Here is a 142899-nt window from a genome sequence, read left to right as displayed (position 1 = left end):
CTCTCCTTAATTATTGGGAAACACAGGTAGCATAAAAAATACAGGGAGGCTGAAATGTTTCATAGTTGAAAATGGAAGTACATATTTAAAAGCAGGAGGAACAGTGTGGTAGATAACTTTAGTTATAGTTTCATAATGGAATTGCAATTTGGTTGGCGTTTCTACAATTACGTGATAATGGCCTTCTGATGCATAAGAGAGCTCTTGACAGCTAGCAGTGAACCGTCATGTACACACAAAATTCAGAACAAGCTCATTCAAATATGCCCACTTCGCTGTATGAAGAAAATATTTAAAAGGAGTGCAACCTCAAGCATTCATTCATATGTGCTTAGTTGGGGGTTCGATAAGTCAAGATTCAATAGGATGCCAACTCACTTGAGTGTTGCTAAATTGCTTTTATATGAGAGTAAGTTTATTTTGTCTCCAAGGCAATTTTAAGCTGAAACCTCTTAAAATGAATTTGGTAGGCAAAAGTAAACATGGCTTTGAGCAATGGAATATATGTTAAGCCTGCTGCAGAATAAGCAGGTCATTATCAAGAAAGTGAAGGGATTCAAAAAATTAAAATCTCTCATTACAATCATAGATCAGAAAAAAATAAATTGTAGAACAAAATTAAAATGAGTTGAAGTTACTTATTTATTGTCTGATTTGACACCACCCACCTCCAAACAACTCAAATACAGATCTTTAAAAATTACAGTAAAGGCACAAGTTCTGCACCAACCAGAGAGATGAATGCTCAGTACCAAAGGCAACAAGCGCCTGGACTTAAAATCTGCATCTAACTATGAACAAACGTGTGCGTTAAGGAGGGATCTACTGAATGCAACAAGGTCACTGAGCTCTGTAGTCCCCTCAACTGAAATGCTCATTTTCCTGGGACTGAGCAGAACAAAATGCCCCATGTATTGAAGTTTTGCTCTGAGATTGAAACAAAATGCCTCACCTTTTGGAGTTTCATCCTGAGACCCAGACAAAAACACAGGTAGTCCTCACCAACTGGAACTGGGAACTCCATCCCTAAGCGACACAGTTGTAAGGTGCAATGTCACATAACTCTGTTTGCCTACAACTGCAGTTCTGGCAGTCCTGGTTGCCATTGTTAGGTGAATCCCGCATGGTGTCAGCATCCCACAGTCACATGATCACCATTTGCAACCTCCTGGCAGCTTCCCTGTTGACTTTGCTTGTCCAGAGCTGGCAACGAAGGTCGCAAATGGCGATCGCATGGCCACAGGACGCTGCAATCATTGTAACTGTGAGCCAGTTGCCAAGTGCCCAAATCACAATCACGTGACATGCTGTGATGGCTGCAACTACGAGGGCCTGTCGTAAGTCCCCCTCATTCAGCACTGTTGTAACTTCAAATGGTCACTGAACGAGTGGACGTTAAACAAGGACTACCTGTAGGGCATTTAATACCATATTGCTTACTGCTGTCCAACAACTGACTTGTTTTAAAATTCCTCCACCCTACTGTGTAGACTTGGATAGTACATTTGCTATTAATAGAGAAGATACAAGACCTCTACTGAGGATGAGGATGAGTTGAAGAAAGGAGAGAGGAAGTTAATAAAACCCATGTTCAAAGCTTGAAATTAATTTTGGACAGAAGAAAAAGATTTATCTTTCTAGTAGGTGAGTTCTTCCCCATAAGGAAGTTACAGGCTGTAATATAATGTTACATGACTGTATTCAGTATGTTGTGCTTTCTTTTTCAGGTCAATTGCCAAATACAAATGTGCCTATGCCTCATCAGTTCCTGTTGCTATGTTGTTGAGCTTTTGTATTGCCAAATGCAAAAGCTGTTGCGTTTGCACTGGTCAAGAATAACACTAATAAGGAACGTTAAGCCAGTAGCCAGAAAATTGTATTTGTGCTAATGCTATTTGTTTGTCAATTGTGTTGAATCCATTGTTTATTGCATTTTTAGGACTTTGTGTCTATTTATGAGGACCTGGACTGCAAAAAGTTTACTGAACTATTGCTATAGGGAAATTACAAACAAAAGTCCCTTGGCTAATATTTTTGGATAGCATTTAGGATTCATCTGTTTTGGTGTCTCTGGGATAAAAAACATGGGAGTAAACAGCTTATTTTGAGTTATCATTGTTCTTGATGGCAGAATATATGAAATGTTTTTAGATTGGTTCTGGCAGAACACGGAGCATTGAAACATTGAGAGTTGATTTGGAGTTTAGAAGACAGCCTTTTTTCTGTTTCACACCCTTCCCCGTCTCCAGTAAGAAGCTGCCTTGAGAATATGGAATCAGACCATAAGACAATTTAGCTCAGCACTGCCTTCTACACTGATGGTGGTGGATTTCCAGGATATCAAATGTACCCAACCCTACTTTGCCAGTAATTGAAATTTAAACCTCCTACATATGAAGCATGTACTACTGAGCTAAAGTAATAGGGGAAGCTACAAATGGTTGCTATCTGGTGTTTTAGCAATTTGACTAATAAGGAATTGACTAGTTTGGGGAAGCTGATAAAAGGAAGAGGCAGTAGTGATGCCCATGGAAAGTTTTTAGCTAGTAAGATGCTCAGGGTGGCATCATGGGATTCAAGGAAGAGTGCACTTTGTTAAGTCGTGAAGTACGTATCCTGCCATTGGTACTGTTTCACATCAAAGTTCACCCATGTACATGATCATTGGGAACTTTGCTCCTGTTCTTCAAGTCAGCCCTTCCCACAGCATTGGTTCTAGAGGCTCTACTATTTTTAGTTGTCTTAAAGAAACCAGCAAGTGCTAGCAAGTCAAAGAAATTATATTGTTTAACTGAATTCGAGAGTTCATTAAAAATTGATTTGAGTTTAAAGGTTTGGGGTAGCGTATTTAAAAAATAAAACAAAATGGATATACGTGCGATAGTTCCTTTAGCCCATCTTTGGGAAGGAGAAAACAGCACACCCATAAAATAAGAATACAGATGGCCTTCAGGGGTCAGGAGCAAAAGACTAGGAGTGAGCCTTCCTTCACATTCTGCGACATCACATCTGTTCAGACTTGCCGCCACCTGAATCGTGTGTTCCTCTCAGTAAGGGGGCCTTAGCAGGTGGCAGGACCTTTAGCCGCCCTTGGTTGATCTAAGAAGTTATGCTGCATCAACCCTGGTTAGTACTTGGATGAGGGATCGGCTGGGAATTCTGGGGCTCTAGGTGTGTCTGGAAGAACGTTGTCAAAGACCGTAGAAAGCAGCAGTGGCAAATCACTTCTGTAATGCTGCCAAGAGAACTGCCTGCATGGAATCTCCATACTGTATGTCAAGCTCAACTTCAGGGCACCTTAAAATAGCAAGAGATTAAAATACTTAGAGCTATGGATTTAGTTACTAGCAGTGAGTTTAATCCTTTCTCCTGCTCTTTCTCATCAGAATATATCCACCATTTTTTTTTCTAGGAAGAACTTAGACTTAGAAGAACTTTAGACTTCTCTTTCTATGCTTTTTGTTTTTTTATTATGCCTTTGAGTCAGTCTTGACTCCTGGCAACTGCCTGGACTAGTCCCTGCAGTTGTCTTGGCAAGGTTTTTCAGAAGTGGCTTGCCACTGCCTCCTTCCCAGGGCTGAGGGAGAGGGGCTGGCCCAAGGTCACCCAGCTGGCTGTGTGCCCAAGGTGGGACTAGAACTTACAGTCTTCCGGTTGCTAGCCCAGTGCCTTAAGCACTACACCATGCTGGCTCTCCCTTCTATGCTTACTTAGCTAGAATACATACACACATACCACCATACAAACAATTTAAAGGCTGCCTGACTCCACATGATTCTGGGCAGCTTTCGCTTTTAAAAGCAAGAAACAGTAAAATAACACAGAACATATGCATCCAGGGGGCAACCACACATAACAGACAAGAAAATCCCACGGCCTGGGAGAATAGCCAAGTTTTCAATGAGTTCTGAACATCATCGGCGGGAGCCATATGGCTCTCTGGGGAATATTCCAGAGGGCAGGTGCTGCACCAGATGTTTCTCAGCAAAGCTGTTACTGTGAACTTGGCCTGCTTCACTCGTGAAGTTTTACAGGGGATCCAGATGATGATGTTTCCCATTTACAGTACTCCCTTGTTTTCCCACTACTGCCATTGATGAGGGCAAGAGAGAATGCTGCATTTGTCTCCTAGCTCGCTAGTTAACGGCGAGACACCAACATCTCTAAATTATGCTGTTTTTCTCATACAGCTCTCTTGTGTTCATTAATCTCAGCATTATCAAAAGTGAACATACTCTTTTTTCCTTCCTTGTATTTGAGAGCTCTTCCTGAGCTGTTCCAAAATGTTTATGACCCAAAGAAGGATTTCCTTCCATGGAGGAGCATTTCCATTTTGTTTTAGGCACCATCTTCTATCAGAGATGCCTTTTTTTCAGTGACAGAAGAAATCATTTGTATCTTTCAGTAAGGCTGGGAGATAGTTGGGTTTGTGGATGATTCTAATTTATTTTAGCTTCCCCTTACATTTTATAGTAAAAGCTGAAGTTTGAAAAAATAGCTTTCCATATCTAGACTAAACCATATCAGACCCTGGCTGTTTTGAAAATATGCCGTCAAATTATGAATGGACATTTCTAGACTTACCCAGGTGTTTTGTTCTGAACCTGTCCTGCTGGAAGCCGGGGGACACAACTTGATATGCTGGACTTATCCACAGTCCTAGGAGCCCTTCCCCACCAAAGGGTGATTTTTATCATGACCGAAGGCCATGACTGCATACAAAGTGGAGAACAATCATTATAACCTGTATCTAATTCAAATACTGTTGGAGTATCAGTTAATATTAGGACAACTTTCTGGAGTCTGCCCTAGCACAAGTGCAGCCTATAGCCCAGAAAAAAGCTGTGTGCCTTTCTGGAAGCCATCAAATTCTTCCTCCAGCGTGGGCTCCTTGTCTGCATGCAATCTTCCCAACCATCAATATTCAAGAGGAAATGGATTCATCTCCTGTCATTGACTCGTTAGGTTACAAACATGTCTTTAAGGCAGTATTTGAGGAGAGAGAAGGCGACAAGTGTTTTGTCTAGGTTGGAACCTGGAAATGAGAAAGCCACGTCATGACTAGCAAGCCTCCTTATCCCCTAGTTCCTGCGCTTTCAGGAGTTAAAGGGCAAAGCTTCACCTAGTGTAATTGTCCTTCCCCAAACAGCGTAAAAAGGATTTTCAGAATTTGGACAGGAGTTTTAGATGTGAAATGATGCAGATTTTTGTTATTTGTTAATGATGCAGATATTCGTTAGTTCCATGAAATGGAAACACCATGCTCTGGAAAACATCAAGCTGAGCCAAATACTAGCTTTCTTGCTTTTTCATGACTATATTGTTTTTGGGAATCAAACAAGTGCCAGCATTTTGATACAATGAATTTTCATTTAAATTGAAGGGGGAAAATACTGCATTGATTCTAAATAGCAATTTGAAGAGAATCTCCTTTTTGCTTGTAATTTAATACTAATGGTAGCTTCACAGTCCTATCATAATGTTACCTTCTGAGCTTTGAGAAAGGGATGAACGCTGCTTGTAATTTTAGAATCTAAAGTTGAAATGCTCCAAGTCTAACCACAATTAGAGAAGAGCCCAACTTGGCCTCCAACAGATCTTTCCTCACTTGTTAATTGTGGCCTGATTGTATTTTTAGAGTTGCATTCCTGTGGCATAACTTTCTTTTTTATTCATCATAATCACAAAACATAACACAATTATGCTTGACTTTGAGGAAGGGATGCCTGCTGTATTTAGTAAGGTATCTAAATATTTTGTCTGGTTTTTCATATTTTCAAACTACAGAATGTGCATCTATATGTAAGGTATGGGGTTCTTGAACCACCAAGCCCAACAAATACTGTGTTGGGTCACTTCTTTGATTGTCTTTTTTAGCTTGTGCTTTTCCTTCACCACCAGTTCTGGGCTTTGATACAGAATTCTAGAGGCCATGATCCACATTTTTTAGAACAATACTGTCTATTGTGTTGTAGCAGTAAATAACCTAAGCCATATTTCAAAAACTTAAGCCAGTTCATGGTCCCATATTAAACAATAATCTCCTAAATATGATGTCAATCATTACATTCAATTGTTTATTAAGGTGACAGACTGAACTCCATTTATTTCTTTTTTTTAAAGCTTTTAACATAATTTTTATGTATCTGTTTAACCTTTTGGCATGGCAGTGTTAATCATACTGCAAGTAATATGTAAAAACTTCATTTCCACAAGGCACAATTGAAAGAGCAGTATGACCTAAGCATGAATCCAACTTTTAAGTACAGTGATTTAATGCCCTAAACTTTCATCCTGTCATCTACAGTTTTTGAATTGTTTAACAACAATATACAATCTTCTTCCAACCCGTATCCAACATTCACACCAGAGATTCACTATATACAAACTTGTTTCTTTGAAGACAACTATACAGCTATTTACATATTATACTACATGGTGCAATTCAGTCTTAAAGAAACCCTGTAATACCTTGGTTAGAAGAACCCTTAATGGTCAAAGCTAATAATGTACTTGACAGTCTTCTACATTGGAATAAAACTTTGGGTACTGTTTGTTAATTTTCCATCTTTTTTTTTAAACCATGCCTTTTCAGTTTTCTTACAGGGAGCAGCAATGTTCCTAAAACACCAAGTATGTAACTTTGATTCATCAAAGCCCTCCTCAGCCATTAAATTCTATGGATGGACATGTGCTCCGCTCCCAACTTCACAACTTGGGGGAGAAGGTGTGCAACTAAACTTTAACTAAGTTGAGTTGAATGCTGTTCTAATTTTGCTGTAGCCTTTCCCTGTCAGCATGAGATTGTCCAGGGTATCATCATGGATCATGTCACCTTCTATGAGTGGCCTTATTTTACCACCGGACAAAAACTCAAACTGCTCTAATTGTACATATATGGTGTCTATTATTAAACATGTATGATTGGATATTTTCAGGCAAACATTTACACCTGGAATTAGAACTCACAAAAATCACTCTAGTGCTCTAGCTTTTGGGGCCAAAAGTCTATTTGAAATCCTGGGAAAATGTTAGGTATTCTTCAAAAATGTCTGCCACATAAGGAGGCTCATGTGGTCACCAACTTGTTATGCTTTTATGGGGCCCATCACCAAACACCCAACAGACAGAAAGCAAATTTGTGAGGCTGCTCCAGCCCCAGCTTCAGGGTAGATGGTAGATGCGAATACATCGGCAGACAGCCATTTCCTTTGTGCAGGCTTCCATTAAAACTATGTACTTAAAACCAGGTGGGGTGGGGACACTGGCAAGCACTGTGTGGGTTGTCTGAAAATACACTGGTGCGGTTGGATGGTGAGGGACCCTTGATGCACAGCAGCCTAGCAGGGCCCTAAGGAAAAATGTTTCTGCCATTCACATGGGAGGCTAAAAGGAGACTTTCAAGTACTTAGCAAGACACCTAATAGAGCCATTGCCCCTACCGGCCATTTCATAACTTGGACACATCTGATCTAATTCAAGTAGGTGCTGCAAGATGAGCAATTTTATGCTTGAATGGGTGGTATTTTCCCTGCCTCCTTTTGTGTAATACACAGCGGATTGGGAAAAGAAGTGTGATAAGTGAGATGAAGATGCTAAGAATTTTCTCCAAACCCTTTTTATTATATATAAAACAGCCAGATTTAACTTGCTGGCAACACTCAAAAAAACTATTCTTTGTCCACGTGGCTGGGTGGCCCCAAGACGCTGCTGAGGAACAAAAGTGGTTATTGTCCAGTAATGATGTGGATCTTTGCAGACAGTTGAGGGTGGGTCAACTGCTCTAGTTTGAGGGTCCCATGTGCCCACACAAGTCATTCCATTTGGAATTCCAGATTTCTCAAATGTCTGAATTTTGGTTGACGCACCAAACAACTAGTGGGTAGAACAAATCAATTTTGTTATTTTAAATCAATATTATTCCAGTCATAACTTTGGCTATGAGAGTGGATTCTGATTTTCTTTAAGCATGAATTTATACTACTCAAGAATTGTTAAGCTGAAGTCTTTCCCACCTAAGAAAGGACAGTGAATCTGAAGTACATGTTCTAAGAAAGCATCTTTGCTATACATTCCCATTAGTAGGAAATAAATCTGAATAATGGAGTAAGAGTTGATTAAAGCGTCTCTAATCAAGAAAACTGCAGGGACTTGTCCAGGCAGTCTCTGAGAATTGGACAAGATTGAACGAACCCCCAAAAAACAATCCAGTCATGGCAAAAAGTAATCAATCGAGTTTAGGGCACTTTTAATGCAGAACTGCCTAATGCAATTCTATGTGATGTAAATATTTAGTGCTATCAAGTTTTAGAACAACTGTCAAGGTGAACAAAGCTCTCCTATTCAAAACTGATTCTTAGTGAAGAAAATCAGAAAGCATAAAGATGAAATTCTCCCAGTTATTTAATTAGTGACACTGCTCTACATAATCTTTCTTGAAAAGTCAACCTATTGAATACAGAATAAAAATTCAGAAAACACAGAGGTGATGGGTCCAACACAGTCCTGTTTTTAAACTGAATGGGACAGTCTCTCAAACATGCCAGGGCCAGGCAGCCAGGTCTTGCATCATAAGAACTGAACTCAAATGTCACCTCTACATGTCTTCAGTGCAGTATGGCCTAGAATGGTTCTCCGTTCAATACTAAACATTCAGGCCCTGTGCCTTCTACATCTTTTTCTGTTGTGCGCTGGTGAGTAGGCACCACAATGTCAGAACTACGGGCTGGAAGAAGCCAAAAAAATTATTTCTCTGCCTTCAAGGCAGGATCTTCTACTTAACCCTCATAATCCAGGCATACTTTGTTAAACAGAGAAGTGAAAACAGCACCACATGAAATAAGGAAGGCATATATGCTATGTAACCAGTGAAAAGTAGCACTAGATTAAGATTTCCTCCTTCAGGTATGACACAAGGTGGCTGAAGGCAAGTTGCTAGAGTTCAACGAAGCTGACGGTTGCTGCAATTTAATCCAAGTTGGGATCTTCCCAGGAGCAAAAGAAGAGAGATGGATCCTGCAAGCACTTAAGGTCACTAACCCTGCCTATGGAAAGCTCCTTCAGAGCCAGCCACTTCCCGGAGAGATCTAGGGCCATTTCTAGCTCAGAAAGCAGCACCTGGGCTCCAATTACATTAGTCTTTTAAGATTTCAGTTCCATAACCCAAGTAATCCTCAAAAACCCTGTAACTGTTTTATCAGTAATTGTTTGGGTTGTATTAAAGACCTGTAAATCATTCAATGAAATAAGAGCCATAAAGAGACTTAGGCAATCTTAAAGGAAAAAAACAAAAAGGTTGCCTAAGCTGCTATGGCTTAGAGTCCGGTTCATCATGTAAGTGAAAAGGGATACTCAGTTGCAAGCATATAGTCCACCCAAGCTTAAACTGCATCTGTGGGAGACCATCTGAAGCATCTGATGAAGTGGACTCAAGGTTGCAAAGACCTTTGCCGTAATATCCTCAGTGGTCTTTAAAGTGCCACACAACTGAGAAAATGCAGGGCTCCTTTCTGGGCAGTTGCTTCAATGGGAGAGTTACTGCTTGCAGTTGGAGAAGCCAGTTGGACTAGTTCATGTATTACTTACAGAACTGACCAGTGGTAGAACCTTTAACAAAGACCATCAATATTCTGTCCCAGCAGGAGGAACAGGGCAAAGTATTGCTAACTCCAGTCCAGGCCCCAATATCTGTGGCCAGGTTTCTGCAGCCCCCTGGTCTAACCTCCATTCAGGCTCCTCCTGCTTTAGGAATGCACTGAATCTTTGACCTCAGTGCCATAACCATCTGCTCCAGGAACCGGATGTGACCTTTTCAAGTGGCACACTTGCTTCTAGTTAACCATGGCCAGAGTGCACGTGAGGTCTTCCTGGAAAAGAAAAGCTAGATTCTTCATTCTGGCAGCCTCCAGCCACAGTATCCCAACAGCAAAGGAGACCTTGTACTGGTGAGGCTTCCCCTAGACTGCAGGAGGAGTCCTAGCAAGGTCATAGATACCCTTCTCTCCTCAGCGCACAAGGCAAGTGCCCTGGCCACAGAGACCTTGGGCTGCAGGCCATGCTGACTTACTGGACAAAAACTCTTGGAAAACAGCAGAGATCCTTGGAAGGAAGGCTCAGGTGAAAACTTTAAAGTGCAGGGTGATTATTAATAATCGATAAAGTAATTAAAAAAAAGCAAGGCTACTTCACCAAAGAAATATTGGCAACTTTAGAAAGAGAATCAGGGATGTTTGCAATATTTTCCTCAAGAATTGGGAATGTGAATCAGCCAACGTCAAGCATTTCTAGCAACATATGTATGTCTACTCAGAAGTAAGCCCCTCCGAAGTCAATTAGACTTAATTCTGTGGTCAGCTTGCATAAAACCACAGCCTCAATGAACAGGGAGTGAAACTTGTGACCAGTTAAGTCAAACCATGGGCATGCAGGTATAAACCATCCTTAGAAATAATAGCCTATTTAAAAAAGAGGAAAAACTTGCTATCTGCTTTCCAAAGCTATGCAATGTACTCCATGTATATTTAAAGTGCTAACATTTGGAAACGGAAGAGGGACTTTTCTCCCAGCTGTTGATCATTGCTGTGGCTAATACTGTTTCACATTAGGAAGAGATGGCAACTTCAGAAAGGTTACAAACTGCTTAAGGATATGATGACCACCCTCTGAAAAGTGAGATCAGAATGAGCTCTGCCTGCAGATGTTTCAGTCTTCAGGCATGAACTGTGGTCCTGCTTTCTAAGGGAAGGGTGGGGAAGGGTTAGGAAACTGCTCTCCCTGTCCCTGCCTGACAGCCAAACATTAACACTGAGCAGCAAAGAACTTTGTACCAATCGGTGGCAGATAGGAAGTGAAAATGTCTCCCATCTTCAGGCTGCACTGCTGCCACTTTACATGCAACCAATTCCCCCTGCATTCAGCAGAGAAGCAAGCAAGCTGCTTATCTCCTGCCAGATGCTGCTTGCATCCCTCTCTGTCAAGCGTGAATAAGCTTTCATTCATAAAATTTTACACTGCATTTACTGGTGACTGGAAACCTCTTGTAGACTTTTTGCATAAAAATGAAAAAAAAAAAAACTTGTGATTTATGGCTTTGATGATTAGACAGGATAGATTATAAAAAGAGTATTTTGATGTAACTTTAGAGAGAGAAGTTAAAATATAATTGTACTTATAACTGCTGTGAAGAATATCAGAAGCCACTTCCTTGTATCTTTTATCTTTCTTTTCTATTTTCTATTTTTCTTAAAACTTTTTTTCTTTTCATGCACTTTTTGCTTTCTCTTTGCTTTTTTCCTTTTTCTTTGTTCTTCCTTACTCTATATGAGTTGGGATTAGTTTTTAACTTTTTTTAAAAGTTTCAATAAAAAATCATTTTAAAAAAATATTTTACACTGCATATATTGCTGTGTCTACTGCAAAGAAAGCAGGACTGCATTCAAACACTTGCTAAGTTAAGAACATGCAATAGTAATGGCCAGACTGTGGCCATTAGAGCTACACATATTTCCCTTTGCAAAGAGAACAACAAGGGCTGTGAGCAAGGCATGGGCAGGGTCTGTACGTGATGGGGCTTGGAGTCAGCACCACCCAGGAATCTTAGGTTGCCCTTCCTATTATCATTTGGAAATCAACACAGGAGAGACACTCACCTCCATGTCTTAGGTGACTGTCTGGCATTTGACCTGGCAGAGATCTGGACAAAAAAGGATGAAGGTAGATTGAATGCCAGCCAAAACTAAAATCTGAACCTGGACTCTGCTGAGTCTTGATGTCACAACTGAACATTTTAAACTGATTCCATTTGTTTTTTCAATCTGAATCTGTAGCTTCAGTAAAAAATAAGACCACATTACTAGAACATTGTGGATGAACAATGACTGACTGCAGGATCATTTCTCAAAGTAACTAGCAGATGCCTACCAAGAGTCAGACTAAGTATTATGTGAAGTGGAATCCTATCTTCTCTCAGTTGGGGTTAAGTTCCATGAAGGCTACAGGATTTACTTCTGAATAAACATGTACATACCTGCACTGTTGCTTGCTTGCACAAAAGGATAGTTGCCAAAAAGGAACTCGGGAATTGCTTAAACTTTAGGTTTCTTGTTATTAGTAATCTGCTCATCCTGAGCTGCTTTTCTCACAGTGGACAAAAAGGGTGAAAAAGAGCTGGAGTTTAATTTTGAGTAAAACAGGTTGAAGAGAAAGGATTAAGTACCTCATCCTCCCCACTGCTGTCCTTTCACTCTCCCCTGCAGCCTCCAAGGGTTTTTTCCATTATCAAAAAGCAAAACTCAAGCTCTGTCTGGGGACGGATTTTACCCAATTCCCGTCCTACATAGTTTGATGCTAAGCACACCTTACACAAGGGCAGAGCAGCCTTCTACCAACCCTGCAGTCTCAGCGCTTGGCCAAAGGCAAGATCTTCTGGCTCACCGGTGCATTACCCCTTCCCCTCCCCTTTCTTAGACCGGAGGCAATCCCAGGAGTCCCACAACGAGCAGAGCTGCAGGAAGGTTCCAGTTGGGCCCAGGGATGAATGGTGCTTGCCTGCCCCCCACCTGACCAGCTTTTTCACACGTGGGACAGGGGGACCTGTTTGTGGTAGGAAGCCGAACTGGGAAGCCCAGTCCTTGCTGTCAGTGCTATGTTGGCTTCGCTGTACATGGTGGCGCTGACAGGCTTCCCTCCCCTGCAACATCTACCTGTGAACTGCTTCCAAGACTCCAGAGTCTTGCCTGACCAAATCCAAACCCCGGAGGTGATGCCCACCACCAGGCACATGAAGTACTTGAGCATGAAGATGGCGTAGTCAGGCTTCAGTCTGTACGTGTCTCCGGGGCAAGAGCAGTTCTGAGCCATCTCCCACTTCTCCCTGTAGTGCTGCTCATAGATGTAGCAGGCCACCACAATGGTAGCCGGGACAGTGTAAAGGACGGTGAAGATCCCAATGCGAATCATCAGCTTCTCCAGCTTGTCAGTCTTTGTGCCCCCTTGCTTAATCACATTCCGAATTCGGAAGAGGGACACAAAACCAGCCAGCAGAAACATGGTCCCGGTGAAAAGGTACACCACCAGTGGAGCTAGGACAAAGCCCCGCAGCTTGTCCACATTCTGATTGCCCACATAACAGATGCCAGCTACTGGGTCCCCGTCGACCGAGCTCAGGGCCAAGACAGTAATGGACTTCACACTTGGAATCAGCCAGGCTGCCATGTGGAAATACTGGGAGTAGCTAGCAATGGCTTCATTCCCCCACTTCATCCCAGCTGCCAGAAACCAGGTAAAAGACAAGATGACCCACCAGATGGAGCTTGCCATGCCAAAGAAATAGATCAGGAGGAAGACCACGGTGCAGAGCGCAGGCCCCGTGGTTTCGTAGTGTATGTGGTTGTAATCTTTGTTGCAGGCCACGCTAGCATGGCCCACAATCAGCCGGATGATGTAACCAATGGATACAAAGAGATAGCAGGCTGATAAAAAGATGATGGGGCGCTCAGGGTACCTGAACCTTTCCATGTCAATCAGAAAGGTGGCCACTGTGGTGAAGGTGGAGATGAAGCAAAGGACAGACCACAAGCCAATCCAGAAGGTGGCAAAAGTCTTCTCATCTTGGGTGAAATAGGGCTGGAAGCAAGGAATGGCACAATTGCGCACGTGGCCAGTCTCAATCTTGTTGTAGAGCGGGTGGGTTTCTTGGGAGATGAGGACTAAGGGCTCTTTGCAGGCACACACTCTCTTGCAGTCCCCACGGGTTAGGGGGGTGAGGTTTTTGTGGATCCCTTTGGAGGAGCGGGTGGGCTTGGTAAACAGTGGGGGCAAGGTTGTGGCCTCCGTCTGGTTGTGATCCATGCACAGCATCTCCGTGTCTCCCGGAACCGGCAGCTTGTCACAATTCATCCTTTCGGGCCAGGCAAAGCCGTACTGCCTCATCAGAGGAGAGCACCCAGCTTTGGCCCTCTCACACACCGACCGGCAGGGAGGCAGGGGCTTGGCATAGTCCAGCAAGCAGATGGGAGTGTACATGCTGCACAGGAAAAACTTCAGATCCAGAGAGCACTGAATCTCCACCAGGGGCCAGAACTGGTGCACTTCCAGGCCAGCTTCATCCTGGGTGTCATGGTTGAACTGGTTTGGCATGTAGGTCAGATTGTAGCCAATGCCCTTGCACATGGGCACGGTGATCTCCTGGCAGACGATGGCTTTGGACGCAGCGGGAGCAGGAACGGGAGCCTTCAGCAGGAACAGCAGAAGGCTCAGCAAGGCGTCTCTCAGGCCAGGGCAAAACCCGGCCATGGCAAGGCCACGGGCCACGCGGAGCAGAGGGCGCGGATCAGGCCAACCTCGCTCTCCTCCCGAGCGGTTCCTGCCTTCGCTTCAACCCCTCCGGCTACTTCCAAGGCAGGAGGAGCGGGGCTCACAGGTGGCGCGGTCCTGGAGAACGTCCGAGGCCCCCCCAACCAGCTTTCCTTCCCCGCCCCAGGACCCCGAGTCTTTCCATGTCGAGAGCGGTGGCTGCCAACTCCGCGGAGGATTCGCTGCTCCAGCAAGGCAGGTGCATGCGGGGGATAAAACCCGACAAAACAAAAAAAAGGCAGGCGAACTCCATAACAAGCCAGCGTGGAGGCCCCTCGCTCCTTCGCTCTCCGCTTGGAAGTTCAGCGCAGAGAGAGGGCTGGATCACCCACCGCACTGGGAAAAGTTTCGGCTTAACTTCGCCCTCGGCAGGGTCCAAAAGTCCTTTCGGAGAGATCCCGCGCGGAGAGCAGGCTTGGATCGGGTCCGGGGGACGGCTGGAAGGGCAGCTGGCGCGCGTCCTCCTGTTCCCGCTCCGTTCCTATCCCCAAGGGGAAAGTTGGTCAGCGGGGCCCTGCGCCGGTTGGCGCGCCCTGGAGCCGGCCGGCCGGCCACGCCGCAGGAGCGGCCGCGCGGAGACGGAGCGGACTCCCCATGCTTCAATCGCCCCCTGAGTTTACCACCCGACGGGCTCCTGCCGCCTCCCGGGCCCGGGAACGTGCTCCCTGATAGCGCAAACCCCCAAGATTTGCCGCCGGGGCGCCCCACTGGCGGGGAAGGCAGCACCCCACGCTGCGGTCCGCGTCTCCCGTCCGCCTCGATGCGCGGAGCCCGCCAAGCACCACCGCAGGCGACTGGAGTTCCCAGCCGGAGCCACCTGCGCTCTAATGCCTGGCCTGCGAGACCGCCTCCCGGATCCGCCCACCCGGGCTAGAGATCAGCCCGGGGGCCGCCCCCTCGCCTCCCCCGAGGGAGGAAGTTGCAGCCAGGCAGTCCCGGGGAGACGGTGCAGCCGAAGGCTTCCTCGGCCAGCGGGGCAGGACGAACCTTTGGAATTCGTAGCCCCCAGAGGTCTGAGAGGCTCTAGCTGCGATTAAACAGGTTTATGGTAGGCAGGTCCGCTCAGGCTACTGATCGCCATAATGAAGCCTCTCCGTGCAGAGACAGTCTATCAGCGGTGGGAGGGTCGGACGAGGCTTTCCATCCACGACCGGATGCCGGATCGCATCTCCTTCTGTTACGTTTTCCAAATGCTGGTTTGCCAGTTAGGCTAATGGAGCAAAAGTGTGATTGCAATATTATAGTTTATTCTGATCTTTCAAGAGTCACGGGCGAATTCAGAGGCCCTGATAAAGACCCAGTTGAACCATAGGATAGGTCCTGCTAGCCCAGCAACCTGTTCCTCCAAATGGCCAGCCAGCCCGATGTTCCCAAGTAGCCTACACACAGCTCACGTGGGCAGTGGCTCCTCTTCCTTCCTGAAAGTGGTCCTGGGCAGCCTGCGTGCCTCTTCCCTCTCTGTGAGCCTGGAGGTTCCCCAGCCTGCCTAGAGGGCCTGTCCTGTCCCATGCAGCTTTGCCTTATCCCCCTTGTAGAGTGACTGAAACCTGTTTACAATCTCAGGTGCCCCCAGTTATGATGTGAAGTATGAACAAGTCCTTTCCACATCTGCCCTGAATCTACTGGTCATCTCTCTCACGGAAGTAAGAGGAACTGAAGAAGCATCCATATTTTCTATCTCTTCTTTTTTTAAAAGAAGTTTGCCTGTAATTTCAGAAGATCTGCTAAATATGTGCAACTTTTATAGGCCCTGGTTGATTTAAAGGGTTATGTTTATACATCTCCTTCCCAGTCCACAACTGGCTTTGTCCATACTCTAGAACAGCCTTTCTCAACCTGGAAGAACCCCTGAAACATTTTTCAGGCCTCGGGGAAGCCCTGCACATTCAGGCTCAAATAGAGGCCGGAAGTTACAAAATTACTATATTTGTTTCATGCGTAGGCCTGTATATATGCATTAACAGTGTTCTTAAACTAAAAATAAACTTGCCTCTTTGATGTGAAGTTGCCCGAATTTGAAATAATTTTCTAAATGAATCGTGATCCCCCAGGGAACCCCTAGCGACCTCTAGCAGAACCCTGGTTGAGAAACCCTGCCCTAGAGACAGCGGAATAAATCCGATGGATTAATTGAAGGAGTGTTCAAAATGTGAAAGTCCAGACAGCAAACCAGAGAGCTGGCGGTGGTGCTAATGTAGGGATTATTTCCTCACTTCATGGCAAGGTCATTCCCATTTGGTGTCTTATCCATGAGTTGACCTCCAGTGAGACATCCAGGGAGAATTGTAGGTCCGGTTGGGAGGGCCTGCCAGGACAATGGGAAGGGGTATATATCTCCGTAGTGCCAGTCTTGCTCCTAATCCTCTTCATCTTGCAGCATTAGCATCCCTTGGGTAAGTGCTAGGTGCCTTCATTAAAATGACATGTGGAAAGGGGAGTGTTGGCAATCTTTCAGAAGCAGTCTGGGGAAATTCTAGTTCATCTCGTCATTCTCTCTGGAAATAGGTGGGTTTGCTATTGAAATTACATCAAAACCAGAAGATAAATTGCCTTTTTAAAAAGATTTTTTATCCCCCTTTTGTTATTTTTATAATTAACTCAAGGCAGGGAACATCCCTAATGCTCCTTCCTCCTCCTGTTTTCCCCACAACAACAACCCTGTGAGGTGAGTTGGGCTGAGAGAGAGGGACTGGCCCAAGGTCTCCCAGCCGGCTTTCATGCCTAAAGCGGGACTAGAACTCTCAGGCACCTGGTTTCTAGCCTGTTGCCTTAACCACTAGACCAGACTGGCTCTTTTGTTGGTTCCTTTCTTCTGTTGTTGCCAAGACAGATACATCTGATATGTACAAACATATTCATAGCATTTTACTTTTTTGTGTGTGCCTTTGAGTCAGTATTGGCTGCTGGCAACTGCCTGGATTTGTGTCTAAGGCGGGACAAGAATTCACAGTCTCCCGGTTTCTAGCCTGATGCCTCAACCACCAGACCAAACTGGCTCTCTTATCGTTTTACTACTTTTCTCTATTTCTTACGTCATAAATGCCATAAAAGTGGGCAGATGGTCAATTGGGATCTCCTAGTAAACAGCCAGCTTTTCAGTTGTTTGAAAATAGCAGTGATAAAATGGTCATCTTGCCCATCCCCAATTAGGCTGCTGAATTAAAGAGAACTAGGAGTGGATGTCTATGCAAAACATCCGAGCTCATTATCAAGGCTGAGCTGGAATCCTGCTCTGTCAGTCCAATTTTCCCAATTGCTCAGGGGAACACATACCCACTTCTCGAAGATTGACCCAAAATAGGAATTTAGTTGTTCTGCCTTTTCCTTGTTATGTTATCCTTTTGTCATCTTCACTGAGCTGCTCCTGCACAAATCCTTATATTTTATTTTGCATGCATCTGAAGTTCTTTCTATGGTTCTTTGCACCCTTTGCTAATCTCAACTCATTCTAAGCTTCTTGTTTCCTGAATCCATCTCTGCAAATCTAGTTTATCATTATGTGTGCTTGTCCCTTGATTCACCCCTGGACCCAAAGATGCCAGAACTTCCAGGTTCTTTCATTTTCAGTTTTTTCATTAAACTTCTTCTGCAGCCCACTGGCTTTATTCTAGCACTTCTCCTGAGCAACCAGAGATTCACAAAGATAAGGGAAATAGTCATAGGCCCACAAGGGGGGGAAAAGGCACAATCCACTCTGGGATGTCTCCTTTATTAGGATGAGCTGAAAGTGTGCAAGCTTTTGAGGCAAGATGGTACACAAGTTACAGGCAGAATGTTCTAACAGCCTTGACTATCTTAAGGCCTAATTACCAGAATACAGAGTTTCCGGTACAGATTGTGCAATCTTACATTGTATACACATTGTTGATGACTTACTGAGATTCTGATTCTTCCCACCTTCCATATAAAGTTATTTATTGACCCAGGCTTAAAAGTCCTTTGCCCTACAGCAGTGAACATTAGCTTTTTTAAACAGCATAATACACATCTCATGTAATTGTTTATAATCAATTTTCCAATTCTAAAAATGGCTCCCAAAGTTAAATAGCAAGCACCCTTCCCTCACCTGATGCCTTCTATTACTCACATAACTCATAGTCAGGAGAACCAAATGTGGAACGTGGTCACGGTAATACCGGAAACTCTGTATTCTGGTAATTATGCCTTAAGGAAAGCTAGTCAGGGCTGTTAGAACACAGTACTTAAGGGACTGCTTAAAGTTTTACTTGCTATAAAAATTGACCATGCTCTGATGTAACCTCCCCCATCCCTGTTATTATGACAACACTTAGCCCAGATTAGCTTGCTTGCTTGCTTGCTTCCTTCACCAGCAATAGTGAAATTTTAGTGTAAGTACTTCACCTGTTGGATTAAATCTGTAAAATGTGTTAGTCTTAAGGCAGACTTCTCCAAGCTGGTACCTTCCAGGTATGTTGCACTACAGTGGTCACCATGCATACTGGCTAGGGATGTTGGGAATTATAGTCCAATATATCCTATAGTCCAATATATCCTAAGTATCAGCTTAGAGGCCAGTTCGAGATTTTGCAAGAAGTTTCTCCTCTCGTTGTCACTTACACAAGATCCAAGTCCAAATGTAGGCATATGAGCTAACCAAGGTTAAGTGTTGTGCTTCTCCCCCTGCAAGAGCTTCTTGTTTATTCATGAAGACCCCAGATCAGGAGCTTGCCTTATCAGATGATTCCCTTACAGTAAAGGGAGGGGACGTTCCCTTGGCTCCCTTCTCAGCCTGGACTGACACGGGATCCCTTTTAATGACAGGCTTGTTGACATTACAATGGACTCTTCCATCCAGCCCCCAGGCTCGCCCGTCTTCTCTTCAGCCGGGCTGGGCAACAGTCCTCACTGCTGCACTGCGTCCTCTATCAGGAGGGGGACAAGAGCAGCACTGGCTGGTGACCTATTTTTCCCCTTTGCAATGATGGGGATGGGGGAGGGTTTTTTAAAGCCCAGCACCCAGAGAAACTGTAGGATGGAGGGATGGCCTGTCCTCGCTGCGTTCAACGGAGTGAGACAAGTTCCGGCTGCAGGTCTCCCATTAAGGTGAACAAGAAGAGGACGCCCCACAGTAAGGCGGAGGGACTCAGTTACAGGGGGGATGGCAGCACTGTTGGAAGGCCTGAAGGACAGATCATCAAGGAGAAAACTTACCTATGTGGTTGCTAAGAGTCGACAACAACGACCTGATGGCACATAATCAAAAAACCAATGTAGACTTTTCCAAGTCTACTCCTCCCATTCATCGCTCATTCTGATCTCCCAATGGCTACATTTTGCAATGTACTTTTACAGGTGATAATGGAATCGTCTTATTTTCTCACCCCGAAAGAAACTCCACCACACAACATACCCAGTTGCAAAAAGGAACATGACAAAGACTGGCCAGCTCTGGGCTCTGTACCAAACCCTATGACTCCAGAAGAGGAGGACATGCCTATCCTAGTTTGCTCCTGGTTGGTAAACAACAGGAGAAACATAATGCTACATTAGTTTGCTTTTCATAGTCATCCTTGGAAGCTGGTCTAAAGGGGGGACGCACCAAGTCAGTGAAACGGGAAGGTTAAGAGACTGTATCACTTTTAAATGTGGGCATTTGTCCTTCGTGGCCTGTAGTAAGAATGGGAACTCTTCCCTGCAAAAGCTGAGCTAGCATGGCCATAGATACAGTAAAGGGATCCCTGTTGGCCTGCTTTTGCATACGGGGCTCTTTTGAGCCTGCTTCGGTAAGAACCCTGATTCGCGCTATGTTTTATGTTTAATAGCTTGAGACAGGTAACATTTTCGTTCCCGCTGGTTCACTGTACAGAAAGCAGTTCATCAATGGGCTACTTCCACTTCCCTGATTGCCCCCCCACGCCAGGCTCAAGCCAGCCTTCAGTGCTCTGGGCAGCTGACATGAGAAAAAAGCCAGCATTTGTGAGGAAGGGGCCACCACCTTGCTTTCTGTTTATCACATGGCAGCCCAGAAATCTGGCAGGAGACGGATGCAGGCATCCCACTTTTACCAATGGAAGTGAGCTAGGAAAAGTCCACGGCTGCCCTGGCCTCAGACTCCCAGGATCCGAGGACCCAGGGATTAAAAAAAAAAAAAAGTATTACACTGAGGAGCCCAGCTCAATGTGACATTTGCAAACCAGGTGATTCTCAAAAGCAAGCAGGTTCATGCGATTCCAAGTTAAGTGATTCATATGACTGAGAGTTAATATAATTATGTTCCAGGTTGTTGTTGTTTATTCGTTCAGTCGCTTCCGACTCTTCGTGACTTCATGGACCAGCCCACGCCAGAGCTTCCTGTCGGTCATCAGCACCCCCAGCTCCCCCAGGGACAAATCCATCACCTCTAGAATATCATCCATCCATCTTGCCCTTGGTCGGCCCCTCTTCCTTTTGCCTTCCACTCTCCCTAGCATCAGCATCTTCTCCAGGGTGTCCTGTCTTCTCATTATGTGGCCAAAGTACTTCAGTTTTGCCTTTAATATCATTCTCTAATCTTTTTCCTTTTCACTGCAATAAAAAGCTTGATGGCAAATTCTGTAGGGGCTGCACCCAATATTTTCAAGGAACGTTAGGTTTGTTCCCCCCCCCACACACACACACTCCCGAAAGATAAAGTGGCCAGAGACAGAAGAGGGAACATCAGCATTTTCGTATATCCCATAAACTCTTTTCTGTGTGGTCCTTAAAGACAAAGGACTCCTTTTTAAGTGCCTATATTCTTATGAAAAGTCAAAGCAAGGATCAGCTGCTTGTTGGTTTTCCTGTTGCTTGTTACGTGCATCATCCCAAACACTGAGCTTGGTCTTTTTCATACGAAACTTAGTAAAATATATATATATATTAGTCCCTGGGGGGTGGGGCAGGGGCAGTGACCCCATTGTGGCCACTGCCTTTATTGTATTTTACCATACCTAAGCTATTGAACAGGATTTGTTCCTACGTTCCTATTAAGGCAATATCTTTATTAGGTGAATTTAAAGTCACAAAACAATGTGCAAGCTTTTGGTTATTCAGAACCTCTTCATCAGGCAGGATGCTAAAAAACTTTTAATGTTGGTGGGGAAGATTTACAGCTTGTCTGCATTTTAAAAGTTGTTTTACATAGCAATGTGAGGGGATGAACCCTCAGGTGGCAAGAAACCCTGTTCTTCCAGTGTAAGTTCAGGAATTTTTAAGTTTCAGATACTTCAAAAGCTCCCTTGGCCATAAGGAAAAAAAAAAGGAAAACCTGTATCAAAGGAATATTAATTAAGCCCGTGTATCACAACAGATTATTTTTAGCATTTTGCTATTCATTTAAATTAAAAACAAACAAACCATTGTGCAGGCTTTTGTGTTTCTTTAAGCAACATGACAAAGTAAACAGAGATGGGGATGGGGACTCTTAATGCAGATGTGGCTGGAACTTCACTTTTTTTCCTATTTGGCCACCTTGCTTTGTTTGCAGACATGCCTTAAGAACTCAACAGTTTGCACATTACCTTGGGACTGTGAATGCACAAACCACTAACTACTAAAGTACAAAGTACTGCCTTTTGGGTGACAAAGTGAATACAAGAGAAAAATTGCAAAGCATTCTCTAGTCTTCGTAATGTACTAATAAGCACCGATACAAATAAATATATTAAGGATGGTCCCCCTGGGTGTCGGGTATGAGAGTCTGTGTAATGGTTTCCAGAACACACTGGGGTGTAATTGGAAATAATTTACTCATATTGCAATCTTATACCCACCGTATTCAGAAATAATAGGCCTGTTTGAGAAGCATGTATCTACACAGCACACGACAAGTAAATGTGGCATGAAAGGAAAAAGGACAGTTCAGGGAGAGACAGCCAGGGAATGTTAAGGTTTAAAATATTTCTGTCAGGGTAAAAGAAATATATGGCAAGAGCTGAGTTTCTCTAGGTAGGGAGCTTAAGTCCTTCACTTCTTGCAATTTTTTTTTTAATCATATGCCATAGCAGTTGGGTGTTCAAGCTGCTTTTTCTTGCTGGGAAATCCTTGTGAGGTCCAGCAGCCAGATTCTTGAAATTTTATGGACTTAAAAGGCTTTCAGATACCCTCCCATATGGGCTAGAAACTTGTGGCTTAGAACCAAAAGGGATTCTGAAGCAGCTTTGGGCAACAAAGCAGCCAAATGCTATGCTGTTTATGAATTAACTACGTATTTATTTATAGTTCCACCAGTGGAAAATGCTGCTCTTGGACTCGCCCTCAAGTTTATTTTATTGTAATTAAGTTGAGCAATAGGAATTAATATTCAAAAGCCTCTTCTCCCTGGTCCAAACTGCACAATAGTTGCTGCGTGGTGCACACTGCACACAGTATTGGGCACCAAACTGCACAATAGGGGTGCAACACAGTTTGATTTGCACACCCCAACTTGAGTGCCTTTGCAACAAGATTCCTCCAGAAGTCTTGTGGAGAAGACATTATCAAGACTGTAGCAGACCAGTTACTTGACTGCATTTTATTTAGTGGCCACCTTTCACATTTATTTCCTCATTGACTCCCAACATCTCCTACTTTTAATTCACTAATTATAAAAAAGTAAAGAACCCCCTCCAGTTGAACTCAACTTCTGGCGATTTCATCAACATAATTACATTACATGGTCGCAATCTGGAAGTAGTATGCCATTGCTTTCTTCCAAGATTTTTTTTCCAATTTCCCAGTCTACCTAGGCTTTCCTGGTGGCCTCCAATCCCAGCACTAACCATGTCTGTCCCCATTTAGCTTTCAGGATGAGCCAAGGTTGGCTAGCTGTTGCTGTCCGCTGTATACTTCTAAACAAAATGTCTCTTTCTTTACAAGACAGTTCTGTATACAGCATGGAGAATGAGAGTGTGACCCGCTTCAGGCCACTGAGTTCAAAGGAAAGGTAACATTTCTATTAGGACCATTTGGAACTTGGCCTTTCAGTCGCACTAAGGGCTAAACTGTCCCTCCAAAACAAAACTGATGACATCACTACATGCATGTCACCATTTTAGCAGCTTCATTGTTTACTACAGACATCGTTGGTGAAGGCTTTTTTATCTGAAAACTTTAAACCTGAAATGTAGCTTTAAGTTTTGAAAAAAGCAATAGGAAACTATATCATTTTCAAGAAAGCTGCATAAGTCTGGTTTGATTCCAGAAAGTCTTTTGTCTTTTTTTTTTTTAATATTCGGAATTAGACTCTTCTTGATGCAGTGAAACATGTAATAAAAGAGTCACTGGTTATTCAGATTCTTTTTTTAATATTGACCTATAGTTATTAATTTATCCTCAGATTAAAACAGTGCTTTATGGAACATGGAAAGCCTTTATTATATTTTTTAGACAAACCTGTGCATCAAGATGGTATTATTGCGATCCCACCCACCTACCCCAGTCTTGAACTTTTCTTCTGCACTTTTGGATTATCAGATTTCAATTATTTTAAAATGTTGACGGTATGTGTACATGCATGTATGTTTGATTAAGCGCAGTTTCTCTAACAATGTAAACTGACATCTCATTTGAGAAACGGCAATGATAAATTATGCCGGGTCAAGGGAAGCCACCCGGTATTGTTGAGTAAAAATCTCTCAATTGTAAACTCTGAATCTGTGAATTACAGAAGGACACGTGAAGTAACTTTTTCCGTTCCCCACCACATTTATTCAACAGAACTTAAATGGGTCCTTCAAACCAATTAGGGCCCATTGTGTTGGAAGCTGTTGTGTATTTTAGAACATTTTTTAATGCAACAAGCTTTATTTGCTTTAAACAAGATGATATTCATTCAAGAGGTTCTCTGTAGTAGGGTTGGGCAGACTTTGAAAACACTTCGGAAAAAGTGCTTTGGGCTTCACACAAGCACAGCCTCTTTGCTATTCATTAAAGCAGCCTGGTTTTTTTCAGGCTTTGGCAGAAGCCAAGAACAAAATTGAGATGTGGCTGCTTTAAGAAGTAAGGTAATGCAACTCTTACAGCAGCCACACACACGCCCCCCCCCCCACCAACACACACAATGTTTGCTGTTGGGCAGGAATAGATGTGGCCTGAAAAAGCCATGTCAGTACTCATCTACTTACATAATCATATATTACTAATATTACAAAACTCTCCAAAACCCTTTCTTCATGGCTACTCCAGAATTACTTACCACTCAGAGGAGAAACAGTGCACAGTAAGACAGGATTTAGGACCGGGATCCCTATGTGGCAATTGGAGGGGCCAATGTATCCACAGACTCCTCCCTCCTTTGGTGCCCACCAGGCTCCCTACCCCACATGTTGCATTTTAAAAAACCATTCTAGTTAAATGAGAAGCCAGCATTTGACAAGAAAAGCATTAACCTCCAGCATCATTTTTTATTATCAAGAATGCCTGTGAAGCCTAATGGGCCCATTAAGTTTCCTTAAGAAATAAAAATGACAGGCAAATGTTGCCTGGTGGTGGTTGGTTGGTTTTGAAAATGCGCTCACTTGTTCAGGAAATGGTCAACGATTAGCACCAGAGGAAGTGGCAGAGAGCAGTGAGATGACATTGTGTTAGGGCGTTCATTACATGGGGCCACCCTTGAAAAGTATCCGGAAGCTGCAATTAGTGCAGAATGCGGGGTGCAGGCAGTTACGGGCGCCTCTAGGGCTGCGCATGTAACACCTCTGCTGCACGAGCTGCATTGGGAGCTGGGGTGTTTCCAGGTCCAATGCAAGGTGTTGGCTATGACCTTTAAAGCCCTTCATGGCATGGACCGTCTTGTCCCCATTACATCAACCTGTCCCACCCAGTCTGGCAGGAGAGGCACGTTATGAAGAATTCTGGCTGGTGGGATCCAGGAGAAGAGCCTTTGCTGTTGTTGCCCCTGCCCTGTGGAACATCTTGCCCCCTGAGGTCAGGTTGGCCCCCACTCCTTAAGCCTTCTGGAAGAGCATTAAGAGCTGACTCTGCCACCTAACATAGGGATCCGATAGGTGCATGCAGCCCTGGGGGTGGTTGGTGGGTTGAATATGCTTTCTCCGTCTGTTTTAATTTTGTATATTTTTGTATATTTTTTATTCTCTTTTTACCTGTAAGCAGCCTAGAGTCACTTATACAGTGAGATGGGCAGCGTATAAATTAAATAACTAGCTAACTAACTGTATGATCCTTATGACAATCTTTTTGGGAATGAGCAAGGCCCCCAGAGTGGTTAAGATGCTGGGCTAGAAACCAGGAGCCTGAGAGTTCTAGTCCTGCCTTAGGCCTGAAAGCTGGCTGGGTGACCTCGGGCCAGTCCCTCTCTCTCAGCCCAACTCACCTCACAGGGTTGTTCTTGCGGAAAATAGGAGGAGGAAGGAGTATTTGGTATGTTCGCCGCCTTGAGTTATTTATAAAGATAATAAAGGCAGGATAGAAAATAAAATAATATATATATATATATATATATTTTCTGAGTGTCTGTAAAATGTCCTCAACATTCTCAAAGTGTCCTACCACTGAAAAGGTCAAGGGCTCTTGATTTAGGCTTTCTCTAGACTGTTTTTATTTTCATTACATTTGGTGTCTTCTTTACATTATTAACCATTTCTGGCTTGTCTTGTAACGTATTTAGGTATTAGGTGTACTTTTTAAATTGGTCTTAGGCTGTAAACGACTAAACTGAACAGAACAAGCGACTGTATGAACATATCCACAGTTTTCTTAGTGGTAGGATAAAAGTAATTGGCCACTGCCTTCTTCAGGATATTTTTTTCAATTACCCCGTATAGTCTACAAGAGTCCCAATGAATTCAGTGGGGAGAGAAAGCAGTTGTGCTTTCACTCCGAAATCAACGGGGTTTAATGACCGTTGGTAGCCTTGTCTGAAAAGTAGATACTTTAGTAATCAAACTAACCCCACCTTTCCTCAGTCTACACACCGCGGTTGCAAAACGAATACAGTGGCATTGCCTCAAGATTCCCAAAACAAGGAAAGCGTCGACTTGCAAAAAAACTGAGGCCTGAATCACAATCTGTCTGAAAACTCTACTAGTGCAACTGACCACACATTTCGAGAGAAAACATTCCCATGTACCTTTATGTGTGCTCGTGTTTAAAAGAGGGTAACTAGCCCGGCGCGCCGCGGGACGGAGAACAGGGAGCGTCGCCCCCCGCCCGCCTTTTCTATCCGCAGAGGGAGGGAGGAAAAGTTGGAACAAGCTGCTAAAGAGGCACAATGTCCTTTGCACAGTTAGCCCACTAATTACTATTAAGCTCTAGTTCCCCTTTGTATTCCAATGGGGAGCTTTCAATGAGACGCTGCCTCTTGGGTCTTTCATGAGGTTGGCCTAACTCTTGAATAGCAGACTCCCCCCCCCCCCCGCTTCTTTTCCCCTCTTAGCTATTTCCCCCCGGGCTTGGCTCCGTTTTCTTCAGATGCTTCCCCCCCCCCCCCGCTTTCTTTACTTTTCTGGTAGCATTTCTGTTTTGTCCGTGTTGTGTAAAGCCCTAAATGAATCTTGACTGCCCCCACGGCCGACTGGAGAAGCACAAAAGCGCTCTGCTCCCAGCTCCTGCTCCATTGTGCACCCTAACAATGCACTAATTGGCGGTGACAATCGTGCTGCTGCGGAGGAAAGGGTGGGGTGGGGGCCTTTGTTCCTTTCTAATCAGCGAAATTAAATTTTTTAAAAAGGAAGGAGAGGAAGAGAGCGCGCAAAGCTTGGATTGGGGGGTTGGGAGCAAGAGAGGAAGTGGCAGTTTGCAAGCACCCGAAGTCATTTTGTTTGGGTCAGGTGATTTCCAGAAAAGCACCACCAAGCCCTAAAATAAATGTAGAGGGCGGCAATATGGGGCTGGGGAAACTCACTGGGCTTCCCTCTGAGACCTCCGTCGGTGAGAAGGGCACGCTTTCAACCCTCCCGAGCAAAGGAAGGCGACACAAACCCAGTCCCAGACAAAGAATTCACCGCGGCGCGCGCTGCCTTCCTTACAAATATCTGGGGAGCCGCCGCCGCCGCCAGAATCCCGCCCTTCGTACTAGGGGGGATGTCTGTATTTTTGACTCAAAGCAGAAAAGGAGGAAGGCGCTGCTGTGTGTAGGTGTGCAGGGTGACAGCTTTGGCTGCTTCTCACGTGAGCCGTCGCCGCGCGATGAGTTTGATCGCCTGCGGGAGCCTGGGGAGGAAGCTCTATTTTATTTCAAGATTTGCAGTTCATGCCTGCAAAGAAGCATTTTCATTCAGTCCCTGAACGCTCACCGTACCCGTTTGAAGCAGTGGGCCCCCAATTTGTCCAAGCTCAGTTCCCCAAAGGGTGCAAGTCTAAGCAAATGGGGTGCTGATGTGTGGCACTTGGCCTGAATCGGCCAAATATTTGATAATTGCTTAAAAATAATTTTCACGGGAATGGCTAAATACATTTGTAATGTGTAAAATGGGTGGTACTTTCCTACTATTTACTCATGATTAACGTCAAGAGCATGTTACTCAGGAAGCCTATTCTGAATAGATGTAATTTTCCTGCCTCTATCTCATGGTGGCATTTTGACAAAAAGAACAAATGAGAGGGTGTTAATACTGATTTTCTGCTTTGGGTAAACATGAAGATGATTTTGAAATCTCAGCATCATACTGGCTTGGCAAATCTTAATTCCACTGTCTCCTGCACTTTCTATGTGAAACTCTTCCACTTATTTCACTAATCATAGTTAGAACATACAAAAGAACATCTTCATGATGGATATTCAATTTGTAACAGTCTATTAATTTGTCTGATTGTTCTAAGGGTATAGAGGGCTGGATTAAAAATGCATTCAGCTTCTCTCCTGGCCAAATTCTAAGCACTGAGATCCCAAGAACAATTTGTTGGCTAGTTCCTCTGCCTCGTCTGCCCTCAACTCCCCCAGCAAGTCTAAAGATTTTCTTGAAAGAGAGAATAAAATTTGAACTAGTTTCAGTTTGTCATGTAAATATGCCCGATGTTTAACATAGTTGGAGCTTGTTTGCACATGGTGGTGTTTGATCTGATATCTTCTAATTTTTCAAGCACTGGGCATTGCACATAGCCATATTCTAGGGCAGTCTTTTCTCAGCCTCGGCAATTTTAAGATGTATGGACTTCAACTCTCAGAATTCTGAGAGTTAAGCTCCACACATCTTAAAGTTGCCAAGGTTGAGAAACACTGCTCTAAGGCAGTCTTTCCCAGCTGGGCCCCTTCTCCTGTTGCATTACAGCTCAGATCATCTGCAGCCCCCAAAATAACACAGTGTGTGGGTGATGGAAGGTGGAACTCAATAGATCAGGAAGGCACCAAGCTGAGAAAAGCTGTTCGTAGGACATATGGGCATTGATACTGATGGAGTTTTTAAAGGTTAATAAAAGAACTCCAAGCAGCAAACAGCAGTCTTGCAGAGTAGAAGTGTGAACCAGAAAGGAACTTGCACATTAAGCTTAATTACATTCAGAAATAAATTCAGTCTTCACACAGTAGTTCGATGAAGAAAAATAGAGATAGCTTACTTTTATTCAGTAGATCTGGATACAGGTCGATTCATAGTAGAAAGCACTTAATCATCACTGGTTCTTTGTAGACACTTTCTATGTAGAATAGAAAGTCTGCATGCAAGTGAGATGGTAGGGGGAGGAGCTGCACGCAGCAGCACCTCCTGCTTGCATGTCTGCCAGAAGGGTAGTGGAGATAGTTGATCCCCAAGCCCAAGAAGGAGGAGGAAGTGGAAATCAGTGACCCATGTGACATCCCACAAGCACAATAGAGATGCGTTTGCTAGAGAGACCCCCCTTATGCTTATGAGACAATGCTGAGTTGATCCCTGATAATTCCAACAGATATGATACATTTTAACTGCTGTGAAGAAAGTCTCTGTGCTGGGTGTCATTACTGATCTAGGCATTTTAAGCTACTGGATGGGCTAAAATACACTTTCCAAAAAGGAAATTAAAGCTATGAGATTTAATTGCATTTTCCACCTTGCTTTTTTAAAAGCCAAAATGGAATAGAAGATAGAATGCCCAGCAGGATGTCAACAACTCACATTCAACCCTGTCCATCACCAGCTACAGAAGTTCTGGTTATGAATTCTAGCAAGCCATTGTGGCATTTAACACCCTCCTGTACATATTGACAGAAAAGGAAATCCTGCTATCTTCTGTCTGGCTTAATCCCAGATAAATGTGTATAGGATAGCAGCCTCAGTATAGCCAACATTACAAAAACCAGGAGAGAATGAAGACAAGATTAGTAAAATACTGATTCCTCCCCCCCCCCCCGCAACAAAACCTTAGTCAAAGTCTGCTGACTAGTCTTGAGATCCACATCTACCTATTTACATCTTAAGTAAAAGACATGGTAACAGAAGTGCAGCAAGTCCATTGGTATACTGAGGATAGATACTACAATTCCTGCTTTTACATCTTTTAGGTCCAATAGCTGCTTGCAGCCTCCTGCAGCACAGTCATGCCCTGACAATCCCAGTCTTTCCCTGTGGTTGCACAACATTGATTTCCCTCCTAGCCTATGAGTCAGACAGGCTTAGGTGGTTGCGAAGTGCAATGGTTTTGAAGGAGCAGTTTCCAAGCTAGGGCCATCCCACCACAGTTTCAAGGTATGTCAAATATGCAGTGCTTTATCACCAAGACCTTGGAGGTGAGGTGAGGTCAGGTGAGCTGCTGAGATTAGAGGGGGTGTTGGTGAGCATGGAGAAGCACAGGCACTCCTTTGCCTCTGGTCACTAGCCACCTCCACTGCAGCCCATTGCTTGACTTCTCCATGAGCACTTTGTTTCTTAAATTCCTTTCATAGTTGTCCTCACCCTCCTCTGATTTTGACTCCATCTCTCCCCAGGCTTCTAACACAAGAGAGGAGAGGAAACAGTGCTATTCTGCTTTAACAGTATTCTGAAATGGAATCAGGAATATCTTTATCTTTGCATGCAGCAGGCAGCCCTGCTTTTCCCTGCTGCACTATCCAGAAAATAATGGGGGTTCCTGGATTGGGCTTTTGTTCCTTATTTTCCAATTCCCTTACATCTGTCAGTTTCCATCACACCCTCCAACTCCACCATAGCTGCGCAGTGGTGGCAAGTTCTGCCTCTTTGCCTCTTCTCTGGGGCAATTTCTTCTCTGGTGTTCCTCCCATGTATTTCTTTATTTCACATTACTTTAACGTGGAGGATGTCCCAATGGAGTGTGGGAGGAGGGGCAGTCAAAGCAGCCCAGAGAAGTCCAGGCAGAGACCAGAACTGAGATCTCATCCCAAATGAGGCTGTTGAGGTTCTGCCCCAGTGCCTGGAGGCTGTGCGGGTTTGGATGGGAACAACCGTCTCCAACCTACTCCTACCAAGACCGGGTGGCTGTGGGTGTTTGGACTGCCTAGATCTGGGGATATTCCATCTTTGACGTTGGACAGGGTAGCACTTTCCCATTCAAGGATGGTGCATAATTTGGGGGTCTTCCTGGACTCACAGCTCCTGCTTGATGAACAGGTGGCTGCTGTAGCCAGGAAAGCTTTTGCCCAACTACATCTGGTAGGCTAGTTGCACCTGTTCCTAGATCAGGGGGCCCTTTAGATGGTCACTCAAGCCCTAGTCACCTTGTGGCTTGACTACTGCAACACGGTCTATGTGGAGCTGCCGTTGAAGACCACTCAGAAGCTTCAACTGGTTCAGAATGCAGGGTGCAGGCAGTGATGGGCATGCCTTAGTATGCTCATGTAACACCTCTGCTTCACAAGCTGCACCAGTTGCCAGTTTGCTTCTGGGTGCAATTCAAGGGGCTAGTCATTACTTATAAAGCCCTATGTGGCATAGGGCCTGGCTATTTGAGGGACCATCTGTCTCCCATAGTATCTGCCCAGCCGATCCAATCTGGCAGGGTTGGTATACTCCAGGTTCCTTCAATCAAACAATGTGATCTGTTGGGACCCTGGAAGCATACCTTCTCTGTAGCAGTGCCTGCCCTCTGGGATGAGGTTCGCCCTACCCCAAGATTCAAATAGCTCCCACCTTGCTGGTGTTTCAAAGGCCCTTGAAGATCTGGCTCTTCATCCAGGTCTTTGGCAAGTGTGATTGATGCCACCTTTTCTTCTTTTTCTTTGTTCCCATCTGAGTTTGTTATCTCTGCCATCTTTGCTTTTTGTTTTGTTTTGTTTTATGTTGTTTTCTTATTTTAAATTGTTTTAACATTTTGTAAACCGCCCAGAGTCACTCTGAGTTGGGCTATATATAAATTCAACAAACAAATAAACAAATTCTGCTGCAATTCCTGGATTGGTGAATGTTTTCCTGCTGGCTGGTGATTTATTGAAAGGAGATATCATACCAGAGAAGAAATCTAATCATCCTGCCTGTAAAAAATGGCAAATGGCTTAATGATGGAGCAAGACCACTGATTGCTAAGTGGGCCTGACAGAGCCGTTGTTGGGGAATTATTACACACACCTATACAGAAAGTGGAAGGCAAAAGGAAGAAGGGCCGACCAAGGGCAAGATGGATGGATGATATTCTAGAAGTGATGGATTCGTCCCTGGGGGAGCTGGGGGTGTTGACGACTGACAGGAAGCTCTGGCATGGGCTGGTCCATGAAGTCACGAAGAGTCGGAAGCAACTGAATGAATAAACAACAATACGAAATGTCTTATTGGGCTGTGATATTCTCTGCTGCACATTTTTAATAGTCAGGTTTACACAAATACTTCTTCATTCTGTTAATTAAAGCACACTGAGATTTCTTTTAGCTTCACATTTGGGGTGTGCAAGTTAAATAATCCAAGCTGCAAGACTCAACACTTAAAGGAAGTGCTTGAGAACCATCCATAGGAATAATGCACTGTAAATTGCCTTTTATTTACAGGCGTGCCAGAACAGGACTTCTGAGAAGCATGGTGTTCCTACAAGCATAACACAAGATACTAGGATAGGTTCACTTTCTGTTTTAAAAGAGCTCAGCTTTTCTAGGAAGCTAAGTGGTTCAGCCCTGATTAGTATTTGCATAGGGAGCCATCCAGGGAATTCCAGGGCTTGATTGGGAAGTCAAAACAACATCTGGAAAAAGGCAATGACAAATACTTTCTGTGACATTGCCAAGAAAACTGCATTGGTGCAGTCAGGAGTCAAGCTTGCCCCCCCGCCCTTTTCCCCTTCCTCCCCTCAACTCCCAGACTCAAATAGAACATCATGTTGCTTTGGTGGCTTGAAATAGGGACCACCAGTCTTGTTCCAACACTTGCAAGCATGGATGCAAGGATTTTCTTTTGTCGTCTCCTTGTAGCACCAAGGAAGCCAAGGCAATGTGGTTCCCCAAACAGATATTTAGCCGTCATAATTCATGGTCTCTGATAGGCTAGTTTTGTGACAAGACATCTCTATTGACTATCAACATAGTTTGCAGTAATCCCATGAATTCGACTACATGTTATATAAAGAACTCTAACTGCAACCAATAATACTTGCTCCAAGCATAATCCCTGTTATTAAATAATAGAAGGAGAGAGGACACAAAGGGTTGCAATAGAAAAGGTGTGTCTGGATAAAGCAGCTAAGCACATGGCTATCACATGGCTCATTATGTTTCAGTCAAACATTAACATGCTATGATCAAGCCTCATTTCCTCATGTAGTTTTGAGGGGGGTATGGAAAAAGACAGTGGTGAATTCAGAACTCTCTTACTCTTTCAAAAAAGAATCCAAGGGTTTTAGAATATAATAGAAACCTTAAAACTGTCATTCAGTAAATAACACTTAGTTTTAATAAATCAGCAAATATTGGAATGCCTACTTCAGCACTAATGCTGAAGTACTTTATGTGCTTTCAAAAATTTGCACAATTTGACCTTGACTGGTTTTCTGTTGCAGCCCTTTCCATCTGGTTGGATTTCTGAGCATCCTTACTTTACTAATTACTAAGTTTTCCGAGACACAAAAAGTGAAAATCAATGAATTTCTTCAGGATAAAACCAACCTTTCCTCAATAGCTCATTCTTCAGACATCATTTTGCTTCAGGACTAGCTTTTAATCTTTCCTTAGATTATTACCAATGGGGTGCAGAGGCTACCCCATCCTGTCTGGGGGCAAGAATAGTAGTCCCCCCTCACAAAAAAAAAGGCTGATCAGGCTGGGCAGTTTGTTAGAATAAGATTTCATTTTTCTTTTGATCAACCTGAGAAAATGGGATAAATTTTGCAGGCAGATTAAACAATTATGAAAAGGCAGAGTGATGAAATTTCATTGAAATTGGCATGGGGTGATTGTAAAGTTTTGAAAATCAGGTATGTGATGTAGAATTTCAAACTACAAAGCATAAAAAGGAGCAAGGAGATGGGACCAATCCAATTATGACTTTGAGGAAGTCTTAAAAAGGGGTTTCTGACCTAAAGGATCCCACAAAGCATTTCCCCCCCAATCTTGGATAAATATACCTTCTCTGGGTTTAACAGTTAATCCACTCATGGTAAAAACAGTCTTACATAGCTGTTGTGTGGGCTTGTCCCAACAGAAAGTTAATAATAATTTGCTCCAGCACTAAATTCCACACCCCTATTTTTTTTTGTTTTGGTCCTCCAAACTACAAAGTCTGAATAAGAGGGAAAAAGCAGCAAGAGAGATTGCTTTGGACACCAGGGGAGCGAAGGACCTGCTTTCTCCACTAATTCCCAGATAAGGATGCCCCACCTTTGTGGACAAAGGAGATGGCTTGATTGCTAGGATAAGCTAGAATACTTTCCTTTACATACAGGAAGGGAGGAAAGCATTTTACTTCTTGTTACTGGTGTGGCCCTTGCAATGCCAATCTCTGCAACTTGGTGGATCAGGCAAGCTCTGAAGATGCAGGTTCAAACCAGTCTGCTCCAGCCTGGGGGCATGGAAATTGGTTCAGAATTGCCTTGCTCCACCTCAGGATCTAATCTTCAGCTGAATCTGATGCACACCCTGTTACACTGAGCTGCACACACAGTTCAAGCTTTGTTGTGGTCTTTAGATGGGGGAGATCTGGAATCCACAGACGAAGTAAGCTTGCAGGTAGACTTTTCAGCAAGATAATTTATAACCAAAATTACATTCTGAAGCATTGCTGGGAAAGATAATGGGTAGAATTAAATGGAGTCCTGCAGAATTTTTCAATTGAAAGTTATATAGGATTTTTTTTATATTAGTTGTTATAGTCTCATGCAGCCTCTTCAGTCACTTAGGTAAAATCATGGAACCTCTAAGCTATAGTTTTGCAGAGCCATGCAAAACCTCACTTTACCAAAACAAAAACAAAAAACCACCACCCTTTGGCCAGAGTGGGAACCACTATAATCAACAGTGAGGAATGCTGGGAGTTGTAGTCCAACAACATTGGGAAGGTCAGAGTTTTGCCCATCTGACTTAGATAAAAATTACAGAATTATCCATTTGGAAAAGCAAAAAGCAGATGACACCTCACTATGGCAATATGGGGAGAGTTGCATTTTTTTTTTCATCCGGTGAGAAAAAGGCTGGTTGGCAAATCCTTTAGGTCTTTGAAAAACCTCAGCTGCTGTGACGATTGATTCATTTAATGCCAATTGTAATGGGATTTTTATTAGAAACCAGAACAAAACCAGGACTTCCTTTCATAGTAAGGTCAATCAACACTCATCAGGTGGTAGGAATTTTGGATTGTACCAATTACCAGGGAGGACAGCATATGAGCAAGCTATGTAAACAGCCCTCCCCTCTACATTCACCAGCCCTCTGATGATAATCCTCAAAGGGGATCTTTATATTAAAAACCTTACAAAGCTCACTGTTCCTTCAACTTAAAAGTTAGATCAAGTAATGTTTGATAAAGACTAATAAAAATGAAGTAAAACCCAATTACATTATTATAGAAAGTGCAGAAACATTGCTAAGCATTATGCAGATTGAAAAGCTCAATAATAGTTACAGGGCAAGAAGAAAAGACAATGGGGAGGTAAAAAGAAGGCAGCAGCTCTTTCACTAGTCAGCGGATGGAGCTAGGCTGCTTCTCCTGCCCACCCCATGCTGTTCCCCTGGGAGGCAGGTGACACAACTTTCCATAGGTCTTTGGCAGAGGAAGGACACCAGCAAGTGCAGATTTGGTGCCAAAGGTTCTTTTCAACAAGGATGGGGGTAGAAAAGCAAGCTCCCTGTCGCTGACACTTCCCTGCCCAATGTGGGGAGAGGCAATTGATTTCCATCATTATGGGTTGAATTTCCGGGTTTTCAAGTGGCACATCTCTAGTCGTTCCACACAGGGAATAGCACCAAAAAGAAACATGGACCCATCTGTTGACCCCAACTTGCTGAATTCTCAGAACAGAGGCTACCCAAAAGATTTGTGGCAAAGCTTACATGATATTCTTCCATGATAGTAAACATTAAACTTCCCCACCCTACAGTACATTCATATCCTCTCTCAGAATAAAAATTATAGGGCAAAGTATGGTATATCATAAGGTTGTACTGATTATAAAATAACAGGATTGGGAAAACTATGAATGGCATTTGGAGCATCCTTCCTTAACGTGGTACTCTTAGATATGTTTGGACTCAGCTCCCAAATTCTTAGTCACTATAACCAGGGGCTGGGAATCCTGGAAGCTGCAGTCCCAATAAGTCCTATAAATAATTCAATATATCCCCAAATATGTAATCTGAAATGGAATCTCCTTATCCTACTTAGTAGTAGCATCACCCTTTAGAAATGTATTTATATGGTCTAATAAATTTATATTTTAGCATAATTTCTCCAAAGTATGAACACATTCAATATTTGAACTACATATTATTTTTTTATTAATCTTACACTTGTCAAGGTATTTAAAATACTGTATGTGTTGGAAATGAGTCAGCATTAGATCCTGAATGTTTGAAATGGTACTGATGACATTATATTATAATCTGAACATGCAGCTAAAGCTACACCCACTCATGCACCTGAAAGTCATGGACATTCCTTCAATTAATTCAGGGGCATAAATGTAATTTCAATTTCAGATGTGCTCCAGGAGTACAGTATTCTTTTCCCTAACACTCTAAGGAAGACTGATTTGAAATGTATCAACAAGACAACTCAACAGAGATGGTTAAGCTTTGTTCAAGTTACCGTTTATTTATTTATTGATTGATCAATCAAACTTTTATCATAAGTTATCATTTACTGGAATAATAACTCTTAAGAGCAGAAAGAAAAAAAATTCTAGCAAAGTTAAAATCCCACTGACTTCAGTTGGGAAGATTGAAAATATAACATAGTTAGATCTTTACTGTTAACATCAATGGGACTTCACAACTGTAATTTGCATCATGTCCTTCATTTATTTGGTACCTTACACATTATATACAGTATAACATTAACAAAGGGTCTTCCTGATATTCCAAGTTTACATCCTACTGTTCATAAGGAACCACCTTTTACACTAAAGTGCCTTTAGTTTTGCATTATGGGTAACTCCACATTTACTGTATGAGCTCTACTGAACTCAGTGGGATTTACTTCTGAATAAACATGTACAAATTAATAATATAATCAAACTACAGCATTAATATTAGTAAGAAATGAAGTATATTTAAAGCACTGGTTTCAACCTATGAAGTCCTCTGTGGTTTGCCACCAGGTTACCTTTGGGACTAGAATTAGCCTGACCTACTTGACCTTTCCAGGAGAAGCAGCTTGTGGTTCCCCCCTTTCTGGAGGGGAGGGAATTGATAGCAGCATTGGACCTTTGGAACAGCCTCCTGATTGAGGTTAGATTGGTTCCCACCCTAACTGCCATCTGTAAACAGCTTAGAGCAGAGTTATTTCATCGAGTGTTTGGGGACTATACCATTTATTGTTACTTTATTGTTTTTCTACTGCGTTTTATTTTAAATTTTTTAATTTTTACCATGGATGCTTTAGTTGTATGTGTCTATATCTGTGAAGTCCTTACTTGGATTACAGTGGAATATAAATGTAATAAATGGATGCATGAATAAATACTTGGAAACAATAATTTAAAGATACAGTTTAAAATAACACTGTATGCATTAATAAATTAAATATACTGGCTCCAATTTAACTTCAAAATGTTTACACCCATATATCATAAAAGAAAAACTATCATCCCAAATAAAGATGCAATTGTTATGTAATGGGCTGTAAAAATAACCTCGAAGAACAGGAGCAAGAGCCGCATCCAAGACAATGGTCAGATAAAATAAATTTTAGTCCAAAGCAGAAATGTAATTTGAAAAAATGTCTCAGACTTGACCATCCCTAGTTTTCTTAAAAATAAAGGCAGGGAGGAGGGAGGCATATTCAGACTTGCAAGATTCTGTTACTGTAACCCTATTAATAAAAGTAGTACTAACATTCATAACTTTGGTTTCCTAGTTTGGTCTACCTCAAACGGTTAACAGTTAGATACAGTTCAATAGCTAGAAAATAAGGCCTCATTATTTATACTTCCTTCATATAAATTTGGGACTAAAAGTCTAAATGTTTCAAGTTTATAGATAAAAATCACTAAGAGTTTAATGAAGATCTAGACAAGAAGCTGGACTAAGATAAAGAAAAAACAAAAATGCAAACATGTATAATTTTTCTGTAATAAGAACAATTCACAAATGCAACTGAGTTCATTTTCTTGAAGAGCTCTAACATATGCCTGGCTCTTTAAAATACAAAAAAGTTAAGTTTCAGTATGGATCCATCTTGTACCAAGGTTTTGGAACTGGATTGTTTAAGCATGCAGAACAATTATAAAGCAGATATCAGAATGACTGAACTCTAGTAAGAGGTTTTCTCTGGTAAGATATAAAATCCCTTTTATGGCAGTGATAACATTCCTTTTGAAAAGGGGAGCAAATTATTCTAAGACACAGAGAAAGCTTTTGATTGTGTGGAATGGTACTACAGATAATTTGGACTTGGATTTCCAAACTTGATTAGTACAGTATACTTTTCAAGAGCAAGAACTTTTGGATATACTGTAGGGATTTTTTTTTTTGGTACCTTTGAGTCAGTGTTGACTCTTGGCAACTGCCTGGACAAGTCCCTGCAGTTTTCTTGGCAAGGTTTTTCCAGAAGTGGCTTGCCATTGCCTGCTTCCTAGGGCCGAGAAAAAGTGAGTGGCCCAAGGTCACCCAGCTGGCTTCATGCCTAAGGTGGACTAGAACTTATGGTCTTCCAGTCTCTAGCCTGATGCCTTAACCACTACACCATACTGGCTCTGTTTTGGATATAGTACCTTAAGCAATTTCCCATTCTTACAATCAGAGCTCCTCTTTGGTTATAAGTAAGCCTGCAATGGCATGGGGAACATTAGAGTGAACCATGAAATACACTCATAATCTAGTAGTTACTATACCAAAAATGAAGAAATATTCTTCATTAAAACAAAACCATTTACTGTTAATTATGATACGACACAAATACCATTTACCAATGTTTAGATAATGAATCATCTAGGGCATATCTAGGGTACATCCTTCCTCGATAATTGCATAAAGTAATAACAATCTTCACATATTGTTCAACAAGTTCCAGAAATAATACACAAAGTTAATTCCAGTGAGAATTTGAACTTTGAATTTGAATCCTATACATGTATTAGGGCTGCTAATTTATTCTTTCATACAATTACATATTCTTAACCCACAATTTTATTCCCTTGGGAAAAAAAGTTGAGATCACAAGAATTTATTGATCACATGTACCAATTTACACCAAAGCACTCTACAGCTAACAGCCATGTGTCCCATTACACAGATGTATAGAATTTCCACAACAGTGAACGTATGAGGTAAAATACAAGGGCCATTTTTTAAATTAGAGTTCTGCCATTCATTTCTGAAAGTCATAAACAAATACAAATGGAACCCAATTAATGAATGCTGACAAATTATTTAAATTTAACCAAGCAATTTTTATTATTTATTAATCTCAAGTACATTTCCACTATATTTGTAACTGGCAAACATCCCTTCAGGCTGCCAAATGAATACAACATGTCCCCTGCACCCCCCACCCCCCCGTCAGCACATTGCTCAACACGATGCTTCTGTTGCTATAACCATGGTCATTGGGCATGAAAGAGTTTGTATTTCAGTTATGAAAGTGGAAGCACATTACCTTTCTCTACCATGGGTAGAGAAAGCCGCCAATATTAGATCGGTCCTTCTGGCTTGCCACTATGTGCACCATTAAGCATCAACTCTAGCCTTCCCATCCAAGATCCCTTAAACCAGAGGCTTGGTGACCAAGAACTGAATCTTGTACAATTGGACTTGTACATTTAAAGCATCCTCCTCCTCTCACGTTGAGCTATCATGCATGGGAAGGCCACAGCAGATACCAGAACACAGACTTTGTGTAGGAAACCTTTCCAGTCTTGCCAAAGAGGACTGGAAAAAATCTTCTACCTGAAGTCCTTGGTAGTTAGGGAGGTATTTCAGAGCTGCAAGGTTTGGATTGCCAAAAGACAATATCTTTTGTTCCTCTTACATATTAGGAATCTGATCATAACATCCTTGTGCAGTGGCCTTGCAAGTCTTTTGAGTGAGTGACATTCCAGTCTGAGAACATATTGGCCTGAAATAACTCTTGACTATTTCAGTTTCTATATAAATTAGGTTGATGTAAGCACAAATAACACTGGAAACCTGGTTATGTGTAAGTATTATTATTCATATATGCAATAATTTCTGCAAGCTTCAATTTAACAAGATGTACAGAACAATCCTATACTGCTATCTAGGTTTAATCACAAGCAAATCCCTCTAAGTGTGTATGAGATTGCAATTCTAATTTCCTAATGCAATTACTGTATTTAAGTTAGTGGTTCCCAGATATGGAAGAGCTAAGATCTCCTTGCTTAATTCCTAATAAAGCATCAAAAGAAAAACTATCAGTCCTTGTTAGATATGCATTCCAAATCATAACTGTTTGTGCCTTTGCAAAAATTAATAAATTAATAAATATTAAGACTTTAAGTGATGCTTAAATGCAACGTGGCAAGTACTTCCATGTATTCCTTATGAGGAAACCATCCAGTCAGGGAATGGCACAGACTAGTATTGCTTCTCACTTCCTGGTTCTAATAAAGCTTTACGTGCCTCCCTTGTACTAGCACTGAACATGTTTTCAGCTTGCCAAGAATCCATGTTTTGGGATCTGTTATATTAGATCCATGCTTTAGGCGTCCTTTTTTGGAAACCTCCTCTGGATATTTAGAATTCCACAGACATGTCTATGCAAGAAAGAACCCGAAAAAGTAGAAGATCTCTTGTTATTACATAAATAATACCACAAACAGTAACCACATCAATGCAACAACATAAAGGGGAAAGAGACAAACTTTTAGCAGGTAAGTACAGATGTTAATAATTATAACTAAAAAGAAAGAGTATTTTTTCCTGTGAAATTACATAAAACAACTTGGATTTATCTCTGTGTTTAAAGATAAGGTTCCTAACTTTTTCAGACCCTGAAGAGGCAGACGTCATAAGCAGCTAATGAAGCCACCTCCTGCTCTATTCTAATCCTCTAAAACCTTCCCTCAGAAATGCTGCCTTCCCAATAATTCTAGAGCCCCCTCAACTGTGACTCGGGGCCAGATAGGCCAGGGCATCGCATCCAAAAGAAACCAGCAATCAAAAGCAGGCAGCTTTGAGGCCAAGTCATAGTTAAAATGCACTCATTAGGATGTCCTTATTTCTCATACTTGTTGACAGTTCTTGTAATTTCCCCCCTTAAAATTCATGTGTAGAAAGCAGTTTCCTACTAGCGTATGCTTCCAGTGTTAAACACAAACTTGTTCTAATAGATAATGCCAAATCCTGTGAACATTTCCATTCATGAAGGTGTAATTTTAATTTTGTATCTAAATGGTTATTCATTTCTAGCTGAAGGAGAAGCCGTATGTTTACCTCAGACTGTACGTTTGAATGGCAGTAACCTTAGGTGCACTCTCCATAGCAGCAAGTATAATATTGTATTGAATGGAATTGTATTGTATTGATTAAACAAGAGAAAAACTCCCAAACGGAAAGTTCTCTACTTAGCCATGAGACATAATTACCTGCTTGTTTGTTTCCTGTGTTATTTTTCTACTGTTTGTGATTTTTAAGCAAATAATTCCTAAGTATTTACAAAGGAAACCTCTGAGCCAGTGTTTCTCGACCATGGCAACTTTAAGATGCATGGACTTCAACTCCCAGAATCCTCCAGCCAGCACAGCCACATGGAAGGGATCAAGCGCTGGGGGGGGGGGGGCAGAGATGTGTGATTACTAAAGAGGTTTCCCCAATTCGGGCACAGTGCTGGGCTTGCAATAGAAACTGGCTATTGGTAAAAGGGGACAGAGTGGTTTTCCCCAGGAAGGGCTGTATAGCTCCTCCTCATTTGTCAGGCAGAAAAGACCACTTCAGCCTTTTCTAGTGGTGGCAAAAGTTTCTTGTCATAGTCTGCCAAAATCTCATGGAGAAGATTCTAAGCCGAAAGTGAGCACGTTATACCCAACGCTAAGCAAATAAAAACGCCTCCCTTCCAGATGCCAAGAACATCGCTTCACATGCATCTTGTTATCCTTGCGGCCATTCCATCTTTCTCTCCCTAATGGCTTTTCCACAGTAGGAAAGGCGGCAGAAGTCGCAGTGTGTGACGCAGAGAAGCAGCACTGGCTGGGCCTTCCGTGGAATTCTGCAAATGGGACAGAAAATCCTTGCCGAGAAATACCCCTAGTTCCAAAGGATGTTTCATACCACTGAAATCAAAAATGTTCCACTGCACTCTTGCAGAACTAGGAACTATGACAATTCAAGCAGGACTTTGCAGTTTGAAGGTTTTCTGGGGAACATGCTTCTCGAATTCCATGCAGATGCAACTGACGGAAATACACAGTGAGCAACCACCCTGAATTCCTGCCGTTCTTTTTGACACAGACACATTTTACACCGAGGGACGTTGTGGCTGCTGTTGCCGCTGCCTATTCAGGCCTCTGGAGCTAACTGTAGGCTGAGCTGCGGGTCAAATACATGGAGCAATATCAACAGAATTTTCTTACCACCTCTGGCCTCAAAAATATTCTAAGGACTCTTAGCATCACCATAACTCTACAGGCTGAAAAACATTTTATGTTGTCACAACAGCCCATTGCAGAGAAAGGGTAAATTGAGGCAATTCCAAATCATGGAACTGAGGAGGTCTTGGATCAGTATAATACAGAAGTATATCTTTGAAACAGTTTTCGTCTACTGCGGTAGCAACCAAGTGTTCCAAAAAGGCAAACAGAACCAACATTAAGACCATAATGAACACAAAACAAAGAGCTGAGGTGATGGAGGGGAGTTTTATGCGGTGACATACTAAAGCCATCCTTTAACTCAACTTTTAATAACTCATTGGATAAAATGAAGAAATGGATGGGGCAACTTAAGGAGAAATGTAAAAATAATAAAACATTGCAATAAATTGAAAAAAAGTTGGTAAACACACTTTCCACATAAACAAACAAAGAAATCTTTATTATGGTCAAAGACCAGGACATTCCACATGCTTGATTCACTTGCCCAAGCTGCCTTAAAAAAATTAAAATAATTAGAGACTCCCAAGACCCCCCTCCCCAAAGCAAACATCAAAACAACACAACACAAAACAAAGCAGGTTATTTATTCTCTCTCTCTCCGCCCTCTTTCTGCTACCTTCTACTCAGTGAGCCTGTGCCCAAATAAAAGAACCAACAAAAACAAGGCTCAATGCACATATTTGGGCATCAGCTTGCCAACAAACACATCGCTCTACACAGATACGGAAGTAACTTCAAGACAAAGCAGACGGCCATTCCTTATGAGTATCAGCTACAGTTAGCCTAGTCGCACATACAAGCTGGGTGCCAACAAGCCCAGAAGAACCAACCAGCACATCACCAACAAGCATGGGATGGGTGGCTACAGAAATTTAATAAATACATCCATCCATCCATCCATCCATTTGGGTTCTCCTAGTCACTCTGCCTGCCCTCTGCTGACTGCATTGCTTAGGAGGTTCTTCCATATGTGCAACTGCCAGCAGCCAGCCCATAACAAATCAACATGGGACATGTTCCATTTCTACAGAAAGTAACTTCCAGTTTGAGGGGAGGAAGTAAAGAGACAAATAAAAATGTGTTGCCCTGCCTGCACAAATTAACCGGCTACTCCTGATCTGTTATATACCAGTACTAGGCCAGATTTGTAATTACAAACCCTATGCAAGATTTGGCCCTGTACTGTCCTTCACTATAGTAACAAAGACATTAAAATCAAAGTTTAAAGATTGCTTGTTTCAATTAATCATAGTAAACAACAATCCCCGTTTGCTGCCTGGACTGGAATACGTTAAACCATGGTTAGTCGAAAGCAGAAGTAAAAGCTTCCAGCCTTCTCTTTGCTGTGTCAAAAAAGGGAGGGAGTATCACAAGTCCAAAGATTGACTTAGAACTATTTTTTGTAATATTGTCATTATTTCCAAGTGTTGCATGTAAATGGTTAAACCATATGTCCCAGTGCCTCTTAGTGCAGAATTGAAATAATACAGGAAATCTCACTTTCTGGATGAAGCGTTCAAGCTCTTCCCGACTCTGCTACAGTACTCAGAGCCTTAGTATATGTACCAGCAGACAGAATATGAATGTTAAATACAGCAAAATGACAGATGCCAGTTCCATCATCCAACAGCAGAAAGTTTCGTAGAAAAAATGTTTTCTTCTACAAGGTATGAGCAAAGCAGTGTACATTATTTAACATCAAAGGAGATTAAATGTTCATGCTTTATGGTGTTACATGTGGGAAAACAATCAGAATCTGAATTAATGATTTGTGTGCAAACTGGAAAGTTGTGCAGGTATAAAACCGTGAATATTTCATCACTGAAAGTGGTTTCTCTAGTAATCTGGAACATTAACGTAAGACCTAGGCAAGTTTTAGCACTTGGCTTACAGAGGTTGTAAGGACTGCCATATATTTAAAGACAATAGTAAATATTTCAAGTAAACTGCTTTTGGTATAAGACCAGTTGGTTCCTTAAAGTTCGTAAGTACAATTTAGCCTTTGATTTTCTTAGCATTTTGAACTCCAGCCTCTCAGGAACAAAAGATACATATAAATCTTTTTGTAGTAACGTTTTCTGCCTGGCAATTAACCAGTGCCTTAGAAGCATTCATTCCATGCTGGGAAAGGGTGTCAGTTGCCACATCTCCCCAGTAAATCATGTATTCTGATAGGACAATTCAAACATGTTGCAGGCCTCTTCCAGGCTTTCATCCATATTCAGTCTTCTCCAAAAAGATTTCTGCTTCATCTGTAGCTCTCTCCTCACACACCTGGGGCATGGAATGGCCTTCTCTTTGCATTCTGAATGGAAGACAGCACCACAGCTTTCACACCTGTAGGCACAAAATGAGATATTTGTACATTTAAACTTAGGTTTCTGACTTTTCTCTGCTATCAAGAGCCCATCACTGTAACATAAATGGAATCCCTAACTTGTAGTTTCCTGGGGTCAGTTACATCGTGACTTCTGACAGCCAGTCAGAGAGAATCTTGGGTATAAAGGATGCCCAGATTCCTATAGCAATTTTTTTTCTAATTGTGGCAACTTGCAACTTGTGGACTTCAACTTCTAGATTTCCCCAGCCAGCATGCCCATTGCTGAGAATTCTGGGTTGAAGTCCACACATCAGAAGCTGCTTGAAATCTCTTGTAGACTTTACAAGCTTAATTAAAGCATGCTACTCATGCTTTACTGGATTTAGGACAAATACTGTCCACCTAAGTGTGAGCCTAAACGATAGCCAAAGAAAACACGACTTTAAAATTTTAAATAATCTCCTCTGACACTAATGCTGACTTTATAAAATTAATTCCCCTTTCGTTAGTGATTTGCAACTCCTTGCAATGGCTGGAGACTAATGATTGATGAGAGTGTCATTTTGTATTCATTCATGGCCTCTCCCTTTCCCTCTTTTCTCACTCAACTGGAGAATGTAAAAGCTTATCAGGAATTTCTGTTGAAATGGATGCTTGGAGGATTATGGAAGAGTGAAGGCAGGATTATGGAAGAGTGAAACACACCTGCCACTCCTATCTAGATGCATTAAATATAGGGACAAGGGAGGGAGAAGAGAATATTAATTTGTTTAAGAACAAGTACTTTGGTAAAACAATTTGTAATGGAGCAAAAACCACATACTTTCTATAACATCCATAATCAACTAATTTCTTAGTAAAAGCACAAAAAGGATGATTAGAAACAGCACTACTGGAAGAACAGGTAGGAATTCCACTTCCCATAGTCTTGACTTAAAGTCCCATTAGTTTCTATTATCTAAATTCCCAAAATATTTTACAAATCAGCTTCTTGCATGTTTACTCAAAAATAATACTCTTTCAGGTACTTGATCCCAATATGCACTGGACTGTAACTCTCATTACTAGCTCTTTAAGAGCTGATTAATTGCAGACCGAAGCTTCTTTTTCCTCCTTACTCTCTAAGATGGAGGAATGGGATTAAGATGGGTATTAATGGAAATTTAAATAAAGAGTATGAAAAATGGAATTCTGTTCATGCAGTGAGAGATGCGACACAATTGATCTGGCTTTTCAGAAGGAAGACAGTATCCATGCTCCAACCTACAGCATTGGTAGTTATAAGTCTGTGAATATTGGTTGCTGGAGAATTTATGCACTGGAGGGAAAAAAAGCAATTGTGCTTATATTCTGCTTAAGGGTTTCTCAGGGGCATCTGTGGGCCAAGGGACGAACAGTAGGCTTTTTTTTAGGGGGGGTACGCATGTGTTTGTCTATCTGGTGCTTTCCTTACTTTCTTAATATGAGAAGTAATCTTTAGTTTCTCTAACACTGGCAGTAAAATTGATCATGAGTAAGGAGAGGGAAATGGAGCTTCTGAGCTCTTTATTAAATTTTGTATTGTAGAATTTACTATAGCTCAGTGGTAACATGGAATGTTGAACTTGCAATCAACTTAAATAACTTAAAGTTCCAGCCATCTCTTGGAACATATTTATTTATTTACAAGATTGTTTTTATTGTACTGTTTTACTGTTTTATTGTATGTTAACGTTTAATTCCTATTTTATGTAAACCACTCAGAGTCGCTTTCTGAGTGAGATGGGCAGGGAATACATTTGATATATAAATAAATAAAAATAAAATAAAATGTAAAGCCTGAATAGCGTTCTGGTTATAACCTACTCTGTAACAGCTCTTCCACAGAGAATCACTAAGGTGTAGACTCTTCCTGAGGCAGGAAACCCTCAGAATTTAAATTAAGGCATCAAATCTCTCTCTCTCTCTTGCCCACCCAAGCATGCCCTGGACACACTTGAAGCTTCATCAGCCACTACTCTATCATCTGAGGGCAAAGAGAAGCATCTCTGTTGTGATAGTGGATATTCCTCATACTTGTTTACAAAACTGCATCATTATTAATAAGCCATTATTCTCCTCTTCTCAAATCCTTTTGAAGAGGTTGTAAACAAGCAACTGCAGACTTATTTATATATTCAGTTTTGCCTGTAGGCAGTCATGTTTGGATTCCCATGCTTGCAGTTGCTGCAGGGTGCCCTGTATGGAATATTGCCCATCTTTTTCATATGTTCTTCACACAGTCAATGGGTTAGGGGAGCCCTTCTGCAGGACAACTTAGGAGATCAGAAGTTTCTCTAAATTGACTAAGAAAGTTCCAACATCTCCTTACCTTTGGTTTTACCTGCCCCCCCCACAAGAATTATATCTGGAAATCTTAAGAGAAACTCTGGCTTGCAAATGAACAATATTTTGCTTTCTCTGCAATTTGTGACACTGTAACTCCTCACAGAGAGCCAGTTTAGAGTAGTGGTTAAGGCACCAGGCTAGAAACCGGGAGACTGTGAGTTCTAGTCCTGCCTTAGACATGAAGCCAGCTGGGTGACCTTGGGCCAGTCACTCTCTCTCAGCCCTAGGAAGGAGGCAATGGCAAACCACTTCTGGAAAACCTTGCCAAGACAACTGCAGGGACTAGTCCAGGCAGTTGCCAGTAGTCAAAAATCAATCAATCAATCCTCACAAAGAAGCCTTTACAGAAAACAGGGTCTAATCATGAAGCATTCTTTCCTTGCTGTGGAGCAGGAAATCAGGACCCCACCCAGACACCTTTCATGATACCCATTTGTTCTCTTATACCTCTTTCTGTCCTGCAGAAACATGGTTTTGTAATGCTCAGTTTGCTCATTTTAATTCAGATTGCCAGAGACTTCCTTAAAGTTCCTTTCATTTGCCAATCCAACTTTTTGATCTTTGTGTTTTGTCCCATCTTAAAAGACCTCACCTTTTCACTGATTAAAGATTATTTTCCTTAATTACATGAGTCAGCATGGAGAGCCCTTCTGTCATATCAGTACCCAAGGCTATCATGGTTAACCAGAGGTGACAGAGCACATTGTCCAATTCATTCAGCACATGCAATGTAAGAGGAAAAACACTGCAATTTGAACAAGAAGTCCATTTCAGGATTCCAATGCTGTATCTCAGGTGTCCCAGTAGTTGGTAGGAAAAAAGCAACCCAAATGAATCTAGCAACAAAAAGTCTGCCAAGACTGACAGGCAGCATGATAGGAAATGTGCTATATCTAAATGTTTATTTCAGGTGCATTTCCAAGGAAGAACATCTCTCTTTTTAAAGAGTCCCTGCTATAAATGTTATGTGAAATAAGCATGTGAAGCTGATCTCAGTGACAGAACATAAATTAAAATTCTACCAAATGGTCAGGTTAAGTCTTTAAGCGTAAACAGAATATTCTACTACCCCATAACACTCTACCCCTAAGAGTAAGAGAGGAACTAAAACAGAGGATTCTATTTTCAACAGCTTTGAGTTCCTGCTTACGTCTCCTTTTTTTGCCTGAGAAAACCTTACTATGTATTCTATTGCCATAATATGACTCATTCATTGTAACTTCCCCTGTTGTATTTACTACTACTTATATTTTTAGACTAATGATTGAAAGTCCTGGCATCATAAAATTCAAATAAGAAAGAAAAGACTTTGTGAGCATTGTCTAACAAGAGTGTTAAGACAGCAAACTTGGATTTGTGTCTCCTTGGGCAGGATGTAAGAAGCTTGCCAGGCACAGCCCACCAACCCCTGCTAATTAAGTGAAATGATTGTGTTTGTTTTGGAACCATTTGGCCAACAAAGGAATGTGTCACACTGATTAGCAAGAAAAGGGTATGTAATATATGTGTATTCAAAGCCAGATGAATGCATTATCCAGGTATTTGCTCTGTTTGCTCAAGGACTGACAGAAAAAAAAAAGAATGCTGAGCAAACAAGCTGGTGCAAATGAAAACTCCAGCTCTGAGGCGGGGCATCCTGCTCTCAGGTTTATCTGTTTCATGGAGAGATAAGCCTTGAAAAATTGCATCTGAAAATGCATCCACAGAAAACACTATTTTCCAACAGAAAGTATTCTCTTTGCTAGCCTCTCTAAGGGCTACAAGATGCTAGGATGGGAAGAACCTATGCAGACTCGCTTCAACATATCTGACCAAGGCCATCTGAGAATCGCTAGTTTGCATTTTCCTGTAACAGCAGTCTCCACCCCCAAAAGGAGCTCTGCCTTGGCAAACAAAAAGTTCAAGGCACTGCCATAAGCAACAAGATACAGAAACAAAGGTAGAAATGCACTTAAATTGTTTGTCATTCAAGAACAGGAGGAGGGCTTCTTATAGTATTTTTCACAAGGGCACTTGATTACAAGGGATGCTGTTGCTGTTTCATCAGTCTTTTTACTGGAGATACAAGGCCCAAGTATAGTTTTAGAGCACCATTAATTTCATTTATGATTACAATCATGTAGATGAGCTTATACAAGGCTAATAGAGCATCAATAGCCTGATCTTATTTTCACTTTCATTCACAGGCATAGCTTCAGAGCTTAATATATCCACTGACCCCCAAATGGTACAAAACTTCACAAACGTGAGTAAATTGAAGTAAAATGTATGCACACATACATACAGGTAAATGTATGTGTGCATATAATGAAAAGTTAGTGAACACTGCAAATATCACAAAATGTTATTAGATTGAACAATGATTGATCTGAGAAAAAAATTTTTTTTGAAGACTTTCAAGATGTTTCAGCCAGGAATTTCAATCTACAATAAACATCCAAATTATTCAAACATTTTGTGCAAATATCTAATGTACATCATTAGAAACCAATGATGCTCTTAAAAACTTTAAACTCCACAATAAGTGGTCTTCTCAGGGACTAATCTTTTAAATGAAAACAAAGGAAACAAGGTGAATAAAAGAAGCCATAATAGAATAGTACAAAATTCTACACTGAACAAAGAAAATGGACAATGTTATTTTCTGTTTTCCACAATATTCGAACACACGGTCATCCAGTGAAGTTGACTGATAAAACATTTACAGGTGGTATTTACAACTGGTCCTCCAAGTTCCAGCCATCGCAGCACCCTGCGGCCATGTGATTGTGATCTGGGCACTTGGCAACCAGCCTGGATTTCTGACTGTTGCAGCGTTCTGTGGTCATGTGATTGCGATTTGCCAACTTCCTGCCAGCTTCCCACAAGCAAAGTCAATGCGGAAGCTGGCAGGAAGTTGGAAGCTGGGGTCATGCGAGGTCCACGCTTAACAACCTGCAGTGATTCACTTAACAATGGTAACGGGGCTGCCAGAACTGCCATTGCTAAGTGGTGCGGTCATGTGATGTTGCGCTTTTTACGACCACATTGTTGGGTGACAGAAATTCCAGTCCCAATTACCATCTTTAAGTGAGGACTACCTGTATTGGTTATCCCCACAAACTGGGATGGTTTTAAAGAGATATGAAACAAATACTTTTGAGGCTGATGTTACAAGTGGTTCTAATCAAGATATTTATTTATTTATCACATTTATAGATTACCCACTCAGAATGATTGGGGTCAAAGGCAGCATGTTGAGGTACATGAGCAGGAAGACACAATTGCTTTCACATCCTTCCCACAAAGACTGCTGAACTAGATGAACCTTTGACCTGTTGTAGCACGACCCTTCTTATGGCCTTATTTAAATCATAAAATCATAGTGTTGGAAGTAACCACTGAGATTTATTTATTTATTTATATTTCAAATTTCCATCACTGCCCATCTCCCCCGAAAAGGGGACTCTGGGCGGTTTACAATCAAAATTAAAACACATAAATTACAATATAAATACTCTATAAAAATAAAATAAATATAGAGTAAAAAATATAAAATCCAGCAGCATAGATCTTGTTTGTTGGGGAGAGATCTATAATAGCCACCCCCAAGATGAACTGTGCCCCTCCCACCTCAGGTTTTTAGGTTCTTCCAGAAGTCCAGGAGCGAATGGGCCTGCCTCAGCTCCGGGGGCAGAATGTTCCAGAGGGCGGGTGCCACTGCAGAGAAGGCCTGCCTCCTGGACCTGCCAGGTGGAATTCCTTTACCGGCAGGGTTCGTAGCATGCCCTCTCTGCATGACCGGGTGGGGTGGGTCAATGTTATGGGGATCAGGCGGTCCCTCAGGTAGCCTGTCCCCGTGCCATGTAGGGCTTTAAAGGTGATAACCAACACCTTGAATTGGACCTGGAAGCAAACTGGTACCCACTGCAGCTCGCACAGCAGTGGTGTCACATATGCTGATCTTGGGGCACCAATAACTGCTCGCATGGCCGCATTCTGGACCAGTTGAAGCTTCCAGATACTCTTCAAGGGTAGCCCCATGTAGAGTGCATTGCAATAGTCTATGTGGGAGATGACCAGGGCATGAGTGACTGTTCGGAGGGCCTCTCGATCCAGGAAAGGGCATAACTGGCGATCATCAAGTCCAACCCTTGCTTGGGGCAGGAACCTTCATCAACATCCTGTAGATACCTTGTTTTATGCAGGCTTAGTTTTGAGGCCTTCTCATTCACAGCTAGAAAGAGAAATTTTTTGGCAACCACTCTGTTTTTTGAGGGAGTATTTATATAGGTGTGCTATATACCTCTTTTAACTTACTTCTAGGCTTTGACACTTTGAAAAAACCAGACCAGAAAAAAATCAAGGGAAAGCTAAGAAAATAATGGAACTAAAAGATTTTTAGCCACTAATCTCACTATAGCTTGGCCTTGGCTACCCATCACCATGGAAATAATCTTCTAGTTATGCAGACAACCTTTTTGTGGTCAGGGCCACACACTGAATTAAAAAAAGAAACAGGCTTTAGGGTACAGGGCATACTCTGGGCAGCTTACAACACTGGGTTATACATTAAAAACATAATTACAAAACACAGCAGCCAGACTAAAAAGCAGTCAGAACAATCAGAAAAGAGGCTCCACAAACACCTTAACTCCAAGCCTGGGAACAGAGCCAGGCCTTAAGGGCCTTCTGTAACCCCAGGAGAGAGGGCACTATACTTATCTGGGAGGGGAAGGGGGGGTGGGGGATGCTGTTTCTGAGGGCAGGGTCTGCAACAGAGAAGGCATATCCCTCAGATAACCAGGTCCTGTGCCATGAAGGGCTTTATAGGTATTAACCAGCACCTTGAATTGCACCTGGAAACTGACTGGCAACCAATGCAGCTCACATAGTAGTGATGACGCATGGGCATAACAAGCAGTGCCCATATCCAGGGAACTACAACCTGCACAATACCTGTACAAGCTATCCTATTCCCTTTTCTACAGAGAATGGGCCTTCTCTAGAGCATGCTTCAATCTCCTTCCCTCTGGAATCATGAACAATAGATATAACCAGATACCACTTTCACAGAGACAATACCCCTGTGCCTCTGATGAAATCGAAACCTTAGAACATGCTTTTCTAAGGTGTAGATTTTACAAGAAATCATTTTCCCAATTAATCCAACCCTTGCCCTGAAATTACTTATACAATTGCTAAATTCAGTGTCCAAATCATCATTCTCCGCTACATTCAGATCCAATAACTAGTTTATTCACTCAATTATGAATTTTTTAGGTAGCAAAGAGAGAACATGAACTGGGTTCTTCCCCAGTTCCCAGTTATTCTGTTGTATTTTTCTATGGATCTGTAATAGTAACATGCGCATGTAACTCACAAATGGTAATTTCTAACCTGCTTGTAGAACTGTCCTCAAAGGGGTACAGAATTTCACCATTATTACAGATCTCACAGATGAATCCCTTTTGACTACAAAGGCTGCAGCTGTATACATGGGAGGTAGCAAATTTTATTACTTTCCCAAGGAAAGGGGCCAGCTTCCCTTCGATAACCTGGAAGATAACAGGAAAAAAAAATCATGATAAATCATAGAAAGGAATGAAAAGATATCAGTTTCATTTACAATGAGCAATTCTCACTGAGGTCCATTCCCATGCTTTTCTACTGTTGTAGATGGTACAATGAATGAGAATACTTAAGCTTAAGACTGCAAAGGAAAATGAAGATGAACAACACAGGAAATGAGATCCAGTAAAAGTGGATCATTTTAAGGCTCACATTTTCAAGGTGTGGGAAGCACTGAAGGATGCTGGCAAAGATCTGAAAAGACTTGTCTCTCAGTTGATATCTATACATATTATTCTATAAAAGCTGGATGATGCATAACACTTTTTCTCAGTGTGATGTTAACTGGACGGCATTCTAAGTCTTACTGTCTGTATCAACATTTTTAGTACTATATTACTTATTGTATAGCGTTATATTCGTCTATAAAAGTAGACACCATCTGCCCACCAAACCTAATTCAAAATTTCTCTTTCTGAAAGATGACAGATTTCAGACAGAATTTTATTATGAGATAAGATGCTTCATTTAAAAAAAATTAAGATCCATGAAATGCACCCAGCATGTGGATAGCCATATTCAATGGCTGCTTAAACATGACTGATTTACACACCTACCAAATATCTGGCAATAGCACAATTTTTATTTCAAGCAATATGCTACCATGACTGATATTTCAAGTGTCCAATATCCAGAGATAATCTCAAACTTATTTGGGAAATGCATATTTCACTGGAATGTTTACCTCAGTTATACTCAATGTACTTCTGTACGTGACAGTTGAAGCCAGTGCACAGATGTGGAATGGAAAAATGTAGGCAGCACAGGAAGTCCTGGGAACTGCTTGGGTTACAGTACTGTCCCGAAATGGGAATGCTAAAATATGTGCTTTCTTGCAGCCACAGGAAGCAGAAAAGTTATTGCTAGTTGTGCAGTTTGACATCTGCTTGGGATGTAGGAAAACGGCAATGTTATAGGAAGATTCCCTCATGCTGCACATTAAACAATTCATAAAGGTCACCATCTAAAATTAAGGTTCAAGGCCAGCACTCTGCTGCTGTTATAACAGTGTCCTAGTCAGTAATGTAAGCAGTTTTTCTTGAGAAAAAAAGGCTCTTCCTTATTTAATTCTACTCATGCGGGTCAAAAGTCTAAATAAGATCTGGGGAAGTGATATTCGACAAAAATAAGGAAACAGAATAAACAGTGGACTATTATTAATGATGGGGCATACATGTGTTGATTGACATAAACAAAGATGACTGGAATGAGGAAACCTGAACTATAAACCAAGGATACTGTATGTCCAGCACTAAGTCATCCAGGCTTCATTTTACTATATTATAGCATCAGGCAACTTTTTAATAGTCAGAACTGTAATTTTATTTAAAAACAAAACAAAAAACAAAAAACGAGGCAGCCCTTTGAGGGCTACAGGAGACAACAGTGTTACAGTAATGTCACTGGAGACAACAGTGACAAAATGTTTGGCTTGGAAATTTGTTGGGATGGAGACGGGTTAAATAAAATGTTGTTGTTTATTCGTTTAGTCGCCTCTGACTCTTTGTGACTTCATGGACCAGCCCACGCCAGAGCTTCCTGTCGGTCGTCAACACCCCCAGCTCCCCCAGGGACGAGTCCGTCACCTCTAGAATATCATCCATCCATCTTGCCCTTGGTCGGCCCCTCTTCCTTTTGCCTTCCACTCTCCCTAGCATCAGCATCTTCTCCAGGGTGTCCTGTCTTCTCATTATGTGGCCAAAGTATTTCAGTTTTGCCTTTAATGTCATTCCCTCAAGTGAGCAGTCTGGCTTTATTTCCTGGAGGATGGACTGGTTTGATCTTCTTGCAGTCCAAGGCACTCTCAGAATTTTCCTCCAACACCACAGTTCAAAAGCATCGATCTTCCTTCTCTCAGCCTTTCTTATGGTCCAGCTCTCGCAGCCATATGTTACTACAGGGAACACCATTGCTTTAACTATGCGGACCTTTGTTGTCAGTGTGAGGTCTCTGCTCTTAACTATTTTATCAAGATTGGTCATTGTTCTTCTCCCAAGGATTAAGCGTCTTCTGATTTCCTGACTGCAGTCAGCATCTGCAGTAATCTTCGCACCTAGAAATACAAAGTCTTTCACGGCTTCTACATTTTCTCCCTCTATTTGCCAGTTATCAATCAAGCTGGTTGCCATAATCTTGGTTTTTTTCAGGTTTAGCTGCAAGCCAGCTTTTGCACTTTCTTCTTTCACCTTCATCATAAGGCTCCTCAGTTCCTTGTCGCTTTCAGCCATCAAAGTGGTATCATCTGCATATCTGAGATTGTTAATGTTCCTTCCAGCGATTTTAACTCCAGCCTTGGATTCCTCAAGCCCAGCATGTCGCATGATGTGTTCTGCATACGAGTTGAATAGGTAGGGTGAGAATATACAGCCCTGCTGTACTCCTTTCCCAATCTTAAACCAGTCCATTGTTCCATGGTCTGTTCTTACTGTTGCTGCTTGGTCGTTATACAGATTCTTCAGGAGGCAGACAAGATGACTTGGTATCCCCATACCACTAAGAACTTGCCACAATTTGTTCTGGTCCACACAGTCAAAGGTTTTAGAATAGTCAATAAAACAGAAATAGATGTTTTTCTGAAACTCCCTGGCTTTTTCCATTATCCAGCAGATATTGGCAATTTGGTCCCTAGTTCCTCTGCCTTTTCTAAACCCAGCTTGTACATCTGGCAATTCTGGCTCCATGAATTGCTGAAGTCTACCTTGCAGGATCTTGAGCATTACCTTACTGGCATGTGAGATGAGTACCACTGTTCGATAGTTTGAACATTCTTTAGTGTTTAGTGTCTGATCCTAAATTGTGCAAGAAGTTGTTCGTGATCTGAACTACAGTCAGCTCCAGGTCTTGTTTTTACCGACTGTAGTGCCCTAAATATAACACATCCACTTGCTTCTAATTGGGTTAAAAAGACAATAAACACACACAGCACTAAATTTTAGCAGCACAACCTAGTGGTTAAGGCACTGGGCTAGAAACCAGGAGATGGAGAGTTCTAGCCCCACCTTAAGCATGAAAGCCAGCTGGGTGACCTTGGGCCAGTCACTCTCCCTGAGCCCAACTCACCTAACAGGGTTGTTGTTGTGGGGAAAATAGGAGGAGGAACCTTGAGTTATTTATAAAAATAATATAGGCGGGATAGAAAATAAAAAATAAATTTAAAAAAAGTGGTAAAGGGGCTCCATGTTGTCCATCTGTTAACTAGGCAGCCTGTAGGTGATCATAATAATACTGTACATTATTTAAACAATTATACAAAACCAGATCACCATAAACATTCCTTTTTGCATGAATGAAATACTGTATGGAAGGCTTTGCAAGGTCTACGTTAGTTTGATGAGGAAGATTAGCAGCAGGAGGAAACCTGATTAGCAGTAAAGGTAACATGGGTACCTCTATGAGAGAGGGCTGGATTGTCAAGTAGCTTAGGAAAAATCTGACCAGTGGAGAAAGTGGATATTCTGCAGATTGCAAAAAGACTGTTGTCACTAGTAAGGGCTGTTTATGGGTACCAAAGATAAATGGAGTGTTGGCAGAGTGCTAGAAAGCATTTGGCCCAGGAGAGATCAGAAAAGTCACACACCAGACATTTCTATAAAAATAATTTTATTTACATAAAACAAACATATTTAAAGGCTGTTTGCTGAGAGGAGAGATTTCTCTCAGCTGCATATTCTCTGCAAGCCTACACAGAAGGGAAACTGAAACTAAAACAAGTTCAGGCAAGTTCCTCCCTTAGGCAATGCAACCATTAACACATGAAAAGGGGACAATTAAATTCAACCTCTTCACCTGGCCAAAATGATTAGTTACCATAGTAACCTTAATCTGTAGTAGAAAACATATTAACACTCCCCTTTTTATACTACAGAATAAGATGCAAACCAATTTTCTTTGACAACTCTGTATGTCTTTCCATTCACAATATTTGAACGTTATTTCCCCTTTGGTTTAACAGAAAGCTGCCATCCTTCTTCCTGTGTATTTCTAAACCTAGGTAATTTGTTACAGTTCCAAGGCTTTTTAATGTGAAATGGCTTTTCATGCAGGCTTCAAAATCAAGCCTTTGTTTTTCTGTTGGTGTGAACAGCAGCAAATCAACATAAATGCACAGATACGTACAGCCTTGTTTGTCTTTCTTCATATATACACAGGGATCTGTTTTTCCTTTTTCAAAACCAAAATTCTGCAGTTTTTCATCTAATTTTTGGTTCCAGGATCTAGCAGCTTGTTTTAACCCATAGATTGACTTCTGCAGTTCACAGACTAGATTCTCCCCTTTTTCATAGCCAGGGGGTTGCTGCATGTATAATTTGTGGTCTAAATCACCATAGAGAAATGCAGTTTGAATGTCATAGTGGTGAACTGACATTCCTTTGAGTGCAGCAATTTTTAACAGTAATCTAATTGATTCACCTTTAGTAACTGGTGCAAAAGTCTTGCCAAAGTCCAAATCTTTCCTTTGAGTGAACCCTTTTGCAACTAACCTGGCTTTATATTTTTGGATTTTGCCATCAGCATCCCTTTTCAGTTTGAAAACCCACCTACAACCTAGACAGCATTCATTGGGAGGTAGATTTACCAGTTTCCATGTTTTATTTTCTTTCAAGGATGCTAACTCCTGTTGCATGGCAGAATGCCAATTTTTTGCAATCTCAGATGGTAAAGCATTCACTTGTTCTAAAGACTCAGGTTCTGTGAATATGTGAAAAGCCTTTACTGTTTCAGCCTGAAAACGTGATGGAGGAACGCCTTTATTACTTCTCTGAGATCTGCGAGGTAATACAGGGCTTAAATTTTGACTCCTATCATTTTCCTGAGAAACATCTGTCTCATCAGACAAACCTTCAGTTTGCTTTTCTGGTTTAATGTCCTCATCAGGCAAAAGATCACCATCAGCAAGTCCTTGCTGTTCTCTTGTGGTGGTCAGATCAACTGGAGAGCTAGAATTTAATCTCCCCCAGTTTTGTTCAGCAAAAGAAGCGCTTTTGCTAATTATTAATTTCTCTCCCATTATGAACCTGTAGCTCCTCTGGCTTTGTTCATAGCCAACAAAGATGGCTTTCTTTGTTGTGGGGCCTCCTTTCCTTCTCTGTTGTTTTGGAATATGAACCCAAGCAGTGCTACCAAACACTCTAAGATGGTTTACCTTTGGTTTCACACCATAAAACAAATGGAATGGAGTGTCCTGAATCACAGAGTTATACAATCTGTTTTGTACATAACAGGCAGTAGATATTGCCTCTCCCCAATACTTAAAAGATAAATGTGAATCTTTAAGCATGCATTCCATCGCATTTTGCAAGGTTCTGCCCTTTCTTTCAGCAACACCATTTTGCTGAGGGGTGTAAGGGTTAGAAAGAATTTGTTCTATCCCCTTTTCTGCTAGGAACCTTTTGAATTTATGAGAAAGGTACTCTCCTCCTCTGTCACATTGGAGTGCAGATACAGGCCTAGGGAATTTTCTATTTGCCCATGTCACAAAACCTTTAAATTTCTCAAATGCCTCATCTTTGTGTTTTAAGATGTAGATAAATGTGTATCTTGAGAAATCATAAATGATGGTCATTGCATACCTTGCTTGTCCAAGACTTGGAGCAAAAGGACCAATAATGTCAGAGTGTACAATTTCCAAAGGTCTAGTTGTAACTCTGTCATTGTGGTTACTCACAGGAGCTTTTAGTGTTTTGCATTCTTTGCAAACTATACAATCTAAGTATTTGTCACAGGGTTTTATCTTTAGGTCAGCACACAGCTGTGGCATTTGTGCTATATACTTGAAATTAGCATGACCAAATCTCCTGTGCATCAGGTGTACACATTGGTCATGATATGGCATGTTGCCAACTGCAGCCTTGCAGCTTGGCTTCCTTGCATTTTGCACAATGTACAAGGAGTCTTTTAATATACCAGTAGCACACCATTTTCCATTTTTACTTAACTCACAATCATTTTTCTTAAATGTTATGACATACAGCCAATTGTGCCACAGATAAAAGGTTTGATTGTAAATTTGGCACATACAAGTTCCTCCCCTTAGGCAATGCAACCATTAACACGTGAAAAGGGGATAATTAAATTCAACCTCTTCAACTGGCCAAAATGATTAGTTACCATAGTAACCTTAATCTGTAGTAGAAAACATATTAACATGGAGAACATGCCTCTTGGCCTTACAACTATGAGGTAACCACAGTACACAAACCATACCACTGACTGCATCTTTTTTACAAAGCTGCACAATGGATATTTCACTCCAAATCTAAAAAGTGGCTGGGAGATGAAAAAAAAAATCCACTGAAGGAATGTAGTTACACAAATAGGTTTAACAGAAGTTTAACAATCAGAAAAAGAGAATTTGGGGATCTATAGTATTGAAGGCATCTTCCTATAGTATCAGTTTCCCTACCCCACAAAAAAGTGTTTTGAGCCTGGAATGTGGAAAGTTCTTTCTACCAGGATTCATAAGGATGACTGAGCTATGTCAAACATGAGTAGTAATTGAGTTACATTAAGAAGCAAAACAAAAAGCAAAAACCACTACCGCAAACAAGAGATTCACATTAGTAATTTTATCTTCATGTGCTTGTAAAGTAGAAAATTACTTGCTAGATATATTTTACATGGGAAGGGGAATGGAAATATATGAAACAAATACATTCCTGCTTTATTACAGTTTCAAATAAATTCTAGGTTTTTAGAGGTTGTAATAACCAAGGACTTCATGCTTGTATTTCTCATGATATACTGTATTCTGCATATATATTAAATAAATGACAGCATACACCCTTTCCCAGTTCTGAACCATTTAGTTGCTCCATACTCCCTTCTAACTGTTGCTTTCTGGTCATCATACAATTTCTTCAATAGGCAGATGAGGTACACCCCCCTCCCTTTTTTTAAGGACTATTCACAATTTGTTCAGGTTTACACAGTCAAAAGCCTTAGTATAATCAATAAAAAAAACCCCGACATCTTCTTGGATCTCCCTTGTGTTTCCCATTATCCACGGATGTTAGCAATGGGATCTCGGGTATCCCTGGCTCTTCAGAATACAGCATTTGTATCTGCTAGTTCTCATTCATTCTTTGAACTGTTGAAGATTGCAAAATCTTGAACATTATTTTATTAGCATGTGAGATAAGCTCAGTTATTCCATAGCCTGAGCATTTGTAGCAATGCCCTTTTTTAGTATTAGAATATAAATAAATCTTTTACAGTCCTTTGGTCGCTGCTGTGTTTTTCATAGCTGCTGATAAACCCTAGGTAACACTTCCACATAATTATATTGTAAGATTTCAAATAGCTCTGCTGGAATTTCATCAAGTCTTGCAGCATGTTATTAGCAATACTTTCTAGGGCCCATTTAAGTTCACTTTTCAGAATGTTCTAGTTCAGTGATCCAATCTTAATCCATATCATCAATGTAGTGATCTTTTTGTCCAATTTCTTAGTATATTCATGTCACCACTTCTTTATATCTTCTTTCTCCAATAGATCTTTGCCTTCTTTATCTTTAAGCATGCCCAGACTTGCATAACAAGTTCCCTTGATTTCTATAATTTTTTAAAATAAATACCTTGTTTTCTTGTTACCCTTAATTTCTTTATTTTGCTTAGTAAGATATAACTCATTTTCTCTTTTTGTTCTTCCAGCCTGGGAGACTCATCTTCCAATATCATGTTGATGCCTTCCTGATTTAAACATGTTTTGTTTTTCTTGGTAGAATACTGGGAATTAGTCACCATTTTGTTCTGCAGGGTACATCATGGATGACCCTTCTGGGAGTGTATATTCCATCAGTAGATCACTGGGATGTACAAACCTTTTCGCCACTACAAAGTAACAATCCAAAAAAGAGCATGGATATGTAATACCATGCAAAGCCACGCTCATTATTTTAAGAGTAACACAGACAACCTGAAACGATATGACTTTCACGAAAATCTCGATGGTGTTTGATACAGGCACTATATTGTTTGAAAGCTATTCTGGAGCACATTAATCACCCCAGTGATATAGAAAGCTTTCCTACAAGGCACCACAGATACATGTGGATCTGAAGAGTCATAGTTAGAGAAGTTGAATGCCTCTTTATGCCACTGACAAGCTTCCACAGCAATCAGTTTTCAAACTGTAGCCCACTGTATGGACTCAACACCACACAGAAGCACTTCCATTGTTCTTTATATGGATATAAACGTATTTGGCAACTTATGGGAGCATAAGGCTAAGAGACAACTAAGGTGTACCATGTTACTCTGTATTTTCACAGCAGGTCTTTAACCCAAATTATCCTGTCTGTTGAATGGATGCATTACAGAAAGCTTAAAAAAACTTTTAAAATGTAGTCCAATCTAGGTCAACCATCTAAATTAAACATCTAGGCAGAAATAATTAGAATAAAGTATCCTTAGCTGATAGAGTATAAAGTTCCATAAAACTTTGCATCAACAGATCAACATTGATTTCCAAGCTAACGTACATATGGTAGCTATTTCCAAGCAAGGCAAATGTAAGTCCAACAGAAAGAAGGTAAGCTTATAGTTACTCTCTTTAAATTTAACAAGGTTGCACTGTATGGTGTAGTGCTGAAGGCTAGGTTAATAATTGAAGTTACAGAGGTTACAGAACTTCCATACCAAGTTTGATTGCCATTGGGAAGACAGTGTTAAGGCTACATTATCTTATGACCCTTCCATTGTAAGTCAGTGTGTTAATCATTATCATTATATAGACGATAAGGCTCCTTGTAAGTCAACACAAAGGGCGTAATTTAAATGGTCTTTTCATGATCTGAATTATTTCCACGAAGATAACATTTATTAAAAACAAGGACTTTTAGAAATACCAGTTCACCTGTTAACTCTGATTTACATCATGGGAGTGTCAGATTTGGAAACATACATGGCAATAGCACTATGTGAGTATTTACCTGAACAGATAAAAGGCTACAGCTATGGTTGTGTTCATATAACATGCTTAACCTGATGGCTGAAATGACTGGTTTCCTGCATTTATACAATACTTAAATTAACCGAACAGGCTGGGATTGAACTACATGCTGAGCCACTAAACAAACAAACAAAGAAACCTAACTGCTCAGCATATTATAAAAATGCAGCTGCTTTATCTTTAACTGAGATGCTTAAATATGTTATACAAGCACAATCTGTTTGTATATGAACTGGCATGCATATAAATTCCAGCCCCATACAGGCTTTTCTGAAGATTTTTGCACATTTAGAAGTAAGATCTGAAAGATCTTTTGTTACTCAAGATCTTTTCTACTTCCCTTACAGATAGTGCAGAAAGGCAGAGAGAATCTAAGCAATTTTCTGTTTTTGGAAGACACCTGAAATCTGCTGAGAAATGCACCTGTATTCCCATTGCCGTAGTAATTGAGCCAGATTAGCCACAAGCCTCCTTTCACAGATGCAGCGCTCAGCCAGATATGTTTAGGCTTTGAGATGCTTTAGCTTCCTTAGCGACAGAATTCATCTCCATCTCCCATCTGTTGGTGAGGAGCTGGTCATTGGGAGCAACAACGACAACAATAGAGTGGCAACCAGAGAATGGATTGTATCCAAAGGACAGCCATCCTCTGGCAAAGCAGCATCTAATAGTTTAATAGTCTTTAATATTCTTCAAGTGGAACATGTAAAATATTGCAATCTGTACCTCAGTGTGCCATGGATCCCTATACACTTTATTTCTTTTTACTAATTTTATGATGCAGGTATTTCTTTTTTTCTAGCTAGGTTGATTTCTGCCTGCTAACTTTAACACTCAAACCCATACTTTTCAGTGATATAATCAGGCAACCTAAAAAGGAAAGCCCAAAGTTGCAATTTACTATACCTGTATCACTTCAGCTGAGTAGGAATGTTTTTCTTTGAACCAAAAATTATATAAAAGGTAGCCATATATATGTATTTCCTGAGCTAATTATTTTAATTGTTTTCTTTTCTGAGGATGCAAAGCTGTACTACTTCTACAAATGATGGATTCTAATGGATTCTAATTTGTCTCTCTGGAGCAATCTCGAAACAATTTAATTTATTAAAAATATTACATGAGTTTAGTGTATTTATTTTCACTCCAACAATAAGGTTTCCTAGTATATCCTTCAAGAGTAAAGCCTAAAGATAGGCTTTGAGGTTTTTGCAGGGGGTTGTTCCTTGACTCCTCTCATCTAAAGGTCAAGGTAATGAAGCGCGGGTACACAGTCAATGAAGCAACATACATGAAACAAATTAAGGAGGGGGATTTAAAATTGAATGTTCCTAATTTTGTCATATGCCTATGTGAACAAATAAGTGAATAATTCAAATATTAACCTAGTGGGATTGTACAGATGAATTAGCTGTGAACCTGGTTGCAGTCACTGGCAGAATTAATTTTACTTAATTTTTTTTATTATTAAAGTAATTTTGTGGGACTAGAGATGGGGAAGAGGAAATTAAGGAGAACTATTACTTTGCTTTGATGCAGAGGCCTGCCCAAGGCTCTCTTATTTGCACCCATGAAGCTTTCTAAGTTATGGGAGGACTAAGTACTAGTTGGATAGATCTATAAAATTAAGGTCCTCTTGCTTCACACTTTCCTCTTTGTATTAAACTATTCTGTTCATAGAGCATGTTGAATGTTAAACAACTATTATGCAGTGGAGTGATCTTGGATTGTCTTTTAAGTACATTGCAAAGACTGCTACCTAGGGCAAAACAGCTGTTCATTCACATATACTCACTAATAATGTTAAACCCAATTTTTAAAATGTTAGAATGGAAGAAATGTAGTTTATAATTAATTCAATCAGGCTTACTCAATTGTTTGTTCAAGCTTTTAAGAAATGGTATTTAGAATATTATTCAACACTCAAGTGCTCAGAAATATCCCAATGAGTTCAATAGGACTTATTCCCAAAGAGTGGATATAGGTTAGCAGCCCAAATCTGTAAATCAGGTCCAGACATATTTCCTAAATTAAGAGGCTTCACTGACTTCTTCCACATCCACAAATGCAAAATGAAGTAACTTTGAAATTCACAGGCTTCCATGTTCTCCAGGGGAAAGAAAGTAAGGAAGACTTGATAAATATACATTTTCTCATCTCTATCAGCTAGAAAAGGCTGCCAGCTTACGTTGAATTAATTAATTAAGAATGTAATTCTTAAGTTATAATGTACAAATTTTCCTACAGTCCAAATGTATTTTACATAGTAAATCTAGTGGGATAAGTACAAGGCTTATATTCTCCCAACCTTGCTTGATATTTCTATGCCATAGAAAAATCCACCAAAATTGTTAAAAACTTGGGCTTGATCTGATCCTACAACAAAAGCAACAGCACTGCAGAGATCCTATAGGGAACAATCAAAGTTTACTTTCCTTTATTTCCCTATACCACCTATATAACTCACGCAAGCCATTTCTCCACTCAGTTCTGTGACTAAGCAAAGGGCCCTATCTATGTGTTTCAGACTCAGTGCCTTGACTGGCTTGGGCCACTCCTGAAGTGTTGCTGAAATTAAATCCCTGAAGAGCAGGTATCAAAAAGTTTAATCCAATTGTGTTCAGGCTTTTTGAGAAGTGATATAGAGCAATGCAATTGGGGATATCTTCCCCTCTTCCCTAAGCTACCTAAAACTGCTCCAGAGAGTTGGAAGACACTTCTGAACAACATGGCAAATAGCGTAAGGAAGGTGAAGGATCTAGTAGAAGTCTCTGTTGAATCTGAGTGCCTTCCATCAGTGACAGGAAGCCAACAGAATGTAACTGTATTTCCTAAAATATTAACATTAGTATTAATAATAGTTGGTCCCTTAATATTTGTAAAAATATAATATTGCATCATTTAAACAAGTAATTTAATATGATACAGAGATTTAAATGATGTTTTACCTTTGTTCTGATACTTCACTTTAGAAAAAAATTCAGATACAAAGTTAGCACCCCCCCCCAGTTTATCTATAACACAGTAAGAAATATGCATCAATATTCCTTTTGCCAAGGCCATCCAAGCTTGAATATTTTCCAGTAGCAATGCTCTAGGAAGATGCAAGGAAAAAAACACATTAGTATATAGGATGATGAAATCAAAGAGGCTGTGGATGATGGAAAAATACATATAAGAGAATTCTGCAAAGAATAAAGATGAAAGAAAGTATTGCATATAAAGAGGAAAAAGTGACAAAACATGTAGTTAATGATTAAAAGTGGCAGAGAAAATACAGAGCAATTTTGATGGAAAAAATATATTCTGGGAATGTGTGAAAAGTGATAAATAAGCCTCTAATAGAGTGAATAGGCAAGACAGTTTGATGTAGTGGTTAAAGCATCAGACTAGAAAATGGGAGCCTGTGAGTTCTAGTTCCCCCTTAGGCACAAAGCCAAATGGGTGATCTTGGGCCAGTCACTCTCTCTTAGTCCTAGGAAGGAGACAATGGTAAACCAATTCCAAAATCTTGCCAAGAAAACTGTAGGGAGTTGTCCAGGCAGTCGCCGGGAGTCAATGCTGACTTGAAGGCACCAAAACAAAAAAACAGAGTGAATAGAATTATAAAGAAGATCTCCAAACTCAGAAGGTGGTTCCAGCTTCAGATTGGTATACTGTACTAAAGGACACCAATGGACAGATAGTAACTAATTCCCAGATGATCAAACAAAGATGGAAAAGTATACTGACATTCTGTACAGTAGAGATGTCAACATCCAAGATAACTTAGAAGACATTCCCTATATACAGGAACCTCTAGTACTAGAAGACAGAGTTAGATCAGCACTCTATCTCTATCTGTAACTGGTAACAACCAGTTACCAAGTTGGAATGCTACAGGAATTGATGGAATATTTACAGAAATATGGCAAGGAACAGTAGGAGAATCAGTAAAGGTTCTAACCAAATAATGCAAGCAAATCTGGAGAATGGCTAACAGTGGCTAACAGATTGGAAGAGGTCAATTTACATACCAATGTCAAAAAAAAGGAAATTTAACAGAGTATGCAAATCATCATACAATATCCTTAATTTCACATAACATCAAAAGAATGCTTAGGATCATCCAATACAGTTGAAGTGTTCAAGCTGGCTTTAGAAAAGGCTGAGGAGTAAGAAATATAATTGCGGAGGCATGCTTGAGAATTAAGAAAGCCAAAGAATACCAAAAAGAAATAAATATCTGCTTCATTGATTACAGAAAGGCCTTTGATCATGTCAACCACATCAAGCTATGGAATGTGTTTAGGAAAATGGGAATCCCAGAATATCTCATTATCTTCATGCAAAACCTATGTGCAGGTCAGGAAGCCACAGTCCAGAGGAACATGGAGAAACAGATTGTATTCAGCTTGGCAAAGAAGTGAGACAAAGCTCTAAACTGTCCCTTTATATAATCAACCTATATGCTGAAAATATACTGAGGGAACCTGGATTGGAAGTTGAGTGCGGCTCTAAAATTGGTGGAAGAATCATCAGTAACCTGTACTATGCTGATTACAGTATTCTGATAGCTGAAAATGCAAATGATCTGGAAGCTCTAGTAATGAAAATCAAGGAGCATAGTGAAAAAACTGGACTAAGACGACCAAACTAATGATCTTAAAGAAGACCAAACTAATGAGAACTGACAATGAAGGTACTGACATGATGGACAGCTTCTGCCTTTTAGGATCAACTATCAACAGTAAGGGAACAAGTAGTCAAGAGATATGCCACAAAGAAAGATCAGAATCATGCAGGAAATGATTTTCCCTGTATACCCTATCAAAGTGAAAATTGGGCTTTGAACACACAGGATAGAAAGAGTATTCGATGCTTTTGAACTTTGGTGTTGGAGACCACCACAGGTAGCCAAGAACACAAACAAATAGATCATAGAACAAATCAATCCAGAGTTTTCAGTGAAGGCACATATGGCCATGCTGAAATTATCATATTTTGGACACATTATGCAAAGACCTGGTACTCTCGAGAAGCCTATAATGCTGGGAAGTCTGGAAGGAACAGAAAAAGATGACCAACAGAAAGACAGATGGACTCAATTACTGTAGTGATGGGTATATCATTGGAAGATCTGAAGGACCAGGCTGGGAACAGATCATCCAGGAAAAAATCTATTTATGTGTTTGTTAAGAGTCGACACCGACTTGATGGCACATAATCATTATCATCATCATCATTAAAGTACCTTTAAGGGGTCCTAATCTTGTTTTTTTCAACCTTTTCTAATACATCTTTTTGACAGAAATGAAGCAGACAATTTTATTTTAAACATAAGAAGTAATGAAACAAGATGGGAAGGACAAAAGAGTAGTAGAAAACTTTCTAGGCTGATAATAAGGACTGAGCTAGATTAAAAGCAAAAATTACTCATCAGAGCAGGAGCAACAGTAATTGAATTACACGATGAAAGGTTTGAAGTGCACAGGAGGGGGAAAAAATCTAAATGTATATCAACACACAAAATTATCTGTCAGAGTAGCTAAATAAACGGATGAAATATGAGTCTGAAACCCTGCTCCTTTTACTCTTTCCCCTCTTCTCCAGACAATTTGAGAATCTGTGGATAGCATCTCCAAGTCCATATTTGAAATGAGGTAGTTCAAAAAACATTAGAAATTTACACACTATCACCTGGGGAAACCGATTTTCTTATTTTAAGCTACATTCTATCCTGCACTTAGATTATTTAAGGAAGGTTGGGCAGAAGGTAAGATAGGATCTACCAGCAGATTTCTAGTAAACTGCAGTAGATAAAGGATTTGTAATTCCACATGATATTGTAATAGCAACAGTATTTTTTAATAACATCTATTTCAGACTTTTACAATAACATAAGCTTGGAATAAGCAGGAAATGGCCTTTTGTATGAAAGTAGTCTGTGCTCAGTTCACTTTTGGCACTGAAAATAAATTCCTAGATTCAAAGTATGCTTTGAGCATTCTGTTAGAAGTATGTATCTTTTGTATGGGAAGTGTTTTTTGGAGTTTTACAAAAAATTTAGGAGGATCAAAGAAGCCTGAAGTCCATTCATACTCAGCAGGTAAGTTACTATGACAGTGTGGAGTTGGGACTATCACAAATCATTTCCACATAACGCAGTGCTGTATTTACTCATTACTTCAAGCATTTTCTGTAAATGCACTTCACACATTCAAATCAGTTCACAAATATCATCACTGAATTTTTGGCAATTGCAATTGTAAAGTAGACTTCTATTATGGCATCTACTTATAGAGAGATCTGCCTGAAAGAAAAATCAGTATCCTTCTTGTTTGCAGGTTACCCTACTTACCACTTTGATTTGTGAGATTCTTATCAAATATCTCAGCTTATTTTTCCCATAGACACTTTATATTAACACAGAATTTACTCATTTTAAAGGCAAAAAGAAACCAACTCATCTTGTACTTTGTTCTGGTTTTCAAGAACATCAGTTAATAAATAATTATTAATAGGTTAAAAACCGTAAGTTAGCAAGTTACCTGTTCTTTAAATTATCATTCAGGAAAGGCTTGAAAAAATTTCAAGAATGCTCATTAATATACATGTTGAGAAAAACTGAACTGAGAATCTCCATCTCTCTCTCTCTAAATACTGATAGCTAGCGTCTGGACATACTCAAGCTACTCACCTGCTGTAGATCTGCCAGAGAATATAGATGGATCTGCTGAAGAAGATACTCTCTGGGAAAAATTCTGAGAAAGAAAGAAAGAAAGAAAGGAAGGAAGGAAGGAAGGAAGGAAGGAAGGAAGGAAGGAAGGAAGGAAGGAAGGAAGGAAGGAAGGAAGGAAGGAAGGAAAAATGATAAATGCAAGCAGCAAAATATTCTTTGGAAATTTCCTAAAGGATAAAAAGGGTATCATGCACCCTCATGGTTAATAGATTCTAGTTGTACACTCTGTTCCAGAGAGTGGAACAAAAGGCTTGGCCCATGTGCGTTTGCAGAAAGAAAAAAAACTATATTCAGAAAACAGGTGAACATTTCTAGTAGATCACCATTCAATTCAATTTTAGGGTTGGATCCAAGACTCCAGAAATATCATGCCCATTCCAAATTTGCCTAGGGGTAATCTATTCTGATTCATTCCCAAATCTCTGCAGGATTCTCTACAGGAGCCAAGACTGCATGAAACCTCCACCGTAGATGGATATATACAACAATTCACATATATTACTCCTATTAATTCTTGTAACGCTTAAAATGGAAAACATTAGCCCTTTGTTACAAATAGAGTTGGGTAACAAATAAGGATGTTAGCTTTCCAAAAGGTGGCAGACTTCACATCAAGCACATCAATAACTCCTGACTCTCCAATCATATAACTTCATATCCAGGAACTTGCAGAAACTCACATATGCAGCATGACTAGGTAAGTTGTTTTACTGCAGACAAGACAGGAGCCATATATAACCCAGCATACCTGCTTACTTCAGACCACAGAAACCAAGTCCTATAGATCTGTCTGTGCCAGGCTTTGCATGCTGGGTGTTTTCTCCCATCTTTTCAAGTCAATGGAAATGTGAACTTTCTTTTCCTGGCCTTGAGATACCTGATGCCAGGTATATGCTATTTTTATCTAACATGAGCACCAATGATTCCCACTTTGTCACCCTCAGCTTGTATAGAAGGTCATCCATTAAGTTCACTTCTGAGTTGAGCCAGCAACTTGCACTTTTTAAAGGCACTCCTGAATACTAGGTTACTATTTCTGGGTGTGCCACTACTTGGTGGAAGAAATAGGCTTCAAATATATAGAAATACACTTGAGATGTACAGTAGTTATATAATAATTATATTTAGGTATGGTGAGTTCAACCACCACCACATCAATCATTTTTTATCTTTAAATGTAAGTATTATGATCATAATCTGAAGCTATGTACCTTATTTCTGCCAATGTAATATACTTTAAATATTATTCAAATAAAGAATTAGCAAAAATGCATGAAAACACACAAAATATGTACTGGGCAAAAACGTGATTTGCGTCTTGTAAGAAATGGAAGATACTGATATTCCAACATTACCTCAATTTAATTCCAAATGAAAGCACTCTTAAGGATTGCATGTGGCAAACACACTTAAGCACATTATCAGCAAAAGAGTTACAGTATGAAAAATATACTTATTTCCATTACCATGGAAACTAAGTTAGAGGAAAAGCTTTTTTAAAAACTAAAGCTACTCAATTTTGTTGGGTGGTTTTATGGAACCTCTCTTTATTGTGGAAATGTGCCGTGTTCATTTTGATGGAAGTAAACAGCAGAATGCAGCTGATGATGGCACTCCAAGTGCATTAAGAAGTTTCCCTCATCACACTCAGAGAGAGCAAAGGACCCTCAGGGCCATGAAGATCATATGCCTAATGGATGGAACCAGCTGAATTGCATCCTGGGGCTGAGTGCTTCAAAAGTAGTATTGTGAACAAATCCCAAGGCTGGCCCAAGGTTAGTTTAAACAGGACAAATTTAGCCAAATTTTACTGTGCATAAAAGAGCACCAGAAAATATTATCATTTATACAGGTGAATAAACATCCAGTCCAACTGAGTCCTGCAAATTAAAAATTAACCATAAAACAAACCCATATTAAAACAGTACCAATAAAGCAGTTATAGAAAAGGAATGAGCTCCCAAATCTGTGGCATTACCCATGGAAACTAATTCCAAACCTTAGGGGTCACTCACTTAACAAATACTGGCATTATTTAAAGATTCCCATCCCCCAGGTTTAAAAAAGAGAGTTATAGTATATATATGAAGAAAGAGGGCTGACCCAAATATCTTAAATTCAGACCATAAAGGACTTTACACAAAAACATCTATGCCTTAAATTTAACCTGAAACAGATTAACAACCACGTAACTCACATAAAACACATGCTACTGAAGCAAGTACTGGATCCAAATTTTCCATCAGTAACAACTTGCACCTAGCCTTTAAGGACAGTCCCAAATAGAGCATGTTAGAGTATTTTAATCAAGAGGTTACCATGCCCTTCTTTTCTAGGAATGGGTGGTGTTGATAAACCATCCGAAGCCCTTAGAATTGCCCTCAGCCAGAAACTCAGTCTGGTCATCCAAGAGGAGAGTGAGGCAAGGAAAGGAGAGCAGTGTCTATCAAGAGCAAACAGAGGGATGGATGAGGAGACCTGTTAATATGTTTTCTACTACAGATTAAGGTTACTATGGTAACTAATCATTTTGGCTGGGTGAAGAGGTTGAATTTAATTGTCCCCTTTTCATGTGTTAATGGTTGCATTGCCTAAAGGGAGGAACTTGCCTGAACTTGTTTTAGTTTCAGTTTCCCTTCTGTGTAGGCTTGCAGAGAAAATGCAGCTGAGAGAAATCTCTCCTCTCAGCAAACAGCCTTTAAATATGTTTGTTTTCTGTAAATAAAATTATTTTTATAGAAATGCCTGGTGTGTGACTTTTCTGATCTCTCCTGGGCCAAAGGCTTTCTAGAACTCTGCCAACAAGACCAGTCCCAAGTGCCTTCCTTCACTGGCCCTTCGGACTTTTTTTCTCTCCCTCTTTCTGCATCTTACAGCAGACCCAGGTTCCCCAAACTTTCTAAAGGGAGCTTTCTAAATCATTATAATCAGAAGCTTCTAAAAGTCCTATAACTGCCATTAAGAACAAGTAATTCTGTTTTCATACACAAAAAAGTTAATTATTTACCCTCACCACTGTTAATTTACTCCAGATAAAGATCCAACAAGGAGATTGCTCCATCTGGTAAAGATGGAAAAGGAAAAAAAGGAACTAGATGCTGCCTACAATTTGATGGCAACCCTCTCCAAATGACTATTCTCTGTAGTTCATATGATTTCTAAAATGTAACTGAAAGAAAGCACTTAAAGTTTTGCATTTACTGCATTTTTCAACAGAAAGCAATCCATATGAAAATAATTCCATAAAGAATTAAAATGTGAACACTTCTACAAAGCAGTGTTCCATCTCAAATTCATTTCAGTTGTTATTTTTATTAGACACTTTAAAGAAAATATGTAACGTGTTTAAAAAGAAACATAAAAAGAATAAAATAAAAAATACAAGAATAAAATACAAATGAGTAAACCAGGGATTTAGAAATATCATGGACATAGTAGCTTCCTAATATATGATTAATTAGTTGTAAATAATTGAGTAGATTATATATATATATATATGTGTATGTGTATGTGTATATGTACATGTACATGTATATATATGTATCTCTTGAAAAGACTAAGAATCACTATTAAACTTTAAGCTAAAAGTGAGTATTAATATTATGTTCATGTTCAGCAATCCGAAAATCTGTTTTGGTAGTTTTTTGTAGATGTGAACATAGAAAAGTTTTATTTAAAATGAATTATTTCAAAGAATTGGCTAGGTCTAAGCAGCTTGGTTTTTGTTGCTTTTCTTCCAAAAAAGTATTCTGTGGTTCTGGTTTATTCTTCAAGATCTTGAGAAACTTTTTATTAGATGGGACTGTGGGATATAAATTGTCAAAAAATAAACAAAAGAAACGAAGGAAAAGAAAGAAGATGATGGAGCCACTTCTCTATGAACCACTTAAAAAAGGAGAGCAAATAAGCCATCTGTTTCTCAGTTGGAACCTTTTGATCTGAGAGGGTCTGGAGGGATTTGGGCTACAAGGCGCTCCTCATGTTTTTTCATTTCTTTGCTGATGGAATTAGTTTGAAGCATAACCTCCAAGACATTTCATCCATCCTCACCTTTTACCTTTATCAGGTATGCATCTGCACAAACAAAAAGTGATCGCCACCATTCTACTGCAAACAAAACTTATAAAGGGGGGTCTACTTCTGAGGCAAAGTGTTGGGGGTGTAGCTATATTCTTTTGTTAGCAATATATATCTGCAGGCCATTAACAGCTAGTTTGTCATCAGATTGTTATAATTTTTCCCTTGAATTAAATAATCTGATAGCTAGACCAAAATGACTGCAAGCAGATATTCATATTGGAATTCATTTAAATCAAGGGGGGACCGGGATGCATAAATCAAATGTTCTTCTATAAATGAAACATATTAAAAACACAGTAAAATCTGACTGCTTAAGAGCAGTTTGACAAAACATTACTTTCATAAAGTTACAAATAGGAAATAACAACTTGTAGCAATTTACATATACAAGATAATCTTTATTAAAGGATACAGTAGTTGAACCATAAGCCAAAAGATAAATTTAAGTCTAGACCTTTTAAAAAATGATAGATGTGTAGAAAAATTGTGAGAGCTGACCTGACAACTGAAACAAAGCCATCCAAATATCTCCCTGCAATTTACTTACTACTTATAAATGGAAAAAAGACCAGGATTTTTCTGATAGTGTCAATAATTTTAATCCAGAAATAATGAAGAAGGCAGACTTTCCCAGTAAAAAAACTTAAAAATAATAATTTTCTACTTTAGTTTGCATCAACAATTTTACTAATGCTATACTGATAAATAATAGACATCTCCAGGCACAAGGCCCTGGAAGACACAGTGTTTGTGGGTTGTTGTTTTTTCAATTTTGTTATATTCATTTTAATTTTCCAATTATTTCAGAGAAGTTGAAATACATTGTTCCTGTCTTGATTCAATAAAAATGTTTTAATTCTCTGATTTCTTCTTTCCCCCATTTGCTGCCCTACAAATAAACTTGGCTAAAATTCCCATCATCCTGGGGACGGTTGATGGGAACTATATTTCATACACATCTGGAGATTGCCAGTTTGGGATAAACTGTGTTAAAGATAAGATGGCTGTATCAATACAGAAACATTGTACAAAACCATAAAGTGTCTTGTTGCTTTGGATAATTTGTGAACTCCACTATTTCACAAATAGTAAAGTTAAGATGTGGGTTATAGCTTAATATTATTGTCACCTCATCACTAAAGCTTATTCAATAAGCTATGATTAAAATAAAACATGGTTTGGATGATGGGTGAGCTTGATTTGATTTATTTTGTTATAGAACTATTTCCACATATTTCTTTTTAACAAGGGTTTTAATATAATAATCTGAATATTTCACATTCTTTCATATTTAAAATCAGAATTTACTTAATTAGAAACATTTATTAGCAAACTTGCTTTGTTCATACCTGAAAATGATTTTTTGAAGAAAATGTAAAAAAATGCAAAAAAAATTTAGGTTGCCAACCTTTCCATGTATTTCAACAAGGAGCTGGTTATTGTTTTTGGCAGATGCAGTTTTAAGATTACTTCAAGCATATATTAAAGTGATAAATATATGTTAACTATAACTAGAGCCAGTTTTTCAGGCAATGCTTTCTGAATGTGAAAACAAATTTGAAACTCAGTACAATTTTTACAGGCAGTATACAGTAGAAAAATGGAATATTGTTTTATTATTTATTTTAACAATAATTTTCATGCCCAATGTATTTGAATGGCTTTTCTCAAATTGTATTTGCTACTAGAAATGCAGTAGTTTAAGAAGGTTTTTTAAGAACATTTTTAATACAGGCAGTCCTTGCTTAACAACCACTTGTTCATGTCATGAGTACTGATGGCGAGCAGGAGGGGGCCTCGATCCAGGATGGAAAATGCATGCGTAGTACTGAGGAATTAAGCAGCCATTCACAGATCAGACCCACCTTAACTTTTGGGGTTTATCTGTCTGGGTTTTTCCCACGCTTCTTCAGTTTGTTAGGATTCTGTTAATGTAGCAGTAATAAACACTAGAGACCTACTCCTCGTCTCAGCGTGATTTCTGAGTGTTAGGACAGTTCAGCAACTGTTCAAAGTTATGATGGCACTGAATAAGTGGGACTTATGACCCATCCTCGTAGTTGAGGCCATCACAGTGTCCCCGCAGTCGTGTGATCATGATCTGGGCAGCACGATTGGCATTTGCAACCTTCCCTGCTGGCTTTCCACAAGCAGAGTCAATGGGAAAGCTGTCAGGAGGACACAAGTTGTGGTCACATGACAACTCGCTTAACGACCATGCTGTATTCGCTGAACAACCACAGCTGGAACTGCCAGAACTGCTATCGTAAGTCACCACGACCACATGATTTTCTGCTTAGTGATGGAGTTCCCAGTCCCTATTACCATTGTTAACCGAGGACTACCTGTAGATTTGCTACCCTTATTTATCAGCCGACCGCTTTTTTCTTTGCACTATTGACTGGAAGTGAAATTGCAACTATTTAAAAGCAAAAGGTTTACGGCTCTAATGAAAATGATCAGTAAAGCTGAGGCGCTTTTTAAAAATACCTTTTAAAATGTTTAAAAGCATTTAACCTTTTCAAGTGTTTCTTCCTCTCTGTCATGATAGCTGCAGAAAACCTTTTCAAACACAGAAAGTTTTTGATTCAGTTGTTAAATGAATTGCTAGACACTGCTGTGATTGTGGCCTTCTGCTACAACTAAAAACCTTCTCCAGGGTTGGAGAAGGAAATTTATTTTGATTTATGTTGAAAATAACTGCCATCTCATTTTGTATGAAATATTGTATCATTGCTGAATAATCTTTGATAAAGCGAAAGGAACTCTCTGCAGTCTACTGAGATCCAGTGAGCTGCACATAATCCATTTTATAAATTACTCCTCCTCCCCTGAAAAATAGTTTATAAAGGATGCTGCATTTGATTAAAGATCCTTTAAAATCTTGTTTCAGTCTCAAGAAGCATCCTGTAGATGACTTTTTGATAAACAAACAAACAAACCTTTCTCTGGTAATTTAAACATTTCAATTTAGTAAATGCTGGAAGATTTAGCTGTAGATTTTAATGTTGTGAGAGCACAAACCATGGAATGACTGGCAGATTGCTTTGGGCTTTGGGCTCCTGCCACATATTACCTTGCACGGAAGAGCACTGGACATTACCTAGGTAGGAGGAGTTGGAGGCCTGCTTCTTCGGCCTAGCTCCCCAGCAGTATTGAATTCCTGAATGGACATGAACGACTGAGGCACGGAAATCCACAGGAACAAACCTTGTGTAGATTTCATCAGACCTGGAGCCCTGGTGGCAGTGGACAGAGCTGGAGATGTTTCTATATGGGTGACATTTTATATGACAGATGGAATTCATGGGATAATTGCTGCAACCTCTTGAGACTGAAACAATATTTTAAAGGGTCTTTAATCAAATGCAGCATCCTTTATAATCTATTTTACTCTCACAGCCTACATATTAGGTGACAGAAATCTGTCTTGGCATATATATGTATAATTTATGTAGTACATTTATATTATTATATTCCATTTTTCCTCAAACAATTCAAAGCAACAACTTCCATGAGAATTTCTCTTGATAGTCTGTGAAATTCAAAACCAATTCTCCACAAATTAATATGCAGGCTGACAGAGCTCTCTATAGATCTGTCAGCTATATATCAACTGATATTTTTATATATACGCATATATTTGCACACACAAATAAAATTCCAAAAACCAGAAGTTTTAGCACACAGCAGGGCATCCATTTTGCCATGCTTTTGGAAATACCTTGCATGTTTTAAAACACAAGCATGGATGAAAAGCTACAGCTAACTCTTTGCTTTTTCTTATAAGAAAGGCTGTCCATACCATAAAAATAACAGAGTACCATCAAGATTAATCACCCTATTCTCAGTCCTCTTTGCCACACACTGTTCATAGTATGCTACAGTTTGCTTTATGAAATTCTAACATAATGACAATGTTTTCAGAATTGCTAGAAATTCACATACCTGACTTAAGAACAAGCAGCAAAAAAGTAAAGAATTTCAAGGAAAGTTAGCTTACTTCCTCACCAATGGTAAACAAATTTCAATTTGAAAACCATGAAATGGTAAATAATATGGTTGATAATTGCTAGGTGTTGTTTTGTTTGCAGAACATAAACTAAAGTAGTACAAAAAACCCTAGGATGGATGGACAGACAGGCAGAGACACATGCCACCAGGAAGGCGGGGGAGAAAAGAAACTGTGAATATCGTTTGTCTGGGGACCACGGTGTGAAAGAAAGAGATGTAGATCCAGTGGCACTCATGCTGATTAAGTTATGAGATTCAACCCAGGTATAACAACACAGATGGGTTTTTAAGTCCAAGGCTAGTTACAGCTTATCTGAGTATAAGAGAGAAATTTAAACTTTGTACTGTTGCTCAAACATAAGCCTTTTATAGATGTTATTTAATCTATAACAAGATTGTTTTCATCTTCACTGTTACCTCCCCATCACCTTCTACAGGTACACACCCCCACGTTCAACTCTTTTCTCACCCCCAACGATAAGCTTAATGTAACTTTTTACAAAGTTTGATAATGATTTAACATTTTAGCTCTCTGTACTCTTCCTCTATATCCTAACTTTATCCTCTCCATTTTCTACACCATGCCCACTCAACTGCTTCTTTAGTCTCTAATCCTCCTTTGTTTCTGTCTTTTGTCACTTGCAATGGCTCTTATTTTCTCAGGTTTGCTTTTGTTCCTGCACTACCCTGAATGCCTCTTCACAGCTTCCTTGGTACCCTTTTCGATCACCTTTTTCCATCAGCCCTGGCTCTTCGTGCCTCTGCTGGTATCCTCGTCCCCCACCCTTTGCCCCGTGTCTTCGAGCCTGGTTGCTTTTCACTCTCTGCTTCCTTTGATCTCTTTTCTTCTGTCCTCTTCATTGACTTGCCTGGGCCCTCCCTGCCTCTTCATTTTAATCAAACATTCTTTTTTGCTTTGCTGTTAATCAAAAGCCTGTAATTTCTTTCTCTGATGCCTTTTCTGAACTGAATCTCCCATAAAGCATCCAGCCTTCAGTCTCATACTAATTGAAGGAGATATTATAGCCAGTATTACAAATGAAGGAAGTCTTTAAAAAGTAAATGGTACCTATAGATAGATAGGGAAGAGCAAGGTGACTCTTGTACAATATTAGTAAAATATCACATGTGCCTTCTTCAACTGCAGAGCTTTTCAACTTCCTTTTTTCTTACAGTCCCCAACAGAGACAAATGCAAATGATTTATAATAGGAATATGGCTATTAAGTTTAGGCACTTTAGTAACATTAGTGTCTTTATTGGTTTTTGACATTATTAATCATGACACTGACCAAGATTATCTCCTACACAGCCAAGATCATCTCCTTTTGATTAAATGGATGAAGATGCCAAGGCAACCCCCCCACCACCATGTTTTCATATTCTCCCCTTCTTCATCAAGACACAGAGTCATGGGGACATGGGTGGTGGTGGTGGTGGTGGTGGTAGTAGTGAAAGACTGAACTCTCCGTATTTTATGCTGCTCTCCCAACAGATCGCAGGCCAGAGAAAGCAAATGGGGAGTATTTGGGGCTCAGTAGTTTCTATAGGCCCACGGGACAAAGGAAATCCTATTCCCACCTCCCACATTTTCAGGGATTGGAAACTGTGTTCTGCCTAGAAGGGACATAAGTCATTATTTGAAAAACAAGCCTGGTTTCACTCCTACCTTTAGCTGAAGCCACTGTTAAAGTGATAGATGAGACAGTGACAGGGGAAATGAAGAAAAGTTTCTCCAAGCCCCAGAACTTTCACTATACTTTTTTTAGGGTGCCAAGAACAGCTGATTTTTTTTTGTTTCAATGATGACTGACTTAGATTTACCGCTGCTCTTCCAGCATTAATCACAATCATAAGAATCCTGGGCTCCATGTGCAACTTAAGTTTGCTTTTATGCAGGGACCTGAGTCTACTCTGGTGTTTCATTTTCAGTGTAGAAAGTTCTCAGGCAGCAGGACAGTGCTGAATTAGTTAGCATATTAACCTAACATTGAATAGGTCAGCTTTTCAAGTGCTGCAATTGTATCATCTATTACTACATAGTTGGAATGTGATGATATACAATTATACTTTGCTGCAAAAATTTTAAAATAAATTTATCCCATGGCACTAATTGCTTAGGCATTCTGTTCCTAATATCCCTAAGTGAAGGACTGATGAATCAGAGATTCCTTCAGGCAGTGAACCATCCAGTTGCACTGAAGGTATCCAGTTACCCTTCAGAGGCAGACATAATGGGCTACACTTTAATTGCTGGGTCATGGGAACCAGGGAAAGGAAGTGGAAGATGGCCAAGGAGGGGAAGATGGCCCCAAGGAAGCTTGTTCTTGACTGTTCCTCTGTCCTACCTCCTTCGCAGGTCTTCGGCTACTGCTGCTCTGCAGCTGAATAAATAGGCTCGGAGGGATTTCAGTTGCTGTCTCAGACGGGCCACACTTGCCAATGGCTCAACATGTTTGTACAATATAGGATTTTCTTGCTGGATGTCAATCAGGGGCTCTTCATAAACATATTCCAGGAACTCTTTGGCTTGCTTTGATACCTAAAAGGGGGAAATCCATTAAGCTTAGCTTCTAATAAAATCTGCTCACAGGCAATCGGTGTATCTCCCCCTCAGTGGTATTATACTAGTGTTATTTGTGTTATAAGAAGATATACTATAACCTTATTTATTTTAAAAAAGCATCCAAAAGAAGCTATAATGTAGATATAAGCTAAATTCTGGCATTAAACATTTCAAACAACCAAAATTCAGTTAGTGGAAAGTTCTAGAAATTATGCTAATTACACACAGATATTAAGTGAATCTACACATACCAGGGTCTGTAGAACATAATGTAAACTCACTGGCAAAGACTAGATAGAGCATGTAAGTAGCAAAAGGCTGCTGCCATATATAGTATTTTCTCTTGCCTGGTTATCTTGTTTCTACTTAATTTTGTCTCTGACTGGGAAACCTGTGTGAAATCTAAAAACCCGACACAGCAAATGATTAAGAAGGGTTGAAGGATAAACAAATACTTCTCCTCTCTGAATTCCCACTCACTTTCAGGAACAAATTGTGATGATGGTGGTGGGAGAACAGAGAACTTTTCAGCCATAAATGTATGTTTTTAAACAATGCATGCCTTCAACTCTGGTGAGGGCTGTTCTTTTAGTGTTAAGATGAATCCTTAATATCTTGTAGACATAGCTTCACCTGCTGACCTGTGCACAAAGGATAATATGCAGAATGATAGATATCTCCCTGTATTTCCTTACTTCTAAAAATGAGTTAGGGATTTTCAGCATTATTTTAGGCTTGTATTTCAATAATATAGGGAAATATTGCAGTATTGTCTGATGCAGTAAGAGAGATTTTTTTTTCTCTTTGAAACCAAAAGCACTGTAGTTATTTTGTTTAATATGTTAACCCATTTCCTTTATATTCTAAGACATGATTCTTCACGATTATGCTCCAGAGTCAGTCTACAATATTTTTCACAGCTGGAAGATGGTGAAACACTGACCATTCAAACAACAGTTCAGTAAAATCTACCATTACAAAGGCAATTCTGATTTTTTTTCTTTTGCATTAACACTACTGTGTAATAGCAACAAGAATTCAGTGGAATTTGTTACTTTTGATAGTTTTGGAGCCATTTTCTTTCTTTTTTGTCCTTTTTGGATGCACGTATTAAAGTGGAAGATCTTGCCAAAACCTGTAAGGTATTCAAGAACACCAACATCTCTTCGCTTAATATCTCCTGTTCCCCTTTCTTTGTAATATTAAATGGTAGTTGTTTTTCCTTTTTACCCATACATATATTTATTCATTTATTTACTATACTTTTATATCACCATATCTAATCCAAAAAGCTGAAACTATAATATAGGAATAATCATACTAACCTATGATGAATGCTTTAAAGTAGAAGCCAGAACCATGGCTTGAAGCCAATTCTGATTCAGAGACAAATTCTGTATTTGTTTGTTAGATTTATATCCCACCTTTCATTCAGGAGCTCAAGATGATGCACATAGTTCTCTCTCCTTTTTTTCCCCACAAGAACAATCTGTCATGTAGGTTGGGCTAAGAGTGCATGACCGGCTCAAAACCACGTAGTGAGCAACTACAGTTCTATGGACTAGAACCAGGCTCTCCCCACTCCTAATCCAACACACTGGCTCTCTTACACAATGTTAACAGAAGACTTTGCTTGCTTCAAAGTGAATCTTAAAACAATTATGATATCACAAATCAGGTAATGGAAGAGAGACTTGCTACTTCTAAGGAAGGAGAATCAAGAGAATGTGAGGTGCTCTGGACTCTTGCTGGCATCATGGACATCTGCAATACTTAACTGACTGCAAAGGATACAGTCCAAAGGAATGGTCTTAGGAGGATGTCACAGAAGTTCATGTCCCTCATCTGGTTGCCCAGTTCCATCACCAGTACCCAGATAAACTATTTTTATTGAGTTTGGCTATAGTAATAGAAATTTGCATGTGTGATTGTGCTGTCCCTCCTCCTCCTCCTATTTCAGTGAATTAGGGAGGCATCTGCCTGAACTACTTCTGAAAGATATCTCATTGGTCTGGACTTTAAAAATGCTTCAGCTCCTTTCATCTAGGTAATGGTTCCTGTATATCTCCGTCAATCTCTTCCTTACTCTCTACAGGTGGGAAGGCCAATGAATGGTTTGGGCTTTTCTACTTCACCCCCAAACTCAGTGCTCAGACTGGCAAGAGGTGTCCAGTTTCCTGCCTGCTGTCCTTTGCACAATTTTTCAGGGCCCTCTTGGGCACAATGGTTTGGCTGGCCACACATAAACAAAGGTTTTATTGCTGCTGTTGGATCTTCTCAGGTTCAGATAACCAACCACGACTATGGCCCAGCTGTGTGGATACTTCAGTAGTTGCATGGGATGCACACTGATGGGGACCCTAACATTTGTTGATGTGGGCAACTGAGGCTTTCTCCTGGGGGCTGTGAAGACCTGTTGAGCCTTGTGCACTTTGAGGCACCCACTTACCCACGTGCAGAATTGTATTAGCTCTTGTATTTTGCCTGGGCTTTCAACTTAGCCAATCATCAAGACATTATTTGAGAGATTCGTACTTATATTTGCTGCAGAGAAAACTGGAAGCTTCTTCTATTTCTTTTTATTCTTTCTCACTGCACTTTTGTTTTTTTTCCATTTTCTTCCTTCCCTTCTTTCTTTGTTCTCTCTATTTTGTATAGTCTGTATTAGTTTTTATGTTCTTTTAAAAACTTTTAATAAAAATTATTTTTAAAAAGAGACATTATCTAAGAGGCCTTCCTGGATTTGGCCCAGGAGTACTGCATCATTGCACATCAAGTCCTGAGCAATCAATTTGGACTCGGTGCCATGGAACATCTCTACTGGCATAGCTAGCATATTCTTTGATTTGCAGGATATTGGCCACTGCAACTGCTAATTCACTAGCTGGCCACAAAGCACCTGGTTCTCTTGAAGCAATGCTTCCATTTCTTCAGATTGAATGGCACTCATCTGAAGGAAAAGGGCTAGAGGCAAACTCTGGGGTACTTGGCAGGCAGGGTGCAGGCACAACCCGTGCTTTTGTGTGTAATGTTTTCTGAGGTGCTGGAGTCAAGCACACACTGGGAGTGTTCTTAGGTCGGAGGTTAGCAGCAAGGAGGTGAAGAACAGGGTGCAAAGGGAGTGTGCATGTGGGCAGTGCGAAGAGCCTGAGCCAATGAAACAGGAATGAAATTACTGGGCAGGAAAGCATGGGATGTACATTTGCATGCAGAGTTGCCAAAAGTCAAAGGAGAGATGTAAGCAAGGTTGAGAGGGCTGAAGCCAGAGAGTGTAGTATAGTCTTGGAATGGTGAAGGGCAAGCTGGACTTAGAGTCAGGAACAAGCCAAAATCAAGAGTGTAAAAGAAATGTAGACAGACATGGAGCCAGATGTGAAATTCCTTCCAGAAGCAGGGCACAATGGTGACTTTGTTTAAAACTCCCCCGGTTGGGCATGCACAGCTGCAGCTCCTTTTGTACACCCAGCACTGATGAGGAGGTGCCAGTCTGCCAGGTCCAGAAGAGGTTTGTTGCTTACCAAAAAGTCAATCTCTTCTGTAGGGCACAGAGACTTCATGCCGTGGCTAGGGTAGTCTCTCAAGCTGCCAGGGACCCATGTCAGTTGGGGATATATCATTGCTGGCAGAGGAGGGGCCTGGCAGCAGCACTTCTAGATTCCCCAGTACCATCTATGCCCCAGTCTGCTGAATCTCTGACCCTGCTCCTTCTGTCATATTATATCTCTTAATTATTGTCAGTAATATGCAACTAAAACACTAAGATCATTCAAAGAATCAGGACTTGGTAAATCCAAAGCTTGTCAGAGTAGTTATCCTCAAAAATCCTACAAGATGACTAAAAACAAATAAAACAAAAAAAGTACGAAATACACCAAGTCTAGTACAACAATTATTGCCTTTGATTCATTAAGTTTAAGCTCTCTATAAGGGGAGCAGACACCAGACCAGCAAACAGGATGATACATTAAACTAGTGTAGTATTATACATGAATTTTAGTCTGAGGGAACAAATGAAAATCAATGTCTAGCTATATCAACATTAAGAAATAAGATTCATCCTGTGGTATATTCACTGAGTCCTATATGTAGAAATATTGGAAAGAAAAATAAGATGGTCTAATTTCTGTCCGAAAGCAGCAGTGTGAATGAGAGGGAAATGCTAAAATCTGCTCAGTTTAATTCATTCTCTTTTTAAAAATTAAGCAGTACAAACATTTTCATTGATTTTTACAGTCACTGACATTTTAAACTAAGAAACATAGAAATAATCTTACTTCCAGAAGGGCATAATGTTCACTTCAAGCATGGCAGAACACCCATGTCTAATTTAGAGCAGATTACTCCACAGAAACAACATGGATCATGATATATCATTACTCCCAGAGGTATCGAGAGGAAAAGTCCCTTCAGTGGGACTTTTCCCCTCGATACCTCTGGGAGTCCCTCCGGTGGGAGGAGATGGGCGGTGACAAATTTGATAAATAAATAAATAAATAAGATGGCACCCACATATTTTTGGGTACAGCATGGTAGATCACTGTATTACTCTAAAGGCCTTAAGTAAACAGTACACCAATGGATTAAAAAAACATCCTTACATATTATTTATTGAACTCACCTCTACTTTTGATTCAATAGATATTCTGGGAGTTGAAGTCCACATATCTTAAAGTTACCAAGGTTGAGAAACACTGACATAGAGCAATGCTCTTCCTTTAAATACATAAGGCATTTTTTTCACCAGTTCCTTGGATGGAAAACATACATATCCACTGTCTTAGCAACAGATCAATGCACAGTGGAGATCATCTTGTACTTTTTCTACTCCAAAAGAGGGTAGTTAGTAGTACCTGCACTCAAAATATTTTGTGCTAAGCTGAAATGGACTGGAATGGGCCACTTCACATCAAATGACCACCAGATCTACTGCTGTGGACAAGAGGACCACAGACAAAATGGAGTAGCCTTCATAATTAATAGTAAAGTGGCTAAAGCAGTGCTTGGATACAATCCAAAAAACGATAGAATGATCTCAATTCGAATTCAGGGCAAGCAATGACAAATCTCGATAAAATAGTTAAGAGCAGAGACCTCACACTGACAACAAAGGTCCGCATAGTTAAAGCAATGGTGTTCCCCGTAGTAACATATGGCTGCGAAAGCTGGACCATAAGGAAGGCTGAGAGAAGGAAGATCGATGCTTTTGAACTGTGTTGTGGGAGGAAAATTCTGAGAGTGCCTTGGACTGCAAGAAGATCAAACCAGTCCATCCTCCAGGAAATAAAGCCAGACTGCTCACTTGAGGGAATATTAAAGGCAAAACTGAAATACTTTGGCCACATAATGAGAAGACAGGACACCCTGGAGAAGATGCTGATGCTAGGGAAAGTGGAAGGCAAAAGGAAGAGGGGCCGACCAAGGGCAAGATGGATAGATGATATTCTAGAGGTGACGGACTCGTCCCTGGGGGTGTTGACAACTGACAGGAAGCTCTGGCATGGGCTGGTCCATGAAGTCACGAAGAGTCGGAAGTGACTAAATGAATAAACAACAACAAAAAGCTGATAGCTCAGATGTTATATGGGGCTGAGATTTAGGAGTGCGATGAGATGACCATTGCCCAGTTGGCAGTAGTCCAGACAAGTTTCCTAAAGAAGAGTCTGGGCCTCCCTCAGGGCACTCCAGCTGCCTATCAGTTGGAAGTGGGGTTTCCCTCAATCACCGAATTCACCTTGCACTGGTGAGGTGCTGGAACTTAGAAATTGGAAAATCTCCTTGTGTATTTCCAACTGTTAGTAGTCAGGATGCTACCTTTGCAATGCTTTATTTTAAACTCAGAAAGAAATGATCACATCTTAACGTGACTCCTTGCATGCCTTTTCTTTGTTGATATTTTTTCCCCATCCTCTTTCTCTAATTATTACTAATTTTCTTTTCTTTTTTTATAATTCTATATAGCATAATGGCCTGTGGTCACAACAGTAAACTTACTGATTGATTGATTGAGATAACATTTTCCTATAGGGCAGTTCTATGTGTGCAAATTCCATACTATGACCAGGGAGCAGGGACTCGTACTGTTGTTAGCACGTATTTACTTTTACCTTGTATTTTGAAGTGTCCCAGTTATGAACTAGCCGTGCAGGAATTAGAAAGGTGTCATCAACGTGACAGATGCTGCAGTAATACCATCCACTGTAGTTGCATACCTTTGCTTTTCCACTGCTTAAGCCAACAGAACGCTGACAACCTTCAAATAGGGGGAAAAAAGACTGATGTAAAAAGATTTTTAGTTACACTGAAAAATATCCCCATTGCTTATGATGTAATTAGTGTAACTCATCAACAGAATTTCATGGAGTTTCAGATACCATCTGCTTCCACTCGTAATCTTCCTGAGTTTTCGAATTGCTTCTCCCATCTTTTTGCCTTTCCACACACATGAACAATGAGAATAATTGTCCAGTGTGTTTTAATTGGTACTGCTAGGAGCCATCCACCTGACAGTACCCTATCAAATATATCTAAATACTTTTTTCTTTAGTTTTGCAGAAGACTCCATGACAGGCGGATGACTCAAGAGATTCCAAAAGGAAAGGCAGGGAACACTTCTCTCAGAAACCGTTTTCATATGTGACAACTAGAAATTCTGATGACTGAACTGATTCTTAGAATCAAAGCAGATCACAAAAATCTCTTCACCAGGCCCAGCAGTATTATAAATTGGACTGAATATTTTTCAGGCCCAGGAGCTGTACTGTCAAACAGACCAGGTTTTTAGCATTCTACTATTCATTTTTTTAAAAAATGCTATTGCTCATGAGATTAATGCTGTTTTAGTTTCATGTTTTTAATGTTTTTCTCTTCTTTAAGTTTTATTTAGTACAGCAAACTTTAAAGATAGGTGTCCCTCAGCTATTATACCCACCAGCAAACTGATCCCTCAGCTATCTATATATTTAGTATTTCTAATTATTTTTGGAAATCAGTGCATCTGTTCTTTTACCTAATAGAATCAAGTATTACAACGTCTTAACATGGTTTTTAATTTTATGTGGCTAAGTTCTTCTTCCCAACACATGGAAAGAAGATAATTCTTCCATATAATTCTTCTATAATAGACAGTTTCCAGGACAGAAATGATTCTGTATCCCTTTCCTTCAGAGCATGGATATGTAATGTTTTTTGGCCTTTCAGATGTTGTTAAGTTACCTTTCTCAGATTCCTCACTACTGGCCATGTTGGCTAAAGCTGTTGAGAGAAGATGTAGGAAGGGATTAGGGAAGATTATAGATCTGTTGAACTTCTGCCTCACCATTTTTTTACAGTAGAATGCATGTTGGCAGGACCTCTTTCTTTCAGAAATGTACCAGGTATAAATTCATCAAGGGCATCTCTATCAAGCAGCTGGGGAAGCTAAATGTTTATTAAGATGTATACCTGTCCAGCTCAAAGCTGTTCTGAAGGACTAAGACAAAATGTAGGTATGTGGATCCTGACATAAAACTATCACAGCAGAACAAAGTCTTTATAGCTAATTAACATTATAATTAACCAGAGGTTTGAATTATCTTATAGTATCATCTTAAAAGCACTTTTTGATATTGAATATATATAGTCTATATTCTTATTTTCTGACATCTTCCAAGGAAGCAAATTTTGCTCACCCTGTTTTCATACAATACTTCTGTAAGTTTCCCACTTGATTTATACTTATACTCAATTTCCTTGACAACACATTTTTACCTGGGTCATATATCATAACACGCACAATAGCCTGTGTTGCTTAGAGTGTTCAAAATATCAAATTTAATACTGAAATGTTAAAAAAAACCAGTTCATGTTATAAGGCCACTGTAGTGTTACATTTTCTATGTTAAATTGTACTTTCACCCTTGTACTTTCTTTCAGTTGCGTGGGTTTTTTTTAACAAGGCCTGTTATTTCTACAATCCTTTTACTTCTAATTATGAATACAGTTGATTCCTTTGATGTTATGAAGCTCAAAGTAATGCATGGTGACAAAATGCATGTCAGCGACAGACAGCAATTAAGCTATTTTCTTCAAATAAGGAAAGAAATAAGGAAGCAGTGATATAGTAGAAAGCTGTGTATTTTGTTACACAGGAAGTTTGGGCTTCAAGGCTTATAAATGCAGTTTGATTGTTAAGGTTTCTTAAAGCAAACATTCCATTATATTTAAAGAAATAAAATGGCATTTTCTATATTACATCTTCCTCTTGTTAAATTTGACATTACAGATTTTTAGAGCTGTAGGTTGCTCATTTGAAAAGAGCAAAGGGGCTTTTGTTGCAGCAGCACTTTATCAAAACAATTATAGATATTCTACTAGTATTAAACCATCATAGGAATCCTAACATTTGGATCATTCTTGAAACATGGAGATATATTTTTGTGCTTGGAAATATAATTGTTTTATTTTCAATGTTTATTAAAGGGATTCAAAATGTTTTAAAATATAGCCTACACAGAGATATCACTGTCTAGTAATGAGAACAAAAAATGTTAATGGAGTGGGATGCAACAAGATTTATGTAGATTTGAAAGATGTGTTTCTTACCCCCTCCCTCAAAGCACTAAATTTTAAGAACATTTATTGGAACTATTTTGGGTTTTCTTAAAAGAATCAGAAATCGATGCTTTCAAGTAATAATCATATTTAGTTTAAAATATGGTTCTGGCTCTTATTAATTTATACCCTTGATAATAAAGATGACAAAAAGCATATACTTTTGAGACAAATGTAAGGAATATCACAGTTACTGTCACCCCACTAAAAAATTGCATAAGCAATTTAAAAATATATAGATATATCATTGCCTAATGTTTTATTTGATTTTAAAAGTTCTCTCATTAATTAGGCAGCAATTTTTTCTCATTTCTAAAAAATATTGAATGTATTTAGCATACTTTTATAAAAGATTTCAGTATGGGGGGGTAAGAAGAAAAAATAAGAAAATCATTAAAAAGAAAACACAAAAATTAAATACTATAATAAAAATATTTTTTAAAAAAAATTCACACAGGATTAAACTGGCAGAACTTACAAATTCCATGGAAAGCAGATACTGCTTTTGAGGGAGCATCTTATGTCTAGGAGATAGGATGATCCAAAGTGACATCATTAAAAACAGAAAAATATTTTTAGAATTCCTTATTGATTTGCAACATGAGCAGATTTTATAACCATTTGATTAAATGTGCACTCCTGTGCAGGTTATTCAGAGGGTCCACCGAGTTCATTGGCATTTCCTCCCACATGAAGTGGATTTAAGCTTGCCATAAAAATCCATACAATTTTTCATGTCAGGTTTCTTTAATCAGGTAGCAGTTCCAGCAAAAACAAAAACAAGATAAATACGATGTGCTAGTCAGATAAGGCATGTAGCAATGCACGTCTGCAAGCAGTCCTTCTCTTTTAAAAGTATGTGTGTCCATGACCCACGTGCCATCTTGCTAGGCCATGAATTCGTGAGGATGAATTATTGGCAGCCTGAAGGCTCTCGCGTGACATCATGAGGGAGTTTAGGGAGTACGTCTGATGGTGCTGCCTTCTCCTGCACAAGGACTGCAGTTCAGATGGCTCAGAGCTATCTGTTTTCACAGTCTTCTGGAGGTCAGAGAATACCACTCAGAGCACTACTGAGAAGATGGCAGCACAGGGGAGGCGAGCCAGTGCCGGGCAGTGAATGATGCTGCCTCCGCTTTCTAATTGAAAAAGGTGGAAGGCGGAAAGGAAGGTCAGATAATTTTACTTTCCAGCACTGATGAATAGGGCAATCATATTCAGGTCATTCTCTTATCTAAAAGCAGGACTAGAAAGCTTTTTCAAAAATTGGATATGAAAGTAGGCATGTTGCCCAACTAAGCTCTGAGGAGAGGAAAAATAAAGCTCCATTGCAAAGTTCTGTATAGCTGCTGTGAATGTATGCCAACAACTGACTACTGCACATGATGTCCTCATACCTGATTCACCTATCTTATGGCTATGTGTTTGTTTTCTCTTCTCTTTTTGCTGTATTTAGCTTATATATGTTCTGTTTTACCTGGTCACTGACTGAAATAAATATTATCATATTACATCAAGGTCTGCTGCTGCATTGCTTTCACACCATGCTCTGCAACAATTGCTGACAAAGCTCTTCCAATAAGCAAGTGCTAGAGGCAATGTAGCCTCTAGCACTTGTTTATTGCTGCCCAAATTGCACTTTGCATTTAAAAAGGCAAACAAACCAAAAATCTGTTCTTTGTATGTTTATTAACCTTAAAATCCAAGTCAATAAAACCTGAGCAAAACACTACTCCAGTTATCTCACAAAGGTGAATTTGTGGCAGGAGAAACCTTCACCTTTGAAATTGGCTAACTTTTTATTGCTTAGATTTCACAAGTCCATTACAAAGCCACGAAGCACAACTCTACACACAAAAGCACACGCACATACAGCTTACCCTGAATGCTACTGGGACTAAAGGTAATATAAGGTGAAGAAGGGTATCTTTTAAAGCTCACAGTTCTGTTCTGATAGGAGAGAGAGAATAAAAATAAGAAAGCAAATGGGCTTTCCCACCAGCAGATGTGCTTGACGTGGAGGAAATATGCTCAGATGGCAAAAGTGGGGCGGACTGTAATCAGCTGCTCAGATAGTAGGGGGACACAGCTGTTGTTTTTTTTTAAAGCAGCTCCTGATCAACCCAGGGAGATATTTTTCTCTTCCCTTTTTGTAGCATAGAATTCATAGCAGTTGCCCAATGAAATGTTCAAGCCGTAGAATCAGTACTCTATACCAAAAGAAATTACTTCACACAATACCCAGTTCATTTGCTGTATCTGCTGAATTGTACAAGATCCAGTGGCTTTGAAAAGGGAAGTGCCAAGTTCATAAAGGAGGAACTTATCATCCCTACAACCTTTTCCTGCTAAATGGAACCTTCCCATTCAAAGCAGCAACTGAGGGGAAGGTTGCTGCCTTCAAGTCTGGCTGGGGGGCTTTTTGAAAGCCTCTGGTGAGCCACTGCTGGCTGGCTGGCTGGGGGTGGAGGTGTGGGTGCTAAATAGACTCTTCATCTGACCTAGCAAGCCAGGAAAAGAAAAATCCAAGTTCATCTTCCCTTTCTTTTGCCATGCAATCAGGACCTCTCCTTGCCTATAATGATGAACAACTTACCCTGTCCCACTGTTCCTGAAGGCAAAATTAATATGCCCATTAAATTCCCATATTTTATACATTTCCAGAGACATGGAAATAATAATGATGATGATGATGATAATCGATTTACTCATGACATTAGATTATGAGATGTGAAACAGCTTTCCATCAATATGTTTCAGTGCATATCTGAAATAGGCGATGGAAACTCAAGCGCTATCAGTCAAAAGAAATCAAGCATATGAAGTTAACACGTGCACAGTGTCATGAGTGCCGTTGAGCTGAAGACATCAGCGCAATGGCACACATGACAATAACAAGGAAACAGGGGAAGGGGCTCAAGATAAGTAGCCATCAACTCACAAAGACTGAAGGACAAGAAACAATGGCTAAACGGATCGCGAGGCACACCCAAGCTGTTAAGCGCTAACGCAACGGAGATCGCCCAGCTGACAGCAATCACCGGAGGAATAGAGAAACCGATGATGGGCGATCCCGGAACGCCAGCGGGGCCTCGCAACCCCTCACCTACCGGCAGGACAACGTGTTGGACAAAGGGGGGTGATGTAACCGCGAGTGAGGGGGCGCTGACCGGCACGGGGTATTTAAACCCCGCACCGGCGCGCTCCTGTCACTCTCAGCTTTTTTCCTATACTGTACCTACACTGCGAATAAATCAGAGCCTGTTCCACAGAATCAGCGTCTGAGAATTATTCGGAGGTAGGCAGCGCATGACATAAAGCTGAGAGTCATAAACTCAGCCTCGCCGAGCCCCACCGGACGACAACGAGCCGCAGGAGGAGTAGACGGCGAGAAGACCAGGAAGATGAGGCCGGCGCGACGCGGACAAGGAGGGCGGGCCGCACGGCAAGAAGCAGAGGAGGACCGACCGAGGCCAGAGGCACCGCGGACTCCCGGAGCCATGGACGCCCACCCGACCCAACCCGAGCCTCAGCTCCAACCCCAAGGGGAGATGGCGACGGAGGCAACCCGACCACAGGAGGGAGCAACATACCTCCCGAAACCAGCGGAGAACCCCGCGCCCCACATCGCACCCCAGCAACGGGCGTGGAGCGACAGCCCAACGGCGGTAAGCACGGAGGAGGACGATGGAGCAACCCAGCAGACGGCGGAGGAAGCGGACCAACGGCCGGGAGAGACTGAACCCCACCGGCAACCCACCCCCGCCGACACACCGACGGAACTGGCCCCAGCGGCGGCGCGGATCGTGGACGAGGACGCACGAGCTAGACTCGCGGCCATGGAGACCCAACTGAAGGAACTCCGGACCATGCTTCAGTCGCTCATGCCCCCCGCGCCGCCCAACGACGTCCCAGCACAGGTCCACACCCCGAGCGAAGCGCCGAATCCCCACGGGCCAAATGAAGGTCAACAGACGGCCCAGGCGGACGACACCACAGGCCGGGAAGCGAGAGGAGGGGCCGCACAAAACGCCCGGGCCCCAAAGGACTTCCCCATCTTCTTTGATGGGAACCCCGCGAAACTGTCGTTCTTTCTCACGAACGCCAGGGAGTTCATGGGGAGGCACGGACACTCCTACGACTCCGAAGCGGACAAGATCGCTGCCGTGGCGATCAAATTACAAGACCGGGCGGCGGACTGGTACGTCCAACTGTACGAGTCCAGCTCCCCCGCCCTCGCCAACTTCCCCGCCTTCATCAATGAGATGAAAAACTACTTCGAAGACCCACTAGCCAAAGTGAGGGCGAAAAGCGCACTCCAAAGACTTAAACAGGGCACACGCACTGTCCCAGACTACGCCCTCGAGTTCAAAGCCCTCGCGGGGAAGGTCAACGACTGGTCCGAGACCACCCTGCTGGAAATGTTCAAAAGGGGGCTCAACCGCGACGTACTTCAATGGGCCCTCTACCGCGACGACCCAGAAACTCTACACGGGTGGATCCACCTCGCGGGGAAAGCCGAACACGCGCACCGCACCTTCCTCATGACAACTACGGAAGACACGAACTACACCTGCAAAAAGGTACCCACATCACACGTGGGGACGGCCGGCCCCACATACCCAAAGAAGAAATTTAATCGGGAGCCCTGCGGGAAGTGTGGAAAACTAGGGCACAAGACGGCGGATTGCTTCGCCAACCGACTGCCGACCAGTGCGCCTAAACCCACCCCGAAAACTAGCCCCAAACCACCTAACCCGGTGCTGCCCCCTCACCGCCGAATGACCGGAGCCACAGCGACACCTGAGGAAGGCTGGGACGCCTACTGGGGGGAAGAGGACAACGTAGACCCAGACCAGCCGGCGGGAAAAGCTCCCCGCCTGCCCTGAAACGCGTTGCGAGGCAGGCGGTGGGACAGCAGCGTGGACCACCTCGACGGAACGGCGAAAGCTCCGTGATAATGGCGGCAATTAAACTCTCTGCCGGCAACGGAGCCACCACGGCCGCGGCACTAGTGGACTCGGGGTGCTCAAAAAACCTCATCCACCCCGACTTAGTCGCCAAACTCGACCTCCGCTGCTTCCCCCTCCCCACGCCGTTGGCATTCCACCACCTGGACGGCTCTACAGCGGGAGGGAAACCAGCTACGATGCAAACCGAGCCGGTCACCCTGCAAATGGGCACTCACACCGAACGCACATCGTTTGTCGTCACCCACATCGGACGGCCCATTGCAGTCCTGGGAATGCCGTGGCTCGCGACAAACAACCCGTGCATCAACTGGGAGACCCGCACCTTCACATTTGGCGACGGCGAGTATCGGGCACCAGTTCCAGCGGGCGGAACCAACCCCACTGTGGGACGAGCAGAGGCGACTACACAGGACAACGCCGCTACCACAGCAGACCTACCGGAACAATACGCCGACTTCTCCGAGGTCTTCGGAGAGGCGGAAGCTGACCAACTACCCCCCCACCGCAAGACGGATTGCCAGATCGACCTGCTGCCCGACGTCCCCTTACCTAGACCGAAGATCTACTCGATGACCCCGAAGGAGATGGCAACCCTCCGGGAGTTCATCGATAAAAACCTAGAGAGGGGATTCATAGAGCCAGCATGCTCACCGGTCGGAGCCCCCGTCTTATTCCGGGAGAAGAAAGACGGCACCCTACGGCTCTGCACCGACTACCGGGGCCTAAACGCGGCTTCCCTGTCCAACAAATACCCCTTACCCCTGGTGAAAGACATGCTCGCCCACCTGTCCACGGGCAAAGTCTTTTCCAAATTGGACCTTCGCGAGGCGTACTATCGCATCCGAATCAGGGAGGGGGACGAATGGAAGACTGCGTTCAACTGCCCCCTAGGCGCCTTCCAGTATAAAGTGCTGCCGTTCGGACTCGCGGGGGCCCCCGGGGTGTTTATGCAGCTCATCAATGAGGTACTGCATGAACACCTGTTCAAAGGGGTCCTTGTCTACATAGACGACGTCCTTATCTACACTAAAACGCACAAGGAACATGTGACCCTAGTCAGGCAAGTCCTCGACAAGCTCAGAAGGGCGCAGCTCTATGCCAAGCCTACAAAGTGCGAATTTCATAAAGCGCGCCTAGACTACCTGGGGTACCGAATCTCCGGAGACGGCATAGAGATGGACCCCGCAAAAGTCGAGGCGGTGCTGAACTGGGAACGCCCCCGCAACAGACGCCAACTCCAGAGCTTCCTCGGCTTCGCGAATTTTTACAGGTCATTCGCCCGGGGGTTCGCAGAGATAGCCCTCCCCCTAACGGACCTCCTCAAAACCAAAGGGGTGGGGGACACCCGACGCGCCAAGAACCCGGGCACAGTATTGAATTGGACTCCCGCGTGCCAGACCGCATTCAACAAACTGAAAGCGCTGTTCACCACGGAGCCAATCCTCGCGCACCCGGACCCAGAACGGCCGTTCGTGGTCCAAGCCGACGCCTCAGACTTCTCCCTGGGGGCCATCCTACTCCAAAAGGACCCCACGGGACTCCTGAAACCATGCGCCTACCTGTCGAGGAAATTTTCCGAGACATAAAGGCGATGGCACGTCTGGGAGAAAGAAGCCTTCGCGGTAAAATCGGCACTAGAAACATGGCGACACCTACTCAAGGGAGCCACCCAACCATTCGAGGTCTGGACCGACCACCGGAACCTCGAGGCCCTCCGAACGCCCAGGCGCCTTAGCCCAAAACAGGTCCGATGGGCCCAATTCTTCAGCCGCTTCAACTTCCAGCTGAAGTTCATGCTGGGCAAAAAGAACTTCCTGGCCGACGCCCTCTCCCTACTGCCCCAAGACGAAGAGCCCGCCCCAGATACCATTGGGACGGTCCTATCCGCCTCGCAACTGGGGATGGCCGTGACCACCCGAAGCGGCGCTCGGAGGCAGCCCGACGCTACGGCGCAACCGACGGCGGGACAACCTGTGACCGGACGAAGCCAACCGCAACTACCAGGGGGAATACGCACGGACCTCGCCGCCGCCCTCAAAACCAACCCCTGGTTCCTGGCAAACCCCGACAAGGTAACGATGGCACAGAACCTGGCATGGGGGGAAGGCAGAATCTATGTCCCGGACTCGCAACGCCAAGCGATCTTGCATAGGTCACACGACACCAAGCAAGCGGGACACTTTGGGTTCCTCAAGACCCTACACCTAACAAGGCGTCAATTCTGGTGGCCCGCGCTAAGACGAGACGTGAAAGCATACGTAGCGTCCTGCCCAACGTGCGCTAGGGCCAAACGGGCACCAGGCAAACCCGCGGGGCTATTACAACAGGTGGCGGAACCCTCCCGCCCATGGGAGGAAATCTCTATGGATTTTATAGTGGACCTCCCACCCAGCCAGAAGAAAACGGCCATTTGGGTGGTGAAGGATTACTTCTCAAAACAGGCCCACTTCATCCCCTGCACGTCGGTCCCGTCCGCACAACAACTAGCCAAACTCTTCCTCATCCACGTGTACAGGTTACACGGATGTCCCGCACGTGTGGTGACCGACAGGGGCACACAGTTCACCTCTAAATTCTGGCGGGCCTTCCTAAAGCTGACGGGGACCCAACAGACCCTATCCACCGCCTGGCACCCCCAGACGGACGGAGCCACAGAGGTCCTCAATGCCACCCTAGAGCAATTCATACGCTCATATACTAACTATCATCAAGACGACTGGGCTGAACTGCTCCCGTTCGCCGAAGTCGCATACAACAACGCCATCCACACGAGCACGGGGAAAACTCCGTTCGAGGTAGTCTCGGGACGCGACTTCGTCCCCATACCGGAGCTACCACAACCCCCGGAACCACAGGTGGACGCTAGCGACTGGGGACGGAAGATTGCGGAATCATGGCCAATAATCACGGCAGCGCTGAAGGATGCACAGGCGGCCTACAAAGAGCAGGCCGACAAGCACCGGCGCCAACAACCGACGTTCCAGGCGGGGGATATGGTCTACCTATCCACCAAATTCCTAAAGTCACCCCAACCCTCATTCACTGTGAACTGCATAAATCAATCACCAAATCAAAGATGCGCAACCTCCAGAGGCATTTCATGTGTCGAAAGGGGTAGAACCCATTCTGGGAGGGGTTTTCACGAGTTTCAATGGGTGAAATGACTCCTTAAGCATCTACAAGGTTTCAGTCACTCATTTTGCCCATACTAACACTGAGAAAATGCAAAAAAACAAAAACAAAAAAAAAACCAGAGAGAAAGAGAGAGAGGAGGGTCTCCTCAAATCTTCACCCATTCTAGACAGGACTCCAAGGGCCACATAGACATGCAGATAAGCCATATGTGGCCCTTGGGTCACACGTCTTAGACCCCTACACAATATTGTCTTACTCTCATTTCTCCCACATATAAACATATAGAAACACAAAATACTCCAAATGGAGCCTTTTTGATTACTGACATAATGCAATTTGCATGGGCTGGGTCCCCGTAACAGGCATTTAACACTAGATTGTCCCTGCCAATCCCCCTTTTACTGAGTCATTACAGCCATTTATTTTTCTCTCTGAGGCTTTCCAACTGCCATGTATGCATGGGAACAGGTAGTTTACAAGATACTAAGTGTGGCATTTAGCATCCAAACTTTTAACTAATAAGCACACACATATACAAATAGTACAAGAATTACCTAACAATTACTTTCATAGGATAAAGCTGCAACAAGCAAAACTAACAAGCAGGATGGAAAACAGGTTTCCTTTATATGTTTATACAAGCACAAAGTACAATGGGTCCCAAGCCTATGCTAAGGATATATTCCTTTTCCAATGCAATCCCTTACATGTTTACCTAAGTTTAAGTCCCCTGAACTCATCAGATTTTACTGTATTTCTGAGAGGACACACATACACACTGTTCAGCTGCACTCTTATGCAGACAGATCAAAGAGTAAAATCCATGGGCCACAAATCCTTGAAGCATCATCATCATCATCATCATCATCATCATCACAATTCTACGTTTGCTATACCGCTCAAAGTAGCTTTGGACCTCTACCAGAATTGTTTGCCTACATTTCCTAACAGGAAGGAAATATTTTGAAAACTGAAAAGAAAACATTTTACAACTTAGTTATAGGATTGCCTGAAGGCAAAATAGCAGTACCTGCCCATGTTACTTAACTGGTATAAAAATTTGAAACTGAAATAAATTTGTTGTTGTTTATTCATTTAGTTGCTTCCGACTCTTCGTGACTTCATGGACCAGCCCACGCCAGAGCTTCCTGTCGGTCGTCAACACCTCCAGCTCCCCCAGGGATGAGTCCGTCATCTCTAGAATATCATCCATCCACCTTGCCCTTGGTCGGCCCCTCTTCCTGTTGCCTTCCACTCTCCCTAGCATCAGCATCTTCTCCAGGGTGTCCTGTCTTCTCATTATGTGGCCAAAGTATTTCAGCTTTGCCTTTAATGTCATTCCCTCAAGTGAGCAGTCTGGCTTTATTTCCTGGAGGATGGACTGGTTTGGTCTTCTTGCAGTCCAAGGTACTCTCAGAATTTTCCTCCAACACCACAGTTCAAAAGCATCGATCTTCCTTCTCTCAGCCTTCCTTATGGTCCAGCTCTCGCAGCCATATGTTACTACGGGGAACACCATTGCTTTAACTATGCGGACCTTTGTTGTCAGTGTGAGGTCTCTGCTCTTAACTATTTTATCGAGATTGGTCATTGCTCTTCTCCCAAGGATTAAGCGTCTTCTGATTTCCTGACTGCAGTCAGCATCTGCAGTAATCTTTGCACCTAGGAATACAAAGTCTTTCACTGCTTCTACATTTTCTCCCTCTATTTGCCAGTTATCAATCAAGCTGGTTGCCATAATCTTGGTTTTTTTCAGGTTTAGCTGCAAGCCAGCTTTTGCACTTTCTTCTTTCACCTTCATCATAAGGCTCCTCAGTTCCTCGTCGCTTTCAGCCATCAAAGTGGTATCATCTGCATATCTGAGATTGTTAATGTTCCTTCCAGCGACTTTAACTCCAGGCTTGGATTCCTCAAGCCCAGCATGTCGCATGATGTGTTCTGCGTACGAGTTGAATAGGTAGGGTGAGAGTATACAGCCCTGCCGTACTCCTTTCCCAATCTTAAACCAGTCCGTTGTTCCGTGGTCTGTTCTTACTGTTGCTACTTGGTCGTTATACAGATTCTTCAGGAGGCAGACTTGGCATCCCCATACCACTAAGAACTTGCCACAATTTGTTCTGGTCCACACAGTCAAAGGCTTTAGAATAGTCAATAAAACAGAAATAGATGTTTTACTGAAACTCCCTAGCTTTTTACATTATCCAGAGGATATTGGCAATTTGGTCCCTAGTTCCTCTGCCTTTTCTAAACCCAGCTTGTACACCTGGCAATTCTCGCTCCATGAATTGCTGAAGTCTACCTTGCAGGATCTTGAGCATTACCTTACTGGCATGTGAGATGAGTGCCACTGTTCGATAGTTTGAACATTCTTTAGTGTTTCCCTTTTTTGGTATGGGGATATAAGTTGATTTTTTCCATTCTTGTGTTTTCCAAATTTGCTGGCATATAGCATGCATTACCTTGACAGCATCATCTTGCAACATTTTGAACAGTTCAGCCATCGTCTCCTGCTGCCTTGTTATTAGCAATGCTTCTTAAGGCCCACTCAACCTCACTCTTCAGGATGTCTGGCTCTAGCTCACTGACCACACCGTCAAAGCTATCCCCGATATTGTTATCCTTCCTATACAGGTCTTCTGTATATTTTTGCCACCTTTTCTTGATCTTTTCTTCTTCTGTTAGGTCCTTGCCATCTTTGTTTTTGATCATACCCATTTTTGCCTGGAATTTACCTCCAATGTTTCTAATTTTCTGGAAGAGGTCTCTTGTCCTTCCTATTCTATTGTCTTCTTCCACTTCCACGCATTGCTTGTTTAAAAATAATTCCTTATCTCTTCTGGCTAACCTCTGGAATTTTGCATTTAATTGGGCATATCTTCCCCTATCACTGTTGCCTTTTGCTTTCCTTCTTTCCTGGGCTACTTCTAGTGTCTCAGAAGACAGCCATTTTGCCTTCTTGGTTTTCTCTTTCTTTGGGATGTATTTTGTTGCCGCCTCCTGAACAATGTTGCGAACGTCTGTCCAGAGTTCTTCCGGGACCCTATCTACTAAGTCCAGTCCCTTAAATCGATTCTTCACCTCCACTGCATATTCCTTAGGAATATTAGTGAGCTCATATCTAGCTGATCTGTGGGTCTTCTCTAATCTCTTTAGTCTGATCCTAAATTGTGCAAGAAGAAGTTCGTGATCTGAACTACAGTCAGCTCCAGGTCTTGTTTTTACCGACTGTATCGATGTCCACCACCTTTGGCTGCAAAGGATGTAGTCAATCTGATTTCAGTGTTGTCCATCTGGGGAAGTCCACATATAAAGCCGTCTCTTAGGTTGTTGGAAGAGAGTGCTTGTTATGCAGAGTGAGCTGTCTTGGCAAAATTCTATCAGCCTATGTCCTCCTTCGTTTTGTTCTCCCAGGCCATGCTTACCTGTAATTCCAGGTGTCATTTGACTGCCCACCTTAGCATTCCAGTCTCCCGTGATGAAAATGACGTCTCTTTTAGGCGTGTTGTCCAGTAGGTGCTGCAGTAGGTGAAGCTCTACTTCAGCTTCTTCAGCATCCGTGGTTGGGGTGTATATTTGGATCACTGTGATGTTAGATGGCTTGCCCTGAATTCGAATTGAGATCATTCTGTCGTTTTTTGGATTGTATCCAAGCACTGCTTTAGCCACTTGACTATTAATTATGAAGGCTACTCCATTTCTTCTGTGGTCCTCTTGTCCACAGTAGTAGATCTGGTGGTCAACTGATGTGAAGTGGCCCATTCCAGTCCATTTCAGTTCACTGACGTCCAAAATGTCTATCTGTAATCTTGACATCTCACCAATAACCACATCCAATTTGCCCTGGCTCATAGATCTTACATTCCAGGTTCCAATGGTGTGTTGATCCTTAGAACATCGGATTCGCCGTTCACCACCAGCACCGTCGGCCACTAGCCGTCCTTTCGGCTTTGAGCTAGCTGCGTCATCACGTCTGGGGCTAGTTGAACTCATCCTCTGCTCCTCCCCAGTAGCATTTTGACCATCTTCCGACCTCGGGGTCTCATCTTCCGATGGTATACCGACATATCTCTGGTTCTAGTGATCCATTTAGTTTTCACGGCAAGAATACTGGGGTGGGTTGCCATTACCTTCCCCAGGGATCGCATTTAGTCTGACCTCTCTGTCATGACCTTCCCGACTTGGGTGGCCCTTCACAGTTTAGCTCATGGCATCATTGAGGTTCTCAAGCTCCAGCACCATGACAAGGTAACGATCCTTTGCTGAAGTGAAATAAATTAAAGACATTGAAATTGCCTAACTAGGAAGGACACCCCATGTAATCTATATAACCCTGACAGTAATAACCATATGGGACAGAACTTTGAAGTTTTAAGTAATCTGAAGCTGACTTTCATGCAGATTGAAAAATACCACGGCAACAGAAGATACAGTTCTTTGGGGTGGGGGGGAATAAGTAGCTACAAACTCCAGTGCACTCCTATATTAAGCAAGCCATGCTGACTTAATTTTATATAGATGTGTACAGAACTGTAGCCTTAGGAAAGCCTCTTTATTCCTGGGGCTATGGAAGGTATCAGTTCCTGAGGCAAAACCTTTTAGGAGTAGGCATTCACCAGTCCATTTTTTAAAATGCTCTTCTGACCTTGATATACCTGGTTAGCAAATGCTAGCTAGTGTCTAAGACAAACTTGTCTTAAGTGACATTCTTCTTCATTCACTTCTGAAAGTCAGCTGTTTGTCTGGAAGTTTTTGCTGAAAATGCTTTCAAAGCAAAGGATAGGAAGGCAAAAACTGCAGAGAGCAATTCAAACAAAACCAATCCCTATTACCACCCCCAAAGCTGGATTCAAGGAAAACCAAACCAAACCAAAACAAGAAATGGGGAAGGGAAAAACCTTGTCCCCATCAAATCTGTCCAACAAACTTCTCTATCAGTGGTTCATTGTCAATCAATTAGCCCAGGCTGTGGGGGTCTACAGCATGGGGGAACTGGAGGGACAGTGGGCCACTCTGTTGTATTACTATTTAATCACTTTTACTAAATAAATAAAGCAGCCCTAAGGTGCTGTCATGTCAAGGGAATTCACAACAAAACAAAACCAAAAAAGGAAAAAAAAACACCCTCATTTTTCTATTCACCATTACTTTTCTCCTCCCCTGAGGAACAAGAGAGGGTTATTACTGTAGCCTTAAGTCTCATCTTTGTGCAGCTAGTCTTTGATTCCTATTGGACCCTGCCACTTTCTGGCACTAATTTGTCAGGCTGAACAAAGAAGGGATTTGTACCTCCTGTAAGGTCTCAATTAGGAAAGGCTTCTGCTGTATTATGTGCCATTCAGACAGGACACAATGATGGTAATTACAGGAATTTGCACTAAACGGCTGAAGAATTTGCAGCAAAACTTTTTATCTTCACAAAGCTTACCCCACTTTTGCAGCTGTGGGGGTGGGGTGGGGTGGGATAGGGTAAGGGTAAGGGTATGGGGGGGGGGAGCCGGAATTAGTGTGCCTAATGCCTACAAGATGCGATTACCAGTAGCCATCCTGTTAGGTTAAACAGTCACCCTATGAAGACAAGACAGCCAACATCTTTCAAAATGGGAGAAGGCAAATGAAGAGATTCTGAAGCCACTTTGACACACAAAGCCAGATCTGTCCAGTCTCCTCTCCATTGGCTTTTTGTTTTTTTAGACTGAAAACAATTTTAATGTAGTGCTTAATAGTGACATTTTATTATTATATTTCACTCTTTCGGGGATTACACAGCTGTTTATATGAGGCCAAGGTGATGTTAGAATCCCCATCTTAGGCTCCTGGGTAGGTATGGAATTTTGAGAGCAAGTTATGTCTGCTTGGTGGGGGGGCAGTGTGCGTGTGTGGGTGTAGAGGACAACCAGTTGTTGTTGTTGTTTATTCGTTTAGTCGCTTCCGACTCTTTGTGACTTCATGGACCAGTCCACGCCAGAGCTTCCTGTTGGTCATCAACACCCCCAGCTCCCCCAGGGACGAGTCTGTCACATCTAGAATATCATCATCCACCTTGCCCTTGGTCGGCCCCTCTTCCTGTTGCCTTCCACTCTCCCTAGCATCAGCATCTTCTCCAGAGTGTCCTGTCTTCTCATTATGTGGCCAAAGTATTTCAGTTTTGCCTTTAATGTCATTCCCTCAAGTGAGCAGTCTGGCTTTATTTCCTGGAGGATGGACTGGTTTGATCTTCTTGCAGTCCAAGGCACTCTCAGAATTTTCCTCCAACACCACAGTTCAAAAGCATCGATCTTCACTCAGCCTTCCTTATGGTCCAGCTCTCGCAGCCATATGTTACTACAGGGAACACCATTGCTTTAACTATGCGGACCTTTGTTGTCAGTGTGAGGTCTCTGCTCTTAACTATTTTATCGAGATTGGTCATTGCTCTTCTCCCAAGGATTAAGCGTCTTCTGATTTCCTGACTGCAGTCAGCATCTGCAGTAATCTTTGCACCTAGGAATACAAAGTCTTTCACTGCTTCTACATTTTCTCCCTCTATTTGCCAGTTATCGATCAAGCTGGTTGCCATAATCTTGGTTTTTTTCAGGTTTAGCTGCAAGCCAGCTTTTGCACTTTCTTCTTTCACCTTCATCATAAGGCTCCTCAGTTCCTCGTCGCTTTCAGCCATCAAAGTGGTATCATCTGCATATCTGAGATTGTTAATGTTCCTTCCAGCGACTTTAACTCCAGGCTTGGATTCCTCAAGCCCAGCATGTCGCATGATGTGTTCTGCGTACGAGTTGAATAGGTAGGGTGAGAGTATACAGCCCTGCCGTACTCCTTTCCCAATCTTAAAACAGTCCGTTGTTCCGTGATCTGTTCTTACTGTTGCTACTTGGTCGTTATACAGATTCTTCAGGAGGCAGACAAGGTGACTTGGTATCCCCATACCGCTAAGAACTTGCCACAATTTGTTCTGGTCCACACAGTCAAAGGCTTTAGAATAGTCAATAAAACAGAAATAGATGTTTTTCTGAAACTCCCTGGCTTTTTCCATTATCCAGCGGATATTGGCAATTTGGTCCCTAGTTCCTCTGCCTTTTCTAAACCCAGCTTGTACACCTGGCAATTCTCGCTCCATGAATTGCTGAAGTCTACCTTGCAGGATCTTGAGCATTACCTTACTGGCATGTGAGATGAGTGCCACTGTTCGATAGTTTGAACATTCTTTAGTGTTTCCCTTTTTTGGTATGGGGATATAAGTTGATTTTTTCCAGTCTGATGGCCATTCTTGTGTTTTCCAAATTTGCTGGCATATAGCATGCATTACCTTGACAGCATCATCTTGCAACATTTTGAACAGTTCAGCTGGGATGCCGTCATCTCCTGCTGCCTTGTTATTAGCAATGCTTCTTAAGGCCCACTCAACCTCACTCTTCAGGATGTCTGGCTCTAGCTCACTGACCACACCGTCAAAGCTATCCCCGATATTGTTATCCTTCCCATATAGGTCTTCTGTATATTCTTGCCACCTTTTCTTGATCGCTTCATCTTCTGTTAGGTCCTTGCCATCTTTGTTTTTGATCATACCCATTTTGGCCTGGAATTTACCTCCAATGTTTCTAATTTTCTGGAAGAGGTCTCTTGTCCTTCCTATTCTATTGTCTTCTTCCACTTCCACGCATTGCTTGTTTAAAAATAATTCCTTATCTCTTCTGGCTAACCTCTGGAATTTTGCATTTAATTGGGCATATCTCCCCCTATCACTGTTGCCTTTTGCTTTCCTTCTTTCTTGGGCTACTTCTAGTGTCTCAGAAGACAGCCATTTTGCCTTCTTGGTTTTCTCTTTCTTTGGGATGTATTTTGTTGCCGCCTCCTGAACAATGTTGCGAACGTCTGTCTAGAGTTCTTCCAGGACCCTATCTACTAAGTCCAGTCCCTTAAATCGATTCTTCACCTCCACTGCATATTCCTTAGGGATATTAGTGAGCTCATATCTAGCTGATCTGTGGGTCTTTCCTAATCTCTTTAGTCTGATCCTAAATTGTGCAAGAAGAAGTTCATGATCGGAACTAGTCAGCTCCAGATCTTGTTTTTACCGACTGTATCGATGTCCACCACCTTTGGCTCCAAAGGATGTAGTCAATCTGATTTCGGCGTTGTCCATCTGGGGAAGTCCACGTATAAAGCCGTCTCTTAGGTTGTTGGAAGAGAGTGCTTGTTATGCAGAGTGAATTGTCTTGGCAAAATTCTATCAGCCTATGTCCTCCTTCGTTTTGTTCTCCCAGGCCATGCTTACCTGTAATTCCAGGTGTCATTTGACTGCCCACCTTAGCATTCCAGTCTCCCGTGATGAAAATGACGTCTCTTTTAGGCGTGTTGTCCAGTAGGTGCTGCAGATCCTCATAGAACTGCTCTACTTCAGCTTCTTCAGCATCTGTGGTTGGGCCGTATATTTGGATCACTGTGATGTTAGATGGCTTGCCCTGAATTCAAATTGAGATCATTCTGTCGTTTTTTGGATTGTATCCAAGCACTGCTTTAGCCACTTGACTATTAATTATGAAGGCTACTCCATTTCTTCTGTGGTCCTCTTGTCCACAGTAGTAGATCTGGTGGTCATTTGATGTGAAGTGGCCCATTCCAGTCCATTTCAGTTCACTGACGCCCAAAATGTCTTTCTGTAATCTTGACAGCTCACCAATAACCACATCCAATTTGCCCTGGCTCATAGATCTTACATTCCAGGTTCCAATGGTGTGTTGATCCTTAGAACATCGGATTCGCCGTTCACCACCAGCACCGTCGGCCGCTAGCCGCCCTTCGGCTTTGAGCTAGCTGCATCATCACGTCTGGGGCTAGTTGAACTCATCCTCTGTTCCTCCCCAGTAGCATTTTGACCATCTTCCGACCTGGGGGTCTCATCTTCCGATGGTATACTGACGTATCTCTGGTTCTAGTGATCCACTGAGTTTTCACGGCAAGAATACTGGGTTGGGTTGCCATTACCTTCCCCAGGGATCACATTTAGTCTGACCTCTCTGTCATGTCCTTCCCGTCTTGGGTGGCCCTTCACGGTTTAGCTCATGGCATCATTGAGGTGCTCAAGCTCCAGCACCACGACAAGGTAACAATCCTTTGCTGAAGACAACTAGTTACAAGGCACAAATTTACCAGAATGTTAGTGTCCTCCTCTCCAGCCTTCCTCCTGAACAATGCTCCCTATATCCTTGGCTTCCCTTTCTTTTTTATCAAGACAGAGGGGCAAACTCCCGAATGAAGTACTAGGCTGCAATCATCCATCATTTTTATTTTTTTAGAAAGCTTATCAACTTCATTTGAGGCCCAGAGATATTCTTGGATACAAATATGATGCTGGAGCTTACACTTGCTTTGCAGCATACCAGTTCCTGTTATTATTTAAAGAATGTTTTTAAAAATACACAAAGTTATATAGGACACAGAGGCAGGAGTTGCTAGGAATGGTGTCTGCAGTCACTCTTATATATGCAGGTACTTCCCAGTGGTAGATTTTTTAAAAAACCGATTAACCTATATTTGGTGCATCCTCATCAACAAAATGGTACTATTGAGCAGGTCAATGCATTTATTAAAGGAATTATCTACACTTACACAGTTATCTTTCAGCTAATTTATCCTGGGAATTATGAGCACATAATACCAGTGTGGGGTTCTGAACAGAAAACTGGTGAGTTTAAGGCACTACTGTAAAATACTGGCTCATCAGAAAGGTTAACTTACTTGTCCTAGGCTACACACTGTATCTTAGCTCTTATATTTACAAATACTGTACTAGTTAACAGCTGGTGTTGGAGAGCTTAATAGTCTATGCCACAGATGAGAATGGTTCCAAAGCAAAACAGAATCCTCACCTGACATTGACAATACAATGTATTTCTGGGTACACACCTGTCAACACCATTGCCCAGGGGTTCTCAAAAGAGTCTGTGTGCCACAGGTAAGACTTGTAAAGGTAAAGCTGGGGCTTTGTCAAAATTTATCCTACTTTGCTTGTGCGAGGCAGTAGAGGGCTTGTACAAGAAAATGGAAAGCAAAATTAAGTGTGTTTTCGCAATGTTCTTGTTTTCCTGACAAAGTGGGGGACAACACATGGAGCAAGTTTTGGAAGATGGCTAACTACAAGAGTCTAGCTATCTGTCAAAACAAATCACAGGCAGCTTCATTATTTATTATTTATTTATATTTATTCATGGGGGTTGCACACATTTATCATTTTAGAGGATTGCACGACTGCATACATACTGTAAATACATAAATTCTTCCCACCTGCAAAGCCTTCAGTGCTGTTCCCATAGCCCCTGCGATCAACATTGATAATTTTTAAATTCAGACGTGCCAGAAGGATAAATCTTCTAAGAATAAACTTGGAGATAAGCAACATGGCCATTGTTTTCAAGTAATCAAATATAATCTAATTAAAATTAAATAAAAAAAAAAATTTTTTTTCTGGTCCTCCCCATGTCACTCAAAAGACTTACAGTAATGTAGCCCTTAGCCAAGAAATGGTTGCGCATACCCAGTCTAAAGGTATCTTTGTCAAAGGATGCCAAAGAATTCCTGGATGTGTTTTGCTCGAACAGGCTAATTTTCATCATGTCAGTTCCAGCATTTCACTGAGGTACCCAAATGGATTTCATAAAAAATAAAAATCACTTTCAAGTCAAAGCTTGATCTGAGGTGGCTTCAATGGAAACATCTATGCCATTTTCTTGGCATGGTACAGAAATGGTTTGCCATTGCCTTTTTCCAACATCCCCATCTTTTAAAAAGGAATTATTCTGGTGCTATGGGTTGAGAGGAAGGGCAGATCATCTTCCCTTTGGAGGCCAATCTGTCTATTTTTGTTCTTGTTCTTCTTAAACAGCCACCACAACTACATTCTTGCAATGGAATGAGCACTTTCCTCCTCCTGCGTCATTGCTACAAAATTATTAACTGATGAAACAGATGGTATCATTTCCTTATGAAGGAGAGAAGAAAGGCCTTGCAGAACTGGATGCATGCAAGAGGGCTTTCTTAAAGAAGCAAACAGTCCCACCAACCATCGACAAGGCAGCCACTCACCCTTGAATTCCTCGCAAAATATACTCTCTCTCTAAAAAAGATGCAGAAGGAAATCCCCCTCTTTTATAGGGGAATAAAGGCTCTTAGGAACGCTTAGTTGCAGCTCAATGTTATAATATTTATCCCCAGTTTATTAAAATAAGCATGTCTTTATATTTCTATAGGAACTACTGTATACGAATCCTTAAATAAAAAATCTAGCATATGAAAAAGTATTCCACATTTCCCCACACGAAAACTTTTTAATAGCTAAGTATTATTTTTCAATTAATGTAAATAGCTAATTGTTCTCTCAGGCCCTACAAATAAGTAAATTGGCTTTTTTTTGGTGGGGAGGGGGGTGTCAAACTTTGGTTGCTCTTACAATGCAAGACAATCTACTGATCCTGGCCCCTGCTGGAAAGAGTAATTGCTTACATTTCTGGACACACACAAAGTGTAGCATTAGCGGCTCATTGCCAAATTTCTACCCAATATCTATCCCTCCTATTCAAAGGTTCAGATTTCTTTAAACCAAGCTCCAAAATATCAGTACAATTTGTCTGCTTATTCAGGATTACATCAGGAGCATAAAAAAAACCCTGTTATTTATTTATTTAGCATATTTATATATCACAAACATGCGACTCTGGGTACCGTACAACGTAACAACAGTTAAAAACTCCATAACAATAGAAAAACAATAAAAAATAAATAAAATAAGCATAGAAAGTAAACATAGAAAATAAACAAAACCCAAGGAAGGGGGAGAACAAACATCACTTAATCTCATACAGCCACCTTGCAGCTCTCCCTGGGATCCATCCAAAGCTGGTGAAGAAAACATGTGTTAAGGGCCTTCCGGAAGGCGAACAGAGATGGGGCTAACCTCGCCTCGAGGAGAATGATGTTCCAGGAGGCGGGAGCCACAGCAGAAAAGGCATGCTGCCTGGGTCCCGACAGATGGCGCTCTTCTGGGGACAGGACCCACAGCATACTCCTCCTGCCTGACCTGGAAGGATGGGTAGATGTAACTGGGAAGAGGCAATCCCTCAAATAATCTGATCCCACGCCATTTAGGGCTATAGAGGTCAAAACCAGCACCTCAAATTGCACTCAGAAGCAAACTGGCAACCAATCCAGCTCATAGAACAGAGGTGAACAAATACCCTCCTAGAGGCGCTCATAGCTGTCTGCACAGCCGCATTCTGCAACAGCTGAAGCTTCCAGATACTCTTCAAGGGTAGTCAGTTCCCACCAGCAGTATTTATTTTGGCTGCAAACAAATACTGCTGGATATCATCCATGGCAAGGAACAAAAGCATGGACTCTGTGTTTTTGGCCACCCACTATTTACAGTACAGGTAGTCTTCACTTAATGAGCATTTGTTAAGCAACTGTTCAAAGTTATGATGGTCCTAAAAAAGTGACTTATGACCTGTCCTCACACTTATGACCATCACAGTGTCCCTGCAGTCACATGATCACAATTCGGGTGCTTGGCAACCATTGTGCATTTACGACGATCACAGCATCCCATGGTCACATGATCACCATTTGCAACCTTCCCAACTGGCTTCCAACAAGCAAAGTCAATGGGGAAGCCGGCAAGAGGTTGCAAGTCACGTGATGTCTCATTTAATGACCGCTGGTGATTCACTTAACGACCACAACTGAGACTGCTGGAACTGCCATTGCTAATAGGGGTAGCCATGTGACTTAAAGACCACTTCACTTAGCCACAGAGTTGCTGGTCCCAATTAGGGTTGTTAAGTCAGGTTTTTAAACATGGGTTCAAGGAGAGACCTGCGACTTCATGGTCAGTCACCCAATAATACCTATGAATACCACTAGAAACCAAGAAACCGAGAGTGCTAGTCCCGCCTTAGGTGTGAAAGCCGGCTGGGTGACCTTGGGCCAGTCACTCTCTCTCAGCCCAGCTCACCTCACAGGGTTGTTGTTGTGGGGAAAATAGGGGAGGAAGGAGTATTTGGTATGTCCGCCGCCTTGAGTTATCTATTAAAAAAAAATAATAAAGGCAGGACAGAAAATAAATAGATAGATAGATAGATAGATAGATAGATAGATAGATAGATTTCTTCCACATCTTCAACAACACCGCTGCCATTCTGAACAACAATAGACCTTTACTTTACTGAGCAATCTCTGCTCTTGTACTCTAGTGAAACTATGTAAAAAACCAAGGGAAAGAGAACAGAACTTCCACTCACTCCTGTGTCTAGCTGACGACTCACACAGCTGTCTCCCTAATTTGAAGAGACATTCTGCAGTAATCTATTATCTCACTTTCATTTGATAGATTCATAAGAAGCTGCAAAGCCAAAAATACAACTCAATCTAACTGAATGTTGGATGACTCTGTGTTAGCCAATGCACTAAACACACTGAACTATTTGTAAGATCAAAGTACACTGAGTTGGCAAAATGTTTGATATAACAGCATATAAACCTACAATTTTTTCTGTAAAAAGCTATTCATAAACTAGGTGGGCATAACAGAGATATATCCTACCTGGGCTGGGAAAATCTGGGTGACTATTACATGAGATACAGAAACTACTTATTTTTTGCTGCCATCTTGTGGTCATCCAGATTCTTGTAACCCAAATTGGTTATGCCTAAGTAAATTACATACAGAGTATGGCAAACCCCAATTTTTGGCACGGCAGAATCATGCCTTCTTAGTATCTGGTAAATTGATTCCATCCTGAAAGACCTCCACAGATGGAATTCATATTTTATTTTGTGAAAAAGCTTCTTTTGTATCATCTATTTTGTACAATTTAACAACTAATGAAAACTAGTTTGCACCTTTGTTATTCCATTGAAGTTTTTTTTTAGTAACTAGATAATTTTTGTTTGCTAGCTAGACTCAGCCCATTAGAGATGGAATACTATCCTTGACTGGACAAAGCATTAGTCAATTTCTCCAGGGAGATTGGTTTTCATTTATACTCTGCATTATATATAAAACTAAGGATATTTCACAAGCATTCAGCAGCAAGGAGGACCTATCTAACAAAATTCAAACAGTAGATCCTGATAATTTATCTCCAGCCATCCTCTCTGTAATGAACTTTGAACACGTGCAGATTTTATTCAAGCAGAGTAGCAATTTATGCTATTACTTTAGCTACTTTAATTTATAAGATGCTAATTTAAGCCATTTTCATCAATGTTATTGGAATTCTGTGTGTGGTTATTGCTTTCCTTCTTTGTCCCTAAATTATTTCTTTATATTTAGAGATTTGACTTACTGAACTTTCCACGCACATGACTGCATGGCTGCACAGCTGCCTTTTGTGTTTCAAAACAGGCACCAGGTTTAAGTTCCAGAATTCTTGACTTTGACCGGAAGATCCAAAGCATTTTCTTTCTCTTATTCTAGAGCTAAAGGGAGCAACCTACGAACTCCCAGCTGGATTGACCAGGGTATATCAGCAGATTCAGCCTGGTGACAACTTACCACAATTATCATTTATTAGGAAGCCCTTGGAAGAAGGACCAGCAGAGTTCCAAATTATCCCAACTCCCAGTTTTCAATACAGAATAATAACCAAATTATGTACAAATGTGCTATGCAGAAATGACAAACTCAGAAACTCTTACGTGGTGGAAAGATATAACAGTAAAGTGGGATAGGAAAGACAAAGCATCTTCTCTTACTTTGCTTACCTGCACACTTGAAACTCTGAGCAGTTAGGCCTCTTTCCAGGGACAAGGTAGTTAGAATACTCAGAAAACTGGTAGTGACTGACTGGCGCTTGATCTTCCTATGTTCTTTTCCACAAGAGAGGCCTTGAACTTTGTTTCTAAGTGTCACCTGAAGGTTTTGCCCTAAGCTTGCTGCTCTGGTTGCAGCCTTCAAAGCCTCCATCCATTCCTGAGCTCTTTGAAGGGTTTCTGCACGCAGACGAAGCACATCTTGAGAAAAGATCACCTGAAAACAAGAGTCACAATCATCCAGAATATCAGTTTGAACAGAGAGGCATGCCTCAATATTGTAGCTCCACAGAGGGTCCTCATCAAGCCCACCAATCTGAAATGCCATGAGAAGAGACCCACTGAGTACAAAATGGAATGCTTTCCAGTTATTCTGGAGAGTCAATCTGTAAAGAATCCCTGATTTGATAATGCTTTGGTAGTCCTTGATGTCTGGGGTCAAAGATGTCAACTGGAAAAATTCAGCAGGCTCCTTCTGTAAGCCATGGTTTTGAGTGAGGCTGCTCTCAGTATTATCTAACTTCTGTGAGTTCATCAAGTCTCCTTTTGGCCTCAGAAATGACGGAACTGAAGAATGAACAGCTTGCCGAAGCTTTTGCCCCCAGTCCAAAGCTTCCCAAGGTGATTCTGCTTTGAGTTGCAGGTGCAAATTATTGAACAGGACTGCATCAACTACACTGGTTTCCACATTGATGCTTTGGAAGTGCAAAAGCAGATAGACTGTTGGAAGGTTCTGGTTGCCGCTTTTGTCAAGCTGATACAGACAAAGTTCATATGGAGAGAGTTCTGCATAACAAGCCTGCCAGTAACTGCCATGGTTGTTCTTAATTTCTACATACCCTTTCTTCAAGATGTTTGAAAACGTAGGCTTGTGCTCTAGAAGAGAGTTCGAACAAATGTAATTACAAATGCTTTAAAACATCTCTGTCTATAATGCTTAAGCTGACCCACAAAAGCCAGTCATTACTGGCTTAGGGAACCACAGTGGCTTGCAGCATCTTTTATCAGTTGAGGTTGGTTAGGTTAACTCCAACTCTCCTCTTCACAAAGGCAGCTTGGAGCTATAAACATACACCTTGATAACCTTTGACTTGAATCACAGAGCTGCTCTTACAGAGGATCCTGAAACAGCTGATCCAAAATAGGGCAGCAAGGTATGTTAATGGGAGCTGGCAGACATTACCCTATTATGCCTATTCTTTGCCACCTGCTCTGGCTTCTGGGCCATTACTAGACCCAATTCAAAATGCTATTAAACTTGACATCCTTAAATGGCTCAGAGCAGCTTATCTGCATGCCTTCCTTCTCCCATAAGTACCTTTAAGATCGCCTTCAGAGCTACTTCTCAGACTACTTCACTCACTCTTTCTTCCATACCTGTAAGAGGTTTCCAGCAAAACAGCAGGTGTTGTTATTGTGTGTATGTACACATAACACACAATTAAAAAATACTCGAAATTGTGCAGGGAACTTTGGTTAGTGGGTGCTGTATAATAACACAAGTAAGTACATGCTTTCAAACACATTTCTGCAATCACTGGGCAATAGAATAATGATTTTTATTACTCTAATATTTTCAGATATACTCATTACATTTTAATGTGTATAGATATCCTCTCACAGAATTTGTAAAAGTTCAATAGGAAGATGCAACCTTATAATCTGTCAGTGTGAATTACACCTTATACCATGTAAACTAAAATTACTTACTTTTAAGCTGTGATCATTTTGTACTGTAAAACCTATAATCCTAAATGATACTTGCTAAACAGCACCACTGATTACTATGGGATTTAGTAAACATACATAGGGCTGCTTGATATTCCTTCTGGAAGAGCACCATTCTGGGAATCAAATTTTTAAAAATGGCAAATGCCTGGCAGCGCTGTGGCTTATGTGGTGATACAAGATATCCTGGAAAATGTCTTCATTGGCACCATGCGAGAGAAGAGTACAGGTGGCCCTGTCCAGGTGGCACAGGACAACAAGGGTGATCAGAGGACTAGAAACTAAGTCCTATGAACAGAGATTGAAGGAGTTGGTAACTTTAGCCTTGAGAAGAAAAGCCTGGGGTTGGGTGGGAGAATATAATGGCATTAATTAAATAACTGAAATGATGTCACACAGAAGAAAGTTAAGACCTGTCAGACAACAAGGTATTTAAGTCACGGGAAGGCAGATTCAGATTGATAGAAAAAACTTCCCAACTGTAAGAGCAGGAGTTTGATGGTGGAATCAATCAGCCAAAGAGGTGGTGGACCCCACTTCACTGGATGTGCTCAAGGGAGAGGAAAACCCATCTGCCTGGAAAGCTTTCATTTAGATTCCTGAACTGGGGGTGGTGGTGGACTTGATGGCCTAAAGAGGTATTTCTCAACCTCAGCAACTGTAAGATGTGTGGACTTCAACTCCCAGAATTCTCCAGCCAGCATGCTGGCTAGGGAATTATGGGAGTTGAAGTCCACACATCTTAAAGTTGCTGAGGTTGAGGAATACTGGCCTAAAGAGTCCCATCCAACTCTAGGATTTAATGATTCTCCTCTATAGTTTCCAGAAATATGTTTTATGCTTTGTTTGCAGTTTCAACCTCTGCATTTCACCCCAACCCCAGGCACTGAATGTGACAGCTGTTCTAATACACAGCACCATGGTATGTTTCTCCTCTCGCATTGAACTAAAGCAAAAAATAAAAGACTGTTCTGTCCAACATGTATTCTATCCTCCCTGAAAAAGAGCCCTAAAAGAGGGGTTTTAATTTAAATAAATTGCAGGCAAGGAAGAAACTAATTAAATTCAACTCAAATTTCAAGGAGAGAGGTGTCGATGAGACAAAAGGATATAAGAGGAAACCAATTTTATTTCCCTTCTATCTCTGGCTCTAGGATTCATTAGGATTTCTGTGTTAACTCAAAACCCATTAATTTCTTTGAACCTCCCCCTCCCCCTCTCCCTTTGTAGTGGAGATAATGGGCACACAATCTACTGCCATCTTCCTTTTCTGTTAATCCAATAAGAGGAACAGCATGGCTACTGCAGATCCAACTGCAACTCCACTCAGTTATTCCCATTTCCATCAAGCACAGATGACACTTCAGACTTCTCCCACTTTTTATGCCACATCCATCACTGCTTTTCCCTCCCCACTTGCCTTAAACTGTCTCAGAGGTTTGCTTGTCTTTTGTTGAGTGAGAGAAAAGCTGTCTCTCCCCCCCATGCCCCCAATCTTTTACAGCCAGTCATTCTTTCTTTCCACTAGCATGTCTCTCAAGCTACTGTGAACTGGCTCCCACTTCAACAGGAACAATGGTGAGGGATGACTTGATTAACATGCACATCCAGCACACTCTTTGGAGCAGCAGTTGCTGGCACAAGCTGGCCAAATCACAGCTCCCTCACCGTGGCCTTCCATCAGCCATCTCCAGTTCCACCTCACCTGCCTGGTGGACAAAAGCCACATAATACCTTTTCACAGAGTGCTTTCTCTCCAGCCTCTAAAAGGGAAACAACATTTCTCTTTCACCAAACAAGGAATTCAATTGAGGCAGAGCAAATCAGAGCCCATCAAAGTAAATAGGAGATAATCACACTAAATTGCCCACATCTGGGGTAGCTTGCTTTTTTAACTATAATTTCTTGAGAAACATCAGAGAAAAGGAGCAGAGTAAGAATTCTCTCTCTATAGATTATGTCCCTTTTCTTGTTTTATTATGTCTCATTACAATTTTTGTAATGTATGTTATGTTTCAGAAATGGTTGCTGAGAAAGGTTAACATCTCTCTGTCTTTCTTTGTATTCTAACAACCTCTCCAGGTAATAGAAGCAAAGAAATGGGATTGTACTATAAGCAAAACTTGGGTTCCATTTCTCATAGCCAACTCTCTTGGGGCATTAGTGGTGTTATCTGCATATGATAGAGGAATTACTTTGTTAAATCTGTCCAAAGGTCCATCTAATTTAGCATTCTATTTACAACTGATACCAGCTGGATGTTTCTAGGATGAAGAAGCAAGGAAGCCATAACACTTCCTCATTCTTTACCCACCTGAGCATCAGATACTCAGAGGTACAGTGCCTCCAAATATGGAGGTTTTACTTAGGACCAAATGGTATTAATTTGCAAACCATCTAAAGGTACGTACTTATTCCTCCAGAATCCTCAGACATACACATACGTAGCCAAAGATACCGGCTAACTTGGGTTAGCCAAGTAAGCAGCTGAGGAGACCTAAAAGCAAAGGACACCCCTATAATTTTAAAGGAAATTTTGTGTCACACATTATAGAGAAATTAGGTCTGAGGAATCAAATATCACATCTAGAACAGGCATGCATTGTATCCCCTGCTTCTTCCATTTAAAGAATCCACAGTAAAGTGGAGTGGAATTGGAAACTGAATCCAGAAAGCAGTGCTCTGAACTCCTAAACAGTATGTTTCTCCTTCAAGAAGAGATGGCTATCAACAAGAAGAAAAGCTAGTTGAAGCAAAACATTAGTACTTACCAGTATTCCCTTGAATGTCTTTTCCCTTTTTGAATCCAGTTGGTGTAAATGAATGTTTAGAACATTGGCTTGCCTGATTAGACAGCTGCTGTGGAGAGGCACCATTGAAGATGATACCCCAATCTATGTTGCTGATATCAGAATGTGACCGGTTATGGCCTGGTTTGAAAGAGGAAGTTTCCTCATTTTGTGCTATAACATCATTCACAGAACGGGGCCGATCCTTCCTCCTCTGGCAGATGTTAAAGATATTAAAAGTTGAAGCTTCCCCCTGTTCAGCCCAGGAGAGGTTGTCTGGAACCATTCCCCTTTGCACTCTAAACTGTTCTTTGGCAGGAAATGCAGTCTCTACTTTGGTTTCTGAAACTCCATTTTTGCAATGTGCCCAAACAAGGTTATTCTTCCCTAAAGAAGCAATGTTCCTTAAATCTCCACAGCCTGGGATTTTATTAAATGCTTCACATCCAACCAGTTCAGGAATCTCCTGAATTCCATAAACTTCCAGTGGCTGCACATTTTCCAGCTTAGCATCAAAGGTACTGAAGAAGTCTTCAGTCACCTCCAAGGCTGGACTGATGTCATCAACTTCTAAGGCCTCCATTTTATTTTTAGTCAAGACAGCTATATCTTTGGGAGTTTTTTTAACAAGACAAAAGGCAAAGAAGTGTCTCTGGAAAGATTCTTGCAGGCACTTCTCTAACCTGGTGGTGACAGGATCAATATAATTTTCATTGCCATGGGCATCTGACTCCAAGAACTTAGGGCAACTTTCAGTTATAAACGTTGTCATGCATAATCAGTGTCTTCAGCTTTATCTTCCTGAATGAAAAAAGTATTGGTGTTTCAGCAAGAATTCTGTACAGAAACTGGATTTTCCTGAAAAACATGATAAAATACTCTTAATGAAATTGCTTTCCTGCTAGATACAATAGATTCACATGCCCTACCAGAAAACACCTATAAACAGTAAAAGGTTATGGGGCATAACATAAATGGAATTACGGAAATGAAATTACAAGTTTCTGATTCCTTTTGGCCCACTGATCTCAGGCTCTACTGAGCAATCTGGAACAATCCCAGGAGATTCTTCTCCCGTATGTGTTGCACACTGAAATCTTTATCTGAGGCCCTCAAATGACCACATATTTGGGAGTTACTTGGCTAGCTACTGGATATAGGGTGATGACTATGGTGAAACTTCCATTTATTTATACATACAAAAATTTGCAAACCAACTTCATGTGACTCAAGGTGGTTACAAAAATGCAAGATACAGACAGCACCTGTCTGGTGTCTTCAACCCTTTTTTTTTTAGAAGCCAGTTCCTGGAGAAGCCATTTGCAATTTGTGTGAAGGGGCGCAAAGGGGCATGCCTTCACACGAAGGGGCGCCTTTGAGTGAAGGGGCGCGCTTTTGCTGGCTTTGCACAAATCTGCAAGCGGCTTCTCCAGGAACCAGCTTCCTGCGAAGCAGGCAAAAGCATGCCCCTTGACACCAAGGCACGCCCCTTGTTTGGGTGTTGGTGAACGCTGTGTGTCACTCAAAACATTGTGGCGTGTCACCTTTGACACATGTGTCATAGTTTCGCCATCACTGACCTAGTCCCTTATTTCAAAAGTACATCTGGGAAGTTCAAAAACTGGGAGGGCTGACACACATGACCCTCAGCTTTGCTCAGTATAAAACATAGACACGGGTGCACTTAGTGTTCTACTTACTCAACCTGAACAAAGTTTCTCACCACCGCCCCTGTCAGCTAGGGCACTAAGCAGGCTTGACTCTGCAATACCAGTATTCTGGACCAGGGCTAATCAAGGGGTCCAGCTGTGGAAAGTGGGCATAGCTAGGAAGAGTTCCTAGACAGAGATCAAAGACCAGGCAGTCTGGATGCTCCTTATATCTGCCTGAAAATGTCAGAATTATTTGTGCGGTTACTAGAAGATGAATAATGCAGGAATGCACCAGATTGTGAAACATGACAACATCCTGGAAACACAGCAGTTGGAGGAAAGCTACACTGCAGTAGTGCGTATTCAGTGATTTATGCCTAATAATAACGTGGTAACTTATGACTAATTTGCTAAGGAGAAAAAATAAGTTAAACATTCTATACAAAGGAGGAGACTTGATGAGACAATGTTTCCACCATTAGGCTTTGTGGTGCCTAGGACACATACTTCAGGGATCCTTAAGGGATCTTAAGGAATGCCTAGGCCTCTCCTGTCTGAAAACAGAAAAAATATATTTTTTTTCATTTTTGTTCCAATTATTAGATTTTTTTTAATTCCAAAAAAAGTACCATATATTCCATTCTGCTACTCCTCTAGTAGTTATTCATTTATGAGCATTTTACATTGTTTCATACTGGTTTCTATATGGTTTATTTGTAGTTATTATCTAACATGTGCATTAAAAAGATGTCATTTCTGTGATTCACAGTCTCCTTAGGAAAAGACTGAGACTTTGAAATAAAGTATAAGTGTACCAGATTTCTTTCTTTTTCATCTTCTTGGTTAGATGCATGTCTTTCTGTTTATAATTTAAGCAACCAGTTTATCTACTTAAATACTGCATATTTTGTATACCAGTTGGGTGGTGGAGAAATATGACAAATAAATAAATATTTTAATGTATTCCAAAAAATCTATTTAAGTGATCAGCTGGCTAGTACCCTTACAATACTTTCTCATACATACTACGTAGACTTAGGTCCACTGAATTCAGTGTAACTTACTCCAAGGATAATTTGTAGGACTTCAGACTTAGTGATTTAATTTGTATCAGACTAACACTGTCTCATTACAAAATTCTATTACTTTTATGTGAGACCATTAATGTACATACAAAGCTATTTGCCAGTTAAAACACCTATTTCAGCTGGAATTTGTAAGGCTGTGATGAAAAAATACAATTCATAATCATTACACGCTAGCAAAATTATTTCTACTAGCCAGTTATAATACAGTAAAGGGTATTTGCAAAAGTGTTTTCTTCCCCGAAGGAAAGATAAGCTAAAACACATATATGGTCTTGTTTTTAGTTATGATCTGCTAACAGGATGTTTTGCATCACAATAGGAGAAATAAGAGAACATCTACTGCAGGGACTCCTTTGTTTTCTTGACACAAATCCATATTTCTTCCTTTTGTGTAGACTCGGTCAATGGAAGGATAGCCAAGTTTCTCTGCAGGACAATAGATTATCTACCTAATACCATGATGTTCCAAATGCAACACAGTTGGTTTTATTTCCCTGTAAGAGGAAGAATAATACCTGCTTTCTTACAAGAGTCAAAACAAAGAAACACATTTGAGGATTAAGTTCATTTTCTACATATCTGGCAAGGCTAGGTTTACATTTCTCTGAACTGGAAAGCCGAACATAACCTATTCATTTTGTCCCACTTTCTTAGGAGAGGCAACTGATAATCAAGACTTCCAATGCTTAAAAAGAAACATCATTTTATTTTATTTTAATAGTCCAACTATTTTCCTTTATTCCTCACAGGTTCCAGTTTCTGCTCAGTTAACAATCCTGTTCCTCCTATTTCCAATTTCTCATGACTTCCAATCCCCACAGTCCCTGCTGACCCACAGATGAAGCTGGTAAGACACATCTTTCCAACCTCCAGTCCCAGCAACCAAAGCTAGGGTCCACCAGCATTTATCTAAAGTAGACGCAACCCATAAGCATGGCAAACCAGACATTAACCTTGCAAACAGATCTGATCTTAATCGATCCAAGCAAAAAGAGTTGATGTCCTACATGCATTCACCACTTTCCATAGTGAATTTCTATTAAAAATAAGAATGCAGCAGCATTTAAACATTTCTTAAAGCAGTTCTTGGCAAACAGGGCTCAGCATCAACATATCCACACAGTGCATCCTCCCATGATTCTTAGTCAGCTGTACCTTCATTTAGCAAAGCAACAAGTCTACCTCTCACATTGACAGAAACTCTCCTATGCGATTAACAGCCTTCACAACTTCCTGCTTGTTTCCCACTAATTTCCAGCTTGAAACGAACCCAGTGACACAGAATTACAGAAAGAAGTAGCAATGGCATGCCAGGTAAGATATCAACTTGCTAAGGAAATCATGTGCTGCAGTGACCTTTCTAGAACATTCTATTTTATCAAATAGATCGATTCAGACAGCCTTTCTACAAACCTAACAAGGCCAAAAAATAGCTAATGCCTGAAAATTAGAATCCCTTAAATTAACTGTTCACCATGCTGGCTTGAAGCAACTTTCGACACATGTTCTAAAACTGTCAGAAACAAGGACCCTGTCAAGCAGGGACCAGTATCCAGGGATGAACGAAGTCTAGTTTGAAAGGAGTTAAAAGAACAGAAGATACGTTTTTGTCATCATCACCAGCACCTTGTACTTCAGATGTATTTCAGCACCTTGCTGAAACAATTCCTAAATGAGTTTAATTATCTTACAATATACATGGCTTTTGCACCGCTGGATAAGCGACAAGATTCCTCCAAGACATTCCTATGCTCACCAAATTTCCTGTCCCATCCAACATTTTAAAAATTTCATTAAGAATAAATAGGAATTTTGCATGCTGTAAAGCAAAGCATCAACTATTGCAGTGTGTGTGTGCATGTGTGCGCGCGCACAGTTTACCTTCTGATACATGGGTGTTTTGGTATCTCTACTACGGAATTGGAAAGTATCCTATGGCAGGTATTTTATGAATGAGCCCACCAATGTCCTCAAAAATAAATGTGTTCCTAACCCTAGAAGTTTGCCTGTCCACAACTTAAGCCAAGGAATTCTAGTGGTTAGTTTAAGTGAGGATGCTGACAATTCTTACAGGCCCTAACCTCATCACAAAATCACAGTCTCCACGTCTGCATAAGCCCATCTTAAGAAGGCAAGTGTCTTTTCCTCCAAATGAGCATTATGTAGGGACCTATGTTCGATGTTATCCTGCTTTCATATCTGCTGAGGTTATGAATCTTGATAGTGTGCAGGTAAGCAAGGCCTCTGTACTCAACTGTATTTCCTAAGCAAGTTCACCAATGTGCAGGTAATATCTGAAATGCACTTGTCCTAATCCTCTTTAGGATTTTTAAAGTGATCATTAGAACTCTAAATTAGGCTTAGAAGTATACTGGCATCCAAAATAGTGGTTCAGCTGGCTCTAGAGAGAAGTTAGGGTCTTCAGGGCCGCAAGTGAACGCCAAGCAAAAAGCTCTGAGGTGTGAGCTCCAACTTTAATTTTTAGACTTTTACTCCAGCCTGCCTGCCTGTTGAGGTGGGGGTGTGTGAAACCCCCCTTACCTGATGGGCTGTGTGGGATTGGGGGGAGCCTCCTGGACAGAATGGCAGTAGAGGCTGGTAGGTCCTGGTGGGGCGTGGAGCTGGAACGACCCAGGACTGGAATGGGAGCTGGAGTGGAAGCTGGAACCCTCCAGCTGAGAACTGCGGTGGCTGGAACCGCTACCGGGGCTGCTACTGCTGGGCGCCCCCGAATGAAGGGGGAGGGCCTTGCTGGGCTGTGCTGGGCCTCAATGGTGCCGGGACTGGGGGGACACGGATGCCGGCAGCGTGGTGGACCCAGCGGCGACTGGACCCGGGGGATATCGGCGGCGCAATGGGCCTCGTGTGGGTGTTGGAGCTGCGGCTGGAGCTACGGGTGGGAAGTGTGCTGGAGCCCCCTGAATGAGTTGGGGGGGTGGCAATTGTGGGGAGCGGTGGACGCCGGCGAATACCGGCAGCACTGCAGACCCAGGCAACGGGGCATTTTCAGCCATGGGAGTTTGGGTGAGTCACTGATGGAAGGAGCCACGTGGCCGCAAATGAGCCTTGGGGAGACATCGAGCATGGGCGACAGACTGCTTGCAACAATGTCTAGGGTTGCCATCAGGGCCATGGCCCAAACTGCTCCCGGGGCCTTGGCCAGGGCTCCCCAGATAACGTGGAGGGCATCAGTCCAGCTAAACCAGTGTGAACATTGACGGCATAGCAGGCCTGGGGAACAGCGACACCAGGGCAGCCCCTGGATAATTGGACTAAGTGGGTGTCCAGCGACCTGTATAAGAACTGGTCCGCGGGTGCAAATTTTACTTTAAGAGCTGAGACCTCAGGATTTATCTTCGATCACCCACCATTCTTTTAGTCATCAGTAGCCTTGTCAGCCTTGTGGAGATTCCTCCAAGTTGAATGGGGTACTCCCTCCCACATGTGAGAGGCGGGAGAGGGAGTACGGGTTAATGATTGGAAAGGATTGTATGGAAATACTCGCCTCCTGAGTGAGAGACAAGGGCGAGGAGTAGTGGTGGTGGGCCCCCTCCTGACCAGTGAGAGAAGCCAAGGGGGGGCACAGTGAATGAGTGGGTAGGTGATGGTGAGGCCCTGATAATGCCGAGAGCGTGAGCTGATGTGCTTGAAGGGCCCGCCATCGCACTGTGATTGAGTGAGCGTATGAGGGTGTGAGTGATTGTGTGCTTGGATGGAGGAATCTCTATTTTTAACCAGGTGTCTTTGGAGTCCAGGATTGGGGGCTAATGGATTGCAAGACTCTGGGGATTGCAGGGTGGGACAGAGGATCGAGGTGGTGACGAGTCAGGGATGTTATGACGGGAGCAAAAGGGCGGGCCATCTACGGGGAAGATGCCCCCGGTGTTTACTACCGGTGGCGTGTTCTGGCCCTCCATGCTCAAACCCAGACCCTGGTCAGCAGACCCATGGAGGCCCTGATCTGTGGCTGCTTTGTAATGCCAGATCTGTTAACAAGGCCTCCCTCATTTGCGATTTGATCATGGATGAGGGGGCTGACCTGGCGTGCATTACTGAAACCTGGCTGGGCCGGGAAGGAGGTGTTCCTCTTTCAGAGATGTGCCCGGCCGGGTTTCGAGTATGCCACCAGCCAAGATCTCAGGGCAGGGGAGGGGGGGTGGCTGTTGTCATCCGGGAATCTCTTGTGGCCTTCAGGGGGCATGCTCCACAAGTGACCGGGTGTGAGACCCTGTTTTTCAAGTTGGGTTCTTGGGAACAGTTGAGGGTGTTGCTAGTGTACCAGCCTCCTTGCTGCGTAGCAACCTCCCTGCCTGAGCTGCTGGAGGCCATCTCAGGGATGGTGGTGGAGTTCCCCAGACTTATGGTTCTGGGGGATTTCAACCTGCCCTCCCTGGGGTGTGCCTCGGAGACAGCTCGGGAGTTCATGACCACCACGGCGGCCATGGACCTGATTCAGATTATTCGAGACCCAACTCGGGACAGTGGCCTCACCCCGGACTTAGTTTTCTTGTCGGAGCAATGGCAATGTGATCTGAGGGAAGAAGTACATCTCTCCCCTTTGTCATGGTCAGATCATGCCCTGGTGTGCCTGAGATTCTCCTATGCCGCCTCCCTCTGCAGGGAGGCAGGACCTATTCAATTGGTCCGGCCCCGGTGACTAATGGACCCAGCAGGGTTTCAGAGGGAGCTGGGGGTTATACCCGAGGATCTGCTGCGTGGTCCAGCAGAGGCCCTGGCTGCCGCCTGGAATAGGGAAGCGACTGGGGCCTTGGACAGGATAGCACCTATGTGGCTCTCGTATCCCATCGAACCCGACACTCCCTGTGGTTTACGGAGGAGCTGAGGGTTCTGAAGAGGATTAAGAGACGCCTAGAGCACTGCTGGAGGAAGACAAAGACCGAATCTGACCAAACACAAGCTAGAGCTGCTATTAAGGCCTAACTTATGGTGGTAAGAGCGGTGAAATGTCAGTATTTCTCTGCTCTTATTGCATCTGCAGAATGCCACCGGGCATCCCTGTTTAAGATTACTCGATCCCTCTTGGGGAAAGGGGACCTACAGATCCATCTACAGGGCCAAGCTGAGGAGTTTTCTGGGCATCTGCAGGATAAAATCGCTCAGATTTGCTCCAAGTTGGACTCTGAGCGTGAGGCAGTTTCTGGGGAGATACTAGGGAATCTTCTTACTCTGTTATCTGGGAACAGTTTGATCCTGTTGAGCCTGAGGAAGTGGACAGGATCCTCCAGACTGTAAACACCACCACTTGCCAATTAGATCCATGCCCCCCCTGGCTGGTGAAGGCAGCTCCGGAGGGGACATGTGGTTGGGTCCAGGCAATGGTAAATGCATCCTTGAGAGAGGGGGTATTTCTGGCAGCCTTCAAAGAGGCGCTGGTGTGCCCCCTCCTCAAGAAACTATTGCTGGATCCCAGCGTACTGGACAACTTTCGCCTAGTCTTCCACCTCCCCTTTTTGGGGAAAGTGGTTGAGGAAGTGGTGGCGTTGCAGTTCCAGAGGATCCTGGATGAAACAGATTATCTAGACCCCTTTCAGTCAGGTTTCAGGCCCGGATATGGGACAGAAACAGCATTGGTTGCACTTATGGATGATCTCTGGCAGGAGCAGGAGGGAGGGAGTGCATCCATCCTAGCTCTTCTTGACCTCTCAGCGGCTTTCGATACCATCAACCATGGTATCCTTTTGGGTCGGGTCAGGGAGATGGGGGTGGGCGGCGTAGTCTTGCGCTGGTTCACCTCCTTCCTCCAGGGCCCATCCCAATCAGTGTTGATAGGGGAGGAGAGATCGGCCCCACAGCCCCTTCCTTGTGGGGTGCCACAAGGATCAGTACTCTCCCCTCTCCTTTTTAACATCTACATGAAACTGCTGGGCGAGATCATCCGTCACCATGGGATGAGATATCATCAGTATGCTGATGATACTCAATTGTTTATCTCCATCCCAGGTGAAGTAAGTGATGCCGTGACCACCCTTTCCGAGTGTCTGGGGGCTGTATGGGCCTGGATGGGGAACAACAGGCTTCGACTGAACCCTACTAAGATGGAGTGGCTGTGGATTAACAGTACCTTGCGTGCCAGGAACTTGTCATCTCTGGTTCTGGATGGGGTTGCACTGCCCCAGACAGACCCGGTGCGTAACTTGGGGGTCCTCTGGGACTCACGACTCCTGCTTAAAGAGCAGGTGGCAGTTGTGGCCAGGAGGGCCTTTGCGCAACTTCATGTTGTGCACCAGTTACACCCTTTCCTGGACCGAGAGGCCCTCCGAAGGGTCACTCATGCCCTGGTCATCTCCCATATAGATTACTGTAATGCACTCTACATGGGGCTACCCTTGAAGAATATCCAGAAGCTACAGCTGGTCCAGAATGCGGCCGCGCGGACAATCTTGGGTGTCCCAAGATTTGCACACGTAACACCTTTGTTGCGTGAGCTGCACTGGGTCCCAGTTTGCTTCCAGGTCCAATTCAAGGTGCTGGTCATCACTTTTAAAGCCCTACATGGCATGGGACCAGGATATCTGAGGGACCATCTCATCCCTATTACATCGACCCGCCCCATCCGGTCATGCAGGGAGGGGATGTTACGCACCCCATCTATAAAAGAATTCCATCTAGCGGGGTCTCAGAAGCATGCCTTCTCTGCTGTAGCCCCCACCCTTTGGAACATCCTTCCCCCAGAGGTGAGACAAGCCCCCTTGCTCTTGGACTTTCGCAAAAGATTAACGACCTGGTTTTGTCTGCAGGCTTGGAATGGGAGGGGGAATAATTACACCTGGGGATGGCTAGCGCCGTAAAGTGATTTTGAGGGGCCTATTACACTCAAGGACTGATTAAGATCTTTTTGCCATGTAGATTTTATTATATTTGTATTTTTACTGCATTTTGTATTGTAATGGTTTTGAATTTTAATCCTGTTTTATTGTAAGCCGCCCAGAGTCCCCCCGTTAGGGGAGAGATGGGCGGTGAATAAATGTATAAAATAAATAAATAAATAAATAAAATATAGAATAGGTGTCATACCTTCTAATTGCCTAATCCACAAAGGCAGCTACCTTCTGCCCTAGTTTTCTATAGTTTTCAAAACATGGGAATTATTAACACCATTACGTTATGGCTAGATTACTGTAACACACACTAATGAGGCTGCCCTTACATTTGGAAGCTGCAGCTGGTCCAGAATGCAGTGGTGCGGGCAGTTTTGGGTACCTCATGATAAGCCCATGTGACATCTCTGCTCTGCAAACTGCACTGACTCCCAGTGGGCTTTCAGGTACAATTCAAGGTGCTGGTTGTCACCTATAAAGTCCTATGGGCATTGCGCCAGGATACCTGCAGGAACATATGTCTCCAGTAATTTCCACTCACCCTATCAGAACCAGCAAGGAAAGACATGGAATAATGATATTAATTTACAAAAGGGCAGATTCTGACTGAATGCTAGGAACAACTTCCAATAGTAAAAGAAGTTTGACTATGGAACCAATTACAAAAGAAGGTGGTGAATTCCCCTTCACAATTTATTGTCAGGTACAGGCTAGATATACATCTGACAGGGATGCTTAATTTGGGATTCCTTTACTGAGCAGGAAATTGGACACAATTGCCTAAATGCCTTTCTAATTATACAATTCCCTCCAAATATTGACAAGGTTTCATACAAAACGTCTGGAGGACTTTCCCAATAGCTTCTTGGTGAAAGTCATGGGGGGAAACAGGAATCCTCCAACACTACTTTCCTGAATACACCCCTCCAGAAACAACTGGAGCCACTTTAACCCTGTGCTCCTGAAGCCTACCCCACTTAGGTGATTCACAGTTGATGTCACTGAAGGCCTCTACAGATCTCTAATAAAGTTGCACTCTCATTATCAATTATCTTGCTTTAGGCATTTACCAGGACTTGGCAAACAAAGCATAAATTACTTGCTACACAGATGACATGGGAACAATATAGTACCCTTGCTAAAATAGTAAAAGCAAGGAAGTTGACAAACACATGAAAAACAGCTTGCCTTCTTTGGCTAAGCAAGCCACAATTTGTGTATTCCTCCCATATCTAATTTCCTGGCTAAACAAAGAAAACTATTCAGGATCAAGACTAGGCAACCAAGTTGCTATTGATATTGAGCAACACTATCAATCTGTTGCAATGCTGGTATACAAAAGTTCTGTGGCAGAACAAGTACAAAGTACAAACCCACCATTCCCAATTTCTGGAATGCCCCATGCAATTTTAGGATTTGAGGTTGAGCGAGTGCTGTTGTCTTCCTTGGCTCTCCTCCATTTGGCATTTCATGTTTGTTGTTTTCCTGCTGAATTTCTGTCACTGCACCACTACCATTTGAAATAAGGCTCCCATGAAATCTATTTGCTTCCATGCCAATATCCATTATGGGCAAATCTACCTGTACCTGCTGCATTTAATAGAATGTTAGTTTCTACGAACAGATCCTTAGGAATCTGCAGGCTAAGAGCACTGTTGCCTTCTGATGATCTTAGATGTTTATTGTATCATTAAAGATTATATTTAATATAATTTGAAAAAAAACTGTAATAGAAACAAAGTCAAACAAATGAAGAAAGACTATATTAAGGGCAAGATTTACTAAATGCAGGATCCTGCACTCCTCTTGAATAGAAACTCGTAACATTAAAAATATATTGCAATATTCACAGCTACAACGTTTGTTTGTTTATTTTCTGTCCCACCTTACTCCCACCTGTACTAGAAATAAACATATTAAATAATACTTAAGTTAGATAAGTATGTATAGAACTGTAACCGTTAACTGTTATAACAATATAGTATACTTTTTTCACTTCTTTAAAGCACTTTTTATGCGTTTTTTTCTTGAGAATGTATGTATTTGCATTGTAATTTTTTGTTTTGTTCTTTTTTCTTTTTCTGTTACTATTTAATTTAAAATAAAAAATTAATAAAAACATTAAAAGTATGATCTTTTATGTCCCAGAAAACAAACCCATAAGCCAACTAAGCGACCAATGAAACATCCATGCTAAGAACCAGTTAATTCATGGAAGTTGGGCCATTAATCAGATGAGAGCTGGTTTGATGGGATATTCAAATAAAAACGGTCAACAGCTCAGTGTGTTATCAGGGACAGATCTATGGGAAATATGGAAAAAGCAGAGAAGCAGAAAGAGGCAACCCTAAGGGGAAAGAGCTGAACTCCATGTTGGTATCAGGAGGCCAATAAGAAGCATCAGTAGTTCGGGAACAGAGAGCTTCATGGCAGCAGCTTAGTTATGAAGCATCTGTAAGGAATGCCTAAGACTAAATAAAAGACTCAGACTCTAAATCAAGTTTAAGCTCTGGATTTTATTTAGAATAGAATGCACACCAGTAAAAAGCTGAGAGTGAGGGAAGCGCGCCAAAAGTTGAATTAAATAGTCTCGCGCCAAAGAGTGCTCCACCCCCCCACTCCCCGGGTGTGCCCCACGAGTTCCACGGAGTGACAGGTCATCAAGACTTGATAGGTGAGAGGTCGTCCAGCCCCCTTCGCCCCGGGCATCGCCCTGGTTATCTTCCTGCGAGGTAATGGTCCATTACTGGGCGATTAGACCTCGATATTCCTCGAAAGCCCGGACGCACCCTTCCGAACCTCGCCCTGATCATTTCTTTAACAATGGTGTCAATGGTCGATTACCGGGCAATGAGACCTTATTGTTCAATAGATCTCCCAAACCCATTACCTTCTTTGTCCGGTTTATCGCCCACACCTCTCCAGTCATTGACACGCATCCGCGCTTTGTCATGCAGGCCGTTACGATGTCGCAAACATCGCAACGGCGATCATGACAGCATCTCTATGGATTTGCACTATTGCTCCTCTGAGGAACTAAACTTGTTTTGCCAAGAAATCTGTGTGAATCACTCGATTTGTGATTAAGTTCAAAGGAAATAATTTGGCTTTTGGAGAGGAATTTAGTGAACAATTCCAAGAGCATGACAAGGATTTTGACCTGTACTCTAACTACGAGCCTGCTGTTGTGAAGGTCAGGCAAGGCCACTCCACATTCACTGACAGCCAACTGCACTGGAGTTGTAATATACCATCAAGGTGACTGAGGCATGGCTTTGGATCACATACACAGGGAGACAGCCTCCCTTTCTGTTGGAGGGGAAAACTTTATCTCTTTAGACTGAGGTGAGAAAAGAAACAGGGTTTGTTCTACCTCTCCAACAGCTTTAAAAATAACTAATTGGAATCTTTAGAGATCTGCAGGGAAAGTCCTGGAAGAATTGAGACAGAAAGACATCTGTTTTGGGGAAATGCTATCTTTGAAAGGACAGATTTAAAAACTTTAGCTAGAAATATTGTGTAACATTTTTTTATTCCAACAGTATGTGTTTAAAATCTAGTATTTTATCTTTAGCATTTATGTCCTCCGTATAAGTTCAATAATGCCGTGTTTTATGCAACTCTGAATGTCTATGCAGCAGAGTTGCCTCTAAATTAAGAGTAGACTAGCATCATCTTATGGTCTGCCCAGAGCCTTATGCACTCCTTTGTTTGTTTTGAGATATCCCATGTCTCTACAATCTGAACAAATCCATCTTTTTACCTCCTTTGCTACTGAATGTTTGCTTCTGATTATATAAAGGCAAAAATATATATTTATATTATTTCTCTTCCTTTAAAAAAAAAAATGATTTTATCTATCGTTTGTGAAACTGTCTGTCTTCCAAAAGCAGGTAGGTAGGGGTGGATGGGAAGAAGGGCTGATTTCTCTTGCTGCACTCCTCAGTGCTACAGGGTCATCAGGTGATGATCTAGAATTCAATTATTTCTCTCCTTTTCTCCTTTTTAGAATGCCAGAAAGTGACACAGGTTGTAGGAGCAGGCAAGGTATTTCCTAGAACAGAGAATGGCAGTGGGAACTACCATGGAGAAGATGGAATTAGGGTTTATAGACCCAGAGGGCTTCTGCGAGAAAAATTTGAGACCACCAAACTTTCACTTTAAAGGCTTTCCCCTCTTACTGCACACATTTCCAGCCAGCTCATGCTATCAACAGTGTTCATTCCATGAACTAAGAGTACATAAACAAATAAAACATTACTTAATATTTGGAATATTTGTAGAGTATACTCCTCTAACAGTTCAGGCAACTTACAGAAATACAATTAAAAAACAGAAATATGACAAAACCAACCTAAAAACACTGTTAGAACAATATATTTTAAAACTCAGATATAATACTGTTAAACAATTAAAATAATTAAAAAGCCTAGGTTAAAAATAAGATATGCTTTGAGCTCCCTCCTAAACTGTAATCAGCAGTTTGCTCCAAAAAATGAGCCCTGTCATGGAGAAAGCAGAACTAATCACAAAGTCAAATGGTGAAAGGTACACTGCCGGAGACTTCCGGTGGGACATGGTGGACTGAAAGGCTGTGCCTGCAGGCTCAGCGGGCAGAACTGACAATGCGGCAGTTTTTTTGGGCTCAGGCAGGTTTTTCCTGAAGCCCAGATGTGTTTTCCAAAAAAAGGAAAACACCTGGAATCACCCCATCTGCCCTCCAGACAGCTGCTTGCAGCCAGAAGATTGCAAACAGCATTTGCGTTCGACTGGTAGGAGCTAGCTGGGAGGCTGGGACGTCATCATTTTCTACGCCACACTGTAGCCTTAAAGGGACACTAAGACCGGCCACCCCATTTCGAAATCACCCAATTTATATTTCTTTTTTAAGTACATGTACCCTAAGAGAGGCTTTCTACAGCAAGGAGAAGCGGGCTCTCTTGGTGCTTATCATTATTTTTGGGATTAATTTTTTTAAAAATTCTTTTTAAGTTTTGGACTTTGTTTTCCATCTAAATATTAAGGAGGACTGAGAGTAAATAATGGTCTCCCTGTTATTATTTTTCTATTAAATTTGAAGATATTAGCATTTTCCTACATGTTGAATCAGCTGTTTTGAACTTTCAGTTTTCTGCTTCTATTTTCCCTGGGGAACTGTCTGCTTATCTCACTTTTGCTTGTGTAGAAACATTCCAGAATTCTTTCATATCTTCGACTTTTGCTGGTTAAGCTCCTAGGGGGCGCCATAATCTACTGCTTGAGACATGGAGGATTTTAAACAGACTTCCTCTGACTTCCACCAAGATTTTAAACAGATTCTTTCTGACTGCTACCAAGTTTTTATGCAAGGTGTTCAGGACATTGTGGAAAATACGAGGTCTACAATGCATCATCTGGTTGGGGATGTCGTGGATGAAACTGAGGAATTTAACAATGACAGAAATGTCTCTTCTAAGAGTGAGATTGGGAATTCTATTGAAATGCTGGATGAAGATCGGATAGTCGAGTTGGAGTAATTTAAGGGAGAGAGCGAGTTGCAAGCCACAAGTGAAATTGATCTTCTGGTAGAATGCCAGGAAAAAGAAGGGGTTATTATGTATGGGAGGCTTTCTGAAGAGAAATCGGAGTTTTTGAGAGGGGCAGTTGGGCTGTTTGATCTTTTAAAGAAAAAAGCTCTGTGTACATTGCGGGGATTTGTAAATGCTCTGGTTTATTTTGAAGTGGGATAAGGGTTAAATAATATTTTTCTGGATGTTTTTTAAGGCTTGTCTGATTTCATTTATCTTTAATAATTTGGATTAAGATTATTAAGGTATAAAAATATCTACTTGGAGGGTTTGGGGTTTATTAAGATTAAGATAATTAAAACTGTTGTATTACTAAGTATAATGGCAGACAATTTATGTGCTTTTTAGTTTGATCTTTATTATAGCAGACAGAAATGTATGGAATAGTAGTAGGATGGAAATAATTAAATAAATTTTATCTTTGGTGGGGAGTTGATTACGTTTATATAATTTTTTTAATATAAGGGGAGTGAATAACTGTATTTAGTGATTTTTACAATGTGCTAATGGAATGATTTATAGAAATAATGCAATTTTGGTTTAATATAGAGTAAGGGATTGATTCTTCAGCAAAGGATCGTTACCTTGTCGTGGTGCTGGAGCTTGAGCACCTCAATGATGCCATGAGCTAAACCGTGAAGGGCCACCCAAGACGGGAAGGTCATGACAGAGAGGTCAGACTAAATGCGATCCCTGGGGAAGGTAATGGCAACCCACCCCAGTATTCTTGCCATGAAAACTAAATGGATCAGTACAACCAGAGATATGTCGGTATACCATCGGAAGATGAGACCCCCAGGTCGGAAGATGGTCAAAATGCTACTGGGGAGGAACAGAGGATGAGTTCAACTAGCCCCAGACGTGATGACGCAGCTAGCTCAAAGCCGAAAGGACGGCTAGCGGCCGACGGTGCTGGTGGTGAACGGCGAATGCGATGTTCTAAGGATCAACACACCATTGGAACCTGGAATGTAAGATCTATGAGCCAGGGCAAATTGGATGTGGTTATTGGTGAGATGTCAAGATTACAGATAGACATTTTGGGCGTCAGTGAACTGAAATGGACTGGAATGGGCCACTTCACATCAAATGACCACCAGATCTACTACTGTGGACAAGAGGACCACAGAAGAAATGGAGTAGCCTTCATAATTAATAGTCAAGTGGCTAAAGCAGTACTTGGATACAATACAAAAAACGATAGAATGATCTCAATTCGAATTCAAGGCAAGCCATCTAACATCACAGTGATCCAAATATACGGCCCAACCACAGATGCTGAAGAAGCTGAAGTAGAGCGGTTCTATGAGGATCTGCAGCACCTACTGGACAACACGCCTAAAAGAGATGTTATTTTCATCACAGGAGACTGGAATGCTAAGGTGGGCAGTCAAATGACACCTGGAATTACAGGTAAGTATGGCCTGGGAGAACAAAACGAAGCAGGACATAGGCTGATAGAATTTTGCCAAGACAACTCACTCTGCATAACAAACACTCTCTTCAACAACCTAAGAGACGGCTTTATACATGGACTTCACCAGATGGACAACGCCGAAATCAGATTGACTACATCCTTTGGAGCCAAAGGTGACGGACATCTGTACAGTCGGTAAAAACAAGACCTGGAGCTGACTGTAGTTCAGATCACGAACTTCTTCTTGCACAATTTAGGATCAGACTAAAGAGATTAGGGAAGACCCACAGATCAGCTAGATATGAGCTCACTAATATTCCTAAGGAATATGCAGTGGAGGTGAAGAACAGATTTAAGGGACTGGACTTAGTAGATAGGGTCCCGGAAGAACTCTGGACAGAAGTTTGCAACATTGTTCAGGAGGCGGCAACAAAATACATCCCAAAGAAAGAGAAAACCAAGAAGGCAAAATGGCTGTCTGCTGAGACACTAGAAGTAGCCCAAGAAAGAAGGAAAGCAAAAGGCAACAGTGATAGGGGGAGATATGCCCAATTAAATGCAAAATTCCACAGGTTAGCCAGAAGAGACAAGGAATTATTTTTAAACAAGCAATGCGCGGAAGTGGAAGAAGACAATAGAATAGGAAGGACAAGAGACCTCTTCCAGAAAATTAGAAACATCGGAGGTAAATTCCAGGCCAAAATGGGTATGATCAAAAACAAAGATGGCAAGGACCTAACAGAAGAAGAAGAGATCAAGAAAAGGTGGCAAGAATATACAGAAGACCTGTATAGGAAGGATAACAACATCGGGGATAGCTTTGATGGTGTGGTCAGTGAGCTAGAGCCAGACATCCTGAAGAGTGAGGTTGAGTGGGCCTTAAGAAGCATTGCTAATAACAAGGCAGCAGGAGATGATGGCATCCCAGCTGAACTGTTCAAAATCTTACAAGATGATGCTGTCAAGGTAATGCATGCTATATGCCAGCAAATTTGGAAAACACAAGAATGGCCATCAGATTGGAAAAAATCAACTTATATCCCCATACCAAAAAAGGGAAACACTAAAGAATGTTCAAACTATCGAACAGTGGCACTCATCTCACATGCCAGTAAGGTAATGCTCAAGATCCTGCAAGGTAGACTTCAGCAGTTCATGGAGCGAGAATTGCCAGATGTACAAGCTGGGTTTAGAAAAGGCAGAGGAACTAGAGACCAAATTGCCAATATCCGCTGGATAATGGAAAAAGCCAGGGAGTTTCAGAAAAACATCTATTTCTGTTTTATTGACTATTCTAAAGCCTTTGACTGTGTGGACCAGAACAAATTGTGGCAAGTTCTTAGTGGTATGGGGACACCAAGTCATCTTGTATGCCTCCTGAAGAATCTGTATAATGACCAAGTAGCAACAGTAAGAACAGACCATGGAACAACGGACTGGTTTAAGATTGGGAAAGGAGTACGGCAGGGCTGTCTACTCTCACCCTACCTATTCAACTTGTATGCAGAACACATCATGCGACAAGCTGGGCTTGAGGAATCCAAGGCTGGAGTTAAAATCTCTGGAAGAAACATTAACAATCTCAGATATGCAGATGATACCACTTTGATGGCTGAAAGTGAAGAGGAACTGAGGAGCCTTATGATGAAGGTGAAAGAAGAAAGTGCAAAAGCTGGCTTGCAGCTAAACCTGAAAAAAACCAAGATTATGGCAACCAGCTTGATTGATAACTGGCAAATAGAGGGAGAAAATGTAGAAGCCGTGAAAGACTTTGTATTCCTAGGTGCAAAGATTACTGCAGATGCTGACTGCAGTCAGGAAATCAGAAGACGCTTAATCCTTGGGAGAAGAGCAATGACAAATCTCGATAAAATAGTTAAGAGCAGAGACATCACACTGACAACAAAGGCCCGCATAGTTAAAGCAATGGTGTTCCCCGTAGTAACATATGGCTGCGAGAGCTGGACCATAAGGAAGGCTGAGAGAAGGAAGATCGATGCTTTTGAACTGTGGTGTTGGAGGAAAATTCTGAGAGTGCCTTGGACTGCAAGAAGATCAAACCAGTCCATCCTCCAGGAAATAAAGCCAGACTGCTCACTTGAGGGAATGATATTAAAAGCGAAACTGAAATACTTTGGCCACATAATGAGAAGACAGGACACCCTGGAGAAGATGCTGATGCTAGGGAGAGTGGAAGGCAAAAGGAAGAGGGGCCGACCAAAGGCAAGATGGATGGATGATATTCTAGAGGTGACGGACTTGTCCCTGGGGGAGCTGGGGGTGTTGACGACCGACAGGAAGCTCTGGCGTGGGCTGGTCCATGAAGTCACGAAGAGTCGGAAGGGATTGATTATGGAAATTTTTGTATAGCCTTGCTGTTAAAAGTTGGAAGTCACCTCTTTTTGTAACTTTGAAAAAAAAAATTATCTTGTCTTTCTACACTTTTTTAGTTTTTTCTCTTTTTTCTTTGTAGTTTTTTTGTTTTTCTGCAGCTTTTATCTTTGCCTGAAACTTAATAAAATTCATATAAAAGGTATACTGCTGGTTAAGTAAGGATGCAGGGTGGTGTAAGTTTGGGTATATGTGGTTCTGGAAACAGCTTGGTCCTAAAGTAGGAAGGCTTTATACACTGTGAAGAGCACCTTGAATTGGGCAGGAGACGTGCTTCTTAAGCCACAGATGCCCTGAGTTTAGGAGCACCTCAAGTTGCATACCATCTCCTTCAGAGGGGTACAAACTATTCAGTTGGATAAATAAGAAAATCTTAATCAACCTATCTTATTAATTTAAGGTCACTTGACTAGCCTTATCCCCATCATTAATGCTTTCAGATATCAGTTCAAGATTTCCAGAGACATATCAGGATACTGATTACCACTCTCAGTGTTTTCATGTAAATATTGAGTAGAACAGGAAAAAGAATGGATCGATGGATGTCACAGGATAATTATGACATTGGACAGGTGTCTCCTAGCTCTATCTTGTGGGATCTACATACAGTAAGAGAGTGTGTACTAGAACCTTTCCTGGCAGACAATCCAGGAGGATATCATAATAATACTGAAAAAGACTGAGAATTCCAACAAAATGAACAGGAATGCATTATAGTACCACTACCTATTTTTTTGACTCAGATTATTAACCCGAGTAAAAGACCACCTTGTAACTGATTCAAGACTTCAATCCTGATTGAAATCAATCCAAATAATCATTTTTCCAAAAATTCCTGGAATTGCAACACCATCAGATGCTGACCTTGCTAAAAAAAAAATTAGAGATAGCTCCATAATTTACAATCTATTGAGATATACAGTATATGTGCCATTTTATCAGATTGTTGTATGTTGCCCTGAGTCGCTTTTGGTGAGATGGGCGGCCATACAAATTTGGCTGGTAAATAAATACACACATACATACAAGCATGGCTTTTCAACAGGGAAAAAACTATTTGTATGTTATATGCAGAATGGAAATACCTTTTCTAATAAAGATTGGTTAACCAATCATCCTGTCAATTGCTCCTTGGCTACTTTTATTATCCCTTCAAGGAAGGTAGCAGACAAGTGGCTGCCCTCGGAATTTCGAGAATTCTGTTTGCATTTTTAGGTTCAATAAACAAAAAATAATTCCACAATCAGGATTATACTCCTTACTTCACCCAACCAGAGCTCAAGATTCTTTTTCACATCCTGGATTATATCTGAATGAGCTGATACTGTCTGGCATTCAAAATCAGCATCTTCAGTCCACAGGGATTGATTGTACCCCTCCAAAATCCTGCTGTTTGGGGCGGAGGGACAGAAGAAATAACTGCTATCATACGAAGAAGTCCCTTCTCCTTTCTGCCTACCATCTCCCTCTCAGATCATAATCCTCCTGATTCCTCCCCTCCATGCTGAAAATATATCTTACCTTTACTAAATTTTAAAAGAATTATTAGATAGAAACTATGTAGATATGTTTATTTAATATTTTACATGACTCCTTGGTAGGAATCATATAGCTGATGGGAGGGAAGGACAAGGAAATAATGCAATGAACTTTAGAACTGCTCATTTTTCAGTCCAGTCCAGTCTTCAACACATTGCCTAAACTTACTGTTGTCTTTGAGCTGAAAAAGAATGTCCCACCTGTGATAGAGTAGAAGAAAACTCTAACCCTCCAAAGCAAGCAGATGCCTTCAGCCCACTTTGTCATGAATCCCATGAATGCTCAGGTCTTATACTTACTTTTGAATGCAAAAATATCACTCTTGGTTTTTCCTAGCAAGGTGCATGTTTCAATTCCAAGTAAACTGCTCTATTTTTGCCACTTAGCACATTATCCCCTTGAATGAAGTTAACAACTAACAGTAAAACAAAACCTTATATCTGTGCACATGTTTTTCTCTCATGGAGGAAAATCTGAAGCATTGCATCTACTCAGTAGAAATAAAAGCAAGTCATATAATAATGGTAACAGATGTTGCCAGAGATGAGGTCATTAAGCCAGAGGGAGGATGAGAAAGCTGTGAACTACCATCTCAGTTGATTCCTGTAACTGAATCAGGAAGAAAGGACAATAGCTGTAGAGTGAAAGATACATGTGGCAACAGAAACTAACAGACCAAGTAATTACAAAAGTTGTTAAAGCACTGACTTTCGGCTGATAAAGACATTCCTCTGTATAGATTAGAAAGAATTAATTCTTAATAACTGATTTCACATTATGTTATTCAGCTTATTTAATCTAGTTTTGTTGAATAAATTACAATAACTGTGTTCACAAATCATACCAATCCAGAAATCACACAAAGCACAATGGAGGGGTTCACACAACTTACTACCCCAAAACTGCACAAATTACCCTCTGGCTTAACAGCATGTGTGAATCCTGCCATTGTGTTTCATGCAGCTTAATCCTCATCTCCAAGTAATTCATAGTAATATAGTTCCGACTATTAATTATTTCAGATTTTACAATCATGCACACAGGCATCTAGAACAATAGTTTCCAAATCAATTTTAAAGCTAGATAGGCAAAACTGAAATAATTCTTGTTTGGTAAGAGTGGGCTGCATGCAGACCAAGAGACACAGTCAGAATCTTTGTGTTCTTCACTTTTATTTTCCTGGAATATGCCTCCATCTGCATCCTCATACTGAACTGGACAGCAGGTTGGAGGCCAGGTCTTACATACAATATATTCTTGTAAATACATATTTAAGAGTTACTAGCCCATAAAAATATTGTACAATTGTGCTAGCTGACTCACAACTTAAATTTCTCTACCCCAGCCCAAACAAAGAAAGAGTTTATACCCATGGTTACCTTAAACAGTACTGCTAAATATGGAACTGACCTACCAACTAGAAAGACCTGGGTTCAAATTCCAGCATTCCAACCCAGACCCTACTGGATGGTCCTGACCTAATCAGTATCTTCTAGGCTAATCTACTTTACAAGGGATGGAGATATATATTAAAATCTTGTCCACCACCTTAGGTTATTTGGAGGAACTGTTGGATGCAAATTGTGGAAGAAAGAAGAATACACAAAAGCAACAAAATCAGCTAGTAAAGGGAACTTAAAATGTAGTTTATGCAAATTATTAATTGTATGTATTTCAATATAAAAGCAGATACTAGTTTTGTGCTTCTCCCATTATTGTCTTGATTCTTTTGTTCAACTGTCCTAGGTGAAACTACACCCTTAACAAGTCGACCTATTCTTGCCCTATTTACAGCAGCAGAAAAACATAGATTAAAAAACACACATCGGTACACGAAGGCGAAAAACTGGCTTGCTATCAGAGCCCTATGTATATCAAAAACAAAGAGGGCATATTCGGACGTGCCTAGATAATTTTTTTATGACATCCAGAACAAGGACAGTCACTGGGAAAAAGTATACCCATATGATACAGATAATGAGACACAACTCTAGACCCTTCGGACGCACCAAAGGGGATTTTATGCTCACGGTTATATTCTCAGACATACATCTCCAGAGCATATACACTTTGGCGCAAGGCAGGAGCCTATGAATACAGGAACCTTTACCTGGCTCCTAAGAGGTCCGCGCTGCAAAATGTGGCGCATTTCCTCCCCCGATCTTATTTCTGGCCTTGGCTCAATGACAGGCAAGAGACGCCGACGATTATTCACCGCTCTTCGACTTGCTTGTTTACCCTCGGTCCCTGTGCTCCCTTCAAAGAGCTCCCCGCGGCAGCCAGGGAAACGGAAGCCAAGAAGAAGGTTCCGGCGGCGCTCGCCCACGCTCCCTGCGGAAGCGGCGGTGGGGGACAGCCCACCACGCCTGACCCTCTGATTGACAGGTGTCAGCTTGACGGATTTTTGAGAGCAAGCAGCGCGCACATCCGTCGTATTTTCAGACCCGTTGGAATCGTATACGTGCACGTTGGCTCCTCCTGCAAACATAACGAGGGCTGCAAAAATCTGCGGGACCGTGAGAGGAGAGCAAAGAGAGAGAAAACTCGTCCCAGCTGTTTGACGGTAGGGTCAGGTCTTTTGCGGCCTAACCAAGCCATGGTCTTGCAACGACAGTAACGTCTAGAGATAGTCACCGGTGTGATAGAAGAGGAGACATACGGAGTGGCACTGATATCTCTGAACATTAGGGAGAGCAGGGATGTTGGTGGGCTATAGTAATTCTCCTGTGCCTGACTTTATATTGGCCTAAAGGTGTGGCTGTAGCCAAAGGGCACAGTTGTTGTCCAGGTGTAATAAATGATATGAAATCCTCAGAGAAATGTAGAATTTTAAGTTCTATACAGGTACACACTTTCTTTACAAGATAGTTGCTTTGGAGCCATGCCAGTGACTGTAAGCTTCAGTTACATTTGGGATAGAGGAAATCCTAGTCCTTAAGGTGCCATTCAGAGGCATGGATGCTGATGTAAGACTTATACCTGTATCCACTCAGGTGTGAGTGCTGGTTCTTTCTCCTTCTGTTTTTCTTCCCTAGTGCTACTCTTCCACCTCTGACAGTTCAGAACATATACAGGAATCACTTCAACTGATAAAGCTTTCATCACTTTCTTTGAGGATAGAGTTCATCTGATGATTTTGTGCCTGTCACACAGCTGTTATGTTAAATGCAGTACAGAGGGGTGAGCAAGGAAAAAGGTGGTCACATACCATTTTTGGGGTATATTTGTTGGCATGATCCTTTGAAACAGAAGAGATAGAATTCGATTTTGATCAGGTATCCTTCGAGCCAAAATGTATTTGCTACAGCCTCTCACAGAAAAAGAGTCTGCAAGGCATTAGTAGCAGACAGGCTAGATCCATGGCCATACTGGAGCAGAGTGTGAAGAAATGGAAAATCCTCTTCAGATGCTGACTGCCAACTTCAGTTTTTATAAATTCTTCTATGAAACGATTTTAAAATGTGAATAATTTTTCTGTCTCTAACTGATAAAGCCACGGTCTTCTACCCTTAGGACAATGTCATGGGAGCTTTAAATTCCTTAGGTTTTCTTCATCTGTGTTATCAGATTCCAAAGATGAAGCTGATTTTTCTGTGTCAGAACCTCTGATGCCCAGAAGGCCTAAAAAATGGGCCATATCCTCCACTATCTTACATGCAAAAAAATACTTGAACTAGCTTATCTAAAACTGATATGCATTTTGCATGAACCCGTATTTTGCTTAACCACAGTTTATTTTTTAAACCATAGTTTCTGGATTCGCACAATATACAAAGCCATAATCCATTATTAGAGCTTAGTATTTTGTATTTTTATTTATTATTCCAATTTATATTGCCGCCCATCTCATATATATGACTCTGGGTGGCTTACAAACAGTTAAAACAGTATAAAACAACCATACTATACAATAGTTTAAAACAAAAAAAAATACAAAAGTATATAAAAATCCATCATAAAAATTTTATAAAATTCGTAGCCGAGGTAATTACATCTACCAGTAACACTCAGTATAACCACTGTGGTGGCTCTACCACATTCCTGGGTGCTGTGTGAACAAGTTTAAATATATTTAAATATATTTCCTGCCAATATAAACCCAATGGAGGGATTTTTTTTCTCCCATCAAAAAAGCAAAAATAATGCCCCCAACTGCTTGCTGGTCTTTTACAAATAGAATGTTTGGAATGTTCAGCTTGGAGTTTAGAACTTCCCACTCTGCTATCAGCCAACATTCGCAATCAAATTTAGAATAGTATTAACCTATAGTTGAGCACCCAAGATAGTTTAAATGTTTTATAAGTAAATAGTGTAAGTGCAGCCTTACTGCTTACAACTGGGATGGTAAGCCTATAACCTATGAACCAGATTCAGCCCTCCAAAATCTGGCTCTATTAGGAGTTATTGCCTCAAAGAACAAAAAGCTACTGCTTTCCTGTCTTTTTCTATCCAAAACCCTTTGCAGATAGATGTTGTGGTCAGGGAAAAAAAATACACTGGTTATATAATTTAAGAAAGGCAAAACTGAAATACTTTGGCCACATAATGAGAAGACAGGACACCCTGGAGAAGATGCTGATGCTAGGGAGAGTGGAAGGCAAAAGGAAGAGGGGCCGACCAAGGGCAAGGTGGATGGATGATATTCTAGAGGTGACGGACTCGTCCCTGGGGGAGCTGGGGGTGTTGACGACCGACAGGAAGCTCTGGCGTGGGCTGGTCCATGAAGTCACGAAGAGTCGGAAGCGACTAAATGAATAAACAACAAAATATAATTTAGGACAAATTCCTGGTTTATTAGAGATTGATTGCAGTGGAATTATTTCATGATGAAATAATTCCACTGAAAAATGGCAGATGAAAAATATTTTCTTTCTTTTTTTCAGAAAAAAATGCATGTAGGTTTTTGCTGGAAAGATCAGTAAATAGGAGCCAGGAGCATTTTATGTTTTTTTTTCTGCATACTGTACATCAAATTTCTTTGGACATTAGTTTTATCTTTTGCTTCTAGTCTCCCTAGGAATTATTCTGAATTACTTCCATGGAGTGGGGGGGGGAAAGCAACATAGAACTAGCCCTTCGAAGCAGAAGAAAACCACCCACTGGAATTCAGCCCTCAATCCATTAGCTTTTCTTTAACACTCAGTATAAACTATGTTTTATTTCTCTTTTGGATGAGATGTTCCCATCTGTGGGCCCTTATGCCAGCAGGCTACGTCTTTCCCAAGCCACTTAGCTCAGGTCCTTTTCAACAAGGAGATTGTTTTTTTCAACAAGCCTTTCCTGGCACAGCTTCTTTGCTTCAGAGAAGCGCTCAGGCAGTGGGCATAGTTCATTCCCACTGCAGAGCCACCACGAACATCCACCTCTACAGAAAGAGGACTGCTGTTCTTCTGCTAATGGGATTGGCACCGTTTAGAGCAGTCTGCTAAGACATTGTTTGTGACCACAGCAAGAGAAACATTATTCAAAGGCCATTCAGGCCCTCCAAAGAAACGGCAGAGCTGAGTAATTATCAGAGGCTCTCCATTAATGAGGACATCTCTGTTCTTTGTCTCTGTTGCTTTAATAAAGCTCACTAATAGGGTTGGGGGGGAGGGGCCCACTAATGGTTCCCATTTTTTTTCCTTTACTCACTCCCCCACTCTTTCCCCTCCCTGTTAGAAGAAGTGGCTTAATGAAAACTGACAGCAGAGCCATAAGTTACCATACTGCATAATGACCTTTGGGAAAACCCAAGTCTAAATGTTTTCATTGGAAGATCTTTCATAAAGTTGAGGGAGGGGGTCCCAGCAGTTCTCCTTTGACCTGCCTAATCCCAAAATATATTGTAGTGGTACCTCAAAGGGAAATTTTCTTGGGGTTAAAACAAAGATAAGAAAAATAGACAATGCTAGATTTCTCAGATGAGCCCTGTTTTATGGCATTGCCCCTCTGGTGAACATTTGCAGGTTATGGACTGAACAATTCCTGGTCACATAAAGATTACAGTTAAGTGTCTGCGCACTCAGGTATTATCACTGAGTATAGCTCCTTGCTGAAAATGGATAGCACTTTGAACAAATATTATTATTTGAAAATCTCTGCAGCTAAGACTGCACAACTGATACCATCAACAGGAAAATGTTGTTACCTTGCCTTTCCTCTTTTTCCCTGGCGGATGCTTTGAAAGGCTATATTATGACTGGACTTCCAGTGGGGACATTGCGGGTTGAACAGCTGTGCCTGCAGGCTCAGCGGGCAGAACTAACAATGCGGCAGTTTTTTCGGACTCAGGCAGGTTTTCCTGAAGCCCAGATGTGTTTTCCGGAAAAAGGAGGACACCTGGAATCACCCCATCTGTCCTCTGGATGGCTGCTTGCAGTTAGAACATGGCAAACAGCATTCGCGTTTGACTGTATGTGGCTTTTTTCTTTAAAAAATTGAACAGCCCAATTGCCTCCCTCAAAAACTTCAACTTCTCTTCAGGAGACTTCCCATACATAATAACCCCTTCTTTTCCATGGTGTTCCATCAGAAGATCAATTTCACTTATGGCTTGCAACTCGATCTCTCCCTTTAATTTCTTCAACTCGACTATCCAATCTTCATCCAGCATTTCAACAGAAGTCCCGATCTCACTCTTAGAAGAGACATTAATGTCATTGTTAAATTCCTCAGTTTCATCCACGACATCCCCAACCAGATGACGCATTGTAGACCTTGTATTTTCCACAATGTCCTGAACACCTTGCATAAAAACTTGGTAGCAGTCAGAAAGAATCTGTTTAAAATCTTGGTGGAAGTTAGAGAAAGTCTGTTTAAAATCCTCCATGTCTCACGTAGTAGATTATGGCGCCCCCAGGAGCTTAACCTGCGAAAGTCAAAGATAGGAAAGAACTCTGGAATGTTTCTACACAAGCAAAAGTGAGATAAGCAGACAGTTCCCCAGGGAAAATAGAAGCAGAAAACTGAAAGTTCAAAACAGCCGATTCAACATGTAGGAAAATGCTAATATCTTCAAATTTAATAGAAAAATAATAACAGGGAGACCATTATTTACTCTCAGTCCTCCTTAATATTTAGATGGAAAACAAAGTCCAAAACTTAAAAAGAATTTTTAAAAAAATTAATCCCAAAAATAATGATAAGAGAAGCTGCTTCTCCTTGCTGTAGAAAGCCTCTCTTAGGATATGCGTACTTAAAAGAAATATAAATTGGGTGATTTCGAAATGGGGTGGCCGGTCTTAGTGTCCCTTTAAGGCTACAGCACCGCTTGGAAATGGTGGTGTGTCCACCTCTCGGCTAGCTCCTACCAGTCGAACGCGAATGCTGTTTGCGATCTTCTAGCTGCAAGCAGCCGTCCGGAGGACAGATGGGGTGATTCCAGGTGTTTTCCTTTTTTCCGGAAAACACATC

At 41.6% G+C, this 142899-nt stretch overlaps 2 protein-coding genes across 3 annotated transcripts; both read right to left on the bottom strand.

The window, feature by feature from the left end:
• Window positions 1-6051: 6051 nt before the first annotated feature.
• Window positions 6052-15130, bottom strand: FZD5 (frizzled class receptor 5). Its single transcript, XM_063317936.1, has one exon. The coding sequence runs from the start codon at window positions 14290-14292 to the stop codon at window positions 12571-12573; it is 1722 nt and encodes a 573-aa protein (XP_063174006.1). The 5' UTR covers window positions 14293-15130; the 3' UTR covers window positions 6052-12570.
• A 27655-nt stretch (window positions 15131-42785) lies between these two features.
• On the bottom strand, window positions 42786-137728 carry PLEKHM3 (pleckstrin homology domain containing M3). 2 transcript variants are annotated; one of them, XM_063317934.1, is made up of 8 exons: window positions 137615-137728; window positions 114994-115869; window positions 110447-111370; window positions 85106-85251; window positions 78784-78977; window positions 68301-68364; window positions 52442-52599; window positions 42786-44712 (listed from the first exon to the last, which is right to left on the bottom strand). In XM_063317934.1, exons 2-8 carry the CDS (start codon window positions 115781-115783, stop codon window positions 44535-44537), a joined length of 2454 nt encoding a protein of 817 aa, XP_063174004.1. In that variant the 5' UTR covers window positions 115784-115869; window positions 137615-137728; the 3' UTR covers window positions 42786-44534. The 2 variants fall into 2 exon arrangements, with proteins under 2 accessions (XP_063174004.1, XP_063174005.1); XM_063317935.1 differs by lacking the exon at window positions 52442-52599 and having other exon boundaries at window positions 44600-44712.
• Between the last annotated feature and the right edge of the window lie 5171 nt (window positions 137729-142899).

The sequence above is a fragment of the Candoia aspera genome, chromosome 1, assembly GCF_035149785.1.
Source record: "Candoia aspera isolate rCanAsp1 chromosome 1, rCanAsp1.hap2, whole genome shotgun sequence".
NCBI lineage: Eukaryota > Metazoa > Chordata > Lepidosauria > Squamata > Boidae > Candoia > Candoia aspera.
This window is presented reverse-complemented; position numbering and strand designations above follow the sequence as displayed.

Coding starts and splice junctions, on each gene's coding strand:
- FZD5 (XM_063317936.1), bottom strand. CDS start 14,292: ATGGCCGGGTTTTGCCCTGGCCTGAGAGACGCCTTGCTGAGCCTTCTG.
- PLEKHM3 (XM_063317934.1), bottom strand. CDS start 115,783: ATGACAACGTTTATAACTGAAAGTTGCCCTAAGTTCTTGGAGTCAGAT. Junction 78,978..85,105: donor GGGACACTTCAAAATACAAG/GTAAAAGTAAAT, acceptor TCCCCCTTTTAG/GTATCAAAGCAAGCCAAAGA. Junction 44,713..52,441: donor GAGGACAGTTCTACAAGCAG/GTTAGAAATTAC, acceptor TTGTGCCTACAG/GTGTGAAAGCTGTGGTGCTG.